This window comes from Rhineura floridana, chromosome 2 (assembly GCF_030035675.1).
Source record: "Rhineura floridana isolate rRhiFlo1 chromosome 2, rRhiFlo1.hap2, whole genome shotgun sequence".
NCBI lineage: Eukaryota > Metazoa > Chordata > Lepidosauria > Squamata > Rhineuridae > Rhineura > Rhineura floridana.
Window position 1 is genome coordinate 230533408 of NC_084481.1, and position 144179 is coordinate 230677586.

At 44.2% G+C, this 144179-nt stretch overlaps 1 protein-coding gene and 1 non-coding gene across 7 annotated transcripts; both read right to left on the reverse strand.

Annotated features, from left to right (window-relative positions):
• Window positions 1-3980: 3980 nt before the first annotated feature.
• LOC133378513 (5S ribosomal RNA) lies at window positions 3981-4099 on the reverse strand. The gene has a single exon (XR_009761043.1). It is a non-coding gene; the product is annotated as a 5S ribosomal RNA (ribosomal RNA).
• Window positions 4100-5290: 1191 nt separating this feature from the next.
• On the reverse strand, window positions 5291-65139 carry SLC35F4 (solute carrier family 35 member F4). 6 transcript variants are annotated; one of them, XM_061613307.1, is made up of 8 exons: window positions 64889-65139; window positions 35118-35306; window positions 26473-26770; window positions 19504-19723; window positions 12844-12969; window positions 9445-9637; window positions 6930-7019; window positions 5291-5750 (listed from the first exon to the last, which is right to left on the reverse strand). In XM_061613307.1, exons 1-8 carry the CDS (start codon window positions 64962-64964, stop codon window positions 5509-5511), a joined length of 1434 nt encoding a protein of 477 aa, XP_061469291.1. In that variant the 5' UTR covers window positions 64965-65139; the 3' UTR covers window positions 5291-5508. The 6 variants fall into 6 exon arrangements, with proteins under 6 accessions (XP_061469291.1, XP_061469292.1, XP_061469293.1 ...); XM_061613308.1 differs by having other exon boundaries at window positions 19510-19723; window positions 64889-65138; XM_061613309.1 differs by lacking the exon at window positions 35118-35306 and having other exon boundaries at window positions 64889-65136.
• Window positions 65140-144179: the final 79040 nt, after the last annotated feature.

Genomic DNA, 144179 nt, shown 5'->3' on the forward strand with positions numbered 1-144179 from the left:
TTTTTCAAGTCCTCATGAAAATTTATCAGAATTTTAGTGCAAATTCATCCTAATATACACAATTTCTGTATGCAATTTTGCCTAACAGAATGCATTCTCCAGCTGCAATTTTTTTTAAAATTTATTTTTATTTCCATTTTGCATTAACATGTATTTAGTTACAAAATAATACAAAAAACCTATTAACTCCCTTTCCCTTCCTTTCCCCCAACTGCTATCACCCCCCTTCCCTCCCTTTCCCCTAATGACTATTAACTTTCAAGATTTTATTTTGTAGTTTTCTTCTCTGAGAAACTTCCATTCTTAAGATATCCACAACGATCTGAAAGGGTAGGGCACTGGTCCCAAACTAGTGTCCGATGTAGCAGCCAAGATAAAAGGCCACCAGTCCGCTTCAAAAGAGTCTTTACTTTTCTTTTTTCCCTCCGCCATTCTTATTTTCTGTGTAAACTTCTCTAATAGAGCGCTTTCCCATAGTTTCTTTTGCCAGTTTTGCAGCGTTAAACCGTCCAGATATTTCCAATATTTGGCTCCAGCTGCAGTTTTCCACACAATAAATCTCTCTTCTTTCTACTCATTTTTATTCCACCATTCAAGATGGTGTACACAGGCTCATTCCATTTTAGCCTCACAACAACCCTATTGGATAGATTGGGTCAAGAGATTATATTGTTGCATGCCACCCCAATCTCCGAGCAGTGCGAGACTTCTAGGGGTGCCAGTGCTTACCTAGGGTTTGGTTTCCTTGGAAAGAAGGTCAGTGGAGACTGTGGTGTCTTATAGGATATATGGTTTTATTTACACATATTCACAACCTGAGCATAAGATGGAGGGGTTCTTAGCATTAACAGCCCATCAGATCTTGCTCCCCAAAGCTCATAGCTTTGGAGGTACAGACACAGAGGACAGACCTCTCCCTTTGTCTTTCCAGCTTCACCCCCAAGATGAAATTAAAAGACACAAGCCTATTCTTGGCTCCAGGATGGGGAGAAGAGTGCTTCTCCCCTGAAAAGAGTTCCAATAGCAACAGGATCTCCCTTAGCCACATCCCTTTGGATACGCAGATTGACAACTCAAAAAGCCCATTAACTCACAGGCTGACTTGGCTAACCTATTAGATTAACAAAGGAAACTAGTCTGACCAGTGGAGCAGGTTTCTTCCTTTGCAGATCCCAAATCGGAGATTGGGAAGGGGATTCATAGAAATCATCCAACTCAAACCCCAAATCCTATAACAATATCTTGTCTAAGGACACCCATTGAGTTTCAAGGCTGGAGGGCGGGGGGGGATCTGAACCTGGATCTACCTGGACCAAGTCTAGAGATGAGTGAATCTGTCCATTTCAGTTTTTCAGTTTTATGCTCAAATTCAGTTCTCCACATTGATCTGTGATTTTTTTAAAGCCCTCACGAAAATCCCACCAATATGTTTGTGCCAATTTCTCCTAAGAAGCAATTTTTGTATACAACTTCCTCTAATCTACACGTTTTTGTGAGCAATTTCCCCCAATATAATGCATTTTAAGTTATTTTCACTAATATATGCATTTATATGCATACCAGTATATGCATTCTGTATAGATTCCTTGGCTGGAGAATTGCACTACAAGATTCAAAGAAGTGTGAATTTCAAAGATGGCTTGTGTGTCAGTTTCCACTTTGTTTCCAACAGTGTGAATCAGTTGGTTTGCTTTAAATGCATATTGAATAGAATTCTCCCATGTCCCTAGTCTGTGTTGTACTAGAGATACATGGATCTGTCAGTTTCCAATCCTTATTAATTTCATATGCATGCATTCATTAGTCTGTACTGAATTAATCAGATTTTTTTAAAAAAACCCATAGGAAAACTCATATTTAAGCACATATTTTATCACAGGATATGTATTTAAATATGTATTTTAGCCCAATGTACTCATGTTTAAATGTATTTTAGCCTTAAATGCATATTTTTTACACATTTTGGTAGTTTTGCTGAGACAGGAACTACACTCAACATTCACAGCGAAGTGCAAAATCCAAAGGATAATTACATTCTCATCTATGCATCTGGCTGCGTTGCAACACCAAAGTTGAAAAGCTTTCAGCACTCTGGGCAGTTCCTTGAAAGTTTGGACTAAAACCCGGAGGGGATCCCACTGCCCCACTGACATGGAGCCACCAGTCTTAGTCCAGCAAGTTCAAATGAGGTTGATTTTGCTTAAAAATACAGTTTTGTTGTTGTTATGTACCTCCAAGTCGACTACAACTTATGGCGACCCTATGAATCAGCAACCTCCAGTAGCATTTGTTATAAGCCACCCTGTTCAGATCTTGTACGTTCAGGTCTGTGGCTTCCTCTATGGAATCAATCCATCTCTTGCTTGGCCTTCCTCTTTTTCTACTCCCTTCTGTTTTTCCCAGCATTATTATCTTTTCTAATGAAGCAGGTCTTCTCATGATGTGTCCAAATTAAATTCTCCTTCATCCCCAAGTACCACGCGGTTAATAAAAGCTTTGGAGAGCCCATCAGGAAACAACACAAGGAAAAAGCCCTGGGTCCCAAATCCAAATCACATACACACACACGCGCCATACACACTTTTGATAGCTGCCTTTAATGTTGGAAGAACCAAGCCCAGATCTCCATCGTGGCATCAAGTCTGGCCCAGGCTGCTCCCTCCAGAATGGAGCTATGACTCCGCTCTAGAGGCAGCGGAGATGAGTCCCAAACTACGTTCCATTCAGTCTGAGGAAGGGGCAGCCCAGCAGTCTCCCTAAGGCAGGCCTTGAGACAGGTATGGCCATACAGGTGTGGAGGCTGAAGGGTCACAGGGCTCAGAGCAGCATTAATAGCTCATGACAGCTGGAGGCAGGGGGAACCCAGGAACCTGCCTTAATACTGAGTCAAACCTCTGGCCTATCTATCTCAATATTGTCTGCACTGACTGGCAGCAGCACTCCAGGGTTTCAGGCAGGGAGCCTTTCCCAGCCCCACCTGGAGATGCCAGGGATTGAACCCTAGGACCTTCTGCATGCAAGGCAGATGCTTTACCATAGAGTGATGGCCCTTCTTTACTGCAGAGCAGCCTCTGAGATCATAGAATCATGGAATAGTAGAGTGGGAAGGGGCCTATAAGGCCATCAAGTCCAACCCCCTGCTCAATGCAGGAATCCAAATCAAAGCATTCCCGACAGATGGCTGTCCAGCTGCCTCTTGAAGGCCTCCAGTGTCGGAGAGCCCACTACCTCTCTAGGTCATTGGTTCCAATCATAGAATCATAGAGTTGGAAGGGGCCTATAAGGCCATCGAGTCCAACCCCCTGCTCAATGCAGAAATCCAAATCAAAGCATTCCCGTCAGATGGCTGTCCAGCTGCCTCTTGAAGGCCTCCAGTGTCGGAGAGCCCACCACCTCCCTAGATCATTGGTTCCATTGTCGTATGGCTCTAACAGTTAGGAAGTTTTTCCTGATGTCCAGTCAAAATCTGGCTTCTGCAACTTGAGCCCATTATTCCGTGTCCTGCACTCTGGGATGAATGAGATGTATCCTTGGGGCCCACGCTATGTGCATGGATGGTGTAGTCCAGAAAGTGGGCTCAGTTGATCTTACCGGTCACCGTGGATGAAACAAAGGAGAAAAGGGTATCTAGCACCCGTCAAAGGCTTTATAGGCCACAGGAGAGGGTATGGATCTATGATGGCTCCAGAGAGGAGACCAAGGGAAGATGGGTGATCATCCCACAGAAAACTTTGCAGATCTGAAGATGGCCAAGTTTTATCTTTTGCTCTTCTATTTTCAAATGTCCCTCAGCCTATTTTGGGTCTTTGGGGAGGGCAGGATAAATCTAGCAAATTTGGAAAGGAAATGTCTGGGTCACGTTGTTATATGCCTTCAAGTTGATTACGGCTTGTGGCGACCCTATGAATCTTTTTTGGATACATTCATAGGGTTTTCATGGTAAGAGGTATTCAGAGGTGGTTTGCCACTGCCTTCCTCTATGCTTACGGCACCCGGTATTCCCAGGCGGTCTCCCATCCAAGTACTAACTAGGCCTGACCCTGCTTAGCTTCCGAGATCAGACAAGATCGGGTGTGTTCAGGGTAGTATGGCCGTAGGCTCTAGGTCGCGTTACAAAGCTAAAATAGTATTTTTTGTTCTTTTGAATGTTGTAGAATTTGTGCTGCACACAACAGCCAGGATTTGGCACCCAGCTGCACACCCATGCACATTTGCCCACAGATTCCATGGGGCTTACTTGACTCCTTGAGTAAGGTAGGAACTCCTGCATCCAGGTGTCAAAATGTAACTCTTATAAGGGGTTGTGGCTATAATTCAAAGGGACTTTTCCTCCCAGGGGTCACTGTGCACCTGCCAGTACCTAGCTCCTATGGCACCTGCGAAAGTTCTCAGAAAATATCCACTCAAAAATCACCAATACATGAGAGACTGTTTGCCATTCCTGCTCAGGTCCTGTTTGCATTGGCTCATCCTGTCCCACTCTGAGCACACCGCCTCAGGCATGCCCACATATCACTGGATACCAGGATGGGACAACCACCCTCCTTCCATTCTGAACAGAGAAGGGATGCAATGAGCTTCTCACTATAAATGAGCACAGTGGTGGCTGATGTTGGTGCCATTTTTCCACTGAGGGGGCAGGCCCACACATTTTTGTGGTCCTGTCTCTTTCTCAGCTCTTTTAGATGTGGCATCCATTTTGTGTTATGCCCAGTGGCAGCCATTTTGTGTTATGCCCAGTGGCAGCCATTTTGTGTTATGCCCAGTGGCAGCCATTTTGTGACTGACACCCACAGCATTTTTTCAAAATTCCAAATATGCTCATCGGCCCCAAAAAGTTGGTGACTTCTGAATAGGGATGTGCTAGAATTCCACCCAATTTGGATTTGGTACTGAATTTTCCATTAATTTGCTTATTCGCTATAGTTATGGATCAGATTTTTATGTAGCGCTGCTTTCTTCAAAAATGGATTTTTCTTTTTAAAAATCTGTGACTAAAATATCAGTTATTTGTATCAATATTTCCTTCAATTTATGGATATTTCCTTTAATTTGTCAATATTTCCTTTAAAATATAGATATTTCATTTAAAATATTGGTATTAATATCTATATTTTTTCTGAGGGGAAAAAAACAGATGAGTAAAAGCAGCAGTTTGTAGAAAAATAACAAACTCGAAGAGATACCGGCCTCTTAGTTCGACAGAATGCTTTCAAACTGGCATCAGCTAACAGGTCCCATCCCTATTCACGAACTACATCCACACACCTCAGATTTTGTTTTGGGTTTTATTAAAAAAGGAATTTATTGTAATCATTTGTACCTACTCCTGGATAGGTGTACAAATGTAAAGAGTTTACGTTCCAATGTGTTCAGCGCTGAATTTACACTCCGTTCCCAGTTTCAAAGTAATAACTCATTTTGTAGCATACAAGTGGGTGAGAAAAAAAATCAATTAAATCATATTCACAGAATATACATTGGCGTGCAAATAAGAGGTCGCCAGCCCTAAGCCAGCGGTATAGACACAGTCCCATTGGCTCGGCTTCTGCTTCGGAATTGAACACTCGAGTCCGTGATGTCCTCAGCGTGGTCCTCGCCTTTCTTCTCCTTTAAGCTGTTGATGAATCTCAGCGTGATCTCATCCCACTCCTCAGGAAGCAGCATCAGCAGGAAACCAAGGCAGATGATGCTGGTGGCCCCCAACCTCACTACGCTGAAGATAACCTCGCGCTTGAGAAGATCGACGGCTACATTCAGAGAGAAAAAGTGGAGGGAGAAAAGAGATTAGTTACGGCCCGGGTTGCGGAACCTCTTTTAGTCTGAGAGCTGCATTCCCACAGGGGCAACCAGTGGGGGGGTGGAGCCAGAGGCAAACGTGAGTGGAGCAAAAGGTGCAACTCTTACCTTTGCACAGTAAAATTGAAAGGTGTTCTACACACGCCAACACCCTACCCACATTTCACTCTCTACCACCCAGGCAAGCAAAGTTCAAAGACCCATTCCGGCAAGGCAAAAGCATTCGAGGAGGGCGCAGAGCAGGGCCTTTGAAGGATGTCGCCTGAGAATAGGGGGCGTGACTTGGGAAGGGGCGTGGCCTGCAAAGTTCTAACGCTCAGATGTTCAAATCAGGCTAAACTGGTTATAGCTAGCATACCAGTTTTATTATCTTTGTAGCTTAGATTTAAGAACGTAAGAAGAGCCCTGCAGTTGGATCAGGACAGCGGCCCATCTAGTCCAGCATCCTGTTCTCACAGTGGCCAACCAGACGCCCCAGTGGGATGCCCCCAAGCGAGGCAGGAGGGCAACAGCGCTCCCCCAACCTGCGATTCGAAGCAAGTGGTGTTCAAAGGCATACTGGGTGGTTGTTTTCAATTGTTTTTAACACTGCATTTTAAGGTTGTTATAACCCGCTCTGGGACCTCTGAGTGAAGGGCGGGAAATACATGCTATAATGCTAATACACTACTACTAATAACAACAACAGTGGGGGAGAACATGGCCATCGCAGATAGTCGCCACTGATGTTACTATGTCGTATCCCACTCTGGGATTATTTTTTACTCAAGAGCAGATTAGGAAACTGGATTTAGCCTGGCAGATATCAGATAGATTCATTCAAGTATGTCACACAGGGAATGTTTCATTTTTTATATTTTTCCCCTCCTCTACTTTTTGGGGTGCAAGGAGTTTGAAACCTGGGGATGGAGGGCGTCCCTGAGTAATAAACCTGTCAAAGTTCAGACAAAATTGGTCTCATTATTTGGGGTATACACAGACCAATCCATACCCCTCTCCAGGGCTCCATTTTCCGGTATTTGAAAAGTACTGAAATTAAACGAGTGCTGCAGAGGGAAAATGAGACAGGAAACACAGATGCAAATACTTGCTTTTGTTTTTTGTAAAGGATCGAAATGCATGATTTATACCTGCATTGCCAGGAACACTGAGCACCGTCCCAATAGATATTAAGATTGGGTATGTAAGCACAACACCAACGTTCACCAAGATGTTAAAAGCTGCAAAGGAAAAGAGTGGAAGATGAGATTGTGGGGAAGGTCTCTTCCACACCACTAGAATCAGGATCCGCAAGGAAATCTCTTTCTGTAAGCCTGCCATTCCCAATCTAGTATCCTCCAAACATTTGGGACTACAGCTCCAGAACGTTGGGTGCTTGAGGCTCACAGAAGATGCAGGCAGTGCAGAGTCACATGTCGAAGATCATACAGGGCCTTGAACAGTTCCAAGGAGCCCAGCTAAAGCTGCTACGATCACCGGTTGCGAGGAGCTGGAACCAACTGAAGCCTTGCAGGCTGACCAAGCGTAAAGTGTGGTAGGCTCCACCTACCTGGAGGAGTTGGCTGACCAGTTAAAGGGCCCTCACCTTATTTTGTAGCCCATGGCTTCTGCGGAGCTGGGAGAACAGAGGTGCTGCAGGGGGCTCATCCTGTGAAGGCCCTGAAGAAGGTACTGGCGAGCCTTCTCCCCAAGGAAGTAGCTCAAACTTACTCGGCTGTGCACTGCAAAAGCCCTGGATTGTGGGCCCTGAAACCATCATCCCCAGCCAGCAAGTCTGTGCTGGCTGGGACTTATGGCAATTCTACTCCAAAACATCTGGAGGGCACCACATCTGGAGTCTGGTTTAAACTAAGCTCCAAAACCCACACAAAGGCCTTCTCCTGTTTTGTTGTCCTCCGCACCTGGTATTCAGAGATATATTATCTCTGTACCTGGAAGTTCTGTTTAGCAGTCATGCCCAGTAGTCTAATAGCCTCTGACACACTTATCTCCCATGCAGGGCCGGGACCAAGCATGACTGGGCCCTTGGGCACCAGCCTGCCCCGGGCACACAGCTGCTGCCTGTTCCACCTACCCCTCTCCTGTCTTTTCCTGCTGCGTGGGCGGAGTGCACAGGGCTGCCATCAACCAAGATCACGACAGAGGCTTCTCTAAGGGGCTGCTTTCCCTGCCGCCATCTTGGTTGATTGCACACATGCACGGCACGCTATGTGCATGCACATGCCTGCCACCAACCAAGATGGCGGTAGAGGCATCAGCCTCTTAAAGAAGCCTCTGCCACCACCTTGGTTGATGGCAACCCTGTGCGCACCGCACACACAGCAGCAAAAGACAGGAGAGGGATAGGTGGAACGAGTGAACAGGTAGGTGGCCTGGAAGCTCCCTCTCAGCAATCCATGGCGGGGGAGTGCTATCCTCCCACCCTAATGAGGGGCCCCTCTGGGCCGCAGGGGCCCTCGGCCAGGCCCTGACCTGGCCACCATTTGCCACCGGCCCTGCTCCTGTGAATGTGTCCGATACTTCCCAAAAGCCGTCTAAGTCAGTGGCAGTCTGTGCATCTTGTGAGAGCAAAATGTGTTTGGGTGATGGGCTCCCTTAGGATCTATCCTGATTCTACTGCCAATGTCCCTGAGTTCTAATGTTATAAAAGAGATGAAGATACATGTCTCATAAACCACATATAATTTTACAAACCTTGGAAAGGATGTCCTGGTTCAAATGTATTTATTTTATTTTATTTTATTTGTTTGACAGATGTATAAACTGCATCATAGCCTAAGACCTTTGACGCAGTGCACAAGCTAAAAATGAGATAAAATGCATAAATACAAACTCTGCAAACAAGAAAAACGTTTCTACGGATGTACAATGAATATTCCATAAAATGACAGGGTCATGCATCAGGGAAAGCCTTCTTAAACAAAATCGTCTTCAGTAGCCACCTAAACAAGAAAGCACTAGACGCCTGTCTGATTTCAGATGGTAGTTGATTCCAGAGGGCCTTAAACTAGGTGCAAACTAACTGATGCTATCTTCTCACTGGAGAAACCTTCGAGCAATCCAGCCTAAGCTGAGCACTTCTAAGGTCCACCAACTTCAGTGCCATGTTCTGAAATCTCTTTCGCTGAACTCGGTGAGATTGGAAAGTGTTTAACACTGGATGGATTAAGGAATCGTTGCCCACATTCTGACTCTCCACCACACCACTAGAAACAAAGGGTTCGATCCCCAGGGGCATCTCCAGGTAGAGCTTGGAGAGACTCCCTGCCTGAAATCCTGAAGAGCCGCTGTCAGTCAGCGTCAACAAAACTGACCTAAATGGACCAGTGGTCTGACTCAGTATAAGACCAGCTTCCTATGTTCCTGCGTGGGTCACTAACAGCTAAAAGTGGCTAGCATCTAAAACCAGAGAAGAGAAAAAGAAGGGGGGAAACCCCAAAACGCTAGAAAAGTATTGTGTTTTATTTATAATCCAAGCCTAACGCGTTTCATGGAAAAACACTTCACACCAGCTGTTGTTCCCCTGACGAAGGCCTAAATCCACACAGGCTCTTCCCTGTGTGGGTCAAACACACCTAAGAATTCCGCTGTAAAGGAAACAGAAATGTGCATTTGAATATTGAAAGGTTTCCTTAACCCACCTACCTAGCCAGAGGCCTGCTATTCCACACAGATAGCCCCACGGCACAGCTGCAAAGGGTGACCAGTATTCCACCTTGGTAAAATAAAGTATGATCGGTGTAAAGGACAGAAAAATCAAGTTGAAAAAGCCGAGGGTAGAGATGAAGTGGGCAGCTTCCCCAAAGTTGGCACTTCCAAGGAACATCTTAAACAAAACCTAAGAGGGAAAAGGAAAACAACTGAGAAAAGTTACAGAGTAGAAGCAGAAGGGATGTTCACGAGGTGCACGCGGCACAGCTGGACTCGCAGCAGCAAACTCCTGGAGAGCAGTGGTTCAGGTTTGCAAAGGGCTGTGGCATGGCGGGACAGCATCTGCCTTGGACGCAGAAAGGCCCTGGTCCAATCCCTGGCCTCTCCAGGAAGGGATGGGAATACCCCCTGCCCAAAACCCTGAAGAGCCACTGCCAGTCAGTGTAGACAACACTGAGCTAGATAGACCAATAGTCTGATTCAGTATTAGGCAGATTCCTACATTCCAGGTGCTTGATTATGCCGCTGTCAAAAGCAGACAGCTTGTTCATTCACACTTGGAAGGGGACATCGCCTTGGGACAGTGTCTAGGCAGAAAGAGCCTCCTTTAGGTCTGAAGTGGTGCGGTAGCACCAACCCTTTGGAATTCCCTCCTCTTAAATATTAGACAGGCGCCATCTCTGTTATCTTTTCGGCACCTGTTGAAGACCTTCCTCTTTCAACAAGCCTTTTAAGTAGAGACCTTATCCCAGTCTGTGTCGGAGGCCGTGTGTGTGAGTGTGTGTGTGTGAGAGAGAGAGAGAGAGAGAGAATACTGTGTTTGCACTTGGCACACAAAGTGGCCTCCACCACCCTCTCTGGCTACTGTGCTGCATTTGCAATATTTTAACTTTTTTGCATCTCGGGAAAATGTTTGCTTGGGTGAGTGTCCCTTAGTTGGTGGCAGGGCAGGGACCGGGAGGTGGTTAAGTGAGAGAGATTATGCTGGCTGGCTGAGTGGGGGGGGGTTGCACTTGGTTTGACGTGCAAAGACCTGAGTAGTGGCCTCAGCCTCCCTCCCCACCACCCTTACCAGCGGAGAGACCACCATTGCTATCTTATAATAAAAAGAATTATTCTACTACCTCTGTGTGTGTGTGTTTATTTTTAATGTGTTTTAGGCTACTTAGATGTGCAGCAGCCAAGGCCAGCACCTTGTAGGTGTTTTTTTTTAAAAAGTAACTGAAACATAATTGTGGTGATTACTTTTGAGGAAAAGTAAAGTAATCCGTTACTTTCAGAGCAATTGTAATTGTAACAGCAATTACTGCTTTTTTGGGCCATGTAATTGTAACTGTAATTTATTACTTTTTAAAAGAAATCTTCCAAGCTGTGGTCATTAAGCATCATACATTAAACATCAACCACAGTTGCTTGATGCATACAATTCAAACAAAAACATTTCTCGGACTGGAAATTAAGACAGAAATCTTAGCTAAAAGATGGAGCCTGGGTCGGGAACATTTAATTTAGCCAACTTGCTTCTGGCAAAAACGGTTTAAGTGCCCTCATGCCAGCCCAGTCACCAGAAGGCCACTATAGGAAGAAAAGAGCCTAATGTTGTGGAGATTTTAGATGGGAGCGCTCAGGAGTAAAGATGGTTGCCCCTGAATGCTGCAGTTCTAAACACACTTACTAAGGGACTAAGCCCCCATAAAACTCAACAGAACTTACTTCTGAGTAGATATAGTTTGGATTGTGCTGTTGGTAAAGCTTGACTAGGGATCCTCTGCAAAGACATCCATATCCAAGCAGAGTTGGCAACCCCCTGCCTGGAATGCCCTGCCCTTATCTTTTAATGTGGCTGCTCCAAACTTCTTCACAGATTTGACCCTTCACTTCAGAAAGAGGTCTGAGAAATGAGTAAGAGTAAGAAGATTCTCTACTCTTTTCTGTCTCCCTGTGGGCTGCTATAAACTCACTTTGACAGCCAACCCAATTCCAGTGAGTAATAATTGACAGAGAGAAAACACACATGGTTTGGTCTACCTTCATAGGCAGCAGCTTAGGAACAACAGCAATTGGAGCCTCGCTGCCCAGTATGTGAATTCTCTCTTACCACTATTGGGCAAGAAACAAACCATCATGCAACCAACAAGGTGCATCATCAGTGAGTTTAAGGGGGTTGAGCTGACCACATGGAACAACTGTTATTGCTTCTATGGATGTAAGGGAGTGAGGTTAAAGATAAATGTAATGCAAATAGAAAAAGAAAAACAAAAGACAGTGATGATTTCCTAAAAGTAATACCATACCAACCACAACAATATTCCTATGAGTAAGGCAAAAAACTCAGCATCCCACAGCCAGTCAGGATTCCTAATCAAAAACAAAAACTAAAACAATCCTGGCAGCCAGTCAGCCAAGGTCACAGAAATCCCCATGAAGCACAACCTGACCCGGGGGCTGCAGTTAGTGCAGAATGCTGTGGCACGATTGCTGACATGTGTGAGATCCTATCAGCACATAATACCTGTGTTCTGGAATCTGCACCGGTTGCTGATTTGCTACCAGGCCAAGTTCAAGGTACCACATAGTACTTGTTCTGCTGTTTTAAGAAGAAATCAGTCCTTCAGTGTGGCAGCATCTACGCTTTGGAACTCCCTGCCTATTGACATTAGCAGGTGCCGTCATTGTACTCTTTTTGGCACCTGCCAAAACACTTTTGTTTAGCCAAGCTACCCAGGACATCCAGAAGCTGCTGCCTGATGCAGACACCTCCCTCTACCTCATAAGGGCAGGGCTGTTAAGGGGCGTGGCCTGGACAGATGGGTGTGCCCTAGGTGAGCCTCAAGGCTCAGAGTGTTGCATTCAACCCATAGGCCAGAGGTGACTCACCCCGATTTTAGAAGAGGCCCCACCTATACTGGAAACCTCTTTGTGGGGGGTGGGGGTGGAAAGACATTGATGGGAATCCCTTGCCACCTAGGAAGATTGCACTTGCAACAAAAGAGAGATGTTGTGAGTGATAATTTCCTCCTCTCACTGGAGGAGCTCATTGTCATCAGCTTTCATCGTGTTCTTCCATCCGTGCACAGGGAGCCTCTCTCAAACAACGCCAATAAAATGCCAGTGCAGAAAATGAGGGACTCAGGGATGTTAATCTTGCTGCGGTGGAATAATAGAGTTTTCATTAAGACTCGATAAAGGGAAGCCAAGCCAATTCCTTGGTGGCCCACAAGAGTAATTATCTCCGTCGTAACTTTCCCCTGATGCACTTGGCACAGAATGTAAATCAGCAAAAAGAAGGAAAAGGCCCTTCGCTTTAAGGAGATCTCCCTTCGCTCTCCTGCGGGCAAGCATGGTTTTTTTTAAAAAAAAGCATTAAGGTGGTAAGATAATGCAATGACCTACCTTATACAGCGCAGACGTCGATGCAGATCCAACGGCATAGGCAACCCCGATAATTGAATCGCCTTGGAAACCGTCTGCATATGCCATCATAACAATTCCGGTGATGGCCATTATGGTGGCAACTATCTGTGTAATCCACAAGGAAAGAAATTTATAGCAGCTTTATGATCTGTACAGAGAGGCGATGAGGTTGCTGCAAGTGTGTGTTTGTGAGCGTGCGTGAAACAGGCCGTGTGAGTGTTTTGGATGGGGTTAGAGTACTGTGACAGACGTGTAGGCTACAGACACTATGGGGGGGTGTTTTTGTAACAGCCCATGTCCTCTTTTCATGAAAGTCAAGGGACTTTTCTTAAGATCGTTTTAGATTTGAAATCCATTTGTGCAAGACTGTTCCAAAATTAGTTTGGTTTCAGTTATTGGTTCTTTCCAGTATAGGCACAGAAATTATAGTTCTAGGGGGAAAGCCAGGAAGGAAAGGTATCTGTCAAGGACACTGCAGGTGTAGACCAAGGATGGGGAACCTGTGGCTCTCCTGATGGTCCTGGACTACAGTTCCCATAATCCTTGACACAGAAACATAGGAACATATACCGAGTCAGAACAATGGTCCCTCATTGCCTACACCGCTGTCCTTCAACATTGGGTACCCAGATGTTGTTGGACTACAACTCCCAGCATCCTTGGCCATTGGCTAAGCGCTGGGGTTGATGGGCATCATAGTTCAACAACATCTTGGGAACCAAGATTGAAAACAGTGGGGGACATTCCCAGCCCTAGCAGGAGATGCTGGGGATTTTGGTTGATGCTTTAGGGTATTTTAGTTGATGAGATGGTTCCTAACTCTGTTGGTTTGGACATAATGCTAAACCATAGTTCAGTGCTACATGAATGAGCAGGCACTGAGTTGTTCAGGACATGCACGCAACTAAATGTTTAAAGAGGAGCAGAGTATGTGTGTATGTGCATGCATGGGCTGAGTGCCTGCTTCTGTGCATGGATCTAAGAACATAAAAACGTAAGAAGAGTCCTGCTGGATCGGGGCAGTGGCCCATCTGGTCCTGCATCCTGTTCTCACAGCGGCCAAACGCTGTTGCGTTTTCCAGCAATTGGTATCATTTTATTTTATATTATTTATTTAACAATTTTTTTATACCACTTGATTGCAATAAAACCTCTGCGTGGTTTATACCACCAACAGAAACGCTATGTCCTCACTGCAGGTTGTATTCAACATAACGCTAAGGCGAACGTTCTGTCAGCGCAAAGGATTTCTCCTTGCGCAATGGAGTGTTCTCCCCCTCTCCTCCTCCTGCACGGCCCCTAAATCTGTCCTGGGGTTCCCCTCAACCCCCTGGAGCAGATTTGGGGATGGCATGGAGTGCGCGCATGGGGGGGAAGGGGGAAGTTCCATTGCACTAGTGCTAATCCTTGCACTAATGCTATTTGTATGCGTGCAGAACTTGGGGGGTGCTGGCAGAGAAAGTGGGGCAACAGAAGCTGAGTAGCCAGCATGTGGGAGAGTGGGCAGCAGCTGGGGAACGGGGGGCACCTTGCTCAGGGCTCCACGAAACATGGCAGCATTGCTGTTTCAGTTCAAAACTGGTACACCTTTGGCTCCTGGAAGCCAAGGCAATTGCAAGGGGCCTAAAATTATTCAAAGGGTCACAGGAGTGGCACATCCCTGGGATTGCCAGGGAAGTGGCGGCAGCAGCAGCGGTGATCATTCTTTTTTTAAAAAAGAGTGATGGGAGCCAATGAAAAGCAAGTCTGCCCTTAGCTCTGTCACATTCCTTGGCCATGCTAACATACAGCAGCCTCCACCAGCTTGCTGCATCTTCCTGGTGTGCCTTCCACTTATGACACACTATGGTTTGGACTGCATGGAATAATCTGTGCCAAGCTCTGTGGGGAAGGATCCTGCCTCTGGGAGAAGAGGGTTGGAGTCATAAGAACGTAAGAAGAGCCAGCTGGATCAGGCCAGCGGCCCCTCTAGTCCAGCATCCTGTTCTCACAGTGGCCAACCAGATGCCCCGGTGGGAAGCCCACAAGCAGGACCTGAGCACAACAGGTTGCGATTCCCAGCAAGAACTATGAGACCCTCTCAACTGTCTCTTCATTCTGCATCACAATACAGGCAGGTGTCCTTCCCCATCGGCTCATATTGGCAGCTGTCAGTTTGCTTATCTCCCTCACCTGATTTACACAAGTATTCATTAAGCAGCAAAGTAAATTGGACAAAAAGAACCATGAAATAAAGACTAGCGTTGCAAGCTTGAATAGGTTGAATCAATGGATTAATCAACAAAAGCTTTCATTCGGTTCATTCATTGGTGAAGGTCAATTTTAATCAGCAAAGACAAATTTTAATGGATGGCGCTGAGGGTTCAAAAGATGCACTGGCTATGTCCGGAAGCTATTCTGGCTCTGGTGTGTTAACTGTAATAGAAACTGGAAAAGGTACCATAAAAAGTAATCTTTCCTTCTAACACTGCGTAGTAGCATCTGCTTCTCAAATCAGACTTAGTGCACACTTCCTCCAATCTCTCCAAAAGGGCATTAATGTTCAAGTTTTGATAATATGCAAAATTATTTGGAAAATGGAAATGGACTGCCTTCAAGTCGATTCCGACTTATGACAACCCTATGAGTAGGGTTTTCGTGGTAAGCGGTATTCAGAGGGGGTTTACCATTGCCTTCCTCTGAGCAAAATTATTTAAATAGCATTAATTCTTAGGGAGGTATAGTCCATCATGGGCTTGACATTGGCAACACTTAGGGTTGCCAGGTTTCTGGTCTGAGACTAGGAGAAGACGAAGTCAGCCAAGTGCAGGTGTTCTTGCAACATTGTAATGGGAAAAACCACAAGGTGGAATTCTCCCTTCCCCCTGCACAACTTTTAAAGATACAGAAGACCTCCTGGTTGCCAGGTCCAGCCTCCAAGAGGTCGTCCTTATCTTTAAAAGTTGTGCAGGGGGAAGGGAGAATTCCACCTTGTGGTTTTTCCCATGACAGGGTTGCAAGAACACCTGCACTTGGCTGACTTTCCCTTCTCCTAAAGATACAGGATCTTCCGTATCTTTAAAAGTTGTGCGTTATGGAACTGTGGCTTTTTGACCGATATACCGCCATGTCACACTAAATTTCAATGGGTGTGGTATGACACAGCAATAAAGCTGTTAGATTTGTTGCTGCTCCCCAATCCTTTCTGCACCTGCACACTTCTGTTCCTGCATGATTCCCCTGTGAAAACGGCAGGGAATAAAAGCAGTATGCTTCCAAATACCAGTTGCTGGAAACTGCAAGAGAGGAGAGTGCACTTTGCACTTAGGTCCTGCTTGAGGGTTTCCCATGGACAACTGGTTGGCCACTTTGAGAACAGGATGCTGGAGTAGTTGGGCCACTGGCCTGATCCAGGAGCCAGGTTCTTCTTTATACAGCCATGAGAGTGGCTGTATAGTATAGCCAGCGTGGATTTTTCACATTCCACCATGGTAAATTGAAAGTACCCCCAATGCCATTCTGCTGCTTCCCATAAGGTCATTTCAAAACAAAACCTTACCAAACTTATAGTCCTGAACTCAGAAATGCTTGGTTAACAACCCTCTCAGTTTTCATGGCAATACACAAAACATTCAGAGAGAATCCAGAGTTCAAAGTCTAAAAGAAGAGTAAATAAATCCAGACCCACTGGACTTTTTTGTCAGTGGTCTCATAATTCCTGGATTCCTGCACTGAGCAGGGGATTGGATTTGATGGCCTTGTAGGCCCCTTCCAACTCTACTATTCTATGTTTTGTTAAAATTAATTAAAAATCAGCCATGTTCACAGAGTACCTGTAATCCTATTACTGACCTTGCCCCATACTCTGGCCTTCATCTTCTGCAGTTTAAAAGTTAAAAAAATACCTGGCCGATTTTAAATTAATTTAAGAAATTTAGCATTGAAGTCAATGATAAGCCCAGGCATGCTCAGTAAGAACTGTCAGTGTTCTAAAAGCCAGACTCACAGCTGCTTGGCTTGGCTAATCAGGGAGCCACACCCATGCTAGACATTTATTCCACTTTAAACAGTCATGGCTTCCCCCAACAAATCCTGGGAAGTGTAGTTTGTAAACGGTGCTGAGAGTTGTTAGGAAACTCTTATTCCTCTGACACAACTCCAGTGGCCAGAGTGGTTTAACAGTCAGCCCCTCTTCACAGAGAATTCTGATGACTGTAGCTCTGTGAGGGGAATAGTGTACATTCTTAAACCTCAAGGGTTTTTTGCCTATTAGTGAATTATGTACTTATGTTAATAATGTCCCAAATTTCATCACTTTATTCCCGCAATTTTCTGGGTTAATGGAAACGGATTCTTTTCTGGAAGCAACACTGAAATGAGCACTAAACGTTCACTATATTCCACTAGATTTCCAGAAGTGGCTCTTACGTTGTGTGAAAGATCAAATAAAATGCTGAAAATATCAGGTAGAGACACATCAGAAAAATGGAATAAACTGCTGTATGAATGCAGCCCAGCTCTGCCAGTTCAAGGGGACAAACCTTTGAGCAAGGAGCCCAAACTGCTAGAAGCATAGAGTTGGAAAGGCCTCAAAGGCCATCTAGTCCAACTCCTGCCAATGCAGGAAACCCACTACTATAGCAACTACTAGCATCTCTGATAAGTGGCCCTCCAGCCTCTGTTTTAAATCTCAAATGATGAAGGGTCCACTACCTTGAGTCCATCTGTTCCACCATCATGCAGCTTGCCTCATCATGGAAATTCTTCCTAATGTTTGGTCCAAATCTTTTCCCTCATAATTCAAACACATTAGCTTGGGTTTGACTCTCTGGATCAAGAGAAAACATGTTGGCTCCATCACTTATGTGATAGACCTTCAAATATTTGAAGATGATGATCATATCACTTCTTACAGGACAATCCAAACCCAAGATCCACCAGGATGAGAGTTTGGATTTGGCGGATCTTTGGCTTTCCAAGTTGAGCTGGGATTCAACCAGGGCTATGCTGATGCAAGTCCCTCACCCTGGCTGACCTGGGACTCTGCCAGCTCAGTTGGAGCTCAGCTGACAGAACTTAAGCCTGCATAATTTATGCCTGCATAAGTCCCAAAAAAGGAGTGTTTGGGGGGAGGAGATGGAGGGATGGAACAAAGAGAGACATCTATTACAAATCCCATTCAGTTTGTTCATATGACTCAGGGCCTAATCCCTTAGGCCCGCACTCACCTGCCAGCTCAGATGGCAGTAGCTCCTCTCAGAGGCTCCTGAACAGAGTTTTGAATAGGGATAACTTACACCAGTGTAAGTTACACTGGTGTAAATTTTGCCAGCTTCCCACAGTTAGGATTGCTTTGTTTATGGTCTTTTCTGCAGGCTAAACATACCCAACATCCCTTCTACTCATAGGACGTGCTTTTTCCAGGCCTCTAACCATCTTTGTCACCCTCCTTGGGACATACTCCAGTTGGTCAATATCCCAACTGCTCTATATTTCTCTATATTGAGCCTATATTTCAAAGCCGGTTCCCATGTTCGGTCAAGCTCATCACAGAAACCAGGATGGAGCTGTGCAGATAAAGAGGAAGGGCTATGACAACAGGAACAAATCAAACCTATAGGAATGCTCAGGCTTGACTCTCAGTGGCTGCCATTAAGTTCTATGGAGCAAAATGAACAGGTTGAAATCTGGGTCCCAGCTGAGAGGGGGCAAAGCCTGCATCTGTCCTCAGACCCAGGGGCAAGGAGCAAGGAGAAACCAGAGTGGTTTCTCCACATGCAGCCCTTTATTTCCCTTTATTTATAGTCCCAGGCTATGGTCTGAAGGCACATAAGGCCAGCTCGTTCAGGTCTAGTCAGTGCCTGGATGGGAGACCACCTGGGAACCATATTTAAGCTGCCTTGGGTTTCTATCATGAAAAGAAAGGTGGGGTGTAAATTTAATAAATAAATATTTTCTTCCATATAAGTGGATGGGAGTCCTGCTCAGCCCAATGGGAAAAAATAAAATGCTACATTTGAGAATGCAAGGTGAAAAGCAGTCAATGAATCTATTGCATAATTCAAAAAAATAAATTTTGGGGAATATTGTGCAATTTTCTGGTGGCTTTCCTTATAATATACAGACAATCCTTGCTCTGTGCCCCCCTCATAAAGATGAGTGATAATTTTCTCTTAAAAAGATAAGTGTGAGGTTGTACTAGCAATTTTTACATGGAAATGGCTCCATAAATCCAACGTCTCCTAGTTATTATTCCACAGTTACTTGTCCTTATAAATGTATTCACGTGGAATTAAATCAAGACACAATCCCAGGAAATTCTGCACTGATTTTCAATGGATTATTTTGTGCTATTTTTCAGTTTCATCACTAGAAGGCAGCATTTATGAGACTGGAGAACTGTAGACGACTTACAGGGAAAAGTGACCTTGTGGTGAGATTTCTTTATAAAAATAGTTCCAATAAACTCAACCCAAGATTTTCAGAATCAGGTAGGTGCTGTCAAATTCTTGAGTGCAGAGAACCATTTCTACCAGGTAAATATCCCTTCTGATTATACTGTTCACTACAAAGCTAGCCAGAAGCATATGAACATGGTGCAAATTCTTTGGATGATGGGAAGTGAAAACAAGAATGAGAGATAACTGCATAGGTCATTACCCTTACACCCATGAACCTGTCCTTCAGTACAATCCAGGAGAGCAGGAAGACAAAGGCTTTGTTGCAACAGAATAGGGCTGAGACGTCCGTGGCTGTCAGCTTCTTCAGAGCCAGCAAATAAAGGTAATTAGTCAAAGTCCAGAGAATAGAAAAAGGAGCAGTCCTTTTAAGAAAGAGTTTCAGCGTCAGACCATCTTCGCCAAAAATCCGACTGCATTCCCTGTGAAAGAGAAAAAAACAGTTTTAAAATTCAGGGTGCGGACAGACATAAGAGTGAAAAAAGAAATAAATCACAGCATGATGTAGGTCCAGCCTCCTCGCAGCTTTGTGTTTTCACGATAGACGTCCCTTCTATCACGTTTTGCCTCTCTTGCCATACTTCGGATGGGCTGGCCACAATTGTCCAGGCCAAGTCTGGGTTACAGATAAGGAACAGATGGGAGAACGGGAGCCTTGAACGATTTTCAATTATGAATCACTCAGAATCATAGAATCGTAGAGTTGGAAGGGGCTTATAAGGCCACCGAGTCGGACCCCCTGCTCAGTGCAGGAATCCAAATTAAAGCACATCCTATGCAGCATCTCAAAGCAACAAGAAGATAAGGAAAGCTCTGCTGGATGATGATGCCAAAGGCCCATCCAGTCCAACATCCTGTACTCACAGTGGCCAAGCAGATGTCCCAAGGAAGCCTGAAAGCAGGATGTGAGCACAACAGCACTCTCCCCACTTGAGATTCCTAGCAACTGGTACTCAGAGGCATGCTGCATTTGATAGCAGAGGTAGTTTGCCATTGGCAGCCTTATATCCTTCAAGAATTTGCCAAGTCTTTTTTTAAAGCCATCCAAGCTGGTGGCTGTAACTCCTTCTTGTGGAAGCAAATTCCATAGTTTAACTAAGCGCTGCATGAAGAAGTTCTTTCTTTTGTCTGTCCTGAATGATCTGACCCATGATCTGACTCCCTATAAATCATCTCCACATGTGTCAGCTGACGGGGATGATGAATGCTTGTCTTTGCATTGTGCTTAATGGTGTTGTTTTAGTCTCTGTTTTTTAACTGATTTTCCAAGGTGCTTTGGAATCTTAAATAAATACATAAAACATAGTACAAATCAGTTAGAGGTTCTGTAGTACAGCGCATGCATTGCATGCAAAAGATCTTAGGCATCTCCAGGTAGGGCTGGGAAAATCCCCTGCTTGGCACATCAGAGAGCTGCTGCCAGCCAGTGTAGACAATACTGAGCTACATGGACCAAAGGTCTGACTCAGTATAAAACTGCTCCCTGTGTTCATCTCTGTCTTACAGTAAAGGGGTGTTCCTTTAGGCATCCCTTGTGAAAACATGACAGATACAGTCCTTCAGGTTTCCATGAATCGCAACACTGCAGTATCTGCAAAACTGATGGAACCGACGGAATGTCCACAGCTTGTACGACAGACCCAAGACCAGGATAACATTCAGAAAACACGTTTTATTATTATTGCCGTTGTTGTTATTCAAATTTATATCCCACCCTTCCTCCCATAAGGAGCCCAGGGCGGCAAACAAAACACAAAGAAAACTCTAAAACATCAAGAAAACATCTTTAAAAACATATCTGAAAACAAATATTTAAAACATCTTTTAAAAAACAGCAGCCCCTAAAAGCAATTCCAGCACAGATGCAGCACAGAGTGGCAATTCCAGCACAGACGCAGAGTGGCATAAGGTCTCTACTTAAAAGGCTTGTTGAAAGAGGACAGCGCTGAAAAGATAACGGAGATGGCGCCTGTCTAATATCTGAGGGGAGGGAATTCCACAGGGTAGGTGCCGCCACACTAAAGGTCCGTCTCCTATGTTGTGGGAATGGACCTCCTGATAAGATGGTATCACCTGCAGAGTGTAGTGATTGACTGGGTATATAAGGGGTATGAATATCTTTCAGGTATCCTGATGCCAAGTTGTTTAGGGCTTTGTACACCAAAACCAAAACCTTGAACTTAGCGTGGTAGCTAAGGGGCAGACAGTGCAATTCTTTCAGCAGCAGGGTGACATGTTGGCAATACCTGCTCTAGTGAGCAGTCGTGCCACTGCATTTTGCACCAGCTGCAGCTTCGAATCAACCTCAAGGACAGCCCCACATAGAGAGCATTACAGTAATCCATCGTGGAGGTTACCAGTGCGTGGACAACAGTGGTCAGGCTATCCTGGTCCAGAAACAGCCGCTGGTAAAAGGCAGTCCTAGCCACTGAGGTCACCTGGACCTCTAGCGACAAAGATGGATCCCAGACTACGGACCCCCAGACTACGAACCTGCTCTTTCAGAGGGAGTATGACCCCATCCAAAGCAGGTAACTGACCAATTATCTGAACTCAGGAACCACCAACTGACAGCATCTCTGTCTTGGTATTCCAGCCCACCACCAAGTCCAGGCACTGGTCCAGGGCTTCCACAGCCTCTCCTGATTCAGATATTACAGAGAAATAGAGCTGGGTATCATCAGCGTACTGCTGACACCTCTCCGCAAACCTCCTGATGACTGCTCCCAAGGGATTCATATAGATGTCAAATAGCATTGGGGACAAGATGGTACCCTGTTAACATTGCTCTGGACACCTCACTGGGGACTACTGTAGATGTAGATGGGGCATCAAGACTGCTACAGAGGCAAGCAACTTTACCCTCAAACTGCCTTGCAAATAATTCACAGTGTGCCTCTGAAGGGTCTAAAACAGCCTTTCCCAACTAGTGGGCCACCAGATGTTGTTGGACCACAACTCCCATCAGCCTCAGCCAGCATTGCCAATGGTCAGGAAAGATGGCAATTGTGGTCCAACAACATCTGGTGGCCCACTAGTTAGGAAACGCTGGTATAAAACACAATTTCCTGGAGTTGATGTCAACAGACCGCAGACAATACAGAAAAGCTCCACTGGACAGCTACTTGAGGAAGTGATGGAGGCATACAGTAGGCACGGTTATGATGTTTTACTTGTGCCCAGTCAGCCTCACAGCACATCTTTCGCCATTGGCACTCTAGCTGTCGTCCAGCCTGTTTCATTGCCCTTAGCTCACTGGTGTACCAATGTGTAAACCCGGCTCCACGATGCTGAAAAGGGCACTCAGGGGCAACTGTGTTAAGAGCTCGATGCGTCTCATTCTTCCACAGCGTGACAAGGGTTTCAACAGGGTCACCTGCTCTATAAAGTGGGAATTCCCCCAGGGCATTCAGGATCTCCAGGGATGAACCATCTTAATCTGTCCACCACCCCTGAAGGGAAGGACCGGAGCCAGAAGTCTAAACTTCACTAGGAAGTGGTCTGACCCTGACAATGGGGTGACATCCCCCTCCATCTCCAGAACACCCCTTCCTCCATCTGGAGCAAAAAACCAAGTTGAGGGTGTGTCCTACCCTATGTGTAGACCGGTGACAACTTGAGACAGCCCCATGGTCGTCATGGAGGCCATGAAGTTCCAAGCCAGAACACTAGAGGCAGCCTCAGCATGGACACTGTTCTGGGCTCCTCCAATACCACAGCCAAGACAGCCTCCATCAGCTCGGTCAGAGAAGCTGCTGGGCAGCAGGGTGGGCAGTACACCAGCAGCAACCTTAGTTTACTGCCTCCTTGGCCGGACACCAGGTGCAGGCCCTCACAGCCAGCTCCAAGACAGAGTGGATTCCTGGTGACAGAGATGGAAGTTCTGTAGACCATAGCAACTCCTCCTCCCTGTCCCTGCAGCCTGTGCTGGTGTTGGCACTGAGTGTCCAGGTGAGCAACACTGGGTCTGATCAACTCCTCCCAGCTCAGCCACCCAGGTCTCAGTAACATACACCAAATCAGCACCCTCATCCACAATCAAATCATGGATGAGAGTGGTCTTATTGTGTACCGATCTGCAGAGCTTGGAAAAGTTACTTTTTTGAACTACAACTCCCATCAGCCCCAGCCAGCATGGCCACTGGATTGGGCTGATGGGCGTTGTAGTTCAAAAAAGTAACTTTTCCAAGCTCTGCCAATCTGGTGTTAAACAACAGTACACACAAGCCAGTGGGCACAGCAGATGAGCAACCAGGAACCCATCCATGTGAGGAGTGGAAGCAAGGAACAAGGCACAGATAGCCTTGCCCTTGTCTTCTATGGTAGCTCCTCGCCTCCCCATGGCTATACCTCCGTCTACCCACAATCGCTGCAATTAAGGCGGCACACCCTAAGTGTTTTTAAATTTGTATATTTGTATATTTGTTTTTAATGTTTTTAATTGTTGTAAACCGTCCAGAGAGCTTCGGCTATGGGGCGGCATACAAATGTAATAAATTCATCATCATCATCATCATCATCACCACCACCACCCATGTTCCTCCTAACTGAGACTCCTCCTAAACACATGATATAGACACAACAGTCCACCAAAAAAACCTACTAGAACCAGTTGTCCCAGTAAGCCCCTGAGAGAACTGGAAACAGCCAGATCCACTCAATATCTTTCATGCAGAGTACATCTACTCCTCCCCATCTCACACCCAGGGAGGGCCAACCTTCTGCCACTTGCAGACTCTCACTCTGAAGGCATCTGATGACTTCTTTCTATCATTCAGTTGCACAGGCTCTCACCCTGCAGAAGGAACTACATATGTGTGTGGGGGTGTATACACACACACACACACACACACACACACAAACACATACACACAAGGAGGTAGTGCCCTTGCCCTCCAGACTCCCCAAGGGACTCCCCAAGAGATTACTTCCTTTGGTGTTGCCCCTTTGGTGGCAACCCTGTCGGCAGCAGACCCACTGCCCAAGGGCTGCCAGGCTTTTATGCCCCCTTACCCAGCCAAGAGCTGATGCAAAAGGCTGAAAGATTGACTGCAGCCTCTCTCTGGATTCAGGATAAAATAGGGGGTCCCAGTCCTTACAGCACTTACCAGGAACCTCAGCTGTCTCAACAGGCAGCAACTCAGGGGAACAAGCAAGCAAGCACCCACATGCTCAAGTACTCTCTTTCAGGGCAGGCCTTCTCCTGTTCCCCCTGTGCTGCAGCTATATGCCAATGGTCTGATCCTCACTCAGTAGAATTGGGGTATTCAAAGAATACCAGTCTGGATCTCCAACCTTTTGCTTCTCTGACTCATGACAATCTCTATTTCATTCTATTCCATTCTATTTTGACAGGATCCCTGTTTGGATTCAATAGTCTCTCTCTCTCTCTCTCTCTCTCTCTCTCTCTCTCTCTCTCTCTCTCTCACACACACACACACACACACACACACACACACACACACGACTTTTTCTGCCATTTTATTCAGACAAGCTTTTAGAATTTAATTTTCTGCTGCAATCCTATACTCACCTCGGTTTCCGTTGGAGTATTATGATGGGCTTTTTTTATTCTCTGTATAGTATATGTTTATATATCCCACTTAGAAATGCTATTGATTAAGCAGTATATAAATGCCATCAATAAATAAAGGGGAGATATGATGGTAGCCTTCTGAATCGGTGGAAAGAACTGGGTATGTTTAGCCTGGAGAAGAGAAGATTATGTGGGGCTACCCTTGTGCCTGGTCCAGAAGCTCCAACTGGTGCAAAATGCTGTTCCTAGACTGTTGGTGGGAATGGACTACCACTAGCACATAAAATGATAGCGGTCTTCAAATATGCAGAAAATGGGAGTAGGCTTATTCTGTGTTGCTCCAGAGGACAGAACTAGAACCAATGGGTGGAAATTACGGGAAGCAGATTTTGGCTAAACCTTAGAAAATTCCTCAGGAACTGTTATTTATTTTATTTATTTAATTTAATTTATATACCGCCCTAAGCCCGAAGGCTCTCTGGGCGGTGTACAAAAGATTATAGCCATGTGACATTCAAAAAATTAATAAAGATGTACCAATCTTCATAAAATGTGAGTCATTTTCATTTCTTTTCTGTCTTACTATCTTTGTATCTCCCAACAGACCACACACTCCACAGTCTTTCATAAAAGATGCAATAGACATTTTCCATTTCTTAGCATTTCTCTGTTTCAGCAGCTGTTAACAAATTACTAGCTATTTCTTAATTCTTTTCCCTTATGGCATTCTCTAGGATGGTACCCAAAAGCACTATTATGGACCCACAGATACTGAATACCTAAACATTCTTCCCATCATCTGGATGATTTGTCTCCAGAATTGAGAGATAAGATTGGGAGATACAGACCACTGAGGGCTTCAACACTGCCTCCTTCCCCCCCCCATTTAATGCATGACAATCTGTACTGCTGCATTTTTAAAAAGTGTTCCGTTGCTTACATTTTCTCATTAAACCTCTCTTAGTTGTCACTATTATAGGGGAAACAATGCAAGAATAATAGGGCCATTTTATTTTTTAAAAAAAGGCTGGAACTACCTTGGCTCTTTCATAAATGTTATTATTGGACTTTTTACAATTCTGCGGAATCCAATGGAACCCTACAATTTTCTCAGGTGTAAGATTTCTTCTTTTCCTGTATTTCCATGCCACAAAAAAAGCAGAGTTTCAAAAGAGGGCCCTCCGCCTTTCTCTCCTCCGTACAACAACTGTAACAGCCTCAGCATATTCCTAATCTAATTAACATCCATAACGCTTAGACAATAAATTGACTTCAACTGCTCTTGAAGCTTCAGGCCACCTCGTTAAGTTGCTTTCCAATGCAGCTCCAGCAAAACTGCACGTTAAAGAAGACTAGCCAATTAAATCAGTCTTCTTCATGTTTCCTCATGTAAGCCCCATTCAGTTCAATCAGGCTTACTCCCAAGTAACCTTTAGGCTGCAGTCTTAGGCTTTGGGGATACATAGTCACTTCAAAAATGGAACTGACTGCCTTGGGAGATGGGGGTGTGTGTCCCATTTGCTTTAGGTATTTAAGCAGCAGGATGAGGAGACATCTGAGAAGGGAGTTGGAGCAGATGGCTTAAAAATCTCCGATTCTATGTAAAAAGGCACATTGCCATCACCATAGCCTTACCTGAATTTTTTTATTGGAGATTGCTTTTCCTGTGCAGTTGCAAGATGCCCAGAGTAATAAACTGGGAAAAACATAATGTTCCAGTTTGTGGAAAACCAAGTCATGAACAAAGGATAGTCAAAGTTCTTGTATGTGATTTTCACAATCTGAGTTGTTCCGACCCAGGAGGAGGAGACAGACAAAATAATCAGAAATCCCCAGACAATCTTGAGAAACGTGGACATGCAAGATTCACACCGGGTCTGTACATGGTTCTCTTGGCTGGCGTTTTCCCCATGGGTTTGCGTCCCTTCTTCTCCTGCAAATACAGGCAAAGGTGACTGTTAAAGGAATGAAGACCACCTCGGATATCCATTGCATTGCCCTGGACAATGAGAGGGGGACCCCCCAAAAAACCATGGCTTCCCTAAGCACTTTTACTGCCCATACATGATACATAGTTGGTACTGCAAAGAGGGCATGAATACAGTTGACCTTGTAGATTGTGATGGCACAGCACTGGACCAGAGAACGGTGGGACTTTGATTCACACTCGTGGCCTGGTTCCCACATAATGATAAGTCATGGCTTGTATAGTCAAAGTATGGTTTGTGTGAACATCTGAACCCAGCCCAGTAGACTAACCATGGTGTGTTTTCTAGCAATAAACCATGAAGTGAAGCCATGGCTTATTGTTGGCTTGCAAACCGTGGCTCAATTTAACTATGGTTTGGCATTATGTCTGAAATCTACAGCCTTGCTTAACCATGGTTTGCTTGGCCACCGCACCCCAGACGCTCACCAAGCTACAGAGGCAGGAGGCAAGAGTAATACAAGCTTTGGAGAAACCAGCTGTGGCTTGTTTGCTCATTGGTGAGACAACTCTTGGTTTGTTGAACAAAGTATGGTTAAAACAAGCCATGCTCAGTGTTATGTGTGAATGCAGCCAGTATCTGAAGCCCCTGTGTGTGCATTAGGAAGCTTGGGACATGGGTTCAGAATGGCTCCTGTAAGTGTGTGTGGGGGGACACATTCACTATATCTTTTTCATACCCTCTTCCATCAGCCCTTAGGAAGGCCTTGGCTGCCGTCTTGGTTCGTGATAGGTATGTGCATGTGTGCAGCACGGCTAGCATTTGCCACAGCAGGAGAGGTAGGTGTGGGCAGGCGCCATGGGCCCGGGGCAAACTGGTGCCAGCCCTGCCCTCCCCCCAGCCCTTTTCACTGTGTGCGGCAGCTGTTTCCCTCCTCTGCCGAAGCTCTTTGTGGTGCTGGCTCCAGGATTTGAGGGGGGGCTATGACGTCCTTCCCTGGCTCTCCCTGTCAGGTTCCCACCTGCTTGTGGCTACTGCCTTTCACTAGGCACCACCAGGGACACCACCAGTCCGGACCATCCTTTATATGGTTTCTCACTCCGCTCTAGCACAGATCTCACTAGATCCCACTGCTAGGCAACACCACCAGTCACATCCTGTAACCAATACTCCCAGAGACTTTGCCTGCGTCTCTCTCTAGCTGGTTACTTTTGCGACTGCGTGCTTGTGCTGTTCCCAACCCTCTTGTATCTTTATATAAAAAGCATACAACTCTGGGTTGCTCTGGATACTTGACTTGTTACAATTCCTCCCTTCACCGCTGCCACCATTAGATACTGCTTCTGTTCATCCTTGGTAATTACCTTGCCCTCCCTTCTGGTCTGTATATCCCCCAGCCAAAGATCAGGCCTTTGGTAAACCAAATAAGTATTTATTAAATATCAGAAATAACAAAATTAGTTTTAGAATGTTTCACAAGCGTATGGTTTCATCTATTCCTGTTTTATACTTGACTTATTATTAATCAGAACTCCAACTTCCTCTTTCTCCACACTCCCAACATCCACCCCAATTTAACTGTCATTCTTCCATTTATACTCCCAGCCATTCAAACGCTCAGCCAATCATCCAGCATTCTACTGCTCATGTACTCCCCCCTCCTCTTTCACTCCACTTACCGTATGTCTTCTATATAAACAGCACTTACCATATTTACACTATAAACAGGAACATCACAGGGGCAGCAAAGGAGGGTGGGGACAAGATATCCTCACTCAAGATACCCCCACCTCCCAGAGTAAACCCATCTTCTTTCCCACAGCCACCATTTCCTTGCCTTCTTCCTCTGGGCCCAATCCAGGGCTAGGGTTGCCCGGTTCATGGCCTGAGACTGATCCTGTATCTTTAGGAGAAGAGAAAGACAGCCAAGTGCAGGTGTTCTTGCAACACTGTAATGAGAAAAACCGCAAGGTGGAATTCTCCCTTCCCCTTGCACACCTTGTAAAGATACAGAAGACCTCTTGGTTGCCAGGCCCGGCCTCCAAGAGGTCTTCTGTATCTTTAAAAGTTGTGCAGGGAGAATTTTACCTTGTGGTTTTTCTCATTACAGTGTTGCAAGAACACCTGCACTTGGCTGTCTTTCTCTTCTCCTAAAGATACAGGATCAGTCTCCGGCCCTGAACCTGGCAACCCTAAAAACACTGACTACTCAAAAACATTTTAAACACTGCCTGAATGGGGATGCTAGAGGGAGATGTGTAACCACTCTGGGACCATTGGGTGAAAGGCTGGTGATGATAACGACAACAACAATAATAATAATAATACAAGTATCACACTGGGGACCCCAGGATTAGACCATACTGGGTTAGAGAGTTAAAAAGTCTATCCCAGTGTACGACAGTTTCTTATGTTCGCTATGTGCATACTCCTCTCAATGAACAAGTCCCTGCAGCCATGAAGACCAGCAATTTCTTTTTAAAAAATAAAATTGATTATCCATATGCACAGTTTAATCACTTGCTCAATGGAACCACACAGAATGCAACCAATATCCTCCCAATATACAACATCAAGAGCTCCTTCGATTAGTGAACGGTGGGAGGGAAAGTCATTTGCCAAGTGCTTTGCAACAGGGGTGGGGAACCTCAGCCCTCCAGGCCTCTCTGTCTCACCCTCAGGACTCTTCCCAGGCCAAGGTCCCTTCCCAGGCACACCCCAAATCCCCAGGCCATACCCCTCGCCAGACCTGCTTTCCAGCCCACTTGGGTGCTTTTGCCTAGTTTGAATGCACTCCTGTACTCTGCACATGCTTCTTGCTTGTCTGAATAGAGAACAGAAAGGAGTATCTGTATAAGCATGTGTAGAAACTAGCCTATTGTTCATATATAAAATATGCATGAGGTTATCATACTTTGGACACATCATGAGAAGACATGATTCCCTAGACAAGACAACAATGCTGGGAAAAACAGAAGGGAGTAGAAAAAGAGGAAGGCCAAACAAGAGGTGGATTGATTCCATAAAGAACGCCACAGACCTGAATTTACAAGATCTGAACAGGGTGGTTTATAACAGATGCTCTTGGAGGTCACTGATTCATAGGGTCGCCATAAGTCATAATCGACCTGAAGGCACATGACAACAAAAAATATGCATTTTGTTGCTCCGCCCACTTTTGCCTCTGGCCCTGCCCACCACTGACATGTAGCCCCTGGAAAGTTGTCTAATGGAGAAATGTGGCCCTCAGGCTGAAAAGGGTTCCCCACTCCTGTTTTATAACAAAAGGCTTTCTTTCTTTCTTTCTTTCTTTCTTTTTCTTTCTTTCTTTCTTTCTTTCTTTCTTTCTTTCTTTCTTTCTTTCTTTCTTTCTTTCTTTCTTTCTTTCTTTCTTTCTTTCTTTCCTTCTTTCTTTCTTATAATTAGAATTTATTACCCGCCCTTCACCCAGAGGTCCAAGGGTGGGTTACAACAATTTTAAAACACATAATTAAAACAGTTAAAAGCAACCTTATTATGTTAAAAGCCCCAAGAGAGACGGCTCCTTCTGTGCCGTGCCACAGCAATCTCCCCATGACACAACTCTACTCATAACGGAAATGGTGCTCCTCGGTTCCTATGAGCTATTTTCTCAGCAAGGAACTATCACACTTATAATGGTAAAACTAGGAACACCTGCCTTCTATTTTAACCCAGAACTATCTAATTCAGAAGTTATAGCCTCTTCCCAGGGAGTCCTGGGAACAGTAGTTTTTTGTGGGGGAAGGATTACTCATACCTTTCATTACCTTCTGCTACAGCAGCCTTCCCCAGCCAGGGCTGATGGGAGTTGTAGTCAAAAACATCTGGAGGACAGGAGGTTAGGAAAGGGCTGCCCTCCAGATGTTTTTGACTACAACTCCCATCAGCCTTAGCTGGGGAAGGCTACTGTAGCAGAAGGTACAGAAGGCAGAAGCAACTGTCCATTAAATTAACTGAGTGAATATTAAGAAGGCCAGCTTCTCTGCCTTTAATGAAATAAATCTCTTTTCCAGCTCCTCTCCTCCCCTTAACAGGATTTTGGCTGGAATTATTAGGTTGCTGGTAGAGATGTAAGAAAGGAGCCATTTCTGTCCTGACATGCATTTGTGACAATCAGCTGTGTTTCCTTTCTGCTGCAGCTTGGTTTCCACCAAATGCTACGTTATTTGTCTAGCTGTCCACTATTTAATGCAAGTTAAACTTACATTCATTTCCATGTAAACACCAAAACAGTGTTTTAAAAATCATTAATTATGGGTCATTTGCAGACTTAATTATGTGAACACATAGCAATCATATTTGCTTGACTGATTTCCATTCCTGACTACAGATGAACATGCCAACTGCAGCAGTTTCCACTTCCTTTTCTCTGACATCCATAGTTGCTAACAATGAAGACATCAGTGGGCTTAGTCAGCCCCCTCCATTTGCCGAAGTTTCCTAAGACATTTCTTCTGCACAATTACTTTTTTCATTCATGCTGAGGCTGTACTACTATACACGTGGGAGCAATCCCCTTTGAACTCCCTTCGAAGGACCAGAACGATAGCATAGGGGTACTCGTGGATTCATCTTTGTCACTAGAGGCCCAAGTATGCTCTGTGGCTAGGAGTGCCTTTTACCAGCTTTGTCTGGTTCATCAGCTATGGCCGTTCCTGGACAGGGATAGCCTGACCATTGTGGTCCATGCACTGGTAACCTCAAGGCTGGATTACTGCAATGCGCTCTATCTGGGGCTGTCCTTGGTCCTGGTTCAGAAGCTCCAGCTAGTGCAAAATGTGGTGGCCAGATTGCTGATGGGAGCACGTGGCTGCCAATATGTGACACTCTTAAAACATTTGCACTGGCTGCCCATCCACTACCAAGCCGGGTTCAAGGTCCTTGTATTAATTTACAAAACCCTAACAACTTAGGTCCAGGGTATCTTAGGGACCCCCTGAGGCCTTATATCCCGTCTCGATAAATGAAATCATCTGCAGGAGCAGCTTTGGTCATCCCGAGTTGGCGAGGCTCGTTTAATATCGACATGATGACATTGTCATTGGCCCAGTTCTCTGGAATGATCTGCTAACAGAGATTCAGCAGGAGCCTTCTGTTTTAACTTTTCAGCACCTGCTGAAAACCTTTCTGTTCCACCAGCCTTATGCAGGCAGTTAAGAAGATGTCTCTTTGTAATAACTGACCTCTGTTTTTACAGTATTTTAATGGTTTTTTTACTGTGCTCTTTGTTTTCTACTTGTAAACTGCCTTGATGATTTAAAATGAAATAGCGACATACAAATATATTTATAAATAAATAAATACACTTACTGGAACTTGATGCTATGTAGACATGGGGCAATAATGCCAGGACAAGGATTAGCATTAGCGCAAGAGGATTGCCCCCTCCCCTTGTGTGGGCCCTATGCCATCCCCAAATCTGTTCTGGGAGGTTTGGGGGCAACTCAGAACAGATGCACGAAGGGAGAAGGAGATTGTTCCGGTGTGCAAGGAGAAATCCTTGCTATGATGGAACGAGCTGCTGAGCGCTATTTTGAATACAACCCATGCATAGGACTACACCGTCAGTCTCCTCTTTTCCATGTTGTGCTTTTCTCTGTTGTGCTTTTCTCTACTAGCAGGGTCCCGCAACAAAATGTTGTAGTATGGAGTATGATTGTTTCAGCAGCTACATTCCATTCGCTTCACTCCCCCCAATTTTCTTTGTTTCCCCTTCAGCAGTCACTCAGCATCCTATGCCCATTAAGCATGTGCAGCCCTCTTTGGACTGGTGTGTGTGTGTGTCTGTGTGTAATGGGCTCACATGTCCTCAGTCCAGCTACAGTACAGTTTTGAATTTCTCCATTTATTTCTAAAGTCAGTTCTCATTTCTTTCCCTTTAAAACTGGTTTCTCAATGGGAACCAGGAAATGGCATATCCAGACAAGGAGAGGGTTCTCTCTGCACTTTTTAGATCTCCGTGTCTCCTCCTTGTCCTACTCCAGCCACTCTATTCCATGCTCCCTCCCAGCCGGTTATCAGTTTTTCCCCCCTTCTCAGTCAATCAGTATTCTGTGGCCACTCTCACTGGGCTTGGGGGGGGAGGAAAGATTTTTTTGTACTTTTGCAAACCTCAGGTCTGCTGAACCTCTTGTGTGTGAGTGGTGCCAATCCGGCCACATTTGTGTGAGCACGGGGAGACCTAGAAATAGAGGGGATTATGATTGCATTTATTTCGCTCCACTATTTTGTAAGCTGCCTTGGGCATTAAAAAAAACAGAATGGTTGAATAGAACTGTTTTTTAAATGACGTAAACAAAAAAGTTTAAAGTCAATTTTGAAAAAATGACACCCCTCAATATATATATATATATATATATATATATATATATATATATATATACACATCACAGAAGCAGGAGTCAGTTTTTAATTTAAAAAATCCACATTCAAGCAATCTGAGAAATAGATACTTGGCCAAAAAAAAAAAAAGATAAAAAATATTAATGGCTTCCCTCAAACAGCCGATGAAGAGGATCTCCCTTGGGCCTGACTGTATCCGCACTATGAATTTAAATATGGATTGATGCTCATTCTCTCTTCCTACTGAACCCTGAGAATTGTAGTCCCCTGACACCACAGGGGTGGGGATTTTTTAATCCAGCCTTTTAAGCAGAGGCTGGATGGCCACCTATCAGAGATGCTGCAATCGTGCATCTCCTGCATTGCCAAGGGGCTGGACTAGATGGTATCTGAGGTACCTTCAAACTCTACAATCCTATGATGGCTAGAAGAATTCTTTAGGGAATGCCACAACTGATGTGGGTATGGGGAGGGCCTGAATGCCAAAGCCTTACCCCAAGGCATGTCATTTCTGTAATAAGTTTCAGACAGTTTCACGACTTCCAAGAAGCTAAAAATCAGACTGTAGCTCTTGTAGGGTACCTGGGCTTTCTAATAGAGAACTCCTAGGGTTCGTTCTTTGGTGGCAAACTGCTTTAAATGTACTTGTGAAAACTATCTTGTTCCGGAGAGCCTGTGGGAGGAACTGATGGGTGAGCCTGACGCTGTTCTTATGCCCTTTATTTTTAATCATTATCTTTTTGTCTTTTTACTATCACTTCCCTATGTACATCTGTTTGTCTGTCTGTATATATATGCATATTGTATATGTAGTGGTTAAGGTGTTGGACTACGACCTGGGAGACCAGGGTTCGAATCCCCACACAGCCATGAAGCTCACTGGGTGACCTTGGGCCGGTCACTGCCTCTCAGCCCCAGAGGAAGGCAATGGTAAACCCCCTCTGAATACTGCTATTCATAGGGTCGCCATAAGTCGGGATTGACTTGAAGGCAGTCCATTTCCATTTTTTTGTATTTTATGTGTTTTAATTGTACTTTATGCATTTTAATTTACTGTAATGTCTTGTGTTTTTATTGTGTATAATTTTATCGTGTATGTGTGTGATTTTATTGTAAGCCGCCCTGAGTGCCCTATTGTAGGGTAGAAGGGCAGGATAGAAATATTTTAAATAAATAAATAAATAAATGTAGGCTGTAGCGACACTCGCCTAGGGAGGTGGTGAGCTCTCTGACACTGGAGGCATTCAAGAGGCAGCTGGACAGGCACCTGTTGGGGATGCTTTAATTTGGATTCCTGCATTGAGGACTTGATAGCCTTATAAGCCCTTTCCAACTCTACAAATCTATGATTCCATGATTCTGTGATTCTTGAATGCATATACTCTGTTCTCTTCCCATCAACATTTCTAAGAAGCTTCAGGGGTGATCACCTTGACCTTCTACAGAAGAAGAAAATCTACAGGTTTGCCATTAGGTATATCTTTGCAGGAAGAAAAATAGCAAGGGTGGGAGCCACAACTGAAGAAAGAAAACTGTCCCAAGACTGACCCTCCAAAAATGAGTCCTCCGTCCTCCAGTGACTTCTGCGCTTTCTCTTCTCTTTGTATATGAAGGAGATCAAAAGTCTTGGTGGTTTGAAGGCAGAACTGAACTGACTTTTGGAGGCCCCCCAAGATCCACTTTGGCTCAAACTTGGTCCCTCTCTCTCGTGACTTAACTGCCTGGAATGGCTACATCCGCCTCCAGAAGCCCCCTGCATGACACTTGCTTGCCACACACTTGCAATGACAGACACCACCACACCTCAGGTTGCCCGTCCGTCCTTCCTGCCCACCAAAAACCCCACTCCATAACAGACGAAAAAGGATGCGCCAAAGGATGCAGATCACAGCACACAAGAAATCATACACCATTCATGCTCTTGGGGGGGAGGGTTTTGTACCTGAGGCGCAACGGGAAGCCGTGACACTCACGCTCTGGGACGCCTACCTGGTCTGCTCTGCCTCTCTCCTCTGCCGTGCCGGCAAAATCCGGAGGGACTTCGACTCTGCAGCTCTAAAATGGGAGCAGCAGAATCTTCCGCAGCAGACAAAGGAGAATGCTGCCGGCAGAGGCCACTCTGAGTGCTGGGGCAGTTGGCTCCCGGCTTGCATCGGACGACAGAGGATCGGGAGGCACCTAAGGAGAAAGAGTTGTGCATCAGTTTGGTGGACAAGCTCCCTGGAAGAGGGAATATGCAGGTGGGTGGAGGGTTGGTCAGCAGAGGCTGACCCAGTTGGCTGAGTGGGGCACAGCCCTGTCAGCCTCAGTCTGCCCGCAATTCGCCCCTGCCTGCCTTCTGACTTACAACCACCCCAGGGGGCGGCCCTGCCTTTCAGCTTCTCCCTCCTTAGTCTCAGCTTGGCCCCTTGTAGAACTCAGCAGAGAGGAGGATGGGGACATAACTAGAATCAGCTGGCTCTCTGCCTATCATAGAATCAAAGAATAATAGAGTTGGAAGGGGTCTTTAAGGCCATCAAGTCCACCCTCCTGCTCAATGCAGGAATCCAGATTAAAGCATACCTGACAGGTGGCTGTCCAGCTGCCTCTTGAATGCCTCCAGTGTCAGAGAGCCCACCACCTTCCTAGGTCGTTGGTCCCATTGTTGTACCACTCTAACAGTTAGGAAGTTTTTCCTGATGTTCAGCCCAGGGGTGTAGTCATCCAGGGATGCACGGGGTCTTAGACCCCTACTTTTTTGGGAACAGGGTCCATCCGGGTCCCTATTTCTCCAGCGTCCTGCAAGCCAATTAGCACAAAAGGGAGTGTGTTAGCCACTGAGAAGAGTCCTCTAACATGCTTCCTTGTCCTTTCCTGATTGGAGCCAATCAGAGTGAAAGGAGGTGAGTCAGACATTGAGAAGAATCTTCTCAGCAGCTAACAGACTCCTATTTCCATGCTGACTGGCTCCTAGGGATGCCTGTTGGGGGGAGAAATCATATATGAAGAAGAACTGAGGAGCGTGGAGATTACGACAGAGAGCAAGCAAGTGAGGAGGTGCAGCTGTGAATGAGTGTGGCATGACTATAATGAAGGGACCCTGCACTTCTGAATTTGCCACTACGCTACTGGTTCAGCTAAAACCTGGCTTCCTATAACTTGAGCCCATTATTCCATGTCCTGCACCCTGGGACGATCGAGAAGAGATCCTGGCCCTCCTCTGTGTGGCAACCTTTCACGTCCTTGAGGAGTTCCATCACATCTTCCCTCACCCTTCTCTTCTCAAGGCTAACATTGGCTCTGGCTCCACCTCCTGTTGGGTCTGCTTGACTTTCGCCCAACGGGCATCAGCCACCACTGGACTTGGCTAATCAAAACACCCTGAACATACTAGTGTGTGTGTGTGTTTGTTTTTAAAAGTGTGTCCACCTGGAAATAAATAACAATCAATAAAGGTGCCACATTATGGTAACTCATGGGCCAGCAAACACCATTGTCAGCTGTTGTGCCATCATTCGTTCACTCAGGCTGAAGTATATCAGAATATTCCTACAAAGCAATTATGTATGTATGTGGTGGTGTAGGTGCAATACAACCTCCGCAACTGGGAATCTCGCACCAGCTGACTTGGGTTCTTTCCACTGGCCTTCCCCATGAAGAGGTAAGGCTTACTGTGGATGTGCAGGTCAGGCTTCAGGGGTACCTCAATGGCCGCACCTTAGAACTTGTTTGCAGAGAACCACTCACACACATCTGAGGTTTCCACGTCCAAAGATGCGGCTTCAACCCCAGTGCTTCTGTTTTTTTTAAAAAAGCAATTATTTACTGCCTGCAGCATATTCCAGGGAGAAGCTTTGACTTACTCGTACTATAAGAAGCAAGAGCTAAGAGGGTGGTTGCACAGTGGCGGAGTGGCAGACCATCTGCTTTGCATGCAGAAGGCCCTAGGATTAATCCCCAGGTAGGGCTGGGAAAGAAGCTGCCCGAAACCCCTGAGAGGCGCTGCCAGTCAGTGTGGACAGTACTGAGTTAGATGGGCCAACTCAGTATAAGGCTGAGTTCCATGGTGGTTTGGCTAGAAAGCACCATCTCCCGGTCTTCTGGTAATGATAACTTTGACGCACATGGAATTTCCCATTTCCCATCTTGGAAAGCACCCCATGGGAGTCTTCGCTGAAGTTGCCACCATTTCCCAAAAGTGGTCCAGTTGCTTCCTTCACTTGAAAGGAGAGCCCATCACAGGACAGGGGGATACATCAGCCTGGGATTTCTGCATCATTCAAGGAAGTTGCCTCTTCTCATCTTGGCAAAAGTGCTTTGTGGTTGCAACAGAGACGAAAGGGGGCAGCTCAGAACTCAGAACACAACCTACATGAAGATGCCGCCCCAATCTCTTTCTTACTCAGGTTGAACGTTTGCAGCTAGGAATCATGTATGCATCACGTAATTTATTTATTTATTTTATTTATTTTTTTAAATTTATATACCGCCCAACTAGCAATAGCTCTCTGGGCGGTGAACATAAAATGTAACGGTCCAGAAACATAAGAACGGAAGAAGCAAAAGAAAGGCAACTATATAGCAGAGCGCTAAATGTATGTTTTCCGAAGTTGCAGCTGCCTTCAGTCTGTTGCAGGGGAAAAAAGTCTCATGGGACTTTTAAAAGACTAACATATAACTGATGCTTTTCAATGCCCAACTCAGTTAGGGAGACCGTCCCACTGAGCACAGTGGCCGTTACTTCTGAGTAGCCATTTGTGCACACGGGTTACATGCAAGATAATGCAGCATTTGGAACACGATTTCAAATCCTGCCACTTCCCCATTTTCCAAATTGTTTGACAACTGAAAACCAGCCCTTTTTTTAATGGAGACACACTTCACTTTTTATGCTCAAAAAGATTTGCTCTTTAGAGAATGAAGAATTATCTGCTCTCCAAAAAGCCAACCTTCAAGTGTTTCAATGTGAGATGCTTGTTCTGAGCATACCTCCTGACTGCATGAAGTCCAGAGCAAAGACTCACACAGAGAAGTGACAGGCAGCCTCCTCAGAGGGCAATATTCTTTTTTACTGCAAAAAAATTTTTTTTAATGCATTGACAAAAATTCTCAACTAAAAATAAACTATAAAAAATATGAATATATACACAATTAAATTTTAACAGTGTTACCTAAACAGAAAGAATATCTTAATTTGCATTAGAGATGTGCTAGATGTGCCCAGTTAGAGATGTGCCCAATTCAGATTTGGTACCGAATTTTCCATTAATTTGCTTATCCTCAATCATTGTGGATCAGAGTTTTATGTAACAATTTCACACAGCTATTGTAACAATTTCATACAGCTATTTTCAAAAAACATTTTTTTTTAAAAAAAAAGCTTTAAAAATATCAATATTAATGATAATTTTATCGGTATTTCCTTTCAACATATTTCCTTTAGTTATTGATATTAATATCAATATTTTTTTGGAAAGGGAAAAAACAGTTCAGTATAAGCAGCAACTAGGGAACAAGAATGGACTTGAATTAATACTGTCAGGTCGACAGAATTCTTTCGAAATGGTACTGGCCAACGGATCCCATCCCTAATTTACATTGTAGAAAACTTTGTGTTTTACTAAACCTAAATCATGGGTGGGGAACCTCAGGCCCGAGGGCCAAATGTGCCCCTCCAGACCTCTCTAACTGGCCCTTGGAACTCTCCCTAGGCTACACACCTCACTTGCCCAACTTTGCTCCCTGAGTGCTTTTGCCTGGCTTGGCTGTGTCCTTATAATGCTTCTTGCCTACGTAGATGGAAGATACGAGAGGAGAGTGTGAGTGTAGTATGTATGAACTAGCCTACTGTACAAAGGTAAAATTTGCACTCATTGCTCTGACCACTTTTGCCTCTGGCCCCGCCTACCACTCCCATGTAGCCCTTGGAAGGTCATCCAGAAAGGAATGTGGCACTTGGGCTGAAAAGGTTTCCCGACCCCTGATCTAAATTATAGCTGTTCCTCATACATTCCATACAACATGAACCCACCCATACACTACGCTCAACATCAAAGGCCCTCCTCCGGGTGCCTACTCGAAGGGAATCTGGGAGTCTGGCAACAAGGGAGAGGGCCTTCTCAGTGGTGGCCCCCAAACTATGGAAAGATCTGCCTGACGAGGTGCACCTGGCACCAACACTGTTACCTTTCCGGCGCCAGGTCAAGACTTTCCTCTTCTCCCAGGCATTTTAGCATGTGTTTTTAATTTTTTTTTTTAAATGAATTGTGTTTTAAATTGTTTTTTGTTTTAAAATTTGTATACTTGTTTTTATTGTTTTTAATTGCTGTAAACCACCCAGAGAGCTTCGGCTATGGGGCGGTATATAAATGTAATAAATAAATTAATAAATAATACAAGGAAAGCACTTCATACAAAAAGTCTCTGCTGTATTTCTGCCCTCTCTGATGTGACCACATCCGGTCAACTTCATCATCCCTCCTGCATTCCATAATTTAATTTACCAGTCCTTAAGGGTAGGGGCCACCTCACACCATTTTTGTGCCACCAATTCTTTGCAGCCACCAATATACTCTGCACCAGCTCTTGGATGTTCTCCTTTATCATGCTGATCTAAGCATCTATGTAAAATAACCATAGGGTTAAAAACCAAAGGTCTCCTGATAATTTGGACAATGGCACACAGATTCTTCTTCCAAAAAGTCTGATTATCCCAAGATGTGGATCCAATCACACCTAGGGATGGAAAGATCTGCCTCTTTCGGTTCTCTCAGTCTCTCATTTTTCCAGTGTTAAATTCAGTTCTCTACATTTCTACAGTGATCTGTGAGTTTTTTTAAAAAAAATCCTCATGAAAATTCTCCACCATTTTGGTAAGAATTTCTTCAAATAAACACATTTTTGTAGGCAGATTTATTTATTTATTTATTACATTTGTATACCGCCCCATCGCCGAAGCTCTCTGGGCGGTTTACAACAATTAAAAACATTAAAAACAAATATACAAATTTAAAAATACATTTTTAAAAAGCAATTTAAAAACACATGCTAAAATGCCTGGGAGAAGAGGAAAGTTTTGACCTTGTTGACTATTGTACTGTACTGTCACTGAGTGTTTTTCCATCAAGTCTGAAAGTCTGGAAAGTTACAAGAAGTGTCTGGAGAAGCAGCCTTATCTGCTGTGCCTGGCCTGAGAGAGCAGACATCCAAGGCCAGTAGTTGTCATGGTAACGGGAGATAACAGCTTGGGAAAAGGTCTAACTGTTGATGTTAGAGTGCTGCCTGTGTCTGTCTTACTTTTGCTTTTGAAGAGGGAAGAAGGGGGGGAACTATGCCTTAAGCCTTATTGTCTCAGTAAAGACTCTTAAAACTTTCTCAAGCCTCTGTGAAGTTTCTTGCTCAACTTAACTCCAAAGTAACATTCGCTGTCACGCAACAACGCTCACACATCAACAGGGTTATGGGCCCAGATCCAATGCGCGTTACACAGGAGTAAGTGGCTGGTCTGAACGGCAGACGGAGATCCAGAGGGCAGCGTGATTGATTGTGCCAGACAGAGGTGAGCAGAGATGGCTGCTGTAAACATGTCTGGTGCAGGCTTGCCAATGGAGAGGCTTACGGGAAAGAATTATGGCAGTTGGAGGCCAAGAACGCGTGCTTTCCTAATAAAAGAGGATTTATGGGAAGCTATTGAAGGAACACCCCCTGCACCCCTTACAGCGGCCTGGATACGGAATGATGAGAGGGCGCAGGCTTTTATTACCCTGGCTCTATCCGACTCTCAACTGCTACACGTGAGAGATGTTACAAACGCCAAACAGATGTGGGACCGGTTGGAGGGCATCCATGTGCAACAGACCGCGGGATCTAAGTTGTGTTTGGCAAGGAAGCTGTATCAGATGCGCTTCATGGGTGAGTGCGATATGAGTGAGCATCTCACGGAATTCAGGCGCTTGTTTGCTGAGTTACAGGATCGAGGAGTCGAGCACTCTGTCCTTCAGAAGACCTATTTGATCCTGGCTTCACTCGATGGGAGTTGGAATAATTTTGTTATGGGAATTGAAGCCATGCCTGACGGTGGCCTGAACGTTGAATTTATTGAGGAAAAATTGACCCAGGAATGGCAGCGGAGGCAGGAGGTGAAGAATGCGGAGCCGAAGGAGGCTGTCGGAAGCAAGCAGGATTACAAGCAGGAGCAGCAGCGGCTAAAGGCTTGTTATGTCTGCGGAGCTCGTGGGCATCTCCAGAGAGACTGTGCAGTCAAGCGAAACTCCAGAGAAGGAAGCTGGAAACAGGGAAGTGTGAACTTTGTTTGTAAACAGAAGCCTCAAGATTTAGGACCTATTGACTGGATTCTTGACAGAGGTGCGTCCCATGTATTAATTACAGACAGGAGTTTGTTTTACACTTCAGAAGACGTGCAGGACTTTGTTCAACTAGCGGATGGATCACGGAAAAATGTGGAGGCTCGAGGACTGGTGAGATTTGATAAGCTTGGAATACTGTCAGATTGTTTGTTTGTACCAGAACTGTCTCATAACATATTGTCTGTGAGAAAACTGACCAGTTGTGGGTTTTCAGTGTTGTTTGACAGAGACAAATGTTATGTAATGAGAGGAGATGAAGTGTGCATGCAGGGAAGCCTGAATGATTCACAGTTTGTAATAAAGAGCAGTCAAGCAGGGTGTGCTGTGTTAAATTCTGAGGCACAGACACATCAGGGCTGCGTCCATGATTGGCATCAAAGGCTGGGGCATGCAAACTTTGACACGATTAAGAAAACCCCTATGCATAGTGAAAACATGCGGTTAAAAGACTGTGGGCAGCTAATGGATTGTGATGCTTGCCATAAAGCGAAAATGACAATTGCACCAATAAACCGGGAGGCTGAAAGCACCACAACAGCTCCCTACCAGCTAGTTCATGTTGATTTATCAGGGCCAATAAAAAGTTCACGTGGAGGTGCGAGATTCTTTATGGTGGTGGTTGATGATTTTACGAGATTTTGTCATGTTTTTCTGCTCAAGCAGAAAAGTGAAACTGAGCAGAAGCTGAAATTGTTCATTAAGAGAATCGAAACTCAACATGGCACCATGGTGGGGGCTATACGCTCAGACCAGGGAGGGGAATTCACAAGCAAAGCATTGAGTGACTTCCTCGAGAGTAAGGGAATACGCCAAAGTTTCACAGCTCCTTATTCTCTGTTTTCTAATGGGACCGCGGAGAGAAAAAACAGGGTGCTTCAGGAAGCAATGAGAGCCATGCTAATGGATTCCAGTTTGGGGAACTCCTTCTGGGCAGAGGCAATTCTGTATGCGAATTACATTCACAACCGGGTGTTACATAGTGCCATTAAAATGTCACCCTACGAGAAGCTCACTGGGAGAAAGCCGAAAGTGCAACACATTCAGAAATTCGGGGCACGTTGCTGGGTACACATACCACAAAACAAGAGAAGTGGCAAACTTGCACCCAGAGCACAACAGGGATTTGTTCTGGGGTTTCAGAATGCATATTTCAGAGTTTGGATACCAGAAACACAGCAATTAGTTCTGAGCAGAAGCATTAAAGTCTCAGAAAAGCCTTGGGATCAAAGGCAAACAGTCATTCTTACAGGGTCAGCTGACACACAAGCACAAACACAAGCACAAACATTTAAACCAAACCTAGATGTGAAAGTGGAAGGCACACAAATTCCTCTCAGGGATGCATTAAATGAACTCATTTGTGGGAAACGTAGAAATAAGAAATGCAAGGTTGAAGAAATGGAATTTCCTGAGCAAGCTGTGCCAAGCACCAGCTCAAACGGGGGGGCTGGGAGAGCAGAAGCTCTAGTGCCTTTGAGACGTTCTGAGAGATCCAACATTGGCAAACCGCCTGAAAGATTTACTGTAGGATTAATAACCAGTCCTGGAATGCATAAAGAGGTTGAGATGGATCCTGAGACACTGTATCTGACTTGTGTTCAGCCGAAGTTTGATTGAATAAAGTTTTAGCTAAATGTACAGAGATGTTCTGAAATGTACTGAAATGTACTGAAATGTAAACTGGATCTGTATGATGCAACGTACTGAAATGTATTGCAAGATGTATTGTAGAAATGTATTATTGTTATTGTTGTAATGAATTACAGACATGATGGGGGAAAAGGGGGAAATGTTGACCATTGTACTGTACTGTCACTGTGTTTTTCCATCAAGTCTGAAAGTCTGGAAAGTTACAAGAAGTGTCTGGAGAAGCAGCCTTATCTGCTGTGCCTGGCCTGAGACAGCAGACATCCAAGGCCAGTAGTTGTCATGGTAACGGGAGATAACAGCTTGGGAAAAGGTCTAACTGTTGATGTTAGAGTGCTGTCTGTGTCTGTCTTACTTTTGCTTTTGAAGAGGGAAGAAGGGGGGGAACTATGCCTTAAGCCTTATTGTCTCAGTAAAGACTCTTAAAACTTTCTCAAGCCTCTGTGAAGTTTCTTGCTCAACTTAACTCCAAAGTAACGTTCGCTGTCACGCAACAACGCTCACACATCAACAGACCTGACGCCAAAAAGATAAGAGTGTTGGTGCCAGGCACACCTCATCAAGAAGATCATTCCATAATTTGGGGGCCACCACTGAGAAGACCCTCTCCCTTGTTGCCACCCTCCCAGCTTCCCACAGAGTAGGCGCCCGGAGGAGGGCCTTTGATGTTGACCGTAGTGTACAGGTGGGTTCATGTGGGGAGAGGTGTTCCATCAGGTATTGTGGTCCCACGCTGTGTAAGGGTTTATAGGTTAAAACCAGCACCTTGAATTGAGCTCGGAAACATACAGGCAGCCAATGCAAGCGGGCCAGGATCGGTTTTATATGTTCGAATCGTCTGGTCCCTGTTACCAATCTGGCCACTGCATTTTGCACAAGCTGCAGTTTCCAAACCATCTTCAAAGGCAGCCCCATGTAGAGCACATTGCAGTAATCTAACTTGGAGGTTACCAGAGCATGGACAACTGAAGCCAGGTTATCCCTGTCCAGATAGGAGCGTGGCTGGGCCATCAACCAAAGTTGGTAGAAGGCACTCCATGCCACCGAGGCTACCTGAGCCTCAAGTGACAGGGATGGTTCTAGGAGAACCCCCAAGCTACGAACCTGCTCCTTCAGGGGGAGTGCAACCCCATCCAGGATAGATTGGACATCCACCATCCGGTCAGGAGAACACAACGGTACACATTTTTGCAAGCCATTTCTCATCATTTCATGCCTTTTGGTATGTTATTTTCACTCATGTATTCATTTTTATGCACCCTTTCCCCTAATATATGCATTTTTGTAAATATTTAGTTGGCGAACCGCATCCCTAAATTCTAATAAATGCAAATTTCAAAGGGTGGCTGAGTTTCGGTTCTCATATTGTTTCAGAAATTGCAAATTTGATCAATTCTGCTTGAAATGTGAACTGAATCAAAATCTTCACTCATCCCTAATCACACCACATGCACTAGAAATATCTACCTTCACTGGAGGCTGAATGGGAAGTGAAAACAAGAGCCACAGGTGGAGACTCCTCTGCCAATCTTAAGGTGTGCTAATTATGTGTTTCAAACAAGATCCAGTGGAGTGGAGTGTGACTTGGGAAGGAACAGGGGAGAAATTCAATTCAGTTTGCATTTCAAGGCAAACCCACCTAATTCACACTTTCTGAAACAATGCTCAAACCAAAACATAGACATCTTCCGAAATTCGCACATCTCTGAATTTTGCAATGCAGTCCTCCAGCCAAGTAATCTGTACAAACATGCATATACTACGGTAAAGTGTGCATATCAATGTATACATTACTGAAAGTAATATACAAAAATGCATTATATTAGAGAAAATGGAGCAGACACATGTAGACCATCCTGAGCTAAAGTAAGTAGGACTGTCTTCTGGACTGTCTTCAAGTCGATTCCGACTTATGGCAACCCTATGAATAGGGTTTTCATGGTAAGCGGTATTCAGAGGGGGTTTTACCATTGCCTCCCTCTGAGGCTGAGAGGCAGTGACTGGCCCAAGGTCACCCAGGGAGCTTCATGGCTATAGAAGAGACATTTCTTGCTCAGAAAACTGAGACTGGACATGGGTGTCATAGGGAACATGTGGACGCATGGCTGCAACTGCATGAACCCTACATCCCGCCCACCCCTCTCCATCATCATGGATGACGCAACAAAATGTGTGACATCATTTTGCTCCACATCTGCAGGCCTCTGGTCCACTTCACTGCCACTGCTTGCAGTCTTGCGTCCCCATAATGTCCAGCTCCACCCCGATTGCGCAAGAATGCTCCACGTCAGAGGTTCCCAAACCGTGGTCCGCAAGCTTCATTCGGGTGGGCTGCAGCGTCTCTGCATCAAATATTCATATTGATTTTTTAAATGCATTTTATTGCTTCTTTTATTTCTTAAACTGTATTTTATTCTAAGGAATGCAAATTGTAATGCAATAAAATGCAATATAAGGAAAAAAAGAAGCAATAGAAAGGCAATTAAAAATCACACAACACCTAGCACAGCACCTTAGAATTGCTACGACAGGCAGAAAACTCAGGAAGTGCTCAGCAATTTTCAAATAATGAGCGGGGGGGGCAAAGTTTGGGAACCACTATCCTATATAACACCTGTGCTTTTTCTTTTCTTTTCTTTTCCTTTCTTTTTTTTAAAGGAGCAAATCTAAACTTGATCTGCAAATGGTCTTTGCATAATTGAAAGAGGCAACCATGCATTTACATTGAGAACGGCAGTGAAACGCGCAGCCTCCGAATTCAGCTCAGGAAGAACCAGGCATAAAGATCAGACTACTGGGCTGCACATCTGCCTGAGTTTTAGCTTGTTTATATCTCCCCCTCCTCAACCCTTTCACATCCAAATAAATCCTTCACATTTATAAACCCAGTCTCAACAGTTTTTGCCAACCTGTTTTCTCATTCCTGGAGAATGCTGACTGTCTTTAATTTGGCGATGCTGATCCACTGGGCAAACTATTCTTCCATGGATTTTGGAGAGCAACAGCTTATCAATATTTCATCCCACGAGCTGGAAAGCTCTGGACCGTCTCCTTTCAGACTGCCATAGCTCAGTGAGTTGCAAGGATGCGCTCTGACCCTGAAGGTGAGCCGACACATTCCGTTAAATGTTTGTAAGGTTATTTTGCCCCAAACAGAAGGAAACTGCAGCCCGGTCCAGAGGTTCCTGAAGTCGCTTGGCAGTTTGTATAGATAAATGAGGAGGCAGCCAAGGGAGTGGAGAGGGCAGAGCTTCTCAGTCCAGCAGCAGGAAGACAAAAAGCTACATTGTCCAGGTAGCCTAATATTTCCTACTCTGACTGGCAGCAGCTTCCAGAACCTCAGGCACTGGAGATACCAGAGGCTGGATTTGGGACCTTTTGTGTGCAAAGCATGTGCTCTAAGACATGGTCTGTCCCCCAAGCCAGTGTTTTCCAATCATGTGGCTGTGCCCCCTGGGGGTGTGTGTGAAGATCTCAGGAGGGCTTCCAAGATAAGTACAATATAAGTAATAACTTAATAATATTAAAATAGAAAAGTATGAAACAATATGACTGAGAGGTGAGAAGATCATATGTAGCTTATTATGTGATCTGGATGTCATCATGGGTGTGCAAGAGTTTGGTATTATCTCATGAGCATTATCTTGGATGCTTTTAATTCCGTCCTTGCCAGAGCATCTCCAACAGGGGTTTTAGATAATAATGCTTGGAAAAACAGAAGGAAATAGAAAAAGAGGAAGGCCAAACAAGAGATGGATTGATTGCATAAAGGAAGCCACAGACCTGAACTTACAAGATCTGAACAGGGTGGTTCAAGACAGATGCTCTTGGAGGTCGCTGATTCATAGGGTCACCATAAGTCGTAGTCGACTTGGAGGCACATAACAACAACAAGTTTGATTCAGTTGTCAAAGATGATTTCAACCACTTTGGAAACATTTTGGTTGAAATATATCCCTGTCTGCCCCCAAACAGGAGAGCAGGTTCTGAGCATCATTATTTCATTTTCATCCACATACCTTTTGGAAGCTGTTTTTTTTTCCCCCGGCTCTTATGGCTATTAAAACAAAACAGTGCAAAAGTGACCTAAGATGCGCTCTGTCTCCCCGTGGTGCCCAGGATTCAAAAGCTTGTGACAAGCACGCAGCCTTAACGATAATTGAATCTGACTTCTTGAAACTTAAAATTTAAAAACTAAAGTACTTTAGTTTTTAATATTAAGCCCAAAATTTCTGTTTCTCATTTTTTACCATCTTAAAGTCAAATATTTCTGCAGTATTTTTTTAAAAAAAAACCTCATGAAAAATTTTCAGCGTATCAATGCAAATCTTTCCTAATAAATACATTTTTGTATGCAGTTTTGACTAATATACAAGTTTTCCCAAGCTATTTCCTCTAATAGAATAGATTTTTGTGTATTACTGTCAAAAATATATTCATTTTTTCTGCATCCTTTCCCCTGCTATATGCATTTTTGTAAACATTGGTTGCTTGGAGAGCTGCAGAGCAACACTGAAGGAGGGCTGTGTTGCAGTTCTCATACTGTTTCGGAAAGAGCAAATTTGATAGATTCAGCTTTGATTGCAAACTGAATCGAATCTCTCCCCCACCCCTAGTCACAATATTTCAGTCCTTTTGAAAATCTAAATAAAATAATTGGGGGGCAGGTTTGAAGGGGGGCATGAAATTTTCATGTGAGCAAAATGGGTACATGGGTTAGAAGAATCATAGAACAGTAGAGTTGGAAGGGGCCTATAAGGCCATAGAGTCCAACCCCTGCTCAAAAATGTCAAGAAGGACTTTCCCAGGCCACTCACCTTACCGGTTTGCAAAGCTGCTAGCAACATAAGAACATAAGAAGAGCCTACTGGATCAGGCCAAGACCCATCTCCTATAGGGTTGCCAGGCTCAGGGCCTGAGAATGATTCTGTATCTTTAAGAGAAAATTCAGACAAGTGCAGGTTTTTTTGCAACACTGTAATGGGAAAAACCACAAGGTGGGATTCTCCCTTCCCCCTGCACAACTTTTAAAGATACAGAAGACCTCTTGGAGGCTGGGCCCGGCAACCAAGAGGTCTTTTGTATCTTTAAAAGTTGTGCAGGAGGGAGGGAGAATTCCACCTTGTGGTTTTCCCCATTACAGTCTTGCAAGAACACCTGTGCTTGGATGAATTTTCTCTTCTCTTAAAGATACAGAATCATTCTCAGGCCCTGAGCCTGGCGGCCCTAGTCCTCCAACATCCTGTTCACACAGTGGCCAGCCAGATGCCAGTGGGAAGCCCACAAGCAAGACCTGAGCACACCAGCATTCTCCCCTCTTGTGGTTTCCAGCAACTGGTATTCAGAAACATACTGCCTCCGGCTATGGAGGCAGAGCATAGCCATCACGGCTAGTAGCCATGTGTTGAACACAGTGGCCACTTCCACATCACCAAACAAAAGGCATCAGAACTGCATACAATTTGCCTATGCTAATATATATTTACAAATGCACACTTAGAAGCCATTCATGCCATTTTACATAGAAATACACTACAGCTGTGACAAGGTGTCCTGTATGCCTGTCGTTGACGGGCAACTTCAAAGGCCCCTGCAGATCTCTCTTCTTAGGGTTCTTTATCTTTAAACCAGACTCAGACCACCCAGCCCTTCAAACAGAGAATTTTGGCCTGGAGAGGCCTCAAGAGAGAATACATTACAGGAAGCCAGAGGTGAATGTTTGAAACCAACTGAGCTGCAAGTTGTTGTTGTTATGTGCCTCCAAGTCGATTATGACTTATGGCGACCCTATGAATCAGCGACCTCCAAGAGCATCTGTCATGAACCACCCTGTTCAGATCTTGTAAGTTCAGGTCTGTGGCTTCCTTTATGGAATCAATCCATCTCTTGTTTGGCCTTCCTCTTTTTCTACTCCCTTCTGTTTTTCCCAGCATTATTATCTTTTCTAATGAATCATGTCTTCTCACTATGTGTCCAAAGTATGATAACCTCAGTTTCATCATTTTAGCTTCTAGTGACAGTTATGGTTTAATTTGTTCTAGCACCCAATTATTTGTCTTTTTTGCAGTCCATAGTATACGCAAAGCTCTTCTCCAACACCACATTTCAAACGAGTTGATTTTTCTCTAGTAAATCCATTGTCTCCATTCACTGTTAGTCTTTGTCATTTGCAACTCTATCATTTGCAAATTTAAAATAACCAAAAAGCCGTCAGGCTCCTTCTACAAATGTTAAGCCACAACATGACCCCCTAAATGTCACCCTCTCCTTTCCCTCCTTCTCACAGTTACTAATCATGGCCTGAGGCTCTTGCCAGCCCAGGCGGAAAGGTATGCTAATCGCTGTTCCCTGACTCACCTGGACAGCAGACTAAGATGCATTTCTAGAAGCCATTTCGCAAACATTTCACGTAAACTCTTCCTGCCTGGCACCATTTAAAAACATTTAACACCCATTTACAGTCTGGATTTACAATCTTTGTTTTTGTGTTAATTTTCAATCCCAACACAAGCAGAAGGGGCGATGCTTTTCACCTGGCCAGCTAGGAATCTTCTGGATACCAAACAGACCTCACTTTTCCTCACAAGAACATTTATTGTGGAACTCCTACCTTCCCTTTCCCCCTCTCTCCACACACACACTTCTGTCTTTCATTCCTGTGCTAAAGAAATCTCCATCCACCATCATCAAAACCACCCTCGCAGAACAAGGGGAGGTATTAAAACCCTTTTCCTCTTGGGCATTCAGGAGGCAGCTGGACAGCCATCTGTCGGGAATGCTTTGATTTGGATTCCTGCGTTGCGCAGGGGGTTGGACTTGATGGCCTTATAGGCCCCTTCCAACTTTACCATTCTATGATTGTATGAATCCCCTCAGCTGGCTACATTCATTCTGTGTGTGTGTGTGTGTTTCCCCTTCCCCTGTCTTCCATTGCCAAGTCCCATCAGGCCCTTCCTACTTGGGAAGACCTGATCTCTTCCGTCCCTTTGCCATACCCCTGGCTCCATGTCAGTGGGACAGTGGAATCCACTCCGGGCTTTAGTCCAAACATTCAAGGAGCTGCCCAGACTTGGCCCACTGCCCCAAACTCTTCCAATTGCTCTCCTGTAGTTCTTGTCCTAAAAGCTTTCCCAAAGCCCCACAGAATCATTACCCCACCCCCCTTCTTCCTCTTCCAACAAACAAGCAGCTCTCATCAGCACCCATCTTCCCCCTTCTGGTGCCATCTTCCGCCCTTCAGCTAAATCTCCTTCCCTTCACTCATCCAATCTCCCCTTTCCCTGACTGCATCCTAGTTTTCACGTGTGTATCCAGGAATGTTTTTAAGAATAGCTCTTACATTGGGTTCCCACTCTTCCAAGTATCTGAAAGACCACCTCCTTTCCTACAGACCTGCTCTGGTCTTAAGATCGGCAGAATGGGTCCTCTCTGCTGCCCTCAGATGCTCAGAGGGATGGCCCGGGAGAGGACAATTTCTGTGGAGGCTCCTAGGTTGTGGCATTGCCTCCCCACAGAGGTATGTCCGGCACCTTTATTATATAGCGTTTGCCGTATACTGAAGATGCACCTCTTTACCCTGGCCTTTGACACATGAGATACGTGTTTTCAAGACTCACCCTATTCCTGTGACTTTAATTTGTTTTAACTGTTTTTAATATTAAATTCTAAATTGTTGTAACCCACCCTGGGATCTGCTGGTGAAGGGCGGGTAACAAATAAATTTAACCATTGTTATTCTACAGCCACAGGAGTGGCTGTATACTATAGCCAGTACGGATTTTTCACATTCTGCAATGTTAAATTGAAAATACTCCCCATGCCATGCTGATGCTTCCCCTATGCTCATTTCAAAACAAAACCTTACAAAATGTATAGTCCTGAACTTAGAAATGCTTGTTTAACAACCCTCTAAATTTTCAGGGTGATACACAAAACAGTCAGAGAGAATTTAGAGAAAGTGTAAAAAGAGAGAGAGAGAAACCAGACCTCTTTTGGACTTTTTTCTTTCTCATAATTTGTTGAAATTCATTAAAAATCAGCCATGTTCACAGAGTACCTGTAATCCTATTACTAACCTTGCCCCATACACACTGACCTTCATCTTCTGCAGTTTAAAAGTTAAAGAAATGTCTGGCCGATTTTTAATTAATTTAAGAAATTTAGCATTGATGTCAATGATGAGCCCGGGCATGCTAAGAACCAACTGTCAGAGTTCTAAAAGCCAGACTCCCAGCTGCTGGGCTTGGCTAATCAGGGGGCCACATTCAGGCCAGGCCTTTATTTCACTTTAGACAGTCATGGCTTCCCCCAAAGAATCCTGGGAAGTGTAGTTTGTGAAGGGTGCTGAGAGGAGACTCCTATTCCCGACAGAGCTCCAGTTTAACAGTCAGCCATTCTGACTGAAGCTCTGTGAAGGGAACAGGGCATCTTCTAGCTATTAGAGATCTCTACAGACTATTTTATGTAAGTATTTATTTTATTTATCATTTTATTTATATCCTGCTGTTGGGGTTAAATTGAAATCCCCAGTGCTTGTAAAACTATAGTTCACTTGTCCTATCTAAACCAGCTTGGGCTTTATGGGAAATAGAACCAAAGTGGCCTTTATTTGACTTTTGATATAAAATGTCGGTTTATTTCCTGGTGACCTGACCCTTACCTACATTCCAGTGGCTCGCATAATAAAAGCCGGTTTAAGCTGGACACGTCCCTACTATGCATTTCTGTATCACATTTATGCTTATAACCTTGCTTATTGTTACTAATGTGCCTTGCATAGGAATGTCAAACACTGTTCCAATGTCCCACAAACCTTGACTTGTAAAACTCCTTTGATATGTAAGCAAAGTAATATCATGTCTGTCTCCAGTTTAGGGGGCGCCCGGTTGCAGCTGGGCCTCCCCTCAATAGTTGCCTTTGTCTGCTCCTGCATAGTGCTTATCTCAAGGACATGCGAAATATGCAGACATAGAGTCTAAGAGATAGTCTTGATGTTTCCACTTTGTCCTTCCCCCGTACCCCTTTACCTGCTTACATATGCCCCAAAGCTATGACAGTTAGCAATTGCTTCTTTTGTATTTTATGACGTGAACCCGATATTGTAAACTTCGGGGTAAGCCTATATAAACCCTTGAACACCAATAAACGAGGTTCCCATGCTGGCCTGCTTCGGCTTGTAAGTATTGGGTCCCCTTTGCAAAGGTTTTTGTCTCGTGTTACTTGATCTCTGATAGTGGGTTCATTTGCACTCAACTCCGCACTCTTCCCGGGTGTAATAAGCGAGTTGGGGTTGACAGGGCGACTTGCGTGTTGGGTTTGGACCTAACAATTGGGGGCTCATCCGGGATCCCTTGTGCGGACCCCCTTTTTGCCATTGCACCCCTTAATTTGATAACAGGCGCCACGAGAGAATTTTCTCGGTTATCAATAAAAGCGGGCGGCTTTGACATTTTGGGGATAAAGCACAGTTGAGGAAAACCCGCTATCAGACGTCATGGGAAATAAAGGGAGTGTGCCGGTAAAGGACAGCCCTTTGGGAATAATGTGTATGCTGTGGCAAGAGGAGGACTTGCCTGTGCGTAAGAGAGGCCTGAAAAAGAGAAAGATGATTGAGCTCTGTGCGGTAGCGAGACCGCGGGTAACTGCAGTATTGGCACCGGGTGAACGGTAGCCAAAGAGTGGCTCCTTTAAACCCGTTCCTTTAAGAGGAGTAGGGGAGCGGATTGAGGTAAAACATTCAGATTAATTGCATTTCTGGCTCCTATGGCAGATGGGAGTGCAGAGATTGCAGGGTTTTTACAATGCTGAAAGACAGATCTTTGACCGGTGAGGCCCCCCCTCCAAGTTATTTTTCTGAGGATGACTCAGATAGAAGAATGATTTTAAGTCGTTCTATTATGCTTTCCGCGCCAGCACCGCCTTCCAGCCCCAAAGGCGGGGCTCCTCGGCCAGCGCGGAAACAAGTCTCTTCCGATTCAAGTGCTGAGATGGAAGAGAAGGATCCAGGAGAGGGGCCCTCAGGGGGGAACGGTCACGTGCTTGCGAAAAGGAGAAAAAGAGAAACGGTTATTGACTAAGGAAACGCCATTGATTGTGCGAGACCAACCGTACCTGGACGCCCAGGGACGGGTCAGACTCCTAGGTGTGTAAGGCTTGTGTTTTCCCGGGAAGTAAGAACGTAAGAATGGTAATAGGAAGGATTTGCATAAAAGAAATGTGTATGAGTTGGGTACCCAAGTGAGAGGTTGTATGCGTATAGCTTTTTTTGAGTGTATGTATGAAAGTTTTTCTGTGGGTTTGCTTTCAAGGGAACTTTCCTTCCATTACTGTCGTTCATAAATCATGCTGATTTTACCTTTTCCTCTTTTAACTGCTTGGATCAGCTGCGCTGCCCACCTGTTCTCTTAGTAGTTCTTAGCATTTTTTTTTATAGAAAGTATAGGATTTGAACTAAGCGATTCCTTTTAGAATGTCGGGGTTTCTTTTTCTTTTGTTCCTGTACTGGGTTAACTCCTTCTTCCCTTCCTCCTTATTTGATATGAATTTAGATTATTAAGGGTTTTTTTGTGTTTGTCTGTCTTGCTTGCTACAGATTACTTGTGTGCATCTTCCTTCCTGATATAATGTTTTATATCTTCCTTATCTCAGTCCTTGCCATTGAGGAACGTTTTATTTCTTTGGAGCTCCCTTCCTTTTCAAGCTTCTTAAAATTGTTTTCTCCAGTCTGTTTAAACAGTGGGATGATTGTTTTCTCTGCAGCAGTTTTATGCTTTAAGTCTAACGTGATCCCTATGGTTTACTGTGTTTTATATAAAGACGGATTGGCTGTGTTTTCCTAATTATTGTGCTGTCTGTTATGTGATTGTAACTTATTAAATATAATTTCTTATTTCAGCCCTTGCCGTTTGACATTAATCCCAATAGCAGATGTTCACAGAGGGGGGGATATTTGTCTAGAATAAGTTTTGCTTTTCATTATTTGTCAGTTATTTCTTATCTTGTAAATGTTACGTTTCTTTTGACGTGGTTCTGTTTTTTTTTGTTTGTTTGTTTGTTTTGTTACTGCATGTTGAGCCAGAATTACAGAAAAGGGAAAGAGATTGGCTTCCCCCCCCTTGTTCTCTAGATCTAGCACAAACGTATTAAGCATACATCTTGAAATCAGGTGAAGATACTAGAGTTCCTTTTGTTTAGATTAGACCTGAACCTTTGGCTGTTGCTTGTAGATAAAAGCCTGGCACAGTTAGTTTTTCTGTCAGTGGCCAAGGGGCAAAAATAACAAAATTACTTTTGAAACTACTCTACCCATTTACCTGTATATAAAGGGAGGCAATTGTAAGTGCCAACTAAATTTGTATGTAGTGCCTTGTGGGTAGAAATGTTTTCCTCCCCCCATACACTTTGACAGGGAAGAGATACCCGTGAATTAGAAAGGTTGTAAGTAAAATGAAGGATTCTAGGAAATAAGTTATTTTGATGGTAGAGGAAGAATAGTTTGAGAAATAGTTATTGATGGTAATAAGAAAAGGGAAAAATGACAGGAAAAGGGAAAAATGACAGGAAACAACAAAATGTTTTATGTGGGGTTTTTTTTCTCTCTTCTTCATCATTGTTGCTAGATTGTGGATTAGAACCTATACCTGTTTAAACTTTTGAACTTGAGTAAAATATATATATATATATATATATATATATTTGGAAGTCAACAACAAAACTTCTTGAAGGTTCTTTCTTCCATAAGGAAAATAAAACCTCTTCTTGAGGTACTCGATCCCAGGTAATTGTTTTAAATTTGTCTGTGAAATGTATGATTTGCCCATTTCCTAGATAGGCAAAACTGAGGCCACCTTGCTGTTTAAACCTAATGTGATGCCCTCTTGTGACTAGGTAAATTCATTAGCAAAAGGGGACCAAAATGCAGAGTTTCCAGCCACAGTAATTGTCTACCTCATATTAGAATTCACATTGGGAATCAATATTACTTTGCTTCCAAAACAGAAACTCATCCCCAGTTGCTCTTTGACTGAAGATGGACCAGGACTTTCAACAGGAAAATGCTTTCCTCATTGTCATACCTTGTGCATATAAATCACACTATTACTAATGAACTTTTTTCTTTTAAAATGATGTTCACAATTATAACGCATGTTAGTGCATTTATTCCTTGACAGGCACTTAGAGCAACTGCTCTACATACAGGATGAGCACCATTGGAACACCCTGCTGATTTGGAACAGAACTTAATCTATTTGTGCCACTAACATCTCTTTGTTTTGCATTCATAGCAAGAGGTATAAATCCTTTTTCTCTGCTTTCCGTGGCTACTTTTCATGAGCAAGGCTCTACATAGCCAGAGGATGGGGAAACTCAGGAGTTTAGAATATGTTGTACTGTTGTGTGTTTTGTCTGTCTGTTGCAAAAACAATATTTTGGTTTTGTCCACTTTGATCAGAAGTCTCATCTGTGGCCATGGATGTTTTATTTTTATATTTTCCTTCCTGTACTGAAGTGTTTTCTCCCCAAGGAACATTTTCCTTTTGCGTGTGTATCACAGAAGATTTTTATTTTGAGACATTTTGGACTCGATCTTTGAAGTGCTCCAGGACCAGAACACGATATGCAACTGGCATGCTATTTTCCTGTATTGCTGCAATAACAGCATAGAGGCCTGCTTCATTCTACCTAACCACAGAACTATTTTTGGGCCTATTTTGGCCAGCAACCTGAAACGGGCACCTTGTGCAAGTTTGCAATCTTTTCATACAGTCCTTTCTCTGCCCAGCAAAAGACACACATGTTCAGTGGAAGCTGTAACTGAACATGAACAGGAACAGGATGAACTTTGTGCAAGCCATCCCACAGTGTGTTTATTTGTTTTATTTACTTGTTTTCTTTGTAATATTTCCATTGTAATATTGAATGTAACTGTTTATGCATTGTCCTTTAAGAATGTGTTGTTGTTATTGTTTTCCCTTCATAATTTATATGTTATGGCTGTTTTGTTCTTTAGATGTTTTTACTTTTCAAATCCTTCTGAGTGATTCTGTAATAGGGGTTTACTGAATTTGGCTACTTCAGATGTGAGGTTCATCAATGTGAAGTTTTGACCCATTTGTTTATTTTCTCACTCTGTCATTACAATGGCTAGGAATAGGTAACAATTAATGTGAATGGATGTCAACACCATAAGAATCTAGGAAGATGATAGTTTGGAATTCCATCAAGATTGCTTTTCTCTCAAAATGATTAATGTATCTTATGGCTTTTTCATGCTAAGAAATGAATTAAGTTCAACTATTGTATATTCTGGACATGGGTGCATGTGCCTTAGAACATTTTGTGATTATGATGTTATTGATAAGTACTATACACAACCTATGCTAACATTTCAATAGATGCCTTTGTGGTATTAAGGAAATGGTAGGATGTGATTTTCCATTTAAAGTCCCTGTATGGATCATCCAGAGAATATTAGTTAATCCAGATTTGTTTCAACACCTCAAACCCATCACATTAGGTTATGACCTAGCTGATCTTCAGACACTACTTTCTCATCCTATGTACAGAAACAATTAGAAGCAGTTAAACAAATGGGGGAACAAGTACACTCTAGATAGCACATGATTGCCATACAGTCATTTACATTATAGATAAGCACTCACAGATATAGTAACATGGATGTATTTGGAATTCCCTGTTGGCTGGGATAAGGATGCCAAAGAAGGTTTAACCCTTATAATGCACCCCATTGTGGTGATTTGAATTCTGATCTTTGTCTAATTAGCCCTTCTAATGTGTATCCATCTCATATGGCACAGTCACACCCTGGAAGTCAGTATTGGAGCCAGGGGGCAGAACGGTGCTTGCTAATATGTGAAAGGTCATCTGTGTACATCTGCCTTTCACATAAAAGGAGGGAGTGGTACGGCTTGGCTAACCCCGTTTTGGTTCAAGTGGAATCTAGGAGGTGCAAAAGCCAAGAGCTATAACTTCCACCCCAACTCACACATACCCCCACGGCTGGTAATGCGTTCCAGAGGTTTTGTGCATAGAAAAACAAGGGCAGAGTTAAACGCTGTCGCATAAATGTTATCTTAATCCTTGGCGGATACACCCCCATCCACAGGGAATCCCATTGCTCGTTAGAAATAGCATTAGTTTTCCTTTTTTCTTGACTAGAAGCACACATATCGGAAAATATATACAGACATAGGGGGTCTTCTTATATTGAGACCCCCCCCACTGGCCTGGACTTTACAGGAGACAGGGACAACCAAAACAAGGAACACACACTTCACCACATGGATAAGTGGGAGTTCCCTTTGTTATTTAAGGAGTACAGTCTCCTTTACTTCCTGCTACAGCTTAAAGGAGGTAGAGGAGGGCTGGGTGATAAGCGGTTTAGTAAGAGGTGAGGTCTGTGTGACCAATACATGTGATATACCCACTTGAAAATGGCAATTGGACTTTGAAGAATGGGACATAAAACAGTGGGTAAGGTAATATTACTGTTGAGATGGTAGCATTTGTTGCATTTGATTTTCCTTTGGTCACTGACTTGTTCTTTTCCTATGGGGCTTAACGGGTCGCCAAATGCCTGCTGGCCCTTGGTGGCTCTGTGAATTTTGGTCTAGCTGGCAGAAGATATTGTTTTATGTGATTATAGTAATAGTTTTTTATTATTATTATTACTGGATGTTGTTACTTGCGATGTATTTCTAATGTTATTCAGTTAATGTCTATAGGTCTCTGAGTTTAGTTTTAGGGACCAAAACCAAGCAAACGGGCCATTCTAGTAGTATCAAAAGGTCCAGTCATACTTGACAGTTCCTTGGTCGATGTACTGAAAAGGAAGTTGAGCAGACTGACGCAAGATTGTGTTTTATGTTGTAATAGTTATAGTATTATTAATAGCTGTTTGTTGCTGTATACAATGCATCCCAAATTTAATCCAGCTTGCTTCCGCCTGCCTGCATAGGCTGATTTCTTCATTTTCCCGAAAGCCTCAATCTGCTATTCCAAATTTGATGCAATTGGCCTCAGTCTGTATAAACAAGCTCACACTGTCATTTTTCCGAAAACCGCAACCAACTTACATGGAAATGGCTTTGAGACCGATTTGGCAACCCAAGCAAGGTAATACAGCTACCTGAGAGACTAGTTAGTCTCTCAGGGCTGAAAGGGGGGACTGTTGGGGTTAAATTGAAATCCCCAGTGCTTGTAAAACTATAGTTCACTTGTCCTATCTAAACCAGCTTGGGCTTTATGGGAAATAGAACCAAAGTGGCCTTTATTTGACTTTTGATATAAAATGTCGGTTTATTTCCTGGTGACCTGACCCTTACCTACATTCCAGTGGCTCGCATAATAAAAGCCGGTTTAAGCTGGACACGTCCGTACTATGCATTTCTGTATCACATTTATGCTTATAACCTTGCTTATTGTTACTAATGTGCCTTGCATAGGAATGTCAAACGCTGTTCCAATGTCCCACAAACCTTGACTTGTAAAACTCCTTTGATATGTAAGCAAAGTAATATCATGTCTGTCTCCAGTTTAGGGGGCGCCCGGTTGCAGCTGGGCCTCCCCTCAATAGTTGCCTTTGTCTGCTCCTGCATAGCGCTTATCTCAAGGACATGCGAAATATGCAGACATAGAGTCTAAGAGATAGTCTTGATGTTTCCACTTTGTCCTTCCCCCTGTACCCCTTTACCTCCTTACATATGCCCCAAAGCTATGACAGTTAGCAATTGCTTCTTTTGTATTTTATGACGTGAACCCGATATTGTAAACTTCGGGGTAAGCCTATATAAACCCTTGAACACCAATAAACGAGGTTCCCATGCTGGCCTGCTTTGGCTTGTAAGTATTGGGTCCCCTTTGCAAAGGTTTTTGTCTCGTGTTACTTGATCTCTGTGGGTTCATTTGCACTCAACTCCGCACTCTTCCCGGGTGTAATAAGCGAGTTGGGGTTGACAGGGCGACTTGCGTGTTGGGTTTGGACCTAACACTGCCCTTCCTCCAGCAGGAGCTCATACAATATTTTATATTGCAAAATATTACAAAATATTTTCCAAAGGTCAGTGATGTAAGCACTTGTGTTTTAATGCTGTATTTTATGTTTGTGTTGTGATTTATAATTCTCCATTTATATGTATTAATGTAGTGTATAATCTTTTTTATAGCCCCGATAAAGGCCCAATATACTAGAGGCCGAAACGCGTTGGGCTTTCCCAAGTAATACATCTTTCTCAGCATTTTGGGATCTTTTCCTCTTTCTTTGTGTTGCATGCAAACTGCACACTTCATAACTCTGTGTGTGTGTGTGTGTGTGTGTGTGTGTGTGTGTGTGTGTGCTGTTACAAGTGTAATTAACTCCTATGGATAATATGAAAATGGACTGCCTTCAAGTCGATCCCAACTTATGGCGACCCTATGAATAGGGTTTTCACGGTAAGCGGTATTCAGAGGTGGTTTACCATTGCCTCCCTCTGAGGGTGAGAGGCAGGGACTGGCCCAAGGTCACCCAGTGAGCTTTGTGGCTGTGTGGGGATTTGAACCCTGGTCTCCCAGGTCGTAGTCCAACACTCTACCCACTACACCACGCTGGCTCTCTGTGGATAATATAGGGTCCTGGCTTATACTGAGTCAGAACAGTGATCCATCTAGCTCAGTGTTGCTTCCTCTGACTTACAGTGGTTCTCCAAAATCTCAGGCAGAGGCCTTTCCCAACCCTTTTAACTAGGGATGCTGGGAAATGAATCTGGGACCTTCTGCATGCACTGCATGTGTTCTGTTGCTGACTTGTAGCCCTTCCACTCTGCACTAGTTGCCCTTAAAAAAAAACAGTTCCAAAACCAAATACTGTATATGATGCTTTAAAGATGTTTGCTAAAGAAGCATCGCTCCCAGTTTCATGGGTCCCCTTTGGTCTTGCCTCTTTGGCTGAAACATTCCATCACTGTCAAGACATGCCTGGGCTGCCATTCATCCTCTCTTTCCGGCCCTCACGCACCAATGGAGCAAACCTGCTTTGAGAATCAACCTATTGCTATATTGGTTAAAAAGCCTGATTTGTAACAGAAGATGCTGTTGCACTTGACTGGGATTTAGATGGCAAGGTTGCGAGGAGCTCTCTTTGGATATAAAAATGGTGCTTCGCTCTCTCATCCTTGCATAGGTTTGGAGGGCCAGATTTGGATTCAACTTAAACAAACAAACAAACAAATCTCTGTTGTCCACATCTAGAGACAATGTGAATCTCTTTTTGCATCCAAACAGGAAAGAAGAATTGCCAGGCTGTGAGCACACTAGATGCCTACAGCAAAGCATTTCCATTGGCCACACCTGGAGGGGCAATGGGTCGATCTGCCAACAGGAAAAAGGGGTGAGCTTTAACTAGCGTGGTGTTCCCCCGTTTTCAGAAAAGAGATGGGGAGACGCACTGGAACTGGCAGAACAATAAGTGTGTCTCTACCCCCAGAGTTCCCTGGGAAGAGGGACTGACTGTTAAACCATTCAGGGAATTGTAGGTTTGTGAGTGGAATAGGGGTTTCTTAACAACTCTCAGCACCCTTCACAAACTACAGTTCCCAAGATTCTTTGGGGGAAGCCATGACTGTTTAAAGTGGAATCATAGTGGAATAAATGTATGGTGTGAATGTGGCCTAAGTGGTCTGCCCAGACCATCAGCAATTTTCAACTAATCCATGGGGGGAAAGGTTGAGAACCCCTGTGCTAGGGAATGAGACTCTCAAGTTGAAAAAGGTTCCTCAACCCTGTGCTGGTCCAACCACCACTCCAGGAGATTAGTGAGGTCAGCACAAGCAGCGCAGTTCAAAGGGGGAGGGAATGGCAAAGGGTTGTTACATCCAACAATTTTTTGCAGCCACCTACCTCTTCCTGCATTTCACGCTAAATAATGCACAAAGCATATGAGAAATTGTCCCTGGGATACACTGTAAAGCAGGGTGGGGAATCTCTGGCCCTCTAGGTGTCACTGAACTGCAACTCCCAACCTCCCCAGCAAGCATGGCCAATGGCCAGGAATGACAGGAGTTGTAGTTCAGCAATATCAGGATTCATAGAATAGAATCGTAGAGTAGTAGAGTTGGGAGGGGCCATCGAGTCCAATCCCCTGCTCAGTGCAGGAATCCAAATTAAAGCATACCCAACAGATGGCTGTCCAGCTGCCTCTGCAACACCTCCAGTGTTGAAGAGCCCACCACCGCCCTAGACAAGTGGTTCCATTGTCATATGGCTCTAACAGTTAGGAAGTTTTTCCTGATGTCCAGCCAAAATCTGACTTCCTGCAACTTGAGCCCATTATTCCGTGTCTTGCACTCCGGGACGATCGAGAAGAGATCTCAGCCTTCCTCTGTGTGGCAACCTTTCAAGCACTTGAAGAGTGCTATCATATCTCTCCTCCATCTTCTCTTGTCAGGGCTAAACATACCCAGTCCTTTCAGTCTTTCCTCATAAGGCTTTGTTTCCAGTCCCTTGATCATCCTCATTGCCCTCCTCTGAACCCGTTCCAATTTGTCTGCATCCTTCTTAAAGTGCAGTGTCCAGAACTGGACACGGTACTCAAGATGAGGCCTAACCAGTGCCGAATGGAGGGGAACCAATACTTCATGCAGTTTGGAAACTATTGTGGAAGGGAAAACTTTCCAGACAAAATGAGGTGCTCCAGAGAACAGAGTGTATTGAGACATAAACCAAAAGCACTTATGGGAGAGGAGGTCCAAACCAAACTCTGCCAGTCACAGGAAAAGCACCGCTTTTTATAACCATTTTGACATCATAAACCAGACAGGGCCAAATCTAACCCCTTATCCCCTATAACTGATGAAACTGCATTTTTAGGCCTAGCTCCTTGGCTATGTTCGGGCCTCGCCTCCTGGCTATGGTCGGGTCTGCCTCTTTATTTCTTCATGTTTACACTAAAAATATCAAAAGTACATAGACTATTCAGCATTCTTTACTAGTTCTCATTTGTTTCTGCTGAATTGCACTATTTTATATCTATTAAGTAAGTTTCAACACTGACACATCAGCAGCTTCTAATTTCGATTCTTAATCAAGCATACTTCCTTAAAGCATTTTCCATGCTAAAACACTGCTTTGGATTTTTCCTATGCTCTAAATCAAACACACACAAATAAAATAATCTATTAATAATTGATGATTAGTAATGAAACAGACATTTATACGATAATTCAGAAATCTCCTTCCTCACTATACTTCTGTTAATGTAGCCTAAAATAGCATTTGCCTTTTTTGCAGCCACATCACACTATTGGCTCATATTCATATTCAGGAGGGCCAAAGGTTCCCCACACCTGCTGTAAGGGCTGAGATGTGTAACTTATTTATGACACTTTCCCCTGACACCTCAAAACGGCTCACAATATTTTTATATTGATCCTCCCAGGATTCCTGAAAAAAGAGTTGAAAGCAATTTTAAAAACCACCAGCATCTAGCTGTACCTGTCAGCGTCAGTCACCAAAAGGGTTTCCCAAAGAGCACCTTTTTCTAAAAGACATTCAGGGATGTGCCCAGGCAAACCTCATCCAGGGGAGCATCTGTTAGCCAGGGGCCCAGTCTGCTTCTTGACAAGGCTATCCTCAAACTTCTTAAACAGTGACGTGGGAGGGGACATAAAAGGAGATATGGTCTCTGAGGTATGTCACTCCCAGGTCATGAAGGGAACAGAGCAATTTTTCAGTTTGGACTTCATGCCAGACTAAAATGTGGCAGCCCAAGAGCACTAGGAGAAACCCTGGACTTGCACACTCTCCCCTCCTGCTTGTAAGAGAGTAATTAGTTGCTCCCTTGTCTTTTGTCAAACCATTGTTTGCTGTTCCATGTAAACCAGCAAATAATGGTTTGTGCTTATCCCCTCCAAAACCCACCACCACCACCAGATTGCAAATCTGTCTTTGACCCTGAACACACCCGAACTCGTCTGATCCCAGAAGCTAAGCAGGGTCAGGACTGGTTAGTACTTGGGTGGGAGACCGCCTGGGAATTCTGGGTGCTGTAGGAGTAGAGGAAGGGAATGATAAACCACCTCTGAATACCTCTTACCACGAAAACCCTATGAATATATACAAGAGACTCATAGGGTCGCCATAAGTTGTAATCGACTTGAAGGCATATAACAACAACTTTGATCCTGGCTTGAAATGAGCACCTCTTGGCCTACCTACACAATGGCATCTTTCCTGGCAAACCACTCCCATTTATCAATTAAAAGAGAAAAGGGTAGCAGATTCTTCTACTGGGCTTGAGCATGCCAGTCAGATTTACATCTGTGCCTTTGCTTGACTGACAGCCAGCTTTGCCCATCTGCTCCCAGGTGTCTCCAGCACGTCTCTTGACCTGCTTGCCTCTCCAGCTCCAGATGTCTCCATTTTGAACTGAGCCAATGGTCAATGTTGCTATGGATTCTCTGTCTTGTGGGGTGTTTGTGTGAATCCACCGCAGAGCCTTACACTTGGGACTTCCCAGCAAATTGCTCCTGGAACCAGCTGGCAACACCAGCCCTGGATCCTATAGGCATCACTGGACTCATCCATGAATGCAGATGTGCTTTGGTTACCCATGACCACCCCACCGCTGCCACCACAGCTTCAGTTGACTCCCACTCACAAGTATAGCTTTTCCTCACTGTAAAGGGTGCTCAACCCTCTGGCCAGCACACAGAAGAACTTCTTCTGCTTCTCAAATCAGGGAAGTTTTTAGATGGGGGCAGCCATGTTTCTTTCCTGTCCAATTCCATCTGAGAATGACGGAACGTTATCAAATCCTGTGGCTCCCCAGGGCTTGTCTATTCCGTCCAAAGCGCACGGTGGTAAGAAGACCTGTGCTCTAGTTCCAGATCATGGGCCTGGATAACTTCTCCTGGAGTTTTGCAAAAGGGAAACTTTTCTCTCTTGTTTCAATGGGCAGAGGCAGCTCTGGAAGCCTTGAGCTGCCTCGCAATGGGATCCACAGGGCCGAGGATTCTAAGGTGGATTCCTGAGCTGATCTGGGTCATGATCCACCCATATCAAATCAGGTGAGTCCGCTTTGGAATCTGAGTTCTCTGGATTCCTCCTCCATCCCTACACCGATAGGGGGGCACACCTGTGAACAGGTACCCAAAGTGTGTGATGGTTGAAAGGCAGACGGAATGTAAAGTGTGTGTCTGCCTTCACATTCAAAACTGCATTAAAGTCCTTTATGTACATGCTATTTGAGAAAACACCCTCTTTATCGTCCTTTCTATATCTCTCACCCACCCACCCCCACTTTCTGCTATTTTAAATTCAGGATAAGTAGCCAATCCTGAAAGCATGCCACAACATAATAAAATATTTCAAACGGAGAAAAAAATTAAAAGATTTCCTACTGGAACGGTATTGCAAGACAGAGGCAATCAGAGAGAGATGGTTTAGGAGCACTTCACAAACTAAACATGAAAGACCAACAACTTTCTCCCCCCGCCCCCCGTTCAGTCTCTCCCTCTGACCACCCCACCTTCCCTTGCCAGAAACGTATCTTAATCCACTGGAAAAGCCAGACATTTGGGGGGATTGCAAAGTCAAACTAAGAAATAAAGACTTCTAGAAATGTGCCAGCCCTTTTACAAACGGCCTTGTCTGCAATAAACAAACAAACAAAATGCCTGGTTTGGGCTTGGGGAGGAAAGAGAAGAGATTGGGAGGTGATTTCTTTCCTTAGGCAAGATATGCAGGAGGGAAAGAGAAAAAAATTGCATTTACCGTCTGCTCTAGGTGAATTTAATGTGGCAATACAGAGAGGATCTAACGGTGCCACTCTCGCAGAATGCTTCTTCATTCTGTGGAATTGTTCGCTCGGGGAGCTGTCACGTTCTCTTCTCCGCCTTGTGCCTCCACATTTTTGGGAGGAGGTTGCCCCTCGCCCTGTCCAGCGCCACCAGGTACCTCTCTGCCGGGTCTAGAGACGCCGCTGGGAAGACTCTGCAGGCAGCGAGGAAGGCTGAGCGGCTGTTTCCCCGGGAAACCATTTGCAACACATTCAGACGACGCTGGACCTCAGAGCCAACACTTTCACCAATTGTTGGGCATGTCCAGCAACCTCAGGAAACAATTTTGCAAAAAAATTTTTTTAAATAAAATAAAAAACCCAACAGCACTCCACCGTAAAACCCTTCCTTCAACTTCTAAGCCAGCGCGAGCTGGTTTTGAACCCGAGCACCCTGTTGGCATCAGACGATCCCCCTCCGAGCGCCCGCAAATGAGGCGTATTATCTGTCGGCGCCCGCAGCCAGGGAACGAGGCGAGGCAATTTGGCCGGCGCTTCGTGCCAGGAAAGCTTGTGAGAGGGTTAGGTCGTCTGCGTCCCCCTCGAATCCGAAGCGCTCCTCTGCTCTCCAAGGTCTGGCGTTCGAAGGGCGCATCGGCGCTCTTCGCCGCTTGGTTCAACATCGCAGGGCGAGAGGGAAGCCCCGGAAATTAACACGGCGGGCAAAACAATATTTCACCGGAGACGGAGAAGAAGTGATGAGCACAGAGCAAATTTCAGCGCGTTTGCAGCCTGCCGGACCCTTATCGGGGGAGGCGACATCAAATGCGCGAACACTTTACTATTACATTTACAGGCTCACATTTTAGGAAGAAAAGAAATTAAAAGTAGCAAATGAGCAATTTTATCTCATTCCTTTTTTTAAAAATCCCACCTTTCCTCCAAGGAGCTCAGAGTAGTATGCATGGCTCATACAAATACCACCACCCCCAAATTTATCCTCACAACAATCCTCTGAGGTGGGCTAGGTTGAGAGGTAGCGTCTAGCCCAAGGTCATACAAATACCCCCCCCAAATTTATCTTCACAACAACCCTCTGAGGGAGGCTAGGTTGAGAGGTAGCGTCTAGCCCAAGGTCACCGGTGAGAGACAGAGTTTCATGGCTGAGTTGGCATCTGAACCCAGGTTTCCCCAGCCCTTTCCCAACACTCCTAACCAATGCATTGCGCTAGATGCACTGCTGCACCCAGGCAGAGTGATCCTAACCCCTGATCTGCACCAGGGTTTATTCTAAACTTTTTTCCGTACTGCACAAGCAGCCAGCATACTGACCGCCCCCCAAACTATTCCAAGTAATACATTGCATAATATACTATTAGCTGGGCTTTTTTGTGACAGGTCCTACCAATATGGAGTGCCAGCACCTCTTTTTTGCTGCTCATGCCAGCCATTTTGGTCTGGCATCCACAGTAACTTATCAAGGCATATGTTTGTTGTTATGTGCCTCCGAGTGAACTATGACTTCTGGTGACCCTATGAATCAGCGACCTCCAACAGCATCTGTCATGAACAACCCTGTTCAGATCTTGTAAGTTCAGGTCTGTGGCTTACTTTATGGAATCAATTCACCTCTTGTTTGGCCTTCCTCTTTTTCTACTTCCTGTTTCTCCCAGCATTATGGTCTTTTCTACTGAATCATGTCTTCTCATGATGTGTCCAAAGTATGATAACCTCAGTTTCACCATTTTAGCTTCTAGTGACAGTTCTGGTTTAATTTGTTCTAACACCCAATTCTTTGTCTTTTTTGCAGTCCATGGTATCCACAAAGCTCTCCTCCAACACCACATTTCAAATGAGTCGATTCTTCTCTTACCCGCTTTTCTCACTGTCCAACTCTCACATCCATACACAGAGATCGGAAACACCATGGTCTGAATGATCCTGACTTTGGCGTTCAGTGATACATCTTTAAGTACCGGCACCTTTTCTTTCTTTTTTTTACCAAAAAAAGTCCTGGCTATTAGTATAAGGTTATGAAGGTTTGAAAGGAACCAGTATTTATCTTCATTTTCTATTTCTTTTTATCTTTTCTCATCTATTTCTTTGTCAGAAACTCCCTAGCTCCTGACTGAATCCCATCTGCTCAACTGCACAAAAACGTATTTCACACTGCACAATGTTTTTTGACACTGCACAAAATGTGTCTAGCAGCATGTTAGAATAAACCTTGGTCTGCACTGCAGTGGGGAGGGAAAGTCCAGCAGGAGCAGTCTCTGAGATAGTCTTTCCCTCCCTCCCTCCCTCCCTCCCTCCCTCCTGGAATCCGTATTTCTCTAAGAGAATTGGAATAGTTTGCTTCTCAAAGGCAGGAACGGGGGACTCTTTTCAGTATGAGGGCCACATTCCCATCTGGGCAATATTCCAAGGGCCACATGCCAGTGTTAGACGGACTTAAAAAAGTCTCTAGCTCTCCTAGAAAGAAAGTTATGAAGCAAAATGTGCAGGAAACCTTCTCAGCAATTTCTGTGAGATGAGCCAGCCTGGCTGCTCCTTCCTTTCAGTATTTATAGTCAATGAGTAGAGTCGGAGCTGTGATTGATGAGTGAGTTATTTGGAGAGCAGCTATAAGAATCCCTTGGGCCCTAAAGAGTTACGCTTTTCTCCTCCATTTGGTGCACTTTTCCTGCTTCTTCCTCATTTTCTAGTCCCTGGAATGTCCATAGTTTGCCCTTCCTTTTTTCCCTGCAACCTACATGCATCTTTCCTGTGGTGGGTTCATTGGAGAACAGGTGCTCCCCAAATTATTTTTTGCAAATCCTAATGGATGTTAGAGATCCTACCTGCCCCCAATGGCAAAGGCAAAATGTGGAAACTTTTCAAAAAAGGCTTAGGCATGTCTCCTTGCTATGCAGGAGATGAAGTCCAGGCAGTCATTAAGAATTCATTGTCTACAGTAGTTAATTTACAGTATAATGATAATACACATCTACTCAGAAAGAAGTTTCTTTGTGTTTAATGGGGCTTACTCTCAGGGTGAGTATAGGATTGCATACGCTTTGGTTTAGGGTTGTCATTGGGGAAAAGCAGAGTTCTTATGCCTTTAACCACTGTCTCTCATAAAGAAATTCAACAGATTAAGCTTTTCCCAGCATGGAAATACAATTATGGGGAAAGCTTCACACTTTCTCTGTCAGACATTTCATTACATGGGTTGCCCCTGATTTATTTTTGAGCCCTCCTCTTCAAGAAGAAGACACAAATTTGCATATGACATAATGCATATGCAAATGTTATGCAAATCTGTGTTGTCTTCTGTAAGTGGGCCAGAGGGCCCAATCCACATACAGTGTCCTGGGTCCTGAAAACTCTGTTGGCACTTCTGATTGCACTGAACACAATGGGACTTACTTCTGAGTAAGCACATGCTAAATTGGTCTGCATCTCAACTCCACATTGAGCAACTGAATAGACAAATATTTATAATTAATTAATTCATTAAATTTATATCCCACCCCTCCTCCCAGAAGGAGACCAGGGCGGCAAATAAAAACTCTGAAAACATCTTAAAATGAAAACATCTTTAAAAACATATTTGAAAAAAATCTTTAAAACATCTTTTTTTAAAAAAACCTACAAGCACAGCACAGATGCAGACTGGGCTAAGATCTCTACTTAACAGTGGCGTCACTAGCAGGGTGCGGGGGGTCCGGACCACACCCGGGTGACACCATGAGGGGGGTGACAACCAGAGCCGCCCTGTTGTGGGGCAGGGCACCCGCGCCGTTGGCCGGCAAAGGAGCCAAGAAGCGCTCTGGGTTGGCGTTGGAGCAGCCAACTCCTCCTCGGAGGCAGGCAGGTGGGCGGGCGAGACCGGGAGCAGCGTCGGCGGGGCGAGGGAGGCGCACCGGTGTCCCCAGGCCTACTTCTCCAGCTGGGTGACCCTCTGGCACGCACCCTCCCAGGGGCATGGCTGGGTGGCCTTGCGAGTGCACGCATGCATGCACGCGCACACTCAGCAGGAGATTTGGGGGCTCACCAAGGAGTTACCGCACCGGGTGACACCAGCCCTAGTGACGCCACTGCTACTTAAAAGGCTTGTTGAAAGAGGAAGGTCTTCAGCGGGTGCCAAAAATACAAAAGAGATGGCGCCTGTCTAATATTTAAGGGGAGGGAATTCCAAAGGGTAGGTGCCACAACATTATTTAAAAAACATAAAGGGTGGTATTTAATGCTCGTCTTACTCAGTGTAGGCCCATTGAAATGAATAGTCATGACTAACTTAGGTTCATTAATTTCAGTGGGTCTACTCTGAGTAGGACTTAGTTGACTACAGCCCATTGACTCAAGTGGCACCTTAAAGACAAAGATTTATTGGAGTATAACTGTTCCATATGCTTTTGCCAGCTGGAGGCAGAGCAAGGAGGAAAGTGAGTTTGCAACGAATTATGCTCAGTGTGAGGCAGGCAAAGCAGTTAAGTGGCTATCAAAGGTGCCATTATGTCTCGAAGGAACAAGTATACCTTTCAATAAAAGAAATTGAAATGGAAAAGCAAGGTGGGGGAAAGTGTCACAACTCTCTTTGCTGTTCCTGCTGTGACAGATTCACAGGCTATCCCTCTGTAAATATTTTTTTAAAAGCTTGCAGATGGAGAAAACATATGATGGGCACCTCATGGCCATCAATATTTGCAGGAGGGATCCAAGCACATCCAGAAATGTGGGTTTGTGCAATTAAAAGTGGATTAATTTGCGGCGCAGAGTGGTAAGCGGCAGTAACACAGCCGAAGCTCTGCTCACGGCTGGAGTTCGATTCCAACGGAAGGAGGAAGTCGAATCTCCAGTAAAAGGGGTTGAGGTCCACTCAGCCTTCCATCCATCCGTGGTCGGTAAAATGAGTACCCGGCATATGCTGGGGGGTAAAGAAAGGCCGGGGAAGGAACTGGCAATCCCAACCCATATCTACGGTCTGCCTAGTAAACGTCGCAAGACGTCACGCTAAGAGTCGGAAACGACTCACACTATACGTGCGGGGACACCTTTACCTTTTAATTTGTTCTGTGGTGTGATTGTTTTTCTTCCTGACCCACAGTAACTTTGTTTATTATTTATCAGTTATGCATATTTATATCCTGTCCTCTCTCCCAAAGTAGCCCAGGGTGGCAAAGTGCAAGTGATAAAAAAAATAAAATATTTTTAAAAAAATCTTAAAAAGCAATTCCAACACAGACTGGGATAAGGACTCTACTTGAAAGGCTTGTTGAACGAGGAAGGTCCTCAGTAGGCACCAAAAAGATAACAGAGATGGTGCCTGCCTAATATTTAAGGGGAGGATATTCCAAAGAGTAGATGCCACAACACTAAAGGTCTGCTTCCTATGTTGTGGAACAGACCTCCTGATGCGATGGTATCTGCAGGAGGCCCTCACCTGCAGAGCACAGTGATCAACTGGGTATATAAGTGGTAAGATGATCTTTCAGGCATCCACGCTGTATAGGGCTTTATACACCCAAACTAGCACCTTGAACTTAGCCCAATAGCTAATGGGCAGTCAGAGCAATTCTTTCAGTAGCACAGTAACGCTGGCGATATCCTGCCCCAGCTTCAGCTTTCTGACCAATCTCAAGGGCAGCCCACACAGAGCACATTGCAGTAATCCAGCCTGGACTTTACCAGTGCATGCACCACAAACAGCACACAGATGGCAGTTCTACAACACTCATGACACTCTGGAAGCGTTCAACTCCTCAACAGCAAAGCACACTGTTCCTAATTAATTACCTTTTGACAGAGGGGCAGGATCTGACAATGCGCTGCCACTTGAGAAGAGCATCAGTCCACGTGAGAAAGGCATCCTCAGATTTAATCAAGACCAGAGCCGGCCAATTAGTGGCTCAAGTAACTTGAACTGACCCCCAGAGGCTCTGCCAAATGTTCCACAAAGGAAGAAAAGGAAAAGTTGCTTGTAGCTTTCCTGTAAGGAAAAGAATCAATTAGGCTGCAATCGAAACCCCCTTTGCGCCGGGGTGGCAGATGGTTCAATCTGGATGCGTGGAGGTATCCCTCTGCCCATCCCTGCCAGCCTCTGCCAGCCTCCACCTGTGCAGTGATGCCAGTGAAGTTCCCCATTCCACCCGCCAAATATGCGGGCCGGCAGAAGTAACACCTGGAGGATCCCTGCTGGAGCTAGATCATGGATCCAGTCAGCTCCATTGACTCCACTTGACAGTGGCCCGACTGCTGCATCTGTTCCTGGCTGACGGAGTGATTTGCCTGCCCTCCCACCAGATGCCTTTGTTTGCTTGTTTAACATGATGTATACACCAGCTATTTTTCAAAATTATTGAGGTTCACTGCAATCCAAGTTCATTAAAAGCAACGCATTAAACAGCAATAAACAGAAAATATAGGCGCATCCACACGTAGTAATGCAGGACGCCACCTTAATGGGCCTCAAAGGCCTGCGTGAAGAAAGTGCCTATCAAACACAAGCAGCACAGGATAGCAACTGCTCTCTTCCATCATTTGTCTGTTTGTTTGTTCCAGTTATTTGCCACCTAATAAAAACATTTCTCTAAGTGGCACACAAAGCGATATGAACAGAATGAAAGCAATATCACAGTTCAACAACAGACCAATCAAACCCACCCAGAAACAATTCAAAAATAAAATTGGCCGTGCAACAAACTGCTGATCTTCAAGTGGTGGGTTGAGACTAGAGATGGGTGAGAATTTCTAGGCAGTTCGCATTTCAAGCTGACTTTACAGATTTGCACTTTCCGAAGCAATGTGGGAACCAAAACTCAGGCATCCTTTGAAATTCGCACTTATTCAAATTTTGCAGTGCAGTTCCCCAACCAATGCTTACAAAACAATGAATATATGAGCGGAAATAACATGCAGAAATGCATTATATGACAAGACATGGCTTGCAAAAAAAAAAAGGTGTTTATTAGGAGAAATTCACACTAAAATGATGGAGAGTTTTCATGACGATTTCGTTTTAAAAAATTTCAAATTGCTGCAGAAATGCGGCGTACTGAATTTAAGCCTTGAAAAAAATGAGAAACTGAGAGATCCAAAATTGACAGATCTTTCCACCCCTGGTTGAGACCAGCTGCAGGGTCACAACCTGGGCTAAGGTGGGTTGCAACCATCGCTGTACAAACATATGGTCAAAAGATTAAGAAATGGGTTCCCCAAATGCATGTTAAAAGTGGATCCTGGGTCTGAAAAGGTTGAAGGCTGCTGCCATAAGCAACACATGTGTCTGTCACCAACAACTGATTCACTATCAGTAGCGCACCTCACGAAAACCATTCCGTAGAACTTCTGCCTTGCATGCAGACGGTCCCAAGTTCAATCCTTTGCATCTCCAGGTAGAGTAGACAATAGTGAGCTATATGGAGCAATGCTCTGAGTCAGGATATGGCAGGTACTTATATTCCTTCCTCCTAACATCAGTTGCGTTAAAAATATAGAATATCCATGATGTTTAAAAGATATTTAAAAGATGTCAAAAGGCCTGGAGGGAAAAAAAAAAGTCTTTGCTTGGTACTGAAAATAACGTAAAGTAGGTGCTAGATGAGTCTCTGTAGTGAGAGTTTCCCACTCTTTCCCTCATAGCCACCCTCTACATCTCTTTATCGGGGTGGAAAAGACACTTAAAGGTCCTCTAGAGATGATCTAAGGTGAGTCAGCATGGGAAGAGACATTCTTTTAGGTTTTGGGGCCAAGAGATGGGAGGAAAATTTTGTTCCAATTCACATTTTAATGTGGACCGACCTAATTTGCATGTCCTGGAATGAGGCATGAGCCAAAACATGGCTATCCTTCAAAATCCACGTCTCCAAATCTTACCAGGCAGTTCTCCCTCTGAAAAACATGTACAAAAACTGTGTACATTTGGGGAAAGTGTACATTACATTAATGAAACTAATATGCAGAAATGCATTATAGTAAGGAATGGTGCGTGAAAAAAATGTGTACACTAGGAGAGATGAGGCCTAAAATGCTCAGGTTTTCTTTTGTGAGGCCTTTTAAATTTCTTTTTTTTTTAAAAAAAATCACAAGCCGATGCCAAAATGTGGAGAACTGAATTTAAGGGGGGAAACAGCAGAAGAAGCCAATGTGGCTTCAAAAAAAGCTTAGAGCTGACCTGAAAACAAAAAAGGCCACATACAGGAAGTGGAAAGAAAGCCAGGCCACAAAGGAAGAGTACAGGCAGGTAGCACGGAATTGCCAGGATGGCGTCAGGAAGGCTAAAGCTGAGAATGAGCTGAGGTTAGCGAGGGATGCTAAAAGCAACAGAAAAGCTTTCTTCAGGTATGTCCATAGTAAAAGACAAGAGAAAAGAAACAGTGGCACAGCTACTCAATGAGGATGGCAAAATGTTGTTTTTTTAAATGTTTTTAATGCTGTTTGTTTTAGTGTATTTTAAGATCTGTTTTTATGTTTTGGGGTGCTTTGATGTTTTGTTTGTCACCCTGGACTCCTGCTGGGAGGAAGGGCGGGATACAAATTAAACAAACAAACAAACAAACAACAACAACAACAACAACAACAAACAACAATAAGAAGAAATAAAATGACTATATGGTGGGCCAGAACTAACACCAAACCACAGTTTAACCTTCAGCAAATGAGCAACCATAAACCTGGGTTTGCATGCTCCTCCACCCCTTCATGCATGGCAATTCCTTCCTTCCAGTCCTGGACTGAGGCACACCATCATTTGCCAGTTTGGGCTGACTTGCTGAACTATGGGCTTTGCAAAACAGAAACCAGAGTTTGATCCAGGGCTCCAGTTTCTGATCACTGCTACTGCAATCCCCAACCTCAGTGCCACCCTGCCCCAACTCAGCCTCGTGAAGGTGAGCTGTGGCAACAGCAACTGAGAAAGGGCCGGCTGCACAGATTAGCCCATTCTTCACTACTGCAGAAAATGATGGTGTGCCTGAAAAAAGGAATTTCCATTTGTATTGGTGAAGGGGGAGAGTGCACAATCCCAACTGCCCATTCCCAAAATACCAAATTTTAAACCACCGTGCTGGAGACCTGCTGTGATCCTATGGACCACTGCATCCTTTCCTTCCTGGTTAATCTGGCCCTTCACAGAGCTGCCTTTGCACAGGCTGGTTGGGAGGCTGGTCAGCGAACAAGTGGGATGAAAAAGTCTCCCATCGGCTGTCATTTCTTCCGTGCTTTTAAGGATAGCAGTAACTGCAAGATGACAAGCGACAGGGCCATTATCAGCTAATGTCACAGGGCTTGGAATATTAATGTGATTCATGGAACAAAACAGGAAAACAATGCGAACTGAGGCAGAGAGAGAGGCTTGAAACAGATACTAAGAGACCTCGGACACCACGTTAAGTGCCACTCAAGAGAAAGGTGATGTGGTTTAAAATTTCCTTTCCAATCTAGGAAAACACTTCTGTAAAAAAAAACCCTTCATAAAGCTAAGGACCCTAACAGAAACGCGCAGTATGAAGATTGATCATGCATTGAACTGACAGGAGTGTCAGATGCTATTTGATTTTAAACTGGCTGGCTTGTTTTAGAGCACAGACTTAAATCATTCAGGGCAGAAGCAGCTCGCCCAGCCGGGCAAGGCTACAACATTAGGTACCCGGCAGCATTGTTGATGCTGCTTCCTGGGAGCGAGGAGGGAGGCAGTGGGGAGGTGGTAGCTGTGCAGGGCTCCCACTGGTGCATCTGACAGCCTCAGCCTTCCCGCCTCCTCACCCCTTCTCATCTCCTTCCTGGTAAGCAGCAATAAGTCGCTGCTGGGAAGCCAACATTGCAAGCTCTGCCCCACCAGGAGAGTCGCTTCTGGTGCAGGGCAAAGTAATCCCGCAAGGAATGAAGGTGTGGGCTATTCAACCCACCCCAGCTCAGCCCTAGAAATGTGGCCGGTCTTATCAGATCTCTTTTGTAGGGATGCCTCTCAAATTCTCTCCTAAAGCTGAGATTTTTCAGAATATGTTTTTCTGAGAAAAATGTCTGAGTTTTTTCTCTTTTTTCACCAGAAAAAAAAGGCGACTATGCACAAGTTTCTCTGCAATAGACATCCATTTTGTTTTGGTGGAAGCGGTTGTTTTCCTTCCACAATACTCCAAATAAAACAAGGTCTGGAGCATTTCAAGGGTGGCCCAGCTGCCAACCAGGCAAAGCATTAGGAATCTTGTTCTTTTTTTTTCTTTTTTTTTAAATGTCCAAATTTTCTGCAAAGTCCTGGGCATGTACAATTGGACCTCTCTCTCTCTCTCCACAGACACACACACAGAGATGGATACTGAGGTGGATTTCGATCAATACTGAACAAGTCTGACTGCCATTTTCATCAGACAGGGGGTCACGTAGACAATAGAGAATAGTGCTGTTGTAGTGAAAATGTGCCAAGGACACTGATATTGCAGGAATGGAGGGAGGACGGATGGAACAGGGGGCAGAGCATCATTGTAGCATTGTAACATAGAATAAAGCAATGTAACTGTTGCCATGATTGTGACGAAGGTAAAGGTATATAACTGTCTGTAACTAACCACCATTTTGAGGAAGAGAGTTGAGTCCTGTACTCTACTCTGGCTAAGCGCTTAGCTAAATAAACAACCTTAAAACATGCTTTGGCTTCATTATTAACTCTCCTCAAAAAGAACTCAGTCGTAATTCCACGACAATACAACACAACAAAACAGCAAATTTGATGCGATTGCACACATGGTTGTAACAAGACTCTTTTTGTGTGTGGTGGTGTGTCAATGTGCAGGAGCATATTTGCACATTAGGAAAACACTGCACTAAAAGAAGCTTGGTGCAATCCAATGCGCAATCACACCGAGGATGCTTTTTTTGTGCCATTCATTTCAATTTAAATCTTTTAAATCCCACTCTTCAGCTGAAAAGGGCTTCCAGAGTAGCTTCCAAATATCAGTGCTAAGACTATCCCTGCCCTCAGGCTTACAATTTAAAATAAATGACACAAGAGGAAAAGGGGTTGGGAGGGAGGAGGAAGAGGCTCAGGCACTAGTTTTTAAGTTACTAAATTCTTGTGATGATGAGCTGAAGTGGAATGATTTGGAGAGGAGAAGCCGAACGTTGCTGGTCTCACAGCAGAGCAGATAGATGCACTGCAGCATTTATTGTGTTCGTAATTTATCTGTGTTTCCATATTTTTATTGCATTTGGGTATCTCTTTGTTTGGCTAGACACCTTGAATTTTTTGGAGAAGGCAAGATTAGGGTGGATGCATTGCCAAAATAAAGGAAATGCATCACCAAAAAATAGAGGACACAGATTTGCATAAAATTTGCAAATTTAGAAATATTTACTATATTTCATTTCATTTCATTGGCGATCATTCGTGGCCGAGTAAGATTGTCTTCCAAGATAAGGTCTTTAACGGTGGGTCCGTAACTGACTGTGGAGGCCAATTCTGGATCCTCACAGCCTCCCACAGTGAGGACATAGGTTTGTCAGACCGTATCTCCCCATATGAGCCTGCCCGGGCGTTGAGATCCTCAGGAGAGGCCCTTCTCTCAGTCCCAACACCTTCGCAAGCGCGTTTGGTGGGGACGCGAGATAGGGCCTTCTCGGTGGCTGCCCCCAGGTTCTGGAACTCTCTTCCTAGGGAAGCACGAATGGCCCCTTCCTTGCTATCCTTCCGTCGGCAGGCAAAGACTTTTTTATTCCGACAGGCTTTTGGACTAGTAGATGTTTAAGATAGGACCTCATAAGGTCTGTTATATTGTTCTATGGTCCTATTCTTAATGTTTTAAATTGTCTTAGTATCTTAAGTGTATGTTTCATGGTTTTAATGTCACGAATAGTTTAATTCTATTTTAATTGTATATTTTTGTGTGTGTTTTTACCTATGTGTAGTTTTTATTTGTAAGCCGCCCTGAGTTCCAGTTTTGGAAAAAGGGCGGGGTAAAAATAAAGAGTACTAATAATAAATAATAATAAGATGGTCATGATGAGGATTTGCTTGACATGCCTTCCGCTTAGCTCGTTTGTCCCTTTCGCCCTGTACTCGTGCTTCTTCGAAGTCCATTGCACCTTTGATAATGGCCGACCTCCAATTGGGACGCTCATGGGCCAAAGCGTCCCAGTTCTTGATGCTCATGTTACATTTTTTAAGATTAGCTTTGAGAACATCTTTAAACCTCTTTTGCTGTCCACCGATATTCCGTTTTTCATCCTTAAGTTGGGATAGAAACACAGTACATTTCCCCATAGTGGGGAATACCATGGCTGTTGATCTGTGTGCCTGCTCAGTTTGCTGTCCAGGTGTTCCTTGTGGATGGGCAACTTCAAGACCTCTGCAGATCTCCCTCTTTAGCGTTCTTAATCTTTAAACTAGACTTGTCCCAAGAGACCTTCAGACAGAGGACAGTCGTCTGCAAATTAGAACACAAGGTGACCCTAGGTGGCCTATAAGTGTTGAAAATGAATCAAGGTGTTTAAAATTTTTAAAAAAGACGTTTGGAGTAGATTAAAGGCTACTAAACCTTCAGGAAAATTTAGGAACACTTGAGAAGCACGCTCTGTACACCACTTAATTATTTGAGGACTTTAGCTTTACAGCAAGCAGCATCAGAGGCACTTTCCTAAAGTTTCACAAGCAAATTTATGTTAAGATGGCGATAAATCTCCCCGTTACAGGGCACATTCAGTAGTAACATTCCTGAAATGAAAATGGCAAGTGCCACCTTGTGGCACTCTCAGCACCCTTCTCGTGGCCGAACACACTGAAATGCATGTGTGCAAGGAAAGGGGGATCACGGGGCTAGCCCTGTTTCCTCTTGGTGTATGTGCATTCACTTGCACATTTTTACACATGCAGGGTTTTATGCACAATCAGGTATCCTGCAAAAAAGCATAGGGTTAGTCCTACTCAGAGTGGACCCATTGAAATTAATGGGCGTGACTGACTTAGGTCTCTTAATTTTAAATAGCTCTACTCTGAGTAGGGTTTAGTTGGGCATAATCCACCATTCCCAACTGCATGTGTGAACCTATGCATGTACAGTTTATGCATAAGCATGGTGCAGTCACACAAATGAATACATGCGCTTGTAGTTTTGAACACAGACCTTGGTCCCTCTCCAAGGTGCTGACCTTGCCTTGCCTTGCCCTGCTTGGGACTACTGACATCTGCCTTGTTTGCACCTTCACGTATCTGCAGAGGTTGGTACCCCTATGGATCAGAACATTATGCCATCATTTGGCATTACTCTCAAGTACTTTTTGAGAAAGAAAGACGGCGGCCATCTGCAAGGAAGACCTATATTATTATTATTATTACTACTTATTAGATTTATTACTTATTAGATTAGATAAATTAAAGGGAAATTTAAACCAAGAGTAGGGATGTTGAATAATCAACAGGGGAACACACTGATTGATCGAGATGGAATAAAAGGAAGATGGAAGCAATACACTGAAGAACTCTATAAAAGAGATGACAGGATGACAGATTCATTCATGGAGGAACCATATGATGAAGAACCAGAAATTTTAGAATGTGAGGTGAAAGATGCTCTTAAAATACTTGAAAGAAACAAATCACCAGGAATAGATGGCATACCAATAGAGTTGCTACAACCTACTGAGACTGAATCTGTCCAAATTTTGACAAAAAATTGTCAACAAATATGGAAAAGAAAACAATGGCCCACAGACTGGAAGTGTTCAATATATATCCCACTTCCAAAGAAAGGGTATCCCAGGAAATGCAGTAATTATCAAACTATTGCCTTAATATCTCATGCAAGTAAAGTAATGCTCAAGATTCTACAACAAAGGCTTTTACCGTATATGGAGCGAGAAATGCCAGACGTCCAAGCTGGATTTAGAAAGGGAAGAGGCACCAGAGATCATATCGCAAACATACGTTGGATAATGGAACAGAGCAAGGAATTTCAGAAGGAAATCACCCTGTGCTTTATAGATTACAACAAAGCCTTTGATTGTGTAGATCATGAAAAACTATGGAATGGTTTAAAAGAAATGGGGGTGCCACAGCATCTGATTGTCCTGATGCACAACCTATACTCTAGACAAGAGGCTACTGTAAGGACAGAATATGGAGAAACCGATTGGTTCCCAATCGAAAAGGGTGTGAGACAGGGTTGTATTTTATCACCCTACTTGTTTAATCTATATGCAGAACATATCATATGGAAAGCAGGAATGGACCAAGATGAAGGAGGTGTGAAAACTGGAGGGAGAAATAGCAATAATTTAAGATATTCAGATGATACCATACTACTAGCAGAAACCAGTAATAATTTGAAATGAATGCTGATGAAAGTTAAAGAGGAAAGCACAAAAGCAGGACTACAGCTGAACATCAAGAAGACTAAACTAATAACAGAAGATTTATGTAACGTTAGATTTGGCAATGAGGACATTGAACTTGTCAAGGATTATCAATACCTTGGCACAGTCATAAACCAAAATGGAGGCAATAGTCAAGAAATCGGAAGAAGGCTAGGACTGGGGAGGGCAGCTATGAGAGAACTAGAAAAGGTCCTCAAATTCAAAGATGTATCACTGAACACTAAAGTCAGGATCACTGAGACCATGGTATTCCCGATCTCTATGTATGGATGTGAAAGTTGGACAGTGAAAAAGGTGGATAAGAGAAAAATAAACTCTTTTGAAATGCGGTGTTGCAGGAGAGCTTTGCGCATACCATGGACTGCGAACCAGACATATAATTGGGTGTTAGAACAAATTAAACCAGAACTGTCCCTAGAAGCTAAAATGATGAAACTGAGGTTATCATACTTTGGACACATCATGAGAAGACCTGATTCACTAGAAAAGACAATAACGCTGGGAAAAACAGAACAGAGGAGAAAAAGAGGAAGGCCAAACAAGAGCTGGAGTGATTTCATAAAGGAAGCCACAGACCTGAACTTACATGATCTAAACAGGGTGGTTCATGACAGATGCAATTGGAGGTTGCTGATTCATGGGGTCGCCATAAGTCGTAATCGACTTGAAGGCACATAACAACAACAAATTAGATTTATATCCCACCCCAGTAGGAGCCCAGGGTGGCAAACAAAAACACTAAAAGCACTCTAAAACATCTTAAAAACAGACTTTAAGACATATTAAAACAAAACATCTTTAAAAACATATTTTTTAAACAAAGCTTTTAAAACATCTTAAAAAGCAATTACAACACAGATGCAGACAAGGATCTCTACTTAAAAGGCTTGTTGAAAGAGGAAAGTCGTCAGTAGGCACCGAAAAGAGATAGCGTCTGTCTACTATTTCAGGAAAAGAAATCCCAAAGGGTAGGTGCTGTAACACTAAAGGTTCACTTCCTATGTTATGCAGAACAGACCTCCTAATATGAGTGCAGTGATTAGCTGGGTATAGAAGGGATAAGACAGTCTTTAGCTGTAGCTGGCAGTGGTGAGTTTTGACTGCCAAAGGTTCACCTCTCTGCCCAAGGAATTTCCTAGGTGGGGGTTGTCCCCATTGAGACCCTCCAGAAAAGGTCCAGAATGTGAAAGAATTCTGTATCACCACCATTCCCCTCCATCCCTACTAGTCAAGGTTCTCATACCAACAGAATACATGAGCTGCTGAACCACGGGATCCCTTACTGCAAGTTCCACCTAGGATGCTGTTGGACTACAATTCCCATCACCCCCAGACTGAATGGCCAATGGTCAGGCATGATGGGAGTTGTAGCCTAACAAAATCTGGAGAGTCACAAATTCCCATCCCCATCTTACTACTAGACGAACTGGGAGGGATCACAAGTGGGGGGAGAGTGCTCTTGCGCTCAGGTCCTGCTTGTAGGATTCCCATTGGGGCATCTGGTTGGCCACTGTGAGAACAGGATGCTGGACTAGGTAGGCCACTGGCCTGATCTCGCTGCAGGGCTCTTCTTGGGGATTAGATCATTTTGGCCTCCAGGCTAGCTTTGGTAAGATAGAACAGCCCCCAAGGATACAAAGTTAGATATTCAGCAAGCCTCCAAGATATCCTGTTTAATGAAACAGGCGTCTTACACGCCTTTTGCTTTAAGCGGAGGGATGTCTCAAAGGATCCTCTTGTTTAAAGAGAGATTAGGGGGTTTCTTAATCTTTCAGCATAGTAACAGAGCTGTTCACTGACAATGGAACATGGTGTGAAGAAACCGCCTTTGAGAGGAAAAACCGTCTGCGACATCAACAGATAAGAAATTTATTTATTTATTTATTTTATTAGATTTTTATACCGCCCGACTAGCATTAGCTCTCTGGGTGGTGTACAACAAAATATAAAAATACAAAAACATCTCAAAATCTCATAATAAAATACAGCATAAACATATGTAAAAACAAGAAATCAGAAACAATTACAACAAAATTTAAAACTAAACCAAGTTACATATTAAAACGCCATAGCAAAGAGGAAGGTCTTAACCTGGCGCCGAAAGGACAACAATGTCGGCGCCATACGCACCTCTTTGGGGAGACTGTTCCACAATTCGGGGGCCACCACTGAGAAGGCCCTAGATCTTGTCACCACCCTCCGAGCCTCCCTATGAGACGGAACTTGGAGGAGGGCCTTCGATGTAGAGCGTAGTGTACGGGCAGGTTCATATCGGGAGAGGCGTTCCGACAAGTATTGTGGTCCCGCGCCGTATAGGGCTTTATAGGTTAGAACCAACACTTTGAATCTAGCCTGGAAGCATATTGGCAGCCAGTGCAAGCGAGCCAGAACAGGTGTTATGTGTTCCGACCGCCTGGTCCCCGTTATTAATCTGGCTGCCGCATTTTGGACAAGCTGTAGCTTCCGAACTGTCTTCAAAGGCAACCCTACGTAGAGCGCATTGCAGTAATCCAGTCGCGAGGTTACCAGAGCATGTACGATGTTAGGTCCTCCCTGCTCAGATAGGGACGTAGCTGGGCCACCAGCCAAAGCTGGTAGAAAGCATTCCGTGCCACCGATGCCACTTGGGCCTCAAGTGACAGGGAAGGATCTAAAAAGACTCCCAGACTACGAACCCGGTCCTTTAGGGGGAGTGTAACCCCATCCAGGACAGGGTGTATATCCACCATCCGATCAGGGAAGCCGTTCACCAGCAGCATCTCAGTTTTGTCTGGATTGAGCTTCAGTTTGTTAGCTCTCATCCAGTCCATTATCGCAGCCAGGCAACGGTTCAGCACATTGACAGCCTCACCTGAAGAGGATGAAAAGGAGAAATAGAGCTGCGTGTCATCAGCGTACTGGTGGCAACGCACTCCAAAGCTCCTGATGACCGCACTCAACGGCTTCATATAGAATACAGAATTATGTCTTGGGTCCCGTGGAGGACTCCTGGTGGAGTGATCAGGAGGAGGAATGGGACCCTGGGGAGGGTCCCAGTGGACTGCAGAGGGAGGGGGCAGAAACAGGAGAAGACTTCAACAGTTTGGACAGTGACAGTTCTGCCCCCTTAGTTCCAGTTACAACTGAAGAAGTGCTGTCTGGCAATAAACCAGCCTCTCAGCCCTGCCTTGTCACTTGAGCCACCACTCCCACTTCCTCCCAAAGATGAGGAATCAGAGGCTCAACCAGTGCCACCACTGAAATGAATGGCACAAAAAAAGCATCCTCGGTGTGATTGCGCATTGGATTGCACCAAGCAGTCCCGTACAGAGAAGCCTACCCCATGCAAATAGAAAGTCTGCACTGAGCCTACTTAAAGGGTCTCAAGGGGCATGTCTAATTGCTGTGAAAATGTCTTAGCTTGAGTAGTCATGCCTAGTTATGCTGGGCAGAGATCTGTAAGCTGATCTATGAAATGCTCTAAGCTGAGATTTCACATTAAACATAATGCAGAAAAACACACCAGTGAGTCCAAGTCTGAAGCCAATAGGGTCGGCCAGGACAGATTGTTTGTTGGAAAGGGAAGCTTGCTGTCACTGGTGTTCAGCTGACTGGTGGAGAGAGCAAACCTGCTAGAAATGGCTGAGCTATGGAGTTCCCTGTGGGGAACTGCACAGCGCAGCCAGCCCCTGCAATAAGCAAGACTTGAAGTCACCACCTAATATCTGACTTCAAGCCTACTGGATTGGCTGCACTTACATCATCTAGATTTCTGCGTTTTGGAGACAGCATACATAGATGCAGTGTTCAAACACAAACCTTCCATTATGAGCAAGATTAATGAACTATATATTTATTTCAGATTGATAACGGTTAGCTAGATGTCACAGGCAGGTTCACAAGATTCCTGCAGCAGCAGCAAAACCACAGTAGCTGGCAGTCAATGGTACATTTTAGCTCCCATAGTTTTTAGTCAGTCAGCAGACTTACCCTCCACACATCGATCTAAACCTAAATCATGGAGAAATATTTACAGATTTTCTTAACATTAAAATGATAGGTATTTTAATTATTATTCTGAGAATAACTACAAAGGGCTGTATGAATTTTTCTGAGATAAAACAGCATCAGAGAAGCATTACTTTATATCCTTTATGACTGGATTAGGAAATGATATAACGTACTAGTAAAAATGAAAGTGGGGAAGGTAGAGCACATAATCTTGTTAGTCCCATACCCATAACTTTCTTCAGCTTCCAGATGGCTTGACAAATCTCCTTGGCAGTTGCAATTTGAGCCTTTTCCCCAAGAAGGCCTACAACGACGACGGCAGATAGTATCCATCTGAGTCTGAATAGCTTTAGGGTGAGACTGAGAAACGAGGTCCAGAACATGGGAAAACAAAGCAGAAAAATCCCTTTCAAGCCACTGCCCTCCTAGTGCTACACGGCAGTGCTGGATGCAATAATAGATTTAGAGCCCCTGTCTGTCTATTTGTTTTATGAGTTGGGGCAGGAATAATTTGGCTGTTAACTGGGTGTCAAATAATTATTTATGAACAAATCTGGGGGCAAATGAAAAAGCTGCTTACGTTTTCTAATTCTGTACTTACAACGTGCTTTGTCTTTGTCATAGGATGTCTGTGTAGAAGCCACTTATCAGGGTGACAGCATGGGGAGGGCACCAGTGTTACAACTCATTTTATGTGTTTGCGTATATTTTAGATAGTCCATGCTTACTTAGATACATTTGTGCCTGATAAAAAGCCAAGAAAGACAGAGAGCAAGAAGTAGGATAATTATTATGCTTGGAGGCCATAATCGGTATGCAAGCTTTCAAGTTACACAACATTCTTCATCAAACTCTGCAGAAGATCACAGTGTTCCGTTGCTCTAGTGCAACAAATATTTCTTTTTTATGGATGTGAAAGAATTGGGTGTTAGAACAAATTAAACCAGAACTATCACTAGAAGCTAAAATGATGAAACTGAGGTTATCATACTTTGGACACATCATGAGAAGACAGGATTCACTAGAAAAGACAATAATGCTGGGAAAAAGAGAAGGGAGTAGAAAAAGAGGAAGGCCAAACAAGAGTTGGATTGATTCCATAAAGGAAGCCACAGACCTGATTTTACAGGATCTGAACAGGGTGGTTCATGACAGATGCTATTGGAAGTCACTGATTCATAGGGTCGCCATAAGTTGTAATCGACTTGAAAGTACATAACAACAATATAATTCTCTTTTAAAGCCATCCAAGTGGGTGGTTATCACTGCATCTTGTAGGAGCAAAGTCCACAGCTTAACTACGCACTGTGTGATGAAGTCCTTTCTTTTGTCGGTCCTGAATCTTCCGACATTCAGCTTCATGGGATGTCCAGGAGTTCTAGTGTTATGAGAGAGAGCGAGAAAAACTTCTCTTTCCACTCTCTCCATGCCATGCATAAATGTATACACTTCTATCACGTCACCTCTTACTCACCTTTTCTCTAAACTAAAAAGCCCCAGATTCAAGCTGTTAACGCAAAGGAATATTTGTGCTGATAGCAAGCCCTGCTTTGGGTTTTCCTGAAGTCCCCATCAGTTGATCCCGATGGGGAATTCCACAGTGCAGTCCCATTGGGCTTGCTGTTAAATGCCAATCAGCTGGGCCTAATTCAGCCAGTGGGCTGAAAGGTTCCTTTCCCCAAATTAAAATCTGCAGAGTTTATGCAAATCAGTATCCTTTTTTTTTTGGTGATGCATTGTGTTAACGGCCAACCTATCAAGCACACGTATTTATTCCCCACCTGTTCTCTGCATCCCATCTTCAATGATGCCTTTCCTCCTCCCCCGCAATTCCCAAAAAGTAAGAGTCTATGAGCGACATCTGCTCTTTGAAAGATCAGCCTTTCACCTTGAGGAGACTGTGGCCAGTCCTAAAATGAGGATCATTTTCTCGGACAGGGCGGAATATTCATCTGACGCAGAGCTTGGAAAAATTACTTTTTTGAACTACGACTCCCATCAGCCCCAGCCAGCATGGCCACTGGATTGGGCTGATGGGAGTTGTAGTTCAAAAAAGTAACTTTTCCAAGCTCTGATCTGACGGCACTTCAACTTGGCAGCCATAAATCAGAGATATTCAGTAGCAAGGTTGCATTCAATTAAATCGGAGAAACCCATCTCGTTAAGAGGACAGCCTGTATCAGCAACTCTGTGTCCCAGAGCAATGAATCTTCCTGTCTGAACATTCTGGGTTCGACCTCCTCTGAAGAGCAATCTTTCCTGTTCCAAAGAACATGAGCAAATGGATTTCGGTCTTTTTATGGCAACGGAAAGAACAGCATATTCCTCAGCTGCTTCTATCAGGTCCTAAAGTCCTGCTAATCTAGGCCAGGCCTGTAGCCAGGATTGAGCACAGGGGTGCATCACCCCACAGAGAACGATAATTTGCCCTACCTAATTAAAAAGTCTTTTTAATTTGTGACATGACACCTTCCATTTCAAGAATGAAACCACAGGCAAGTTTCTGAGAGTTTCTTAAATTGATGCTGGGCCCCATCTGTACTACAGTATATATTTAAAACAGTATCAAACTACTTTAAACAGACATGGCTTCCCCCAAAGGATCCTGCGAAGTGTAGTTTGCAAAGGGTGCCAACAGTTGTTAGGAGACACACACACACCCCAGGTCCTCTCACAGAGCTCCAATCCTCAGAGTTCCTTGGGGAAAGAAACGGGTTGTTAAACCACTCATAAGAACTGTGGCTTTGTGAGGGGAATTGAGGTCTCCCAACAACTGTCAGCACCCTTATCAGCAATTTATTTTAATGGATAGCTGTTGAATTATGTATGTTTGGGCAATAAATAAATAATGAAAACATGCAGAAATAAAATTAATACATTTTTTTAAAGCAATGGAAATGACTCTTTGGAGAACAAAGCCACGCAGAAGTCACACACACACACACACACACACACACACACACACACAGAGAATGGGTGAGAATTTCAACTAAGTTCACATTTCAGGCAGAATTTATCAAATTCGCAATTTCTGAAACAATATGAGAACTGAAACATCCTTCGAAATTCGCATTTATTAGAATTTTGGATGCAGTTCACCAACTAAGCAACATTTACAGAAATGCATATATTAGAGGAAAGTGTGCATAAAAATTAATACGTGAGTGAAAATAACATGCAAAAAGGCATGAAATTGTGAGAAATGGCTTGCAAGAAATGTGCACCTTTGTCAAAACTGCCTACGAAAATGTGTTTATTTGGAGAAATTCGCACTACAATGGTGGAGAATTTTCATGAGGATTTTTTTTAAAAAAAATGCAGATTGCTGCAGAGATATAGAGAACTGAATTTAACATTGGAAAACTGAGAAACTGAGAGAGCCGACATTCTCAGCGTCCTTTCCCACCCAACCAGACTCCATGGAAATGGAAATGGACTGCCTTCGAGTCAGTCCCGACTTATGGTGACCCTATGAATAGGGTTTTCATGGTGAGTGGTATTCAGAGGGCGTTTACCATTGCCTTCCTCTGAGGCTGAGAGGCAGTGACTGGCCCAAGGTCACCCAGGGAGCTTCATGGCTGTGTGGGGATTCGAGCCCTGGTCTCCCAGGTCGTAGTCCAGCACCTTAGCCACTACACCACATAGCCAGAGCAATTGTGAGCCTGCTCCTCTGCCCCTGGGGACTGATTCAAGCCCCGAGAGCCCATGCCCATGGAGGTATGAACCAGATGAGAGGGCCGTTGCAGGGATAGCATTGTGCAACAGGCAGAGCCGAACGGCGCAAAAGCCCTCGCGCCAGCGCTGATGCTCTGCAAAAAAAAAAGGCTGAAAGCCGCCTGGGTTGATCATCTGGCATTATATTGCCTCTCGAAGTAGAGAAGTGGGTGCCACCAGCTGGCAGCATCAGCAGCTTCTCCTTTGGCACGTCTCCCTTGCCTTCCTCAGCGCACGCTGCCTCCAGCAAAGACGGCAGACAGGCTGTGGAATCAGGCAGGTGTGTTTGTGACCGGACTGCTGATAGAACTGTGTGCAGTTCAAGGCCAAAAAAAAAAAAAGTGTCCGCATCAGCCGGGATGCTGTTAACCCCGTCTGCAGTAAGCAAACAGCACATACACACGCACCGAATTGCTGCACATGAAAAGATATCCCTGAGTGCTTCTAATGCTCCATTCTCATCCGGATGATAAACCTGTGACTGGACTGTCCTGCTTTAGACGACAGAGGCTCATGTAACCGAACGCTCCTCTATACAATTTTTTTTAAATCCCTTCTCTTAGAAAACTAGCATCTCAAGAAAGGGAGGCTGGTCGAGAAATATTCTGTCTGGATGGGAATTTTGTCCATGGAGGGGCGTTCAGTTATCAGAGTGCCCCCATCTGCAGTGACACCTGCAGAGACGCAGGTTTCTCAGCTGACAGAACTGGCCAAATAGGTGGAAGATAATGAGTGGTTTATTGTGTGTTTCCTTCGCCTTTCAGAGTTCAAGGCAGGAGGCAAGGGGCTCCTCCACCCAGCCCCATTTTATCCTCATAACAAGGCAGAGTCAGCTGAGAGAAACTGAGTGACTGGCCCGAGGTCACTCTCTGAGCTTCAGGGTTAGGAGGGTGGTGATTTACACTTGGTCTCCCTCCTTCCAAATCTTCCAGCCCAGAGACCACATTCCCTTCTGGGCGACCTCCTGGAGGCCACATGCCTGTAGAAGGCGGTGCCAAAGGCAAAAGTGGGAGGAGCAACAATAAAAGCTTTAGTTTTGTAGAATACGTTCGTTTCTACACACTCACTCTCAACACACCTCTCCATCTGGGCGAGCACGGGACACTGTCGGAGGTCAAGGACATGTGCCAGCCATGCAAAAACACTCAAGAATGGGACAAAGCAGGGCCAGTGAAGGGTGTGGGCTGGGGAAGAGTTGTGGGGGGCGGATAGAGACGCCTGGGGGCCGCATTTCACCCCCTAGAGAAAGTGGGAAACCAATGGGCACCAGTTGCAGTGGCAAAGAGGAGATGAGAGAACTCAAAGATGGAGGTGCATTGGGAATATCTTGCCCCAAACCCCACATAGCCCCCCCCCAAAAAAAACCACCACTGGAAACTTCTTGCACTGAGCTTCCAATACTTTCATTCCAACTATTCAGAAGATAGTTTTGAAAGCCAAGAATACTTGGGAGCACATCATCTTAGCCTCCTGTCTGTAGAAGGGGAAGCGTTTTAGCACTTTGAGATAGCAATAGACACCAGCCAATCGATGGGCTGCTATTTTCGGGACAAGCAAATGGATTTCAGACCGACTGTCTGCTTCGGGAGCTGTGGCAGGAAAATAAGGTGGAAATATCACAGAGATGCACCTCTCACAAAGCTTGGCGAGGCTTGGTCGCGTGCAAGATGACCCCCACCCATGCCACTAATGGGAAGAACTTTGTTTGTTTGGGGAGGGGGGAATTCAAGTTTTAGGGAGGGGGTTCCTTGAAAAAATGACATTTTGCAAGAGGGAAAGGATAATAAGCAGTTCTGTGAAAATGGCAAGATGCACTGATTTCCCAGGCTTTCTCTTCAAACATGTGGGCACAAGCCAGACATTGTTAAAAGCAGTCACATCCCAATGATTTACTACAAGCACCAGTGAAGACTGCCAGCTTCAGTGGCAGTGGGGCAATAAATCTGCTCTGGCTTTTAGTCTGAACTAAAACCTGGAGTGGATTTACTGCCCTACTGATATTGGGGCCACCAGTCTCCACTGGCAAGCCCATAACTCTCTCCCAACAGAAGTGACGAAGGCTGAATGGTGTTCATCATGATGTCTGTGTTGTTGTTGCTGTTTAAAAAACCCGTTCCTGACATCCCATTGCATTTTAGTTTGACAGAGAAACACCAGAACAAGACTATATGGCAGTACGGGGAACCTGCATCCTGAAAGCCAAATGTGGCCCTCCAGACTTCTCTATCTGGCCCTGGGAACCCTCCTCAGCCACACCCCTTCTCCCCTGGCCACACCCTTCTTTGTGCCCTCCTTGAGTGGCTGGAATATGTCTCCTTGAACTGTGATCATTCTTTTTGCTTGCCTGGGTAGAGAGGGGTATGCAACTTTGCGTAGAAACTAGCTGACTTTACAAAGGTAAAATTCATGTTTGTTGCTCTATCCCATTTTCCTTCTGGCTCCGCCTACTGCTGGCATGTGGCCCCGGAAGGATTGCCCAAAAGGGAATGCGGCCCTTGGACTGAAAGATGTTGCCCTCTCCTGCTGTATGGATAAAGCCTGGCTTGGATTTCATGGGTCCCAATTAGGGTTGCCAGGCTCAGGGCCTGAGAATGATTCTGTATCTTTAAGAGAAGAGAAAATTCAGCCAAGTGCAGGTTTTCTTGCAACACTATAATGGGAAAAAACACAAGGTGAAATTTTCCCTCCCCCCTGCACAACTTTTAAAGATGCAGAAGACCTTGTGGAGGCTGGGCCTGGCAACCAAGAGGTATTCTGTATCTTTAAAGTTGTGCAGGGGGAAGGGAGAATTCCACCTAACGGTTTTTCCCATTACAATGTTGCACTTAGCTGAATTTTCTCTTCTCTTAAAGATACAGAATCATTCTCAGGCCCTGAGCCTGGCAACCCTAGTCCCAATCTTGTAGTGGTAGAGGTAAAACATGCTCTTTGCCCCTGATTCCAGGTGCCCTGGTGTCAGGGCCTCCCACCTCCTATAGCTGGAATCGGATTAAGACCGCCACATCAGGGGACCCCGCATAAACCCAAAGGGAATGCCTGAGACCAACGTTCTCTTACACCCTCATCTACTTTTAGGCGCCTGGCAAAACTCTACCTTTTCACCCAGGCTGTTGGCCCTTCATTTGAAGGACTTTGGGTATTGGTGTCTCAGGGTCTTTGGGTCTTTTAGTGTGGCAGGTTTTGTAACACCGGTCTTTTAGGTTGGCTTTTTAAAAATTGGTTTATTACAAATAGTTTTAGTGTTTTATTATTGTTGTAAAGACCCGCCGTGGCGCAGAGCGGTAAGCGGCGGTAACGCAGCCGAAGCTCTGCTCACGGCCAGAGTTCGATTCCAACGGAAGGAGGAAGTCGAATCTCCGGTAAAAGGGGTCGAGGTCCACTCAGCCTTCCATCCATCCGTGGTCGGTAAAATGAGTACCCGGCATATGCTGGGGGGTAAAGAAAGGCCGGGGAAGAAACTGGCAAGCCCACCCCATATATACGGTCTGCCTAGTAAACGTCGCAAGACGTCACCCTAAGAGTCGGAAACGACTCGCACTATACGTGCGGGGACACCTTTACCTTTTATTGTTGTAAGTCGCTTTGGGCCTCATTTGCAAGGACAGTGACATCATCTTCGTAATCAAACCCCACCCCAGAGACCTGCGGAATCAAGGTACCTAATGTGCCCCAAATTCAGTAGTGTAGTGGCAAGTTCAGAAGTGCAGGGTCCCTTCATGTTAGTCACAGCCACGCCCCCTCCCCCTCCCTTTTTTGCTGCTGGGTTGACAGTGTGATCCTTGTTAATGCCTTCTCCCACAACAGGCATCGCTAGGAGCCAACCCAGCATACACACATTCACCCACTATTGCCCAGAGTCTTTGAGAGACCCATAGCTGGTCTGGCTAGAAAAACCCAGTTCCGGAAGCAGCAGCAACAGTAGGCCTGTTGCCCAGCTGAAGATAACAATCCCAGTAACAAGAGTCTCACGCACATAGCCTGTTGGTTGGCTCATCCCTCACCAGCACTTACAAGGCGCAGTGATGTTTTCTTGGGGAGGTTCAGCACCCCTTCTGGTTCCAGGGAGAGCCTCGTGCCTCTGGCTCACTTTGCACACACTCACCCGGTCTTGCCCAGAGTCCTCTTAAGGGCAGTAGCAGCTAATTTCAGCATTCAGTTTTGATTTTCATTTTTAATTATTACAGGATTAGATACATTTTTCACATACTGCTGCTGCAGGGATGAGACTGTGCTGGGACCATCAAGGGGCAAGCTTTTCCATCTGTCTTGCCCCCCACCCCTGCTCTTAGTGACATTTTTCTGGGGACTGCCTTTTACCAGGAAGATGGATGCTTTTGGTTTGCTGTTCTTGTTTTTTAGAAATGTTAGCATTTTGTTAGTTTGATTTTTTTTTTGTAAATTGTATTGTTTTTATTTGTATTTGTATTTGTGTGTAAGCCGCCTTGGGGGCCTATTTGGCCGAAAGGCGGCCTAGAAATAAAACGTAACATAACATAACATAACAATAAGCGTGAAAGGGAAGAGTGTTAGCTAGTGAGAGGAATCTTCTCAGTGGCTGATTCGCCTCCTTTCACTCTAATTGGCTCCAATCATCAGGAAAGGACAAGTAAGCATGCTAAAAGACTCTTCTCAGTGACTAACACGCTCCCTTTTCATGCTGAATGGCTCACAGGTTGCTGGAGACAGAGGGACCCTGCTCCCAAAAAGGTAAAGGGACTAAGACCTTCCGAATCCCTGGATGACTACACCTCTGCCCAATCTCCAACTATCAATCACCTCTGGAATCTCAAGAACAGTGATGGCAACAAGTCTAGCCACATTATCCTTGCGAAGTGAAGCATAAAATCCATCTCTTACCTCAGAAAGGCAGAGCAATCCACCAGAGCTACTGGGGTGTTTTTTTTCTTTCTGTCTGTCTTAAAGCACCACAATCTTTCTGCTCTTCAAATGCAATGTTTTTATCTATTGGCAAGGTTAAGAAATCGAATGCCTTGGGGCTGCTTTCCATCGCCCAGGGTGGTAATAAGCTGGCACCAAACTAAGGGGAAAAGCCAGTTTCATGAAGACTTCTCTGACGTGCTCATATTTTAAACTGGAATAAATTTCCATAAAGAGAAGGCCCTGATGGACGACAACAATCCTCACAGCTGACAAGGTTGTAGTGTGCTCTGAGTAAACTAGGAAGGATTAGCTGAGAGAAAAAGAGAGAGAGACCACACAATTGCTTCCGCCCAGATCACGTTAACATTTCTTAAGGGTTTTTTGGGGGAGGGGGGAATCAGACATGAAATGAGCCACACACACACTGCAACAACAAGCTCCTTCTGAGTTGTAACAGTGATGTGAAAAAGGTTTTACAATTCCTGAATTTCAGAGCAGAGAGATGTCAGTGGCCTCATCAGGATTCACATCAAGGCAATGCACTTTCTCCAAGGTGATGTTTTTAATAGACACACACACACTTCATTTAAGTGCAGCAGCAGTGCAGTTTGATGCCAACGTTCGCCCAAAACATTTTGGGATGTGAGGTGGCAAATGACGCACAAACACACCGCGTACTTAAATACACACAGAGAGAGTAAAAACAGAGATTGACAACCTCCTCTACAACAATTTAAATAACAGATAGTTCAGGGATGGGAAACTTGGCCTCGTGAAAGACAGCACCTTGGACAGCTCCTTGAAAGTTCAGAGTAAAACCCGGAGTGAAATCCACTGCCCCACTGACATGGAGCCAACAACCACCACCATTGGAAAGAAGGGAGCCAATGGGATAAAGATGAGGTGCAGCAGCAGCAGCAGAGAGCAGGGAGGGGAGGAAGAGGGTACAGCACTAAGGATCAGGAATGGAGGACATTTTATTTGTTTGAAGTCTACGGTGGCCACAACATTCTTTGCCTCTGCAAACGCAATATTTGCCAGCCCTGTTCCTATCTAGTATTCCACAATTGGGCTTACAGAGCACACCTAACTATAGAAAGCTGGTGTAAGTTACACCTGTGTAAGTGTACACTGGCTTAATTTGCACTGGCTTAAGTTACCCCTATCCCAAACTCCATTCAGGAGGAACGTGGAGTTCCTCCTGGTTGCTAGGTTATGTGCCTGAGCTGAAAGGGTTTGGAAAAGGGGTAAGAATCTCCTTAATCTCTCCTGCCCCTGCCATACCCCCAAACACCCCTTTTGCGGGGACTTACACCAGCATAACGTCTGCCAATTTACATTCCACCAGCTGAGCCAGGATGTGGGAGTCACACTGGAGTAGCCCCAGCTCAGCCAGGAAAGCCCAAGATCCCCAGAATCCAAACTCTCACATTTACGGTGGATCTTGGATTTGCGCTGCTAGTTAATGAGGAGATGTGGCCTTTGGTTTTGCAGCCTTCCCCAACCTAATGCCCTCCAGATGGCTTGGACTACAATGCCCATCAGCGCTAGCATCTAGAGGGCACCAGGTTGACAAGCATAGGAACGTAGGAAGCCGCCCTAGACCAATTCAGACCACTGGTCCATCTAATGCAGTAATGTCTACACTGACTGGCAGTGGCTCTCCAGGGTTTCGGGCACAGGTCTCTCCCAGCCCTACCTGGAGATGCAAGGCAGTTGCTGTACCACTGATCTATGGCCGTTCCCCAAAAGCGAAGGCTGCATCAATTCCACCACAGCTGAGCATCATTCACCGCTGGCCTGTTTCACACTGAAACGGACTTCTTTTAGGCATCTCAACATGCAAATTGGGAGCATTTTAAAATCAGCACAGCCACATTATGTAATTATGGGTAAAGGGCGGGGGGAAATCTGTAGGCAGGCAAACAGATAAAGGCTGTTCTGGGGACAGCACTTCCTGATTTGCCTGCAATTAAAATCTATGCTCTAGGTTTCAGATTAATATAATATTTGGGATTTAGAGGGGGGGAAATTGTTTTAATGAAAGCTGTGGTTCTTGGAGAATTCTCCAGATTTGCAGTAATAATTTCTGTTCTTTTCACCTCTTTGGAAAATAGAAAGAGTAACGTTCTGATCTACCCACCCGCCTGCATCTCCTAGGAATATTAGCACTAAAGATCCTATAAAAATGCTTAATTACTGTCACATGAAACTCAGTGCCCATCCATGGGTTTAGCAGATACTGAAAAATACAGGGATAGGTTTGGGACGGAATCTTCCCCTGAGTCAGATCAGTTAGTGCTCTTACTCAATTTGGCTTGGCTTTCTTGGAAGGCTGCCCTACACAGAGGCAGATCATTAGTCCAACATTGTTTACGCTGACTGACAGTGGCTCTCCAGGGTTTCAAACAGCTCCCAACTCTACCTGGAGATACTAAGAAACTTCTGCACGCAAAGTATGCTCTCTGACACAAAGGTACAGACCCTGCCCTAGGCGTGGCATGCCTAACTCTCATTTGAAGGCACCAGGCTCAGCGGCAGTGGGCAATCAGGTTAGGCACTGGCCGAGGCCCCTGGTTCTGAGAGGGGCCCCTGCTTCTGGGGCTGGAAACCGTGATCACCCATCCACCGCTGAAACATGTCCAGCAGCCCGGCGGAGGTCAATGAAAAGTGGTGGCAGCAGAAAAAGAAGGTGGCAACTGCCCCTGCAGCCAACTGCAAGCAGAGCTTGGTCTTGCCCTTGTAGTGGGGTCATCATGCCAAAGCCCCCCCTCTAAAGGTGTAGGAGAGGGTACCAGGTACCCTGGGGGAGAGATACCAGAAAATAGGAGCTATTCTGGTAAACAGAGGCACTTGGAGTCCAGTGGAGGAAAGGTTACTGCATTTGGAGCTTATTAGCTTAGAGAAAATGAAAAGAAGAGGTGACACGAGAGAAGTGTATAAAAGTAGGCATGGCATGGCGAAAGTGGATAAAGAGAGTTTTTTCTCTCTCTTGTATAAGACTAGAACTCATGGACATTCACTGAAGCTGAATGTTGGACGATTCCGTACTTCTTCATGCATTTACCGGGTCAAGTTCAAGATTCTGGTTTTGGTATACAAAGTCCTTTACAGCTTGGGACAGAATATCTGAAAGACCGTCTTATCCCTTATATACCCAGCAGATCACTATGCTTTGCAGATGAGGGCCTCCTGCAGATACCATCTTATCTGGAGGTCTGTTCTGCACAACATAGGAAACAGACCTTTAGTATAGTAGCCTTTGGAATGCCCTTCCCTTAAATATTAGACAGTTGCCATCTCATAGTAAAACTATGGAATTCGCTCCCACAAGAGGCAGTAATGGCCACCAACTTGGATGGCTTTAAAAGAGGATTAGACAAATCCATGGAGGATTAGGCTTCCAATGGCTACTAGCCAGGATAGCCATGCTGTGTCTTCATGGTTGGAGGCAGTATGCTTCTGAATACCGGTTGCTGGCAACCACAGCAGAGGAGAGGTACTGTTGCCCTCAGGTCCTGCTTGTGGGCTTCTCATTGAGGTATCTGGTTGGCCACTGGGAGGATGCTGATCTAAGTGGGCCTTTTGCCTCATCCAGCAGCATCTTCTTACATCCTTGTTGTTGTTGTTATGTGCCTTTAAGTCGACTATGACTTATGGGAACCCTATGAATCAGCAACCTCCAAGAGCATCTGTCATGAACCCTCCTGTTCAGATCTTGTAAGTTCAGGTTTGTGGCTTCCTTTATGGAATCAATCCATCTCTTGTTTGGCCTTCCTCTTGTTCTACTCCCTGCTGTTTTCCCCAACATTATTGTCTTTTCTAGTGAATCATGTGTTCTCATTAAGTGTCCAAAGTATGATAACCTCAGTTTCATCATTTTAGCTTCTAGGGACAGTTCTGGTTTAATTTGTTCTAACACCCAATTATTTGTCTTTTTCGCAGTCCATGGTATGCGCAAGCTCTCCTCCAGCACCACATTTCAAATGAGTTGATTTTTCTCTTATCCGCCTTTTTCACTGTCCAACTTTCACATCCATACATAGAGATCAGGAATACCATGGTCTGAATGATCCTGACTTTGGTATTCAGTGATACATCTTTGCATTTGAGGACCTTCTCTAGTTCACTCACAGCTGCCCTACCCAGTCCTAGCCTTCTTCTGATTTCTTGACTATTGTCTCCATTTTGGTTAATGACTGTGCCGAGGTATTGATAATCCTTGACAAGTTCAATGTCCTCATTGTCAACTGTAAAGTTACATAAATCTTCTGTTGTCATTACTTTGGCCTTCGTGAAGTTCAGCTGTAGTCCTGCTTTTGTGCTTTCCTCTTTAACTTTCATCAGCATTCGTTTCAAATCATTACTGGTTTCTGCTAAGAGTATGGTATCGTCTGCATATCTTAAATTATTGATGTTTCTCCCTCCAATTTTCACACATCCTTCATCTTGGTCCAATCCCACTTTCCGTATGATATGTTCTGCGTACAGATTAAACAAATAGGGTGATAAAATACAACCCTGTCTCACACCCTTTCCGATGGGGAACCAATCGGTTTCTCCATATTCTGTCCTTACAGTAGCCTCTTGTCTAGAGTATAGGTTGTGCATCAGGACAATCAGATGCTGTGGCACCCCCATTTCTTTTAAAGCATTCCATAGTTGTTCATGATCTACACAGTCAAAGGCTTTGCTGTAGTCTATAAAGCACAGGGTGATTTTCTTCTGAAATTCCTTGCTCCGTTCCATTATCCAACGTATGTTTGCGATATGATCTCTGGTGCCTCTTCCCTTTCTAAATCCAGCTTGGACGTCTGGCATTTCTCACTCCATATATGGTAAGAGCCTTTGTTGTAGAATCTTGAGCATTACTTTACTTGCATGGGATATTGAGGCAACAGTTTGATAATTACTGCATTCCCTGGGATCCCCTTTCTTTGGAAATGGGATATATATTGAACGCTTCCAGTCTGTGGGCCATAGTTTAGTTTTCCATATTTATTGACAATTTTTTGTCAAAATTTGGACAGATTCAGTCTCAGTAGCTTGTAGCAACTCTATTGGTATGCCATCTATTCCTGGTGATTTGTTTCTTCCAAGAATTTTAAGAGCAGCTTTGACCTCACATTCTAAAATTTCTGGTTCTTCATCATATGGTTCCTCCATGAATGAATCTGTCATCCTGTCATCTCTTTTATAGAGTTCTTCAGTGTATTGCTTCAATCTTCCTTTTATTTCATCTCGGTCAGTCAGTGTGTTTCCCTGTTGATTATTCAACATCCCTATTCTTGGTTTAAATTTCCCTTTCATTTCTCTAATCTTTTGGAATAGGGCTCTTGTTCTTCCCATTTTGTTGTCCTTTTCTATTTCTATACAATAACTATTGTAATAGTTTTCTTTGTCCCTACGTACTAGTCATTGTATAGTTGCATTTAGGGTTCTGACCGTGTTTCTATCTCCTTTTATTTTTGCTTTCCTTCTCTCTTTAACCATTTTAAGAGTTTCTTCAGTCATCCATTGAGGTCTTTCTCTCTTTTTAACAAGAGGTATTGTCTTCTTGCATTCTTTCCTGATAATGTCCCTGACTTCAGTCCATAGTTCTTCTGGTTCTCTGTCAACTAAGTTTAAAGCCTCAAACCTGTTCCTTATTTGATCTTTATATTCTTCTGGGATGTTATTTAAATTGTATTTTGGCGTTATGAGTGCTTTGTTGTTCTTTAGCTTTACTCTGATTTTTGAAGCAATCAGTTCATGATCTGTACTGCAGTCTGCTCCTGGTCTTGTTTTTGCTGAAAGTATGGAACTTCTCCATCTTCTGTTGCCAATTATATAATCAATTTGATTCCTATATTGACCATCTGGTGATGTTCATGTGTACAGTCGTCTTTTTGGTTGCTCAAAAAATGTGTTGGCAAGAAACAAATCATTGGCTCCACAGAATTCAATAAGTCTTTCTCCTGCTTCATTTCTGTCACCTAAGCCCCATTTCCCCACAATTCCTAGTTCTTCTCTGTTCCCTGCTTTTGCATTCCAGTCCCCCAAGTTTATCATCATATCTTGTTTTGGTGTGTGATCAATTTCCTCCTGTACTTCTGCGTAAAATCTCTCCAATTCTTCTTCTTCTGTGTTTGATGTTGGAGCGTAGACTTGGATGATGGTTATGTTAACAGGTTTCCTGTTTAATCTCATTGATATCACTCGCTCAGACCTTGCGTTGTAGCTCCTAATTGCTTTTGCTACATCACTTCTCACTATTAAAGCAACCCCATTTCTTCTTGATTTCTCATTTCCTGTATAAAATATTTTGTAGTTGCCTGATTGAAAATGTTCCATTCCAGTCCATTTTAATTCACTCACGCCAAGTATTGTAATGTTGATACATTCCATTTCTTGCTTGACAATTTCTAACTTTCCCTGGTTCATGCTTCTCACATTCCATGTTCCTATTGTGTGCATCGTACAACTCCGGACTCTCCTTTCGCATCTGTGCACATCAGCCTCTGGGCTTCCTTTCAGCTTTAACCCAGCTGCATCATTAGTCACAGCGCTACTTGTACTTGTTCTTTGTTCTTCCCCAGTAGCTTGGTGAGTGCCTTCTGACCTGGGGGTCTCATCTTCCAGCACTATCTCATGTTGCATTTTGGATACTCTGTTCATAGGGTTTGCGTGGTAAGAGGTATTCAGAGGAAGTTTACCACTGCCTTCCTCTGAGTTTGGATGCATCTTAGTCTGGTGTCTCAGCTTTGACCATTCCGCCATGGGTGCTCCTGCTAGGAGTCTAGCCTCTGGGTCTAGACTCCTGACGGCATTGCTCTCACCTTCTTCAACACTCTCAAACCCCCTCACCACGTTAAGGTGTGCATCCTTACGGTGCCCCAAATCAACTTCACCTTGGGCAGGACTGCCAGCCATTCTGGAGTCCCAAGGTACATACACGACCCACCTCACTTGAGCCTACATGGCACCTTTTAAAGCTTTCAGCCCACTTGCTTTCTATCGGCTTTGGTTAAAAAAAAGAATTTAAACTTAACATTAGCTCAAGGCAAAGAGAAAAATCAGAGGGGAATTTTAATGTGGTTACGGGGAGACGGAACGCTCGTTTTGATGATATTACTCTAACTCAATAAGAAGCACAGCTGTGTTACGAATCCCCAGGCTATGATACAAACTGACCTGTGCTGTGCCACTGAATAAAGACTGCAGGGGAGGCTTTTGAAAGGTAAAGTCCTCATTGATTCTCAGTGTGTCCTACCCTCAGGATTAGGAAATCTGTAGCAGGTCGACAGAGACAGCACAATATTTTCTTCTTAGAAAATCCACAAAAGATTACAATTATTATGGTCAATGCAGTAATTGCGATCTTCAAATGGAAGAGAGCTGAGTGGTGTAGTGGTTAGGGTGTTCGACTAGGACTCTGGGAGACCAGCGGTTCAAATATCCACTTGGCCCCATGAAGCTCACTGGGTGACTGTGGACAGTCTCTCAGCCTAATCCCCCTCACAGGGTTGTTGTGAGGATAAATGGCAGCATGAGAGGGTGGAAAACGATGTGTGCCCTCTTGAGCTCCTTGGAGGAAAGGTGAGATCTACGTGTAATAATAAATTAATAATTTGATTTAATTATTAGATAAATAAAAATAATTTCTTCAAATGAGCATCTACTGCCATTTGATTCAAAGAAGGCTCCACAAGGCTGTTAATAGGGAAAGGGGCTCTCCAGCATGGCCAGCCCTATCATTAGGCAGAATGAGGTGGCCACCTCAGGCAGCTGATGCTCGGAGGCAACAGTGGTAGACTGCACAACTGTTCCTCCTGACCCCACACAGCTGTTCCCCTCTGTGGGTGCCACAGTGCCTGATCTGCGCCCCCTAAACTAGCCTGCTGCTCAGTGGAGGAGGAACTTGTGGCATCGCCAGGATCGAACTCAAATTCAGCTACCAGCCTAGTAGGCTTCTGCATGGGAACTAGTGAAAGGCATCATCTTATCCTTCATCTTGAGCAATAAAATCTCTTTTGGATGTCCCTGATCTTAAGGGTTGCCTCCTCCCAAGCAAACTTGTCCCAAACCAATACCTCTCTTGTCACCAAAAGGGCAGGCGGGCAGGAGAGACAGGGCCTTTTCAGTTGTGGCATCTAGAATTTGGGATGTGCTTCCAAAGGATTGCCTGGTCCCATATCCACTCATCTTTTGGCAAGCAGCAAAGATGGGTGGTGTTTTTTTTTTAAACTTCAGCAGCGTTTTTAACTGAGCATGGGACCTGACTGCTGTCATCTTATCTTTTGATCACAGATTGCATTCCACTGTTAGATTAATTCTAATGATGTTATTTTGACTTGTTGCTTGATTGCGTCATTTCTACTGAATTTTTGAAGTTAGCTGCCTTGAGTAGCAATGACAGAAAAGAGAGGATGGAAGCAAACCTTTCCAATGCTGATTTTTATCCCAGTCTGTATTGGATCTGAAATTGTTTTTATATCTGAAATTGTTTTAGTGGCTTTTATATCTGAAAGTGTTGTAATTGCTTTTATTGTTAATTTTTTAATTGTGAAATCACTTCAAGTTATGTTTGTAAGGATTCATAAATGAAATGAAATAAAGAAACGCAAGAAAGAAATTAAAACCATAAATGCATTGTTATTACCATTAGCATTTATTGCCCATGGGTTTATTGGCGGGTTACAACAATCTTTGTTACAGTGTTAAAAACAATGGGGAAAAACCAGAATCACAAAATAGGATGGGTCCTAAAATATACGTCTCAGGTGTCAAACACCAGGGTAAAGAGGTGCTCTCCAAAACTTGCAGAACTCTGAGAAAGTCTAGTCCTTGAATGGTATCAGTAAGGAAGCAGAGAAGAATGAACGTCTGTAGTTCAGTGTAGGGCTCAGGACATCACCGCCTGAAACCCAGGACAGCTGCTGTAGTCAGTGGTTTCCCCCCCCCATCATCATCATCATCATCGTCATCGTCATCATCGTTGTTGTTGTTGTTATTAATAATAATAATAAGAAGAAATTATATCCCACTCTTCCTCCCAGTAGGAGCCCAGGGCGGCAAACAAAAGCACTAAAAACGCTTTAAAACATCATACAAACGGACTTTAAAATATATTAAAACAAAAGCATCTTTATTATTTGATTTATATCACGCCTGTCCTCCTAGTAGAAGCCCTTATAACTGTACAGCAATTATCACCACACCACAAAAAGGAGAGCTGGAAAAGGGTTGGAAAAAAAGCAACCAGAATGATGAAGGGTTCTCCTACAAGGAACGGTTACAATGTTTGGGGATTTTTAGTCGGCAGGGGGATGGGTAAGGGTCACCTGTGATAAGAAGCATATAAAATTGTGCATGCTGTGGACAATGTAGACAAGAGAAGATTTTTCTCCCACTCTCATAATAGAGGGGAATGATGGGATCCATTGGCTGGTGCCGGTTCAAAAGCATTCCGTTGACCTAACAGGTTGGATCGATTCGAGTTTGTTCTTCATCTGCTATCTGCTGCTTTTACCAGTCTGACTTTTCTCTCCCCTAAAACCTGACATTAATATCGATATTTTAAAGGAAAAATCAGTATTTTGAAAGGGAATATTGATAAATGAAATGAAATAACGATAAAATTGTTCTTAATATGGATATTTTAGAGGCTGATTTTTTTAAAAAAAATAATCCTTTTTCAAAAATAGCTTCAAAAAATTGCTACATAAACATTTGATCCTCAGTGAAAGAGAATAAGCAGATTCATGGAAAGTCAGTGCCAAATCTGAACTGGGCGGAATTCTAGCACATTCCTAATCCAAGGTCATCCAATGATTCAGAATGTTACAGGGTTCCATGACAGACAAAAGAAAGTATTTCTTCACAATGTGCATCGTTAAACAGTGGAACTGATGGCCACCAATTTGGACAGCTTGAAAAGTGGAAATTTTAAAAGTGGAAACTAGAAATCTTATAATGTAAGGTGGAAGCTGCTCTTAAAATACTTGGAAGAAACAAATCACCAGGAACAGATGGGATACCAACAGAGTTGCTACAAATTACTGAGATTGAATCTGTCCAAATTTTGACAAAAATTTGTCAACAAATATGGAAAATAAAACAATGGCCTAATTCTGACCATGGTATTCCCAATCTATGTATGGATGTGAAAGTTGGACAGTGAAAAAAGTGGAGAAGAGAAAAATCAACTCATTTGAAATGTGGTGTTGGAGGAGAGCTTTTCGCATACCATGGACCGCGACAAAGATAAATAATTGGGTGTTAGAGCAAATTAAACCAGAACTGTCACTAGAAGCTAAAATGATGAAACTGAGGTTATCATACTTTGGACACATCATGAGAAGACATGATTCACTAGGAAAGACAATAACGCTGGGAAAAACAGAAGGAGTAGAAAAAGAGGAAGGCCAAACAAGAGATGGATTGATTCCATAAAGGAAGCCACAGACCTGAACTTACAAGATCTGAACAGGGTGGTTCATGACAGATGCTCTTGGAGGTCGCTGATTCATAGGGTTCCTATAAGTTGTAATCGACTTGAAGGCACATCACACACACAAAAGTGGATTGGAGAAACTGATAGAGCATAAGACTATTTGTGGCTACTTATTTATCTATTCATTTGTATCCCATCGTTCCTCCAAGGAGCTCACGGTGGTGTACAAACATGGTTCTCCCTCTCTTAACTTCATCTTCACAACAATCCTGTGAGGTAGGTTATGTTGAGAGACAGTGACTGGCCCAAGATCACCCAGTGAGGTTTATGGCCAAATGGGGATTTAAACTCTGGGCCATATTCACAACAAACATTTCTTCCACTTCAAACAGTCATGACTTCCCCCAAAGAATCCTGGGAAGTGTCGTTTGAGAAGGGTGCAGAGAGTTGTTAGGAGCCCCCTATTCCCCTCACAGAGCTGCAATTGTCACAGTGGCTTAACAGTCAGTCCCTCTTCCCAGGGAACTCTGGGACTTGTAGCTCAGGGAATAGGGGTCTTCTAAGTGGAATGAATGTATGGTGTGAATGTGGTTCTGGTCTCCAGGTCACAGTCCAACACTCTAACCACTTCACTACCCTGGCTCTCCTAGTCATGGTGGCTGTATATTACCTCCAGTATCAGAAGCAATATGCCTCTCTATGAATGCCATCTGCTGGGGTACATGAGCAGCACAGGATTATGGTGCTCATGTCCTCCTTATGGACTTCACAGAGGCACCTGGTTGGTCAGATCCAGTAGCAAGTCTCTTCTTATGTTCCTGTGTTCGTATCACACTGTAAAGGTCCAGAACCCAGATTCCATATTTGGTTATGTCCACAGGATGGGCTGTGTGTGTGTTTTAGCGAACGTGTGTTCTTTGAGGAGTGCTCATTTATTGGGTCTCCTCTCTACTCAGGCCAAGGTCAAGATGTAGCATTGCTCCAGAGCATTCTGGGAAATTAAAAATGACAGCCAGAACAGCAGGGAGCTGGGAGGAGCACTAAGGAGTACTGCACTCCCCCGCCTGCAAAATCTGCAACTTTCCTCAAAGAGCCAAAATCCTCACACGTGCCCTTTCATGACCCATCAGTGGAGCCACAAAAGAGTAGGGATGGGTGAGAATTTCGATTCAGGCCGCATTTCAAGCCGAATCTGTCAAATTAGCACTTTCTGAAACAATATGAGAGCCGAAACACAGCCATCCTTTGGAATTTGCACTGATTCGAATTTTGCAACGCAGTTCGACAACCAATGTTTACAAAACTGCGTATCTTAGAGGAAAGTGTGCAGAAAAATGAATATATGAGTAAAAATAATATACAAAAATGCATTACATGATGAGAAATGGCTTGCAAAAATGTGTACCTTAGTCAAAACTGCCTTAAAAATGTGTTCATTAGGTCGGAGAATTTTCATGAGGATTTTTTTTAAAAATCCACAAATTGCTGCAGAAGTGTGGAGAACCGGATTTAAGATGGGCAAAATAAGAAACTAAGAGAACCACAACTGACAGACCTTTCCATCCCTACAGAAGTTTGGGGGAACGTGTTTGCTCTGCCCTGTGGAACACTTTGCAGACATTCTGTGGATATTTGAGAGAGACAGGAGGCAAAGCAAGGAACTGTGTGGAGGTAAAGCAGTGGGGTGCCTTTTCCAACCCAAGGGTCACATTTTCTTCTGCAAAACCTTCTGAGGGCTACATGCTAGAAGTGGGTGGGACCAGAGGCAAATGTGGACAGAGCAACAAAGGCCAACAGCTAGTTCCCACCCACAACACTCCCATGCCCCTCCCTGTCCTCCAGCCGGCAAGCGAGACGCATGGCCAGACTTCAAGGAGGCATCCCAGCCAGGCAAAAACACTTGAGGGGGCCGGGTAAAACAGGGCCAGTCAGGTGTGTGGCCTGGGGAAAGTTCCAAGGGCCTGGAGGGCCACATTCAGCCCCTGCGCCAGTGAGGTGTGTGGCCTGGGAAAAGTTCCAAGGGCCAGATAAAAAGGCCTGGAGGGCCACATTCATCTCCTGAGCCTGAGTTTTCCCACCCCTGAAGGAAAGGGCCAGGTCTTCTCCAAGTGAAAGCCTATAGCTCAGGGTTGAGGACCCTCAGGACGGGGGCCAAATATGGCCTTCCAGGCCTCTCTAACTGGCCATCGGGACTCTCCCTAGGCTTCACGCCCTCCTTGAGTATTTGTTGCCTGACTGGAAGGTGCCCTTGAACTCTGATCACGGCTGATGCTTGCCTAGATGGAGGATAGAGAGAGGTGGGTGAGGGCTGTGTGTAGGAATTAATCAGCTGTACGAAGGTAACACTTATATCCATTGCTCCGCCCACTGTCGCCTCTGGTCCCGTTCACCACTGTCCTGTGGCCCCCAGAAGGAAATGTGGCCCTTGGGATGGGAAAGGTTCCCCGCTCCTGCTATAGCTGAAAAAGGATGCCCTGAATGAATTGGGACTCTTGTTAGCTGAGACGACCTGTTCTCAGAATGTCATCTGTTTCTGGGTGAGTGAATAATACAGCGTGCCCTGGCTGTCTCCTCCCACCCCTCCCTCCTGGTTGTAAGCACAAGACACTGCATGGAAGACAACGGGCTTCCACTCCAGGTTTAAATGTTGTGTGGTTTGCTGCGGCAAAACTGGGCTGATGTTCAAGCGAGGAACCTGGCGCACTTGCAGCAGAATTGTTTGGTGGCCAATGGATGATCACTGCAATGTGCATTTGGCGCACAGATCGATACAACAGCTGCAGGAGGGGAGGCATTTTCCCTTCTGCATGTGTGGTGGAATGGCACACGCTTCACACTATGTATTCATGAGAAGCAGGTGCAACATTTGAATTCACAAGAGTCTCTGGGCCACTTACCATGGTATTGTCAATAATTAACCATCATCATATTTATTATTGATATGCTGCCATTATTGTGCTTGACAGAACAACACATATTCACTCTCTCTCACACACACATCTCTCCAGAAATATCCCTGTTCCAAATAACATGCAATTATAGTTCAACAATTGGGGGGTCAACAGGGGGAAATGGGGACTGAGACAAGAGCACTAAAGTATGGAGGTGAGTAAAGTTAGCTAGCTGTGTGTAATAGTTATTACTACTACTGTTAGTGGTATTGAAAATGAAAATGGATTGCCTTCGAGTCGATTCCGACTTATGGCGACCCTACGAATAGGGTTTTCATAGTAAGCGGTATTCAAAGGGGGTTTACCATTGCCTCCCTCTGAGGCTGAGAGGCAGTGACTGGCCGAAGGTCACCCAGTGACCGTCATGGCTGTGTGGGGATTCGAACCCAGGTCTCCCAGGTCGTAGTCCAACACTGTAACCACTACACCACACTGGCTCAGTAGTAGTATCAGTATTTTAATTTCTTACCCACCCTTCACCATAAATTCCCATGGCAGGATACAGCAGTTTAAAGATACAATATTAAATAAACATTAAATGAATAAATATTATTTTCAGCGCCTGCTTAAAACACTTTTTGTTTAGGCAAGCCTATCCAGACATGTAGATGTTGATGAGTTTTAATTTCTTTTTAAATGCTTGGAAGTTGTTTAAAAACACTATATTAGAAGCTCAACTGGAGTGCATACCACAGATCAGAAAAGGTACCGCCAGGGCCAAGAAGATGCCAGCATGGTTAACGAGCAAAGTCAAGGAAGCTCTTAGAGGCAAAAAGTCTTCCTTCAGAAAATGGAAGTCTTGTCCGAATGAAGAAAATAAAAAAGAACACAAACTCTGGCAACAGAAATGCAAGAAGACAATAAGGGATGCTAAAATAGAATTTGAGGAGCACATTGCTAAGAACATAAAAACCAACAACAAAAAAATCTATAAATACATTCAAAGCAGGAGACCATCTAGGGAGGCGATTGGACCCTTGGATGATAAGGGAGTCAAAGGTGTACTAAAGAACGATAAGGAGATTGCAGAGAAGCTAAATGAATTCTTTGCATCAGTCTTCACAGTGGAAGATATAGGGCAGATCCCTGAACCTGAACTAACATTTGCAGGAAGGGATTCTGAGGAACTGAGACAAATAGTGGTAACGAGAGAGTAAGTTCTAGGCTTAATGGACAATATAAAAACTGACAAATCACCGGGCCCGGATGGCATCCACCCGAGAGTTCTCAAAGAACTCAAATGTGAAATTGCTGATCTGCTAACTAACATATGTAACTTGTCCCTTGGGTCCTCCTCCTTGCCTGAGGCCTGGAAAGTGGCAAATGTAACGGCAATATTCAAAAAGGGATCCAGAGGGGATCCCGGAAATTACAGGCCAGTTAGCTTAACTTCTGTCCCTGGAAAACTGGTAGAAAGTATTATTAAAGCTAGATTAACTAAGCACATAGAAGAACAAGCTTTGCTGAAGCAGAGCCAACATGGCTTCTGCAAGGGAAAGTCCTGTCTCAGTAACCTATTAGAATTCTTTGAGAGTGTCAACAAGCATATAGATAGAGGTGATCCAGTGGACATAGTGTACTTAGACTTTCAAAAAGCGTTTGACAAGGTACCTCACCAAAGACTTCTGAGGAAGCTTAGCAGTCATGGAATAAGAGGAGAGGTCCTCTTGTGGATAAGGAATTGGTTAAGAAGCAGAAAGTAGGAATAAACGGACAGTTCTCCCAATGGAGGGCTGTAGAAAGTGGAGTCCCTCAAGGATCAGTATTGGGACCTGTACTTTTCAACTTGTTCATTAATGACCTAGAATTAGGAGTGAGCAGTGAAGTGGCCAAGTTTGCTGACGACACTAAATTGTTCAGGGTTGTTAAAACAAAAAGGGATTGCGAAGAGCTCCAGAAAGACCTCTCCAAACTGAGTGAACGGGTGGAAAAATGGCAAATGCAATTCAATATAAACAAGTGTAAAATTATGCATATTGGAGCAAAAAATCTGAATTTCACATATACGCTCATGGGGTCTGAACTGGTGGTGACCAACCAGGAGAGAGACCTCGGGGTTGTAGTGGACAGCATGATGAAAATGTCGACCCAGTGTGCGGCAGCTGTGAAAAAGGCAAATTCCATGCTAGCAATAATTAGGAAAGGTATTGAAAATAAAACAGCCGATATCATAATGCCGTTGTATACATCTATGGTGCGGCCGCATTTGGAATACTGTGTACAGTTCTGGTCGCCTCATCTCAAAAAGGATATTACAGAGTTGGAAAAGGTTCAGAAGAGGGCAACCAGAATGATCAAGGGGATGGAGCGACTCCCTTACGAGGAAAGGTTGCAGCATTTGGGGCTTTTTAGTTTAGAGAAAAGGCGGGTCAGAGGAGACATGATAGAAGTGTATAAAATTATGCATGGCATTGAGAAAGTGGATAGAGAAAAGTTTTTCTCCCTCTCTCATAATACTAGAACTCGTGGACATTCAAAGAAGCTGAATGTTGGAAGATTCAGGACAGACAAAAGGAAGTACTTCTTTACTCAGCGCATAGTTAAACTATGGAATTTGCTCCCACAAGATGCAGTAATGGCCACCAGCTTGGATGGCTTTAAAAGAAGATTAAACAAATTCATGGAGGACAGGGCTATCAATGGCTGCTAGCCATGATGGCTGTGCTCTGCCATCCTAGTCAGAGGCAGCATGCTTCTGAAAACCAGTTGCCGGAAGCCTCAGGAGGGGAGAGTGTTCTTGCACTCAGGTCCTGCTTGCGGGCTTCCCCCAGGCACCTGGTTGGCCACTGTGAGAACAGGATGCTGGACTAGATGGGCCACTGGCCTGATCCAGCAGGCTCTTCTTATGTTCTTATGTTCTTACCTGTTTTTATTGATAATTATAATATTTATTGTAAACCATTTAGAGGTTCTGTTACAATCAAGCAAACATAAACATTATATATATTAACTGACAGTCACAAGAGTAGGGTGGGTCCTATTTCCAGTCCTCCCTTTGTAGAGATATCTGATCCAAGTCTGGTTTAAGGATGAAGAACCCTAAGGAGGAAGCTTGCAGGGGGCTTGACATTGCCCATCTACAGTGAGCACCTGGACAGCAAACTGAATAGGCATACAAGGGCCATGGGCTGCATCACAGCAAGATGCCTTGTCTTTCCATTTGAAATTATAGTTATTATGTCTACATTTGTATCTACAAATTAGCACATTCAAACCTTATGCAAATTCTTGGGTGATGCATTTCCTCTTTTTTTGGTGTTGCTGAATTGGTCACTCCAGAGTAAATGCAGCAACACAAGTTTAGGCTTATTTTCACCTGGGGATTGAGTATTAACTGATTACTCTGTAGGGCATAGGCTTAATGGAAAAGTTGGGCTTCAGAGAGGGATGCAAAGGAAGGAGAGTGTAAGAAGAGCCCTGCTGGATCAGACTATAATTCCAGCCAGTCCAGTATCCTGACACCCACACCAGAAGCCTCCACGAAGCTCAAAAGCAAGACATAAGGACATCAGAAGTGTGCCTGGTGCCAACACCGTTATCTTTTCGGCACCAGGTCAAGACTTTCCTCTTCTCCCAGGCATTTTAGCATGTGTTTTTAACTGGCTTTTTAAAAAATGTGTTTTTAAATTTGTATATTTGTTTTTAATGTTTTTAATTGTTGTAAACCGCCCAGAGAGCTTCAGCTATGGGGCAGTATACAAATGCAATCAATCAATCAATAAGAAGAGTCTGGCTGCTGGATCAGGCCAACGGCCCACCTAGTCCTAGATCACCCTGGACTGCTTCTGGGAGGAAGGAGGGGATATGAATATAAATAAATAAATAAATAAATAAATAAATAAATAAATAAATAAATAGTCCAGCATCCTGATCTCATAGTGGCCAACCAGGTGCCCCCATGGGAAGTCCTTAAGCTGGACTAGAGTGCGAGTTCAACTCTCCCCTCCTGCGATCCCCAACAACTGGTATTCAGAGGCATAATTCCTCTGACCATGGAGTGACAACGTAGCCGTCATGACTAGTAGTATAAAGCAGGAATGAGGACCCTGTAACCCTCCAGATGGTGTTGGCGCAGGTATGGTGTTGTTCGCCTGGCTTCCCAACGCCGAGCATCACTGCCAGTTACCGAGAGGGTGCGGTGTGAGGAGCTTGGCACGGTCCAGGCACAGCTGCAGGAGCATTGGATTGGCTCTGCACCACTGCACCTGCGGTGCGCCAAGCTCCCCATCAGGGCCGGTGCCAGGCATGACTGGGATCTTGGGCAACAGTCTGCCCCAGGCCCATGGCGCCATAGCCCAACACTGACCCTGATACAGGCAGCGTGGGGCTAATAAGCCTGCCTGCGCATCCCACCTACCTCTCATGTTGTGTGAATGGCATGTGCACATAGCATGCCTGCCTGCCTTCAGCCAAGATAGTGGTGGGAGTATCAGCCCCTTAGGGAAGCCCCCGCCACTATCTTGGGTGATGGCAGGCATGCATACTATGTGTACACTGATGGGAGAGGTAGGTGGGGATTGTGTGGGGGCTTATTGAAGCCCACACAATCTGTATTGGGGGGATGCCTCGGAGCTCCCTCTCTGTGATCTGGGGCAGGATCGGGTTGCAGGACCCAACACTGCTGCGGATCAAGGAAAGGGAGCACCAGCTTCCTAAGGAGGGGCCCTTCAGGGGCCCCTCTGGGCCAGAAGGGTCCTTGGCCAGGGTCCAATCTGGCCAGTCTCTGGTGCTGGCCCTGCTCCCCAGCTGCCTGTGATTCTCCCATGGGGCTTTTTCAGATCAGGAAGCACAGGCAGCCAGGGAGGCTACAGAACATGGGAGAAATGTTTGATGGAAAGAAAAACATACACACCACCCATACCTGCCTTGCAACAATAAGGGAAGCTTTTTGGAACTGACTATTGACATCAGGCAGGCGCCTTTGCTGTATTCCTTTTGGTACCTGCTTAAACCTTTCCTGTTCAGACAAGCCTTCACAGACATGAAGATGTTGGTCTGTTTTTTATCTTTAGTTAGTAACAGTTTTAACTGCTTTAAATATGTTTCATTTCTAAAAATTGATTTATTTATAATTTTAATGTTTTGTGTAAACAGCTTAGAGGTTTTTACATTCAAGCGGTATAGAAATTTTGTTAAATAAAAACAAACAACCCCTGAAAGACCGTCTGCACCTGTTGTTGTTGTTATGTGCCTCCAAGTTGACTACAATTTATGGTGACCCTATGAATCAAAGACCTCCAATAGCATCTGTCGTGAACCACCCTGTTCAGATCTTGTAAGTTCAGGTCTGTGGCTCCCTTTATGGAATCAATCCATCTCTTGTTTGGCCTTCCTCTTTTTCTACTCCCTTCGATTTTTCCCAGCATTATTGTCTTTTCTAGAGAATCAGGTCTTCTCACGATGTGTCCAAATTATGATAACCTCAGTTTCATCATTTTAGCTTCTAGTGATAGTTCTGGTTTAATTTGTTCCAACACCCAATTATTTGTCTTTTTCGCAGTCCGTGGTATGCGCAAAGCTCTCCTCCAACACCACATTTCAGAGGAGTTGATTTTTTCTCTTGTCCTTCTCCTGCACCTGTACAGAGCTGTAAGATCACTTAGATCACCTGGGAAAAATCTGCTTGTAGCACCGCGCCCTACAGAACATCACAGGGAGATGACCCAAAGCAGGCATTTCCCGCTGTTGTGTCTGTTCCATGGCATGCCTTTCCCTCTGCCATATGTGCAGCAGCAACCATCAGTTCTTTCAGATGTCTTGTAAAGACATTTCTTTTTGTCCGGGCTTTCCCTGAGATATAAGATCGGACCCCTGAATGACATTTATGAATCCCCTGGATCGCTGTTTCATTTGGTTTTATACTCTTTTGTTGGATATTGTTTTCACATGGTACACAGTTTACAGCACTCAAGAGATTTTTTAAAATATTAAGCTCTTTAGAAATGGTTTTAAACAAATAAGCCCCACACCCACAGAAGTTCTAAAGAAATCCTAAAGGGAAAAAAATGAAAGCCTCTTTTGCATGGGAAGAAACGTCTCAAGCAACTGGCAGATAGATTTCAGCACTAGTTTTCAAGCAGATGCCCACTTAGCAGACATGTTTTACCACCATTGGGGTTAGATTAGATGACCTATGGGTCCCTTCCACCTTTTTGATTCTATGTTGTATGTCACATTGCACACACTTGGCTGGGTGGTAAATGCCACTTAAATGCCACCTTTAAAAAAACCCAACAGAATAAATCAGAATGAATAAATAAAGGATCACAGGGTATAAAAATACTGACTTTTATCAATAGTATCATTTTGTGTTTCCCAACATCGACATTTTTGTCTGTAAATAATTCAACAGCAAGAATTTGTAGTGCTGGCTCCAGCAATGAAAAGTATATTTCAATTGAGGAAAACGACCCGCTGTCAGTAGCCTTAGCTTTGCTGAGCACATTTAAATAGCACATTTAACTTATAGTGACGGATAGCCTGAACATGCAAAATTGAAAGCGCCCTTATTTTTAGGCTCAACGTGGTACAACTTGAACTTGACAATGAAACAAACAGCACGGTGATCTAATGACCATCCCATTTGGCCGAAGCTGCGCTGGGGACACTTTTTGCCCATAAAGCAAAATGTATTTATTTATTTATTTATTATTAAATAAATAAATAAATAATAAAATATACTACCAACTGCTCAGGTTTATTGTAATGATTTCTTTTCTTTAAAATAAAACAACACAACATGCAGGAGTTTCAGGCATCACATATGAGAGTCATCAAGCCCAGCGCCGATTAGTCAACCAAAATTGCTGCAGGGGTAGCCAAGGCATTATTGCTGTGGCTGGGCGAACAGAAAGGAAATACTTAGGATGATGATGCATCTGCAGCACCAATAAATATCCAGATTATGTGCCAAGGAAACCAAAGTCCCTGCAGCCTGAATAAATGTTGCACAAGAAGCATACATTTGGTGTCTTTCAGGATGAAATGATGAGGAGATGGCAGAGTGTAGGGCAGTGTTATGTTGTTATTAGAAAGTGTCAGACGAGGACCTGGGAGAGCAGGGTTCAAATCCATGTCCAGGCATGAAGCTCACTGGGTGACCTTGGGCCAGTCACTGCCACTCAGCCTAATCTACCTCACAGGGTTGTTGTAAGGATAAAATGGGAACCATGAATACCACGTTGGAGTTCCTTGGAGAATATACAGTAGGGCCCCACTCATATGGCGGGTTACATTCCAGACTCCCGCCTAAAAGCAAAACCCGCTGAAAAGTGGAACTCATTCAATAGAATGGTGCCCAACGCCCGAAAAACGCCGTAAAAGTGCAGCAAGCGCCGTATGAGTGGGGCCTTACTCTAATTGAAAGCAGACGTATTAGCAGAATGCCGAAAAGTGGGCTGCCGAAAAGCGGGGCCCTACTGTAGATAGTTTCTCTCTCTCTCTTTCATATACATTAAGACATGCTTTGTATGTGCAAGGTCCCATGCCACAGATTGATTATGCCCCATCTCACTTGGCACCGTTAAAGTCACCATCAGCCACAACAGGTTTCTGTGCCAAAAGGCTGAGATATGGTTGGGCACTGGCCGAGGGTGCCTGGCACTGAGAGGGGCCCCTGCTGTTGGGCTGGGAGGGTATAGCTCACACTCTGCAATCCAAGCTAGCATCAGGTCGTGGCACATGCATCCCACAACCTGATGCTGACGCAGATCGTGGCGTGGCAGCCACTCTCTTAGGCACCCTCCTGCCACCGGGGTGAGCTGGCCGTGGCCGCACAACTTCCTTGGGTCCTGGAAGATATGTGCACACATCAGCCTTATCTGTGACGTGGCCAGCCCTATTTACAGCCATGAAGGTGGCTGTACTGCCTCTGCACTCTGGTGCCCAAGGGCCCACTGTAAGCTGGTGCCAGCCCTGTTTCCTTTGCTCAGCTTTTCAGAGTCAGTTTCAGGTGTGCTGTCTACCCAGCCAGCAATAAAGAAGCACGTTTGTTTGCCTGCAGTAAGAAGTAAGGGCTTGTGTATTCTGCAATTATAATGAACAGAGCAGGATTGGATGCTTATTGCTAAAGGGTGAAATAAAGAGATAACTTAAAGTGATACGAAAAAATGGCTACCCTTTATTCTTTTAAAGCATTCACTATGCGCACAATCAGACTGGCTATTTTTTTCTTCTTTTTCTTGAGTGCTTGATGGCAAAGGATGAAAACAGCCCTAGAGGAACAGAAATATTGCTGTGTATACTACAGTTAGCTGGCTGGCCGGCCAGCCACCTAGGCTGTAACTCAGACCTAATTTTTTATTTTTCCCCAATATGTACAACTCAGCATGAGACCTTTTCATGGTTTCTGGATAGAAAAATCAACCCAGCATCCACTTGTTTTCCACAGTTAGTTTCCAATTGCTTAGTTCATCCTTTACATAGCAACCATTTAAAAAGTTTTCCCTTGATTGTCCAGCAGGAAGGAAAAATCTAAAGACAAGGAACAAGACAAGAAGGAGGAACTCTCAAGGAGGAGTTAACAAACACACCCTATAGTATTTATTTTTTCTCGGCCCTTCCCTAAACTTGTCGTGTGGACAAACTTGTTTTTTGGGTGTAAACTAAAATTCTGATGCCTAACGCAGCATCAAAGCTAAGTTTCAGGAGCTCACTGTCTTTACCAAAGATCACACCACAGGGACAGACCACAGGAGAGATGGGGCTGTAGCTATATGTAAAGTCAAGCTTTTGAGTCTGATATTCCTGGGGAACTCTCAAAAAAGAGTGAGACAATTCAATAGATGAAACTTCATTCATGTAAGTTAACACACTCTGGATGGAGGAGTGATGGGGTGGTCACTATCTTTCCCTTCCCCTGGCCTGGCCTTCATATCCTCTCCACCCATGAGGTGGGGGTATTGGCTGGTGCTGTGCCTCTCCTCCCCCCAATGCCCCACCTAGAAATGTGGCTGCCCCACCTAACAAGGAAGGCTGGCTACAGGGCTGATATGGGGGGGGGGAGAGAAGTAGTGTTGTATTAGCTATTACAGAGTAATTTGCAAGCAAATGAATGTGTGATCTTGTGTTTGTTGCAAAGATATAGCCATTGTTCCTGTAAGTAGGCCAAGGGAAAATTCAAACCCTTCACTGTGTCCCCATGAATTAATTATAAATTGCCTAGGAATGTTAAGTCGAGACAGCATTTTTGAAGAGCAAGCAGAGGGGGTCGCAGGTTCAGATCAGCTCTGCTTGTCAAACTGATATTATAATTCTGTGTATGGTTCGCAGTTGGGTCTAAGTACATGGTGTGATTGGAATACGTGGTGCAATTGATTCATGAAACTGGCAGGGCATGTCGCACCAGCACTCAGCAACAGAGGGGGCCTAGGCAGGATTTCCAGGGTTCAGGAGGTGGGTGAGGCTTTAGTGCACAGCAATTCCACCTAATGTGTGCAGTTATGCACTGCTATGCGGCTCCATCAGTGAACAGATGAAAAAAAGGAAAGGGGGTCAGATCAGTGCATGCCATTGTGGACAGCTGTCTAGGTAGAACAGAATATGTTTATTGCCTAAGTCCATAGACCTAGCAAAGTCAGCACACCAAGATACATAGGAAGTTGCCTTGTGCTAGACTATTGGGCCATCTCGCTCAGTACTGTCTATACTAAGGGCTCATCTACATGATAAGAACATAAGAAGAGCCTGCTGGATCAGACCAGTGGCCCATCTAGTCCAGATGGCTGTGTGTTTGGTGCTACGCACATCTCCTTTTAATTTGCATAGTTCATATGACATTACCAGCAAACAGAAGCTATCACACAGTTTCCCCCCTGTAAATCCGTACTAGCCCAATCCTCTGATAATATGAAAAGGGAAGGAAAAAACATCCTCACTCCGTGTTTCTAGTGCTTGCAGACGCTGGGCTCCAATGCTTTTACGTCGGTGTGTCAATCATTCCGCTCTCCACGCCCACTCCCTCTACCTCCCTGCATTCATTTTGTTTCCTGTGGGCTGAAGAGCAACTTCTGGCAGCTCTCTCCCATTCTGCTAGCATTTTTATGTGCTGTAGATGGTGCCTTTATTTTATTTTATTTTAAAAGAAAAATCTGTTCCCTCTAACTTGTGAGCAAAAGCACAACACTGCTCAAAGATGTGTATTTCAGCTGTATTGTACAAGTGAAAATATAAACAATGGCAGTTCCGGGTTGCTGTTTTTTTAAATGAAACTAACTGGTAGAACAAACTGAGCATGCTCAGTTGCCACGTAACCAGAGGGAGTGGAAATGTTAAATTAGAGGGCGTGGTCATTAGGAAACTACATAATTGATGATTCCCCTCAGTGTGAATAGAAAACACCGTGTTTGCAGCTGGCATTGAGCCCTTACTGTGGACTGTGCAAACAGACAACAGAGGTAAACATGTCTTTAGTATGAAGTAATGCACCCATGTGGATAAGCCCTACATGTCTGGGTAAGTTCATATCAGGAGAGGCTTTCCAAAAGTTATTGGGGTCCTGAGCTGTAAAGAGCTTTGTAGGTCAAAGCCAGCACTTTGAATTACGAGGAGAGACTGAGAGAACTGGGCATGTTTAGCCTTGAGAAGAGAAGACTGAGAGGAAATATGATAGCACTCTTCAAGTACATGAAAGGTTGTCACATAGAGGAGGGCCGGGATCCCTTCTCAATCATCCCAGAGTGCAAGACATTGAATAATGGGCCCAAGTTGCAGAAAGCCAGATTTTGACTGAACATCAGGAAAAAATTCCTAACCGTTTTTAGGTTAACCGGCCACAAATACCCCATTCTTAGGGAAGATGATTGAGAGGGTTGTGGCGCAGCAATTGCAAGTACTCTTGATGAAACAGATTGTCTTGACCCATTCCAATCTGGGTTCAGGCCTGGTTATGGGACTGAATTAATAATAATAATAATAATAAACTTTAATTTATAGGCCGCCTATCTAGCCAATGGCCACTCTAGGCGGCGTACAATAAAACATGATAAAATACAATAAACAATATAGCCAGTACAGTACAATGCAAAAAAAAATTGGCCTTGGTTGCCCTGATGTGTGACCTTTATCGGGGAGAGTGTGACCCTGTCTTTTGATACCACTGACAATAGTATCCTTCTGGGCTGATGTAGTGAGATGGGTATCAAAGGCACTGTTTTAGAGTGATATCTATACTATCTCCAAGGTCATTCTCAGAGAATAGCATTGTCTGTTGGCCCTCTGGCAGTTGTGCTGTGAGGTGCTGAAGGGTACCATCTTGTTCCCCATGCTGTTTAACATCTATATTAACATCTATCAGGAGATTTGGGGTGAGGTGTCAGCAGTACGCTGATGATACCCAGCTTTATTTCTCTGTAACATCTGAATCGGGAGAGGCCGGGCAAGCCCTGGACCGCTGCCTGGACTTGGTGGTGGGCTGGACGAGGGCCAATAAACTGAGTCTGAATCCTAGCAAGACGGAGGCACTGTGGGTTGGTGGTTCCTGAGTTCAGATAATTGGTCAGTTGCCTGCTTTGGATGGGGTCGTACTCCCTCTGAAAGAGCAGATCCGTAGTCTGTGGGCGCTCCTGCACCCTTCTTTATCAATAGAGGCCCAGGTAACCTCAGTGGCTAGGAGTGCCTTTTACCAGCTTCGGCTGGTAAGACAGCTGTGGCCATTTCTGGACCGGGATAGCCTGTCCAAGCACTGGTAACCTCCAGACTGGATTACTGTAATGAGCTCTATGTGAGGCTGCCCTTGAGGTTGGTCAGGAAGCTGCAGCTGGTGTAAAATGCAGCAGCGAGACTGCTCACTGGGGCAGGGTATCGTCAACACGTCACCCCACTGCTGAAAGAATTGCACTGGCTACCTATTAGCTACCTAGCTAAGTTCAAGGTTCTAGTTTTGGTGTACAAAGCCCTATACAGCTTGGAACCAGGATACCTGAAATATTGTCTAATCCTTTATATACCCAGCCAATCACTGCGCTCTCCAGGTGAGGGCCTCCTGCAGATACCATCTTATCAGGAGGTCCGTTCTGCACAACATAAGAAATGGACCTTTAGTGTAGCGGCACCTTCCCTGTGGAATTCCCTCCCCTTAAATATTAGACAGGCACCATCTCTGTTATCTTTTTGGTGCCTACTGAAGACCTTCCTCTTTCAACAAGCCTTTTAAGTAGAGACCTTATCCCAGTCTGCGTCTGTGTTGGAACTGCTTTTTAATATGCTTTTAAACCTTTTCTTTCTTTCTTTTTGAAGATGTTTTTAAAGCTTTTTTAAATAATGTTTTTAAAGATGTTATGTTTTAATAGATTTTAAAGTCTGTCTTTATGATGTTTTAAAGTGTTTTTAGTGCTTTTGCTTGCTGCCCTGGGGATATGAGGAAGGGCAGGATATAAATCAAATAATAAACAAACAAGTAATTAAACATTTTGAGGGGCACAACAATGGGACCAATGACCTCGGGAGATGGTGGGCTCTCCAACACCCAACACTGTCGGGTATGCTTTAACTTGGATTCCTGCACTGAGCAGGGGGTTGGACTCGATGGCCTTAGAGGCCACTTCCAACTCTGCTATTCCATGATTTGGGCTCAGAAGGGTACAGGCAGCCAATATAATTGGAACAGAATTGGTGTGATATGATCTCGCCCAGTCATTCATTTCATTCATTCATTGGCGATCACTCGTGGCCGAGTAAGATTGTCTTCCAAGATAAGGTCTTTAACAGTGGGTCCATAAGTGACTGTGGAGGCCAATTCTGGATCCACACAGCCTCCCACAGTGAGGAGATAGGTTTCCAGATGGAAGATGGACACGATGAGGATTTGCTTGACGTGCCTTCCGCTTAGCTCATTTGTCCCTTTCGCCCTGTACTCGTGCTTCTTCAAAGTCCATAGTAACTTTGATAATGGCCGACCTCCATTTGGGACGCTCATGGGCCAAGGTTTCCCAGTTCTCGATGCTTATGTTACATTTTTTTAGATTAGCTTTGAGAACATCTTTAAACCTCTTTTGCTGTCCACCGATATTCCATTTTCCATCCTTAAGTTGGGAGTAAAGTAGCTGCTTTGGAAGACGGTGATCAGGCATTCGAACAACATGGCCAGTCCAGCGAAGTTGATCTTGGAGGATCATTGTTTCAATACTGGTAGTCTCTGCTTCTTCCAATACGCTAACATTAGTCTCGCCCAGTATTGTCAACACGACCGGCAACTGCTATCCAGGATTTGCAGCAGGGTCTTCAGCCAGCCCTACCTGGTGATGCTAAGGACTGAATCTGATACCTTTGGGAAAATATATCTAGCAATCCCTTATTCATGTGTTGCATCCACTTGTTCCTTTTTTTTTTTTTCAATAATTTTTATTCAGATTTTCATAAAACATACAAGACAAAATCATAAAACATTCAAAGACAAAAAACAAAATCAAAAATAGTTAAACAAAAAGAAAAAAAGAAAAAAAAAACAAAAATAAAAAATAAAGAGTAAAATATTGACTTCCCATTTGTCAAAGATCAAATCAGTTATAAGTCTATAATATATAACAATCCTGTCTCTTAAGTCATATTATAAAATCACTTTCCTCCAGTAGTTATCTTACTTAATCATCAAATCTCATAAACATTACTTTATTCTTTCCACAAAAAGTCAAAGAGAGGTTTCAATTCTTTAAGAAATATATCTATCAATTTTTTTTTCCAGATAAGCATATCGATTAATCCATCTCATTACTAATTATGATAATCTTATTGTCATAACCATAGTCAAAATAAACATTTCAATTAATCCATCACATCAGAATCTGTTAGGTTCAATAATTTCAGTAGCCATTGTTCTATTATCTCTATTAGTTCCATTTTCCATCTTCCATCTTCAGTAGTCTTGTTAAGTCCAGTAATTTCAATATCCAATCTTCCATTATCAGTATTCCATAATAATCTTGCTGTCAAAGCCATAGTCATATAGTAAGAGTCTGATGGGGATTACCTCTATCCCAAATATTTTCTTGCCATCCATTCTGAATAGGTTGCTGAAATACTGCTGTAAAATCATATCTCTGTTCTTTTTTTCAAAATACACTGGGTCATCTCTTAAAAGTTTTTCCATTGTCACATGGCTGCAGTTAATTCCATAGATTTTCTCTATATTGGGCTCCATCACATCATTCCAGTCCAGAAGATTATCCATGCCATTGATAACTTTATCTCTAGAATCTTCATTCATTTCTTCAGAGATAACATTGAGTTCCAAACAATAGATTTTATTTCTAAAGTCCATAGACTCCAAATCTTGTTCCTGTTCCACGTTGGTTCCAATCTCCGGGATCTCCTCTCTCACAGGGACCCCTATTCCAGTCTCCAGGGTCACCTCTCTCACAGGGACCCCTGTTCCAATCTCCGGGGTCTCCTCTCTCACAGGGACCCCTTCCAGGGTCACCTCTCTCACAGGGACCCTTATATCTTTAATCTCCTGCTTCATTTTACTCAATTCAATTTTCATTATCTCAATCTCATCCATTATTTTCTGAAACATAGTTATTTCCAGATTTTCAGCCACTTTCTTAATTGCCATTTTAAAAGAAAAATATAGGAAAACCACTTCTTATTTCAGCAACAATTGGGTTAATACTCCAAACTTGGTGACATCACAGTATAAACAGAGCAGACAGCCTTATCTCTCCAATAGTTAAGTAAACAAAATGCAGTTCCCAGGATCGAAACAATTAATGGCAATCGTCAAGAAACAGATTCGTCAAAATAAAATAGACCAAAAAGAGAGTAGTCTCAAAACAGTATAATATTTTTCAAAATAAAAATCTGGAATAGAAATCCCTCTTCTGTGTATATCTTTAGAATGCAAATCCAGGACAGCTTTTTGCAACAAAAACAGAGATAAGCTATTAATTAGTGCGTAGCAGAGAGAAGTTATGGCTCCCCAGTGAGATGTCAAAAACTGATCAATCTGGCAAATCTCTTTTAAACAGCAACAATTTAAGTCAAATAAAAGAAAAATATAGAAAGAAGGGTGCTTGCCTGTTAGTGCGTTCTCTCTTAGAAGATAAGGTGAACGTTCGCTTTATCAGATAGAGCTTGCTGTTAAAAATCCGTCCCACCTTCGTCGGCTGGACCTCGTCCCATAAATTAATGAGATCTGGTCGTCCCAACAAAAATAGGCTTTGAGGTTAATCTCTTCGTTTCTCCCTACCCGGGAGAAGTTTAATCAGTCAAAAAAAAAAGAAAAAACTGACTGATATATCTGAATAAGCTTCTTTTGAGGCAGGAGCCCGTCTCAAAAGCAGGCACAGGCTAAGTCACCCTTCCCGGAAGTGTTGCATCCACTTGTTCCAAGCAGTTTAATGCATTTGCAGTCATGATGATGTTTGCAATCACAGGTGTTATTAATGCTCCTAATTATGTACAACAAAGGTAATTTTCATCAGAATGTGCTGCTTCATCCTCTCCTGTGATTTTTTCTAAGCTTCAGCTTAAAAAAACAAAATGAATGTTTTTTAAACAGTTGAGAAGATTTGGATATGAATCTCTGCAACATTTGGTAGGAACTAAAGCAACAGCTTTGAAATATCTTCCTGTACCTAAAGGGCCACCATCTCCTGTAACTGCCCTTTGAAAACGCTCTGCCCAACATCTGAGGTCTTATTTTTGGTGTGTGTCCCCACGGGCCCTTGTGTTTCCCTAGTTCCCAGCTTCTCCAGACTAGACTGGCTCCAGGATGTGGAAGAAGGGGCTCTCCCCTGAAAAGAGTTTCCACTAGCTCCCTTTGGATATGCAGACTGACCATTCAGTAAGTCCATTAACTCACAGGCTGACTTGGCTAAACTATTAGATTAACAAAGGAAACTAGTCTGACCAGCAGGGTAGGGTTTTGCTTGTATATCTCAACTTCCGATACCAGATCACAGGCTGGAAGGGGACTCATAGAGATCATCTGTCTCAACCCTCAATCCCATATCAATACATTGAACATGGGGCCAGTCCATAAAAAAATGCATTAGCTGTACTGAAATTTTCTAAGTGATTCTGGACCTCCCGTCCTTGCTACAGTCCGAAGGTCTCCTCGTTTACACGAGATGGGTAAACGGATGGTGCCTTTTCTGAGGCTGCAATCCTATACCCACTTACATTGCACGCATGGCCCACCTACCTACCTTTGAGGAGTGGGAGTTCGGGCGGCAGGGAGGCAATTTGGCTGAGGGGCTGTGAAAGAGGACATTATTATTGTTGTTGTTTGTTGTTGTTTATTTTTACCCCGCCTTTTGGCCAAAAGGCCCTCAAGGCAGCTTACAAAAAACACAAATATAAAAATACATCAATAAAAACAATGCAATTTACAATAAGCAATACATAAATAAATAAATGTGGGTAGGAAGAAGGATGGGAAGAAGGAAGACATGACCCTTCCCCCAGCACACACGTTTTCCAATCAGAATCCCGACACCCACAGAGTTGTGATTTACTCCAGGGGCCAAAATGTAAAGGCATCACAGTGTCAGAACATTAATTTGTCTTATGATTCATTCTCTAGAATTATTATTTAGATTTGGAAGGGGGATGCCACTTTCAAAATGTGCATGCCGAAAGCCCCTCTCACTTTGCAAAGGTAGTGGTCTCTCCGACACTGGAGGCATTCAAGAGGCAACTGGACAGGCATCTGTCGGGAATGCTTTGATTTGGATTCCTGCATTGAGCAGGGGGTTGAACTTGATGGCCTTATAGGCCCCTTCCAACTCTATTACTCTATGATTCTAAGGCTGCAGAGTGCTTGAGCTGCTCTGCTCGACAAAACCATATGTTCTGTTTCCTCGTTAACAGGCTTGCCACACTTCTCTATTAAAGGATAGTAAATTGAATTTTTAAACATCTGGGGAATTTTGTATGCATACATGCAAGCTCTCTCAAGGTTTTCATTTGAGATCTCCAAAATCTGCACAACCTGATGCCAATGTTCGGGGCTGTGCACATCAGGCAGAGTACAAGATCAGTCTCCCTAGGAAATTCACTCTCTTGAGAATTTACTCATCGAGCAAGGTGAAAAATAAATATCTATATACACCTAACACTAATGGTTCCGCTCCTTTTAGACAGAACCTTCTGGAATCCAAATGAAGGATGCATCATATCTCCCTAAAACCCAAGCATTTGCTCATGTACTTTAGAAACCATTCTATCGAAAGAATTTTTTTAAAAAATGTAAAACCTTTTCCCCTAACCCAGAGACAGTGATCCTGTGGTTCTCCAGCTGTTGCTGGACTTCAACTCCCATCAGCTCCAGCCAGCAAGGCCAGCAGTGAGGTATTATGGGAGCTGTGGTCCACTAATGTAGGAGGAGACAGTACAGTGTAGGGTGGACCAGTGAGCTTGTGTTATACTCATGTGCAGTGAATTAGCTGTATACTGTTTCTTTCAGGACAATCTAGCTTCTGGGCTCTCCCCCTAGCCTTGGAAAACCTGTTGCAGGCCTGTCTTAGGAGCCCTGTCAGAGCGTTGTATAAACCTCTATTGACAAAGTTAGTTAAGTTTACTGATACCCACAGCACAGGACTGACTCATTCTATGGCAGCTTCAGATGTTCACAAAGTTGTAGAGCGGGAGTGCAGAGACAACTAGCATTGCCAGGTCAGAGGCATCCCAAACCTTGAGATTTCAGGGGCGGGCCCTAGTGATGTCATGGGGCAGGTCATAGTGATGCCATGGGGCAGGTCATAGTGATGCCATGGGGATGGACTGTAGTGATGACACAGGGGCAGGCCCTAGTGATGTCATTAAGGATGGTGCATTAAGCATCAACCACAGCTGCTTGGAGTATACCACTCAAATAAAAACATTTCTCTGACTGGAAATTAAGACAGAAATCTTAGCTAAAAGATAGAGCCTGGGTAGGGAATCTTTAATCTAGCCTACTTGATTCTGGCAAGAAGGGTTTAAATGCCCTCAGGCCAGCCCAATCACAAGAAGGCCATTGTAGGAAGAAAGGAGCCTAGTGTTGTGGAGATGTTAGACAGGAGCACTCAAGAGTAAAGATGGATGTCTCTGAAGGCTGCAATTCTAAACCCGCTTACCAAGTCCCATAGCAAGCCCCATAGGCAATAGGACTTACATCTGAGTAGATATGGTTTGGATTGTGCTGTTGGTAAAGCTTGACTAGGGATCCTCTCCAAAGATATCCATATCCAAGCAGGGTTGGCAACCCCCTGTCTGGAATGCCCTGCCCTTATCTTTTAAGGTGGCTGCTCCAAACTTCTTTACAGATTTGATCCTTCACTTCAGAAAGAGGTCTGAGAAATGCATAAGAATAGGAAGATTCTCTACCCTTTTCTGTCCATCTTGTGGACTGCTATAAACTCGCTTTGACAGCCAATTCAATTCCAGTGAGTAATGATTGACAGAGAGAAAACACACACGGTTTGGTTTACCTTCACAGGCAGTAGAATGGAAACAACAGCAATTGCAGCCACATTTCCCAGTATGTGAATACCCTTTTACCACTATTGGGCAAGAAACAAACAATCATGCAACCAACAAGGTGCACCATCAACAGGTTTGGGGTGGTTGAGCAGAGTGCAAGGAACAGATGTTATTGCTTCTATGGATGAAAGGGAGTGAGGGTAAAGGTAGATTAAATGCAAACAGAAAAACAAAAACAAAAGACAGTGATGATTTCCTAAATGCAATACCGTACTGACCACAAGATTCCTGCGAGTAAGGCAGAAACTCAGCATCCCACAACCAGTCAGGATTCCTAACCAAAAACCAAACCTAAAAAACACCTGGCACCCAGTTAGCTAAGATCACAGAAATCCCCATGCAGCACAACCTGACCGCAGGGCTGCAGTTAGTGCAGAATGCTGTGGCACGATTGCTGACATGAGTGAGACCCTATCAACACATAATACCTCTGCTCTGAAATCTGCACTGGTTGCCGATTTGCTACAAGGCAAAATTCAAGGTGTGCTTTCCATGCTACGGGTGCCACGCAGTACTTGTTCTACTCTTGTAAGAAATCAGTCCTTTACTGTGGCAGCACCTACACTTTGGAATTCCCTGCCTATAGACATTAGGCAGACACCTTCATTGTACTCTTTTCAGCACCTGCTAAAAACATTCTTGTTTAGACTAGCCTACCCAGGCAGGTAGAAGCCATTGTGTTTTTTATCTGTTTTTAACTCATTGTTGGTTTTATTATTTTGAATGTTTTTAAATACCTGTCTTTAACTGTTTGTGCCAATAAATTTACTGTTTTAATTACTTCTGCAAACCACTTTGAGATTTTTTACAATAAAGCGGTATATAAATGTTGTAAATAAAATACATAAATCAATTTTGGAGTCACTGTGGCCCTTGAGTCTCTTTCCACTTTTAGAAATAATGGAGTCTGCCTTATACTGACTCAGGCCATTTGGTGTACTGATGACATGGACTAGCATTGGCTCTCCAGGATTCCAGGCAACATTCTTTTCCAGAAATTGAATTTTGGACCTTTGCATGCAAAGCATGTGCCCTACCACGGAGCTACAGTCCTTCCCGTTTAAAAAACTATCTTTTAGAATTGTTCTTTTCAATTCACTAATGAATGCACATCATACCTAGTACAGATCCACACCATTCATTTAAAGCACATTCAACGCATATTTGAAGCGCATGAATCACACCACAGAATCATGGGAACTGTAGTTTGTTAAGGGTGGTGGGAACTATAACTGTGAGGGGAAAACTACACTTCCTAGGATTCTTTAGGGGAAGACATGCACTTTAAAGGCAGGTTGGATGTGCTTTAAATGTATTGTGTGGATCTACTTAATAAACTTTGAGTGCATGTAAATTGTTTTAATTAATTTTTTAAAATGGAAATGATCTATAAAATTTCCTGGGTGAGCATGGGCTACTTACTGTCTCTCAGCCTAATCTGCCCCTCAGGATGAAAACAACAGAGGGGAACAATGAACACCGCAAGGGCACACTTAAAATGTAGAGGAACTAATAATGTACAACCATAGTGGGAAATTAGTTACTTATCGAGACCTGGTATGAAGAAACATTTATATAAGCATGACTGTCAAAGATGTTTATTATTTACACAACCTGTAAAAACAGGGAAGCACGCATAGAACTGCAGTCTCAAGTGATGAGGAACACTCACCCAACCCAAAATTCAGACTCATGCCACTTTAAGCTGTTTTGCAACTGGTTATACTTTTTATGGTTATTGGATTTTAAAGGGATTTATTTCTTGCTGTGAGCTGCCTTGGTTTCCAATCAGCAATCCTACCTCACAGGGTTGTTGGGAAGTCTCCACATATACACACACTGGAGATGTAAAAATACATAGACCCCATATAATAGTTTATTGTCAAAACGAGTTGGTCATTGCAGAACATTTTTAAAAATAAAATAAAATCAGTATTAGTTTTCTACACAAAAAAAGCAGTGATATCTATGTAAACCTGCCTAATTGCTTTAAAAAATAGGGGAGGGGGAAAAGATTTACAACACAAACACAATTCTTTGCTATGTTCACTCAAAAATCCCATTAATTTACAGCACAATCTTAACCATGTCTATTCAAAAGTAAGTCCTATTGAATTCAATGGGGTTTACTCCAAGTATGTGGGATTACCATTGCAGCTTTGCTCCCAGAAAGGCAAGAATTGGCTTAATGCTTCATATTAGGAAGGTTTTCAGAACACTGCCCTGTTCAACAGCCCAGGAAAATTTGAACTTGTTTGACTCCTGAACACAAGAGAAAAAAAGACTTTTGGTATTGCTGAAAGCTATATACTTACTCAATTTATGAGATTTTCAGATAAACAGGAAAAAACCAACAGTTTTCTGCATTTGCAATGGAGTCTAGGTACTGCCTGGAGGCCCAGAAATCCCCTGTCAATCACAACCCTGACTTCACTTATTGGCTACAAACCTGAAAGGGAGGGGCTAGAGCATCCAGCTCAGAGATAATTTTCATGGAAGTTGCAGGGGGAGGCTGATGTTTTGGTGTATATCTCGTGAACCAGACCACCATTTTTTTTTAATGAAGACTGAGAGTCTGGCCTCTCTGGAGATTAAGCTGACTCACCCTGAGACCTGGAGAGGACCCCAAAAATCCAGTCTCCAGGTGAAAACTGAACACCTCGCAATCCTAGACACCACCAGTGCTTTATTGCTGCTTGGCAGCCCCTGAACACAGGTCTGCCACAGTCTTGGAGAATCCTGCTTATCACTCCTTAAATATGTGAGAAATTATTTTCCTGTGCCACCCACCATCCACTTCTCAGTAACCTGAAGGTCTCACCGCCCTTTCTATGTTTGAATGCTTGCTTGTTTGTTTGTTTGTTTATTACATTTATATACTGCCCCATAGCCGAAGCTCTCTAGGCGGTTTAGGACTTAATTTCTATTGAAGCTCTCAGGGCGGTAAGTCCTATTGAATTCAATGGGGTTTACTCCAGGTATGTGGGATTAGCATTGCAGCTTTACTCCCAAGAAAAGCAAGGATTGGATTAACACTTCATATTGGGAAGGTTTTCAAAACACTGCCCTCTTCAACAGACCACTGTTGGAGGTCGCTGATTCATTGGGTCTCCATAAGTCATAATTGACTTGAAGGCACATAACAACAACCACAATGTATGGATGTGAAAGCTGGGTAGTGAAAAAAATGGATAAGAGAAAAATCAATTCATTTGAAATGTGGTATTGGAGGAGAGCTTTGCAGATACCATGAACTGCAAAAAAGACAAATAATTGGGTGTTAGAACAAATTAAACCAGAGCTATCGCTAGAAGCTAAAATGATGAAACTGAGGTCATCATACTTTGGACACATCGTGAGAAGGCATGATTCACTAGAAAAGACAATAATGCTGGGAAAAACAGAAGGGAGTCGAAAAAGAGGAAGGCCAAACGAGACAGATTGATTCATAAAGGATTCCACAGACCCGAACTTACAAGATCTGAACAGGGTGGTTCACGACAGATGCTATTGGAGGTCGCTGATTCATAAGGTCGCCATAAGTCGTAATCGACTTGAAGGCACATAACAACAACAGCTGATAATGGTTCTAGCTTCTTCTTTAGTTGTTATATTTATGAACCAAAAAAATGATTTTTTTTCAAATGTGGAAAACAAGAAGTCCACTCCCGTGTATATGCAAAAGAATACAACATGCTAAAAATCAGATTCTAATTTTTTAAAAAATCCTGTCCCATGCACTTCTTTGCTTGGCAACTCAGCTTCTGTGGGATTCAGAACTTCCAAGCGAAGACTTCCATTCCCACCTCCAAATTGCTAATGAAACTGCAACCCATCCAGCTCTCTACCCAGCCAAGTAATATTTCATTGAGGAGCAACAGACTATGAGGTTGCACCTTGCTGCCTTTGCCAGTTCCCCACAATAGATGAAGACAGACACCTCACTTTAAGAGCAGCAGAAGCTCATGTAAAACGTTCTCTCTGACCTGTGGGATCTTCTTGTTCCTGTTGGCCTGTGATTGGAATATTGTCTATGAAATCACCAAAGCAATGTTCTTGTTATGCGTAAGGCTCTCGTGGTAGAAAAAAAGAGCTGCTGTGTGTGGATGGGGAGACCTGCAACCAGAGAGTTAATTAAGGCTCGGAGATTATAACCAGAGTTGTGGGCATGCTAAAAAGAAATGGTAAAAAAAAAAAAATCTGCTGCAAGAAAAGCTGAATTTCATAAAATCTACACATTATGCAAATAAAGAACTGCGTCTCCTTGCTTGTAAGTGGATGTTTTCTAGGACACAAGTCTGCAAAACGATGCATTATGTAAACATTTCACAGCACTGTGATTCAGCCCCTTTCACAGCATTGACAAGCAAATGATTCCGCTTCGCTCGACTGATTAGAATAAATATTCCACAGCAAAGTAATGGAGGACCATTTGGACAAGAGGCAGAGGACCTCAGGCCTGGGGGGTCAAATGCAGCTCTCCAGGCCTTTCTACTCAGCCCTTCCTGCTTTCCTCAGGCCACCCCTCCCCAGCAGCGGAGGCTGATGCATTTGGGCAAATGGGGCAGTGCCCCACCCACCTGAATCTGCCCTCAGCCAGCCCCCTGACTAGTACCTTCCTACTTCCAATCAGATAGCACTGGCTGCCAGCTTCCTCCTCCTCAGTCTCAGTGTTGCCCTTGCACAACTCAGCACGTAGGGCCTGGCCTCCAAGAGGTCTTCTGTATCTTTAAAAGTTGTGCAGGGGGAAGGGAGAATTCCACCTTGTGGTTCTTCCCATTACAGGGTTGCAAGAACACCTGCACTTGGCTGACGTTCTCTTCTCCTAAAGACACAGGGTCAGTCTCAGGCCTTGAACCTGGCAACCCTACTGAGCAGGGAAGAGGAGGATGGGGACAGGACTAGAATGAATTGGCTCCACCTGCCATTGGCTCTGGCTCTGCCTACTATGGGGCTCCCTGCCGTCTGCCCCACCAGTCCCAGTGGGCGCCAGCCGCCATTGCTCACCAGCCTTGCTCAACCTGTCTACCCACCCCCTGTGACTCTCCCCAGGCCTCCCCCTTACCAGCCCAGCTCCATGCCAGCCTGGTGTGTGTTCCTGAAGCGTAACAAGGCCTCGTTTTTGCATTACTGCCCCCTAAACAAATCAGAACGAATGCGCTATGAAGACCAACGTAGTCAAACTTTCATGTAAGCTTTGTGTAAGCAAATCGGGATCAATGTTCTCAATAAACAGGTCGTCCAGAGGAGCCCATAGTCTTCCTCTGCTCTTTTATTTTTGTTGCTTAGATTGTTGTTTAATTTGTTTTTGACTGCCGTCCTGCCCTGGGAGCAATTGTTACCCAAAAGGGTAAAAGCTGCATGCATACATCAATAAATAAATGGCACTATGATACTCGCTGTTTTGTTTTGCATCCCTTTGCTGATAAGCCAAAACACAGAATTTGCTTTTCTTTCTTTCTTTCTTTCTTTCTTTCTTTCTTTCTTTCTTTCTTTCTTTCTTTCTTTCTTTCTTTCTTTCTTTCTTTCTATGAGCTCTCCCTTATAACTCCAAGATCTTTTTCCTGGCAGGTCACAACCAATTCAGGTCTCAACAGTTTGAATTTCATTGCTGCTGTTCCAATAGAAATCTCTCTGAAGTCACCTTTATTTTGTTTAGAAACTTAATAAACTGCTTAATTAGAGATGTCTCTAAGCAGTATACAGATAAAACTGTAGGTAAATCACAGCTAAATTCCACAAAACCTGTAATCATCATCATCAATCATCATCAGTCACTTTGTACAATAAAAAAAAGTCTCAACGCAACTTGACAAAATAAAACACAATACTTAAAAAAAACTAATTTAAAACCATAAAAAAATAAAACAAGGAGAATACAAAATCCACAAAATGCTAATCCAGGAGTATGTTAATGACCAGATCCTACTCGCCCCACTAAAAGATTTAAAAAACAAACTGGCCTAAAACCATCTTAATTGAAACAGTTAAAACCAGTTTAAAACAAACCTAGGTAACAAACACTTTGAATCTCATCTGCAGGAGCAACCCAAATTTGTCACAAGGAGAACCTGGCTCTTCCCCTAAGAGGTGGGACCTTGTTGCTGACCTCACACTGCCTCCCCCACCCATCATATCAAGGACAATGTTCAGCTCCAAACATAGAGCAAAGGAAGGAGAAACAATCCCTTCTGTTAAGGTGCACTTCACAAGACTCCAGAATCCAAGAACAACTAAGGACAGTGGCACACCTACTTACTTACTTCACCTCTCTTTTCTCAAAACAGAGGCATACGACGCAAATAAAACTCCACCCCTTTTTGCTCTTAAACCCTTGTTGGATCAACTCCAGTGTGTTTTTTAAAAAAAAAATTCAGCTTCAGGGAGGTTTTTCAACTGATTGGTAGATCGACCCCTTTGTCTTCCAGGTGTGGCCAATGGAAACACTATGCTGCAGGCTCAGCCAGAGACAATGATTGGCCCAATGTTTTGCTGTGGGTGGTCCTGAAAGGTCTGAAGGCAGCAGTGGGAAAGGGAGGTGTGGCCAGCAGAGGGCAGAGTCACTTCAAAACACAGCCAGAAAAAAACATTCTTGCTACTTTTCAAGCGACTGGTGTGCCCGCAGTCAAACAGGGTTGATCTGAATATTTACTTCCCAGCTCCAAGGTCTGGAGGAAGGCTGAAGCTTCTCATGCTCACCAGAGGGAGGTGGCACCCTTCCTGGCCATGTTGTCCACTTGTCAAAAGATGCCCAGATAAGAAGAATTTGATGTAGCCAAGGGGAGGGCAAACTGCCACAAGGATAAACGTGCCGTAAGAACTTCTAGGAAAGCGCAGTCTTTGGCTGTGACAAGGTTTGCAGCATTTAAAGCAAGTGACCTATCATTTACATGCAGATTTATTAGAGGCTTCTCATTGACCACAAAAGCTATCTTTTGAGGGTTTCAAAAAAGCTTCTTAAATAACTTTTGGAATCCTTTCAAAATATCGCTGAAAGGGAACAAACGTATTCCTGAGGCGTTTTCTTCTTTTTTTAAAGCAGCTTAAAATAGGTGATTTTTATGATTAAATCTGACTCTATAACTCTAAACCAGCCTCCTTCAACCTGGTGCCCTCCAGATGTTTTGGCCTACAACTATCTGCCGTGCTCCAAAACCTCTGGAGGGCACCAGGTTGGAGATGGCTGCTCTAAATTCTGTTGTGCTGATGTAATACAGTGTTAACAGCAGTACAAGAGGAACAAAAATCTTCTTTTGCCTGCAGGAACTCAACACTGTATCCAAACACAGAGAAAATATCCATGCCTTTCCAATTACAACTGCTCCAGCGAGCCTCTGTGAACTGTTTCACCTCAATAAAGCAGGTCCTTCACGCCAGCCGCTCGCCCGGGATTTCTGGGAAATACCTCTTTGGATTTCTGAATTATGAAACTGCTTGGAATTCAAATACATTCATTTGCAAGGTCTGTAAGTTCAGAAAGTCTGCTTTCCCCCTTGTTATTATTTCCCCCTCTCCAGGGAGGTCCATCGGCCTCAGGAGAATTCTGCTAGCAAAGATGGCCGTGAAACCAGAGATGACTCAAAGCTGCAAGAAGGGCACCCGCTAAAAGCTCTTCTCATGACTGCCGAATCGCCCAAGTTTCCCCGGATTTCTTTGCCATGTCAGAGCACCTGCAGAGTGCCAATGGCTCACCATAACACTTTGTTCTCTCATAATACTAGAACTTGGGGCCATCTGATGAAACTGAATGCTGGAAGATTCAGGACAGGCAAAAGAAAGTCCTTCACGCAACGCATTGTTAAGCGATGGAATCTGCTCCCACAAGAGGCAGCGATGGCCACCAACTTGTTGTTGTTGTTGTTATGTGCCTTCAAGTCGATTACAACTTATGGTGACCCTATGAATCAGCGACCTCCAGGAGCATCTGTCGTGAACCACCCTGTTCAGATCTTGTACAGTCAGGTCTGTGGCTTCCTTTAGGGAATCAATCCATCTCTCGTTTGGCCTTCCTCTTTTTCTACTCCTTTCTGTTTTTCCCAGCATTATTGTCTTCTCTAGTGAATCCTGTCTTCTCATTATGGGTCCAAAGTATGATAACCTCAGTTTCATCATTTTAGCTTCTAGAGATCGTTCTGGTTTAATTTTATATAAATAAATAATAACCAACTTGGATGGCTTTAAAAAAGGATTAGACAAATTCATGGGGGATCATAGAATCATAGAATAGTAGAGTTGGAAGGGGCCTCTAAGGCCATCAAGTCCAACCCCCTGCTCAATGCAGGAATCCAAATCAAAGCATTCCCAACAGATGGCTGTCCAGCTGCCTCTTGAATGCCTCCAGTGTCGGAGAGCCCACTACCTCCCTAGGTAATTGATTCCATTGTCGTATGGTTCTAACAGTTAGGAAGTTTTTCCTGATGTCCAGTCGAAATCTGGCTTCCCGCAACTTGATAAGGCTATCAGTGGCTACTAGCCAGGATGACTATGTTCTACCTGCGCTGTTGGAGGAGTTATGCCTTTGTATACCTGGGAAATCACAAGAGAGGCAAGCATGGTTGCACTCAGGTTCTGCTTGTGGTCATCCCATGCGGCCATCTGGTTGGCCACTGTGAGCACAGGATGCTGGGCTCTATGGTGCTTTGCCTGATCCAGCAGGGCTTCTTTATGTTCATCAAGACTGGAGACAGATGACTAGGTGTTGTCTGTGGCATCCCGGGGAAGCAAGTGATTCAAAAAGTGGGAGTGCTACAAACCCCGCACCCCCAACCTGGCCATCACACTTCTCCTTGCCTCCAGGCACCCAAAGCTCCTCTCACCCACCCCAGATCCACCAGTGCCAGAGCTGCCTAATAGCCTGATTAGGGAGCTCAGTGGAGCTTCCGTACTCTGAAGCAGTATATCTCTGAAGACCAGATTCTGAGCACAACAGCAGGGAATGGTTGCTGCCTTCATATCCCACTTTTAAGCTTCCCATAGAGACAGATAGATCAGTCTATTTCCAGTCAGAGTCAAATTTGCATGTCTTCAGTCACACGTCTTTTCCATCCTATTTTCTATTATTTTTTAAAGAATGCAAGGAAATTCATTTAATTGTACAGTTTCCCCTAAGATACATTTTTGTATGCATTCATTTCTCCCTACAATACACATTTTCTGCATTTCCCTTTAAAATACATGCATTTGCATATACTTTTCCAAATATATGCATTTTTATTCATTTGTCCCTGCAATGCACACCTTTATATGCATTTCCCCTAAAATATGCAATTTTGTACATATTTTCTGAACTGAAGACTGCATCACAAACCTAGGAGAAGTGCACAGCCCAAAGGCTAACTGCATTCTTATCTGCATTTTAGTCCAGGAAAGTGTGGTAGGGTTCACCTAACAATTTGGGTAGGTTCAGCTAAAAATGCAGGCTGAAACTAAATTCTCCACCATCCTTGTTTCCAGCTGCACATGGCTGGCTTCTGCTGGCAGCAGAGGCCTGGGTGAGAAGGGCCACTGGTCTGATCCAGCAAGACTCTTTCTACAATCCCACTTGAGGTAGTTAGAAAAGAACAGAGGAATACTTTGAAGGGTAGCTGCCTCTTGGAAAGATGGGCATTTCATGCCATGCATGGCAACACTTGCGAACGTGGGCTGGGTAACTGACTGTACGAAAAGAAGATTGAATGGGAGACTTTCCAGCCTCGATGGCTCAGGGACCTGAAGCGCAACGGCTCTAAGCCTTTGTTTCTTACAACAACACGATCCCCACCAGCTGTCAAGCGCCTTTGAGCCAAGGAAACAGTAGTGTCTGGCCAAGGCATCTTTGATACATGATTTCTCCTTATCTTCGGGTAAACCTGGAGCTCTGCTGAGGAATGCAAAGGTTTATACAAGCATGAGCGTGGTGTAGTGGTTTAGAGGAGCCCCCTTCTTCAGCCTGGTTCCTTCCAGATTTTTTTTTTTTGCAACTGCCATTTTTTTGCCCCAGCCACCCAGGCCTTACAGAATAAATTGCTCTGGTTCAAGATCCCCTCGGCAACGAATCTGCTGAGTGGTGTCCGTCAAGCCAGCAACTCCCTGACTCAGCCCTGACTGAAATGTGCAGGTGATCGTGCTGGGCTGCCTTGCAACATTGGTGTAAGAGCTAAGGCTACAATCCTAAACTAAAAATGCTTGGAAAAATGCCTGAATGAGCAACAGTGGAATTTGCTTCGGAGAAAATGTGCATAGGATCATGCATTAAGATAGCTGGATGTGGGCCAGTCAACTGACGTTTAACCCTGATAAGCCTGAGGTCCTGTGGGTGGATATTCATTGCATTATTTATTTATTATTTACATTAACAAGTCACCTATTAATCTAGTCCTTTAGCCGTCTCACAACTAGGGATGGGGTGAAATCCGATTCCATCTGCATTTAAAGGTGAATCTATCTCATTTTGCAGCAATACATGAAGCAAAACATGGCTGTCCTTGAAAAAAAGCAACTTTCCTGAATTTTACAGTGCAGTTCTCCAGCCATGGCATGTGTACAAAAATGCATATACTAAGGTCAAGTGTGCATGAAAATGCACGTATTCATGAAAACAGCATACAAAAATGCTTTACGTTAGTGGAAATTGCTTTGCAAACAGGTGTATATTAGGCAACATTGCCAACACAAATGTGTATAATTTGCATTAAAACGCTGAAGTTTCATGAGGATTTTTTTTTTTTTTTAAAGCAAACTGATATGGAAATGATGAGAAACTGAAATTGTCAGAATCGCCCATCCTTGCTCATAACACAAGTCAAGTAATACAGTAAACTTCCTCTAGTTGAGGGAGATGGAATCTCGGAAGTTGCTTTATGTCAACTCAGACCACTGGTCCATCTGCTGTCTGTGGCTGAATTGGAGTCCTAGAACATCTGGAAGGCCACAGCTTCCCCAGCTGTTGTACTGAGTCAGACCATCGGTCCATCTAGCTCAGTAGTGTCTGCACTGACTGGCAGCAGCTCTCCAGGTTCTAAGGTAGAAGCCCTTCCCAGCGCTATCTGGAGACATCAGGGTCTGAACCTAGGAACTTCTGCATGCAGAGCAGAAGACTCTGCCATTCAGCCAGGGTCTCCACAGAGGCATGCTTCACTTGACGGTGCAGGTACAGAGCTTGGGGTGGCTGCCTGGGGGTGATGGGAGTTGTAGTCCAATACTTCTGGAGGGCACCTGGTAGGGGAGGCCTCGCCTAGGCAAATGTTGCTTCTTCACAACTATTTCAATGGCTTGATTTTCAATTGTACTATTTATTTATTTATTTATTTACCACCCCATAGCCAAAGTTCTCTGAGTAGTTTACAACAATTAAAAACAATTAAAACAAATATACAAATTTAAAAAACACATTTTTAAAAACCTATTTAAAAACACATGCTAAAATGCCTGGGAGAAGACGAAAGTCTTGACCTGGCACCGAAAAGATAACAGTGTTGGCGCCAGGCGCCCCTCGTCAAGAAGATCATTCCATAATTTGGGGGCCACCACTGAGAAGGCCCTCTTCCTTGTTGCCATCAATAAGTTGATTCCTTCCGAGAGGCATTTATCTTTGCTTCTCCAGAGACCTCTTCATTTTTTCAGACCATTAGGGAGCAATCACCAGGGACAAAATCTTAACCTGTTTGTTTGTCTGTTTGTTTGTTAAACAAAAAATATATATTGCTTGAATGCAGAGGCCTCCAAGCGGTTTACAAAAAAACATTAAAAATATTGATAAAGCAGTAAAGCACAAGCAATTAAAAACCCATTTAAAACCATTACAACAGCGACAAATTAAAATAAATAAAGAAAGCAGATTAACATCTGTGCGTCTAGATAGCTTGCCTAAACAGAAATATTTTCAGCAGGCGTGGAAAGGAATACAGCAAAGTTTTTTGCTTTGTTTGAAAGACATACCGGACCAAAAAAAAAGGCCAAATGAAAACCTCAGCAAAATTTTTTATAAATCGACTTAAGGTTTCCTCAAAGTGAGGCCCTCGGTGCTTCAGAAGAGCAGGGGGAAAATGGCATGTGGTAGGGGGAAAACACTTGAGACAATCCCCCCGCAAGACCCAGCATACCGGACCTCATGAGGTACAGAGCCCAGTCTTGTGGGCTCAGAGGCAAGGGGGCCCTTCAGCAACAGCCAAGGTTCCCCTCCTGCACAACTGATGTCCTACACTGCTGCCTTGGGGTTTCCTGCGTGAGAAGGCCAACACCATTTTGCTGCCTGTACGCAGGCCAGTAACACTGGAAGGGGCCAATCTGGCACAGCCTGAGTAATGACAGAGTAGCCAGCTTTTTTCTTTCTTTCTGGCAGAGCTGCTGTTCCTTGAACAACAGAACTCTAAGAAGAAATTCAACCGGTGCAGCCCTTCCCCTCCCAGCATAGATATGCAGAGAGAGAAGAGGAAACTCACCTATTATCTTCCCTTTTTGTGCCACGGTTACAGGCAACAGGACCCTCCGGGAAGCGGATACAGATGGCCACCCGACTTTGAAAGGGACCAACCTGGACATAGGAAGCCGCCTTATAGCAAGTCAGATTATGGGTCCACCTGGCTTAGTATCATCTACGCTGGCTGGCAGCAGCCCTCCAGGGTTTCAGGCAGGGGTCTCTCCCAGCCCTACCTGGAGATGCCGGAGACTGAGCCTTGGGCCTTCTGCATGCAAGGCAGATGCTCTGGCCCTGAGCTACGGTGCTTCCCCATGAACATGGCTCTCTCCCCAATTAAAAGGATTTCACGTTAAGGGTTCCCAGATCATGGAGATAAAGAGATCTCCTAGTTATGATGGACCAGTGGCATGGCTCAGCGACGGCTTTGGAATCTCCAAAACACCATGGCTTAAGCCAAACACACCCAATTTGCTCCTCCCCAATTCCGTGATGTGTGAATGTGGCCAGTATAAGGTCAGGGTTGGTTTCTTTTTAATGTTCGCTTGCCTTTCTTCAGTGTGTGTGTTTGGAGGGGGGTGGGAGAAGGGGAGGAGAGCCTCCACGAAAAGGCTCAGCGGCAGCAACATATAATTTACTGCCTCCCACCATCACCAATTTAAGGGAAGCGCCAAGGGCCTTCAAATGAGCCTGGCCTCTTTTGACTCAAGCTGCAAATTCTGCCCATTATGCAAAGCTCATGTGCAAAGCCATTATGAAGCAGGTCTTCCATCTCCCTGTCGAATCACCAGTCATGCCTTCCTGGAACTTTTCCCCAAGGGAGCCAAACCTGCAACATCCTTCGGAAAAGGTGCCGTTTAAATTTAGAACGAGGATAGTGACCTACATTACATGTAAACAAGCTCCTGCAAACCTGGCATTTCCCAGTCATATTAAATGTGATCTTTACATGCAGGGACAGCCACTGTGGTGTAGTGGTTAAGGTGTCGGACTACGACCTGGGAGACCAGGATTTGAATCCCCACATAGCCATGAAGCTCCCTAGGTGACCATGGGCCAGTCACTGCCTCTCAGCCTCAGAGGGAGGCAATGGTAAACCCCCTCTGAATACTGCTTACCATGAAAACCTTTTTCATAGGATCACCCATAAGTCGGAATCGAAGGCAGTACATTATATGCAGGAGGCTTGGTTCTTGGGCCCATTTTTCCGTACGGTATGGTACGGTTTTGAGCAAAATAGTGAGCCGTCTGCTCTGCAGAGAGAAATTCCAGAGGGCCAGCTGTGTTTAGTCCATCCTTCCCCAACCTGGTGCTCCTCAGATGTTTTGGACTGCAACTCCCATCAGCCACAGTCAGCATGGCTAATAGTCAGGGATGATGGGCATTGTAGTTTGATTCATCTGGAGGGCACCAGGGTTGCATAAGAACAGCAGAAGAGCCCTGGTGCCGGATCAGGCCAGTGGCCCATCTGGTGCAGCATCCTGTCCTCACAGTGGCTGACCAGAGGCCTCTTCTGGGATGCCTGAAAGTGGGACCTGAATGCAACAGCTCTCTCACCTCCTGCGGTTTCCAGCAACTGGGATTCAGAAGCATACTGCCTCTGACAGTGGATGCAAAACATAGCCATTGTGCACTGACAGCCTTATCCTCCATGAATTTGTCTAATCCTGTTTAAAGCCATCCAAGCTGGTAGCCATCACAGAAGGCCGGCAGCAGAGAAAGAAGGCAGACCTTTGGTCTGAGTCAGCCAGGCTCTTCTCATGCCCCTTAATGGCCCTACTCCACACTCTCTTTGATTGCTTTTACCTGGAGGGTATGTGTCCTTGAATTATGGTAACACTTCTTGCTTTCCTGGGTAGAGACCTGAAAGATTGTCTTACCCCTTGTATACCCAGTCAGTCCCTGCCCTCTGCAGGTGAGGGCCTCCTGCAGATGCCATCTTATCAGGAGATCCGTTCCACACAATTTAGGAAGTGGACCTTTAGTGTGATGACACCTCCCCTTTGGAATCCCCTCCCTTTAAATATTAGACAGGTGCCATCTCTGCTGTCTTTTTGGCACCTACTAAAGACCTTCCTCTATCAACAAGCCTTTCAGGTAGAGACCTTATCCTTGTCTCAATCTGTGCTGGAATTGCTTTTTAAATATGTTTTTAAATATTGTTTTTAAATATGTTTTTAAGAGGTTTTATTTTTAAGATGTTTTAAAGACTTTTTAAAAGATGTTTCTAGTGTTTTGTCCTTTGCCATTCTGGGCTCCTTCTGGGAGGAAGAGGGGGATAGAAAGTTAATAAAGAAATCATCATCCTTTTATTTGTATGCCGCCTTTCCACAAAAAATTGTGCTCAAAGTGGCTCAAAGCCAAAGGCGCTCAAAACCATACCATACCATACAATAATATGGGCCCAAGAAATAAATAATAGAGTTTGGAAAGATGTGTGAGGGACGTGGGCACATGTAAAAGCCTCATACTTTTGCGTAGCTGGAATATATTCTACTGTACAAAAATGCCTCTTGCTCTGCCCACTTTTGCCTCGGGCCATAACTGTCAATGCAAAACAAAACAAATAAATATAGAGATCATACTAAGATACATTCCCCCCTCAGAGAGTCCCCTGGAAAGATTGACTGTTAAACCACTCTGGAAACGGTAGGAAATTAGGGGAATAGGGGTCCCCTAACAACTCACAGCACCCTTAACAAGCTACAGTTCCCAGGATTCTTTGACTGTTTAAAGTGGCATCATAGTGCTTTAGTGCTTTAAATGCATAGTGCAGGTAGCACCCCCAGCACATCATTATAGGAACTACTGTTCAGCTTTAAGAACTAGCACGAGTTTTGCTTGCCACCTCCTCTTCCCTCCCTGTCATTTTTCCTTGTGTGCCATGTCTTTTGAATTGTAAGCTTGTGGGCAGGGACTGTCTTGTTTTAACTGATGTATGTATTAGCATGTGTTTTAAATTGTTTTTATATTGTTTTAAATTTTAAAATTGTGTTTTAAATTGTTTTTAAAATATGTGTTTTAAATTGTATATTTGTTTTAATGTTTTTTGATTGCTGTAAACCGCCCAGAGAGCTTCGGCTATGGGGCGGTATACAAGTGCAATAAACAAATAAGTATGTAAGCTGCTGTGAGAGTCTTTTTGGCTGAAGAGTGGGGTACGAATGCTCTAAATGAATTAAATAAATAAAGTCCATTAGTAAATTTATTACCCGCCTTTCACCAAAAGGTCCCAGGGTGGGTCAGAACAGTATAAAATACAGTATTAAAACCAGTTTGAAACAGATTACATTATTGTACTATCACACATATTGAGATGTGGTACAAGAAAAAGCGAAGTGCCTTGTGGTACCTGCTGGATTTCAGCTCTCTTTTCTCATGCGAGGATCTTGTGCAAAGTCAAGAAAAGCCCATCCACTCATAGAAGAGGCTACTCTTTTGGGAAAGGGGACCTCTGGATCCAATCCATGAAATTTATTCAGCCTCTGGGGAATTGCCCTAAATGGACACTGGCCTGTGTTTGGCTTGCAGGTCACACATTGAGCTGGTTCGCCTGTAGCACTAAGGCAAACAATGGCTTGAATTCTGAACTTTAGAACAAATGGGCAATCTTGAGGGTTCCCAGAGAGGAGACTGTGGCAGCTTTAAGAACATAAGAACATAAGAAGAGCTTGCTGGATCAGGCCAGTGGCCCATCTAGTCCAGCATCCTGTTCTCACAGTGGCCAACCAGGTGCCTGGGGGAAGCCCGCAAGCAGGACCCGAGTGCAAGAACACTCTCCCCTCCTGAGGCTTCCAGCAACTGGTTTTCAGAAGCATGCTGCCTCTGACTAGGGTGGCAGAGCACAGCCATCATGGCTAGTAGCCATTGATAGCCCTGTCCTCCATGAATTTGTCTAATCTTCTTTTAAAGCCGTCCAAGCTGGTGGCCATTACTGCATCTTGTGGGAGCAAATTCCATAGTTTAACTATGCGCTGAGTAAAGAAGTACTTCCTTTTGTCTGTCCTGAATCTTCCAACATTCAGCTTCTTTGAATGTCCATGAGTTCTAGTATTATGAGAGAGGGAGAAGAACTTTTCTCTATCCACTTTCTCAATGCCATGCATAATTTGATACACTTCTATCATGTCTCCTCTGACCCGCCTTTTCTCTAAACTAAAAAGCCCCAAATGCTGCAACCTTTCCTTGTAAAGGAGTCGCTCCATCCCCTTGATCATTCTGGTTGCCCTCTTCTGAACCATTTCCAACTCTATAATATCCTTTTTGAGATGAGGCGACCAGAACTGTACACAGTATTGCAAATGCGGCCGCACCATAGATTTATACAACGGCATTATGATATCGGCTGTTTTATTTTCAATACCTTTCCTAATTATCGCTAGCATGGAATTTGCCTTTTTCACAGCTGCCGCACACTGGGTCGACATTTTCATCGTGCTGTCCACTACAACCCCGAGGTCTCTCTCCTGGTCGGTCACCGCCAGTTCAGACCCCATGAGCGTATATGTGAAATTAAGATTTTTTGCTCCAATATGCATAATTTTACACTTGTTTATATTGAATTGCATTTGCCATTTTCCCACCCATTCACTCAGTTTGGAGAGGTCTTTTTGGAGCTCTTCGCAATCCCTTTTTGTTTTAACAACCCTGAACAATTTAGTGTCATCAGCAAACTTGGCCACTTCACTGCTCACTCCTAATTCTAGGTCATTAATGAACAAGTTGAAAAGTACAGGTCCCAGTACCGATCCTTGAGGGACTCCACTTTCTACACCCCTCCATTGGGAGAACTGTCCGTTTATTCCTACTCTCTGCTTTCTGCTTCTTAACCAATCCCTTATCCACAAGAGGACCTCTCCTCTTATTCCATGACTGCTAAGCTTCCTCAGAAGCCTTTGGTGAGGTACCTTGTCAAACGCTTTTTGAAAGCCTAAGTACACTATGTCCACTGGATCACCTCTATCTATATGCTTGTTGACACTCTCAAAGAATTCTAATAGGTTACTGAGACAGGACTTTCCCTTGCAGAAGCCATGCTGGCTCTGCTTCAGCAAGGCTTCTTCTTCTATGTGCTTAGTTAATCTAGCTTTAATAATACTTTCTACCAGTTTTCCAGGGACAGAAGTTAAGCTAACTGGCCTGTAATTTCCGGGATCCCCTCTGGATCCCTTTTTGAAGATTGGCGTTACATTTGCCACTTTCCAGTCCTCAGGCACGGAGGAGGACCCAAGGGACAAGTTACATATTTTAGTTAGCAGATCAGCAATTTCACATTTGAGTTCTTTGAGAACTCTCGGGTGGATGCCATCCGGGCCCGGTGATTTGTCAGTTTTTATATTGTCCATTAAGCTTAGAACTTCCTCTCTCGTTACCACTATTTGTCTCAGTTCCTCAGAATCCCTTCCTGCAAATGTTCAGGTTCAGGGATCTGCCCTATATCTTCCACTGTGAAGACAGATGCAAAGAATTCATTTAGCTTCTCTGCAATCTCCTTATCGTTCTTTAGTACACCTTTGACTCCCTTATCGTCCAAGGGTCCAATCGTCTCCCTAGATGGTCTCCTGCTTTGAATGTATTTATAGAATTTTTTGTTGTTGGTTTTTATGTTCTTAGCAATGTGCTCCTCAAATTCTTTTTTAGCATCCCTTATTGTCTTCTTGCATTTCTTTTGCCAGAGTTTGTGTTCTTTTTTATTTTCTTCATTTGGACAAGACTTCCATTTTTTGAAGGAAGACTTTTTGCCTCTAAGAGCTTCCTTGACTTTGCTCGTTAACCATGCTGGCATCTTCTTGGCCCTGGCGGTACCTTTTCTGATCTGCGGTATGCACTCCAGTTGAGCTTCTAATATAGTGTTTTTAAACAACTTCCAAGCATTTTCGAGTGATGTGACCCTCTGGACTTTGTTTTTCAGCTTTCTTTTTACCAATCCCCTCATTTTTGTGAAGTTTCCTCTTTTGAAGTCAAATGTGACCGTGTTGGATTTTCTTGGCAATTGGCCAGTTACATGTGTGTTTAATTTAATAGCACTGTGGTCACTGCTCCCAATCGGTTCAACAACACTTACATCTTGCACCAGGTCCCGGTCCCCACTGAGGATTAAGTCCAGGGTTGCCATCCCTCTGGTCGGTTCCATGACCAACTGGTCTAGGGAATAGTCATTTAGAATATCTAGAAACTTTGCTTCTTTGTCATGACTGGAACACATATGTAGCCAGTCTATGTCCGGGTAGTTGAAGTCACCCATTACTACCACATTTCCTAGTTTGGATGCTTCCTCAATTTCATATCTCATCTCAAGGTCTCCCTGAGCATTTTGATCAGGGGGACGATAGATCGTTCCCAGTATTAAGTTCCTCCTGGGGCATGGTATCACCACCCACAACGATTCTGTGGAGGAGTCTGCCTCTTTTGGGGTTTCAAGCTTGCTGGATTCAATGCCTTCTTTCACGTATAGAGCGACTCCGCCACCAATACGTCCTTCCCTGTCCTTCCGATATAGTTTATAGCCAGGGATAACCGTATCCCACTGGTTTTCTCCATTCCACCAGGTCTCCGTTATGCTCACTATATCAATGCTCTCCTCTAAGACCAAGCACTCCAGTTCTCCCATCTTGGTTCGCAGGCTCCTAGCATTAGCGTACAGGCACTTGTAAGCAGTGTCTCTCTTCAAGTGTCTTTGGCACTTGTGGTTAGGCCTGTGGTAATTTTGCTCTTCTGAATTTATATCCTGTGCCCCTGCTCTCACAATGCCTACTTCTAGGCCTACCCCTTTTAAAATTTCATTTCTTTGGTTTTTATCCCAGGGGGGAGGTTTATTCCGAACCGGACCTTTCTCAGCTCCTGTTGGGTTTCCCCCCTCAGTCAGTTTAAAAGCTGCTCTGCCACCTTTTTAATTTTAAGTGCCAGCAGTCTGGTTCCATTCTGGTTCAAGTGGAGCCCGTCCCTTTTGTACAGGCCCGGCTTGTCCCAAAATGTTCCCCAGTGCCTAACAAATCCAAACCCTTCCACCCAACACCATCATCTCATCCACGCATTGAGACTGCGAAGCTGGGCCTGTCTGGCTGGTCCTGCGCGTGGAACTGGTAGCATTTCAGAGAAAGCCACCTTGGAGGTCCTGGCTTTCAGCATCCTACCTAGCAACCTAAATTTTGCTTCCAGGACCTCACGGCTGCATTTCCCCATGTCGTTGGTGCCAACGTGCACCACGACCACTGACTCCTTCCCAGCACTGTCTACCAAACTACCAAACTATCTAATCGACGGGCGATATCCGCAACCTTCGCACCAGGCAGGCAAATCACCTTGCGGTCTACACGCCCATCACACACCCCACTGTCTATGTTCCTAATGATCGAATCACCCACTACAAGGATCCCTCTACCCCCTGGAGATATATCCTCGGCACGAGAGGATAGCTGCTCATCCCCCAAGGAATGGGTCCCTTCTAAGGGATCGTTTCCCTCTTCCTCAGCTGGGTGCTCTCCTTCCCCGAGACCATCGTTGTCCATGATAGCAGGAGAGCTATCATCGTTGGAGTGGGACACAGCTATAACATCCCTGAAGGCCTCCTCCACACACCTCTCTGCCTCTCTCAGCTTTTCCAGGTCTGCTCTGCTCCTCTCCTGGTGATGCCGCTACTGTGAGCCAAACCATGGTTTGGTTTAGTGTGTTATCTGAAACCAAGCTCATAGTTTGTCTCCTCTAAACAAATCACGATCTGTAAATCCAGATGGAGGAGTAAAAATTGGAGGTAGAAATATCAATAATTTAAGATACACAGACGATACCATACTCTTAGCAGAATGATTTGAAATGAGTGCTGTTGAAAGTTAAAGAAGAAAGCACAAAAGCAGGACTACAGCTGAATGTAAAGACTAAAGTAATGACAACAGAAGATTTATGTAACTTTAAAGTTGACAATGAGGACATTGAACTGGTCAAGCAGTGTCAATACTTTGGCACAGTCAACCAAATTGGAAACAATAGTCAAGAAATCAGAAGGCTAGGACTGGGGAGGGCAGCTACAAGAGAACTAGAAAAGGTCAGGATGATGAATGATGAAACTGAGGTTATACTTTGGACACATCATGAGAAAACATGATTCACTAGAAAAGACAATA

Bases quoted from the DNA above. Each gene is read 5' to 3' on its own strand.
- SLC35F4 (XM_061613307.1), bottom strand. From the start codon at position 64,964: ATGAAGAAGCATTCTGCGAGAGTGGCACCGTTAGATCCTCTCTGTATT. The intron at 35,307-64,888 runs GTAAATGCAATT...CTTTCTCCTTAG, and splicing joins AAATTCACCTAGAGCAGACG to GTGCCTCCCGATCCTCTGTC. The intron at 19,724-26,472 runs GTAAGGCTATGG...TCTCTTTCACAG, and splicing joins TCTCCAATAAAAAAATTCAG to GGAATGCAGTCGGATTTTTG.